Source organism: Pan troglodytes, chromosome 10, assembly GCF_028858775.2.
Source record: "Pan troglodytes isolate AG18354 chromosome 10, NHGRI_mPanTro3-v2.0_pri, whole genome shotgun sequence".
In the NCBI taxonomy this organism is placed as follows: Eukaryota; Metazoa; Chordata; class Mammalia; order Primates; family Hominidae; genus Pan; species Pan troglodytes.
Genome location: NC_072408.2, coordinates 62,723,388 through 62,840,820, shown reverse-complemented (window position 1 = coordinate 62,840,820; position 117,433 = coordinate 62,723,388). Strand labels below are relative to the sequence as shown.

Genomic DNA, 117,433 nt, shown 5'->3' with positions numbered 1-117,433 from the left:
TCACAGGTACCCAAATCTGCTCATACTCAAGTCCCTGAGCTCTCTGGAACCCACAGATACTGAGTCAAACCTCCGTATTGGTGGGTTTTGCATCCTGATGGAATACCGTGTTTTCATCCACATTTGGTTGTAAATGTGGAATCCATCAATGCAGAGGGCTATTTATTGAAAAAAAGTCCACATATAAGGACCTGTGCTTCAATCCTGTGTTGTTCAAGGGTCAACTGTATAGTGAAATAAGCACAAAAAGAGAACTCAAAAGAACTGTTGAGGCCGGGTGTGGTGGCTCACACCTGTAATCCCAGCACTTTAGGAGGCCGAGGCAGGCAGATCATGAGGTCAGGAGATTGAGACCATCCTGGCTAACACAGTGAAACCCCGTCTCTACTAAAAATACAAAAAATTAGCCGGGTGTGGTAGCGGGTGCCTGTAGTCCCAGCTACCCGAGTGGCTGAGACAGGAGAATGGCGTGAACCCGGGAGGCGGAGGTTGCAGTGAACTGAGATGGCGCCACTGCACTCCAGCCTGGGTGACAGAGTGAGATTACGTCTCAAAAAAAAAAAAAAAGTCTTAGTCCTTGTCTTACTGGTCATATGACCTTAGACAATTTACCTGAATCCCAATAATGAATTCCTGTGGTCACTACAAGAAACATTGCACTCGGTGACTATGAAACGCTATACAAATAATATGTCATGGAACACTTCGGAGTTTCATACAGCTACTCAATTGGCTTTAGCCTTTTTAAAGCCCTGAAAAGGAATCTTAATGACTTTCACTGTGATTTCATAACTAAAACATTTCCAGAGATAACCCTTCGCAGAAGCCTATTAGCTTTTTTAGGACACAAAGAACTAATCAACAATTTTAAAATTGATGCTTTAAAGCAATTGGCATCAGCTGAAGGATTCTGTAAAATAAACATTGCCCTTGGCTCACCAAGGGACCCAAATGTGATTTGGGTCCACATTACATCAGAGTGGCATAATTCAAGGCTTCTCAAACTCTAATGTACACATGAATCACCTGGGGATCTTGTTAAACTGCAGACTGACATAGTGGCCTGCGATGCAGTTCTAACAAGCTCCCGAGGGGTGCTGCTGCTCCTCAAACCATCACTGGAGTACCAAGCTTATAGTGGGAAGGACTTAGTGTCCGAGACCATTGACTAGAAATCCCTGGCTCTACCACTTATGTTTGAGCCTTGAAGACTTGGGAGACTTACATGAGACAATCATATATTGTCTGGCCCATATGAGATATTCAGTTCATAATTGTTAATAGAGATCATTTTTGTTAATTCAAAAATTTGCAGCCCTGACTGCACATGTGAATCACCTGCAGAGTAGTTAGAGCCATTCCCTGGTCCCCATCCCCATCCCCCTCAAAAATTCTATTTATTTGTCTGCATTGGCCTCCGAGTAATAGTCGGTTCAAAAATTCCCCAGGTGATTCTGATGGAAAGCTTCATTTCAGAAGCACTGATAGAATGTTTATTCAGTGCTTAGTTCTGTGCTAAGTACTGTATTTACATTATCACATAAAAGCCTCACAATAACATTCTAAGATTCAGATAAGAAAACAGATTTGGCCAGGCGTGGTGGCTCATGCCTGTAATCCCAGCACTTTGGGAGTCGGAGGTAGGTGGATCACTTGAGGTCAGGAGTTCAAAAACAGCCCGACCAACATGGTGAAACCTTCTCTCTACTAAAAATACAAAATTAGCTGAGCATGGTTGCGCACGCCTGTAATCCCAACTATTTGGGAGGCTGAGGCAGGAGAATTGTTTGAACCCGGGAGGTGGAGGTTGCAGTGAGCTGAGATAGTGCCATCGCACTCCAGTCTGGGCAACAAGGGTGAAACTCTGTCCCTACCTCCCCCCCTCCAAAAAAAGAAAGAAAACAGATTTTAAAAAGCTAATAATTTGTCCCTCAGCTCTTGATGTCCTCTCTTCTACCCTTACCCATTTTAAATCCGATGTTCAGTCACTGATCACTCCCTCGCATTCACTCACTTCCTTCGCCACGTCTAGCTTTGTCTTGCTTGGCAAAACCAAATCCCCAGTTTACTCAGTTCTGTTTTCATACTTGTACCCATGTGGCTGAACAAAGCAGATTGGTTTCACCTAAAATTTATTACTAGGTCATCACTACTTCCTCCTGAGACCTCCACTGTATCCCCAATCCTCCATCCCAATAGATGACCTTCCTTCCCACTTTAGTAAAATACAAGCAATCAACAGGGGACAGCCTCCCACAACCATATCTAAGCCACCTATTACCTCTTGAGACCATATACTCTCTCTCCCTGCCTATCCATGTCCTATCCTAATTGGGTCCCTCACCTGTGCACAGTATCCAATTTCCCATTCGCCTGCCATTCTCCCTTTCTCATGTAATGTCAGATTTCTTCTTGAATCTTATTAGCGAAAACCTGCTATAATTCTTCCCAACGTAAGCCTCTTCACTCCACTTTTCCTCCCATTAGCAGCAACACTCCTTGAAAGAGTTTTCTATACTTACTGTCTCCAATTCCTCTCTTCCCGTTCTTTACTGAACGGATTCCAGTCAGCATTTTGCACCCACCATTTCACTGAAACTGCTCTTATATCAAGGTTACCAATAACTTGTATGCTGCTAAATTCAATAGTCAAGTTCTCAGTCCTCATCTTAGTAGCATTTGACATACTTGATCATGCTCTCCTTAATTCACTTTCTTCCCTTGGCTTGTAGAACCCCAAACCCTTGGATTTTTTTTCTATTTATGTATTTACTTTAGGGATGGGGAGGTCTCTCCATGCAGACCAGACTGGTCTTGAACTCCTGGACTCAAGCGATCCTCCCATCTCAGCCTCCCAAAGTGCTGGGATTACAGGTGTGAGCCATAGCGCCCAGCCCCAAACCCCTGATTTTCTTCTCTTGAACCCTTTCTTGGTCTTCTTTGCTGTTTTTCACACCTTTCAGGGGTGTCTCAGGCCTAAGTATGTTGTGACTTATCTCCTTTATCTGCACTCATTCCACTAGTATTCACACATACTTTCATACTTTCATGCTGTCAACTCCGAACTTTATTTTATTTATTTTTTGAGATGGAGTTTCGCTCTGTCGTCAGGGTGGAGTACGGTAGTGTGATCTTGGCTCACTGCAACCTCTTTCTCCCAGGTTCAAGCGATTCTCCTGACTCAGCCTCCTGAGTAGCTAGGACCACAGGCACATGCCACCAAGCCCAGCTAATTTTGGTATTTTTAGTAGAAACGGGGTTTCACCATGTTGGCCAGAATGGTCTCGATCTCTTGACCTCGTGATCCACCTGCCTCGGCCTCCTAAAGTGCTGGGATTACAGGTGTGAGCCACCGCTCCTGGCCCCAATTTTATTTTTACTTATTTATTTTTGAGACAGAGCCTTGCTTTGTCGCTGAGGCTAGAATCAGTGGCATGATCACAGCTCACTGCAACCTCTGCCTCCCAGGCTCAAGCAATCCTCCCCGACTCCAGCCTGAGTGACAGAGCAAGACCCTGTGTCAAAAAGAAAAGAAAAAAGAAAAAAAAAAAAGGAAAAAGAGAAAAAACAGGACTTCAAAATATAATGGTGAAAACCTTAGTCAACCTTGGCGCAGTGGATTCTTGTTTTTAAAAAATCAGTCTCAGAGCTAGGCATCATGCCTGTAATTCACCTGGGAGGCTGAGACAGGAAGATCACTTGAACCCAGAGTTCGAGACCAGCTTGGGCAACATAGCAAGACCTGCAGCTTAAAAAAAATAAAATTAGGCTGGGCGTGATGGCTCACGCCTGTAATCCCAGCACTTTGGGAGGCCGAGGCAGGCGGATCACAAGGTCAGGAGATCAAGACCATCCTGGCTAACACGGTGAAACCCCGTCTCTACTAAAAATACAAAAAAATTAGCCGGGTGTGGTGGCGGGTGCCTGTAGTCCCAGCTACTCAGGAGGCTGAGGCAGGAGAATGGCGTGAACCTGGAAGGTGCAGCTTGCAGTGAGCCGCGATCATGCCACTGCACTCCAGCCTGGGTGACAGAGCGAGACTCCATCTCAATAATAATAATAATAATTTAAAAAATAAAAAATAAAAAAAATTTTACAAGAAAAAAATATATATAGAGAGAGAGAGACATACAGTCTCAGCCCACTACCACCACCATTATCACAGCACCTGGACTGTGAGGAGATTAGAGGCAGCTGATGACTGTCCCAGAAGGAGCCGAAAGTGCTGAAGGACAGACATCCTGAGGAAATGGGGCTGGCAGAGTGGACCTGGCAAATGGTTTGGATAATGAGCGCCTAGGCTACCATCACTTTCTTACAGAGGAAGTGATTCCTGCACTGCTTTGTCCTGCAGGTAAGTAAAAACAGAAAACCAGTTTGCTTACTCTCTTAGTAAAGGAAACGCTCTGCTTTTATAGAATAAGATTAGGGCCTCATAGCCCACTGTGGCATTTTCACAAAAATTGCTATTTTTAGATGATCACTTAAATATGTCATTATCATACACTGAACAAAAATAATTACTGTGTAAAAAATTAACTTAAAAATTGTTTCCACATAGAATCATGTTATGTTTAAAAGTGGGAAAAATGTATGTCATCTGAAAGATCATCTTGTGGTTTTTTTCACTATCTGCTGAATTTGTGTGTATGTCTACGTATGTGCTTGAAGACTGGAGAACAGGAAGGCACAGAATGAATACAGGGTAAATGAACCAAAGGATCCAGGCCCACAGTTATAAAAAAATAGGAGGAAGAACTCGCAATAAAAAAGAATTATTTGCCACTTTGAGAGGACAAGGTAGGAGAATCACTTGAGGCCAGGAGTTAGAGACCAGACTGGGCAAGATAGTGAGGACCACCCTATCTTTAAAAAAAATAGTAATAATTAGGTGGGCATGGTGGCATGTGCCTGTAGTCCCAGCTACTGAGAAGGCTGAGGCAGGAGGATCGCTTGAGCCCAGGAGTTTGAGGTTGCAGTGAGCTATGATTGCACATTGTATTCCAGCCTGGGTGACAGAGTGAAACCCTGTCTCAAAAAGAAAAAAAAGAAAGAAAGAAATGAAAAATTATTTGCTAAAAAAAGTCATGATGCTTTCCTGAGTATACCTTTTTGCAGAGTTTTGACTTTTGAACCATCTTAGTGTTTTATAAACAGACACACACACACACACACACACACCCCTAATGGTGAACACTCCCCTCCCCCATGGAGTACAAATATAAACAAGTGAACATATCCATATATCAAATGGTACCAAATGAAAAACATAACCACACTGAAGAGAAAAAAGAACTAACTCAAACTTTTGCATACAGTATGTGGACTCAGAATGCAAACAAATATTGAACTCTAGATCCCTGGCTTGTTTTTCCCAGTGGTAGAGCTTAGTAGTTCTAACATGTGTTTATTTGTTTTGCTGAGTTCTAGAACTCAGTGAACGTGGTAGTTCACACTGAGTGTCAACTTGATTGGATTGAAGGATGCAAAGTATTGTTCCTGGGTGTGTCCGTGAGGGTGCTGCGAAAGGAGAGTAACATTTGAGTCAGTGGACTGGGAGAGGCAGACCCACCCTCAATCTGGGTGGGCACCACCTAATCAGCTGCCAGCGCAGCTAGAATAAAGCAGGCAGAAGATGGAAGAGCAGACTTGCTGAGTCTTCTGGCCTTTGTCTTTCTTCCGTGCTAGATGCTTCCTGCCCTTGAACAACAGACTCCAAGTTTTTCAGCTTTTGGACTCTTGGACTACACCAGTGGTTTGCCAGGGGTTCTCAGGCCTTTGGCCACAGACTGAAGGCTGCACTGTCGGCTCCCCTACTTCTGAGGTTTTGGGACTCAGACTGGCTTCCTTACCCCTCAGCTTGCAGACAGCCTATTGTGGGACCTCACCTTGTGATCGTGTGCATCAATACTCCTTAATAAACTCCCCTTCATATATACATCTATCCTATTAGCTCTGTCCCTCTAGAGAGCCCTGACTAATCCAGTAAATAAATATGCTGAGGATAATGGGAGCCAAGTTTCCTACTGTCAGAGAAAGCAGATACAGATGTGGAAGGGGGGACATAATAAATCCTATGTTATTGGAATGGAAAATAGGTATTAATGGTTTAGATAAGTATAAGTATAGATATAGTACATAGAATACCTATGTGGGGCGTTATATAAATGTACATATACACATATTTTCTAGCTGTCTGCTGTGAGGGTCTAGAAGTAATACCCCAATTTTGTTTTTGTATTTTGTTTTCTAAACACCATTTTCCACTAAAAAGAACCAGCATTCCTTGAAGAAATGGTTGATTCAAGGGCTTGGGCAGGAAAAATTCACAATAAGCCTGGAATATTGTATTGTACCAGAAAGTAAGAAAGGGCCCAAAGAATGATGGGGACATGTCAGAAGAACCAGGAGGCAGCTTGAAGGGTCTCCCACTGGCAAAATCTGGGACAGTTAAACATAAAAATTAACAAAAAAAATTTAAAATGATGGCAATGGATTATAAAATCCATTGAATAAAGGAGGAACACAGGAATCCAAACATATGAAAGAATGAATAAATAAATGATAAGAAAAAGTGCTTATAGTAGGATGTCAACAAGTAAGTGTAGAAGAAATGATAAAATGAAAACATTAGCAATTGACAAAAAAAAGGAATCATTCAGAATCCTCAGTGGACACTGATGGGTAAAAAATTCTTGACCAGGATAACTACATAATCTCAAAATATGTCTCCATAAAATTGCTTTTTTGTTTTGTTTTCAGATGGAGTCTTGCTCTGTCCCCAGGCTGGAGTGCAGTGGCAGGATCTCAGCTCACTGCCACCTCCACCTCTGGAGTTCAAGCAATTCTTGTGCCTCAGCCTCCCAAGTAGTTGGGACTACAGGCGTGAGCCACCACGTCCAGCTAATTTTTGTGTTTTTAGTAGAGACATGGTTTCACCATCTTGGCCAGATTGTTCTGGAACTCCTGGCCTCAAGTGATCCGCCCACCTCAGCCTCCCAAAGTGCTGGGATTACATGCTGAGCCACCACGCCTGGCCCATAAAATTCTTACTAATTACAAAAATAAAAATAGTAACTTTGCAGTAGAAAAACTTGGTGGACAGCATCTTAACCAAGTTAACATTACCAGTAAGGACAAACTGGTCTCATGTATCTCTTGATATGAAGCACTGAGAGGACGCATCACATCTGTTGTTTTCCTGCTAAAAGTGAAATCTATCTGAGTATTTGGGGCTACATGACAAACTAAATAAATTTTTTTTTTTTTTTTTTTTTTTTTTTTTTTTGAGACGGAGTCTCGCTCTGTCGCCCAGGCTGGAGTGCAGTGGCGCGATCTCGGCTCACTGCAAGCTCCGCCTCCCGGGTTCACGCCATTCTCCTGTCTCAGCCTCCCGAGTAGCTGGGACTACAGGCGCCCGCTACCACGCCCGGCTAATTTTTTTGTATTTTTAGTAGAGACGGGGTTTCACCGTGTTAGCCAGGATGGTCTCGATCTCCTGACCTCGTGATCCGCCCGCCTCGGCCTCCCAAAGTGCTGGGATTACAGGCGTGAGCCACCGCGCCCGGCCCTAAATAAATTTTTTAAAGTGTAATCTAATCATGAGGAAATAACAGACAAACCCAAACTCAGGAACATTCTATAGAATACCTGGCCTATATTTGGCAGGGCACGGTGGCTTACACCTGTAATCCCAGTACTTCGGAAGGCCGAGGCAGGCGGATCAGGAGGTCAGGAGATCAAGATTATCCTGGCTAACACGGTGAAACCCCGTTTCTACTAAAAATACAAAAAATTAGCCGGGCGTGGTGGCGGGCGCCTGTAGTCCCAGCTACTCGGGAAGCTGAGGCAGAATGACATGAACCTGGGAGGCAGAGCTGGCAATGAGCCAAGATTGCACCACTGCACTCCAGCCTGGGCAACAGAGCGAGACTCTGTCTCAAAAAAAAAAAAAAAAAAAATTACCTGGCCTGTATTCTTCAAAAATGTTAAATTCAGCTGGGCGCAGTGGCTCACGCCTGTAATCCCAGCACTTTGAGAGGCCGAGACGGGTGGATCACAAGGTCAGGAGTTCGAGACCAGCCTGGCCAATATGGTGAAAGCCCGTCTCCACTAAAAATACAAAAATTAGCTGGGCTTGGTGGCGGGCACCTGTAGTCCCAACTACTCGGGAGCTGAGGCATGAAAATCACTTGGGAAGCGGAGGTTGCAGTGAGCCAAGATCATGCCATTGCACTCCAGCCTGGGTGACAGAGTGAGACTCCGTCTCAAAAAAAAAAAAAGTTAAGCTCATGAAAGACAAAGACAGACTAAAGAACTGTTCCAGGTTAAAGGATAGAAACACATGATAAGTAAATGCAATGTGCGCTGGACTTAGGCCACAATTTATTCTTTCTTTTTTTTGGCTATAAAGGATATTATTGAGATAACTGTTAAATGAATAACATCTGTAGATTAGATCATCATACTGTAGCTGCTAATTTTTCTGTTTTGATCATTGCACTGTGGTTATGTAAGAAAATATCCATGTCCTTGAAAATATACACTGAAGTATTTGAGGAAAAAGACACATCGTGTCTGTAACTTATACTCACTCAAATAGTTCAGAGATGAGAGAGAGGGAGAAAGAATGATAGAGCAGAAGCAATGTGATAAAAATGTTAAAAGAATCTAGGTGAAGGGTAACCTAGAGTTCTTTTAAAATACTTATAACTTTTCTGTAAGTCTGAATATATTTCAAATAAATTGAAGTTTTTGAAGAAATGTAAATTAAAATGAGATATTACTACACACCTGTTAGAATGGTCAACATCGAGACACTGACCACAAATGCTGACAAGGATGTGGAGCAACTGGAACTCTCGCTCATGGTAGGTGGGAAGGCAAAAGGGTACAGCCACTTTATAGTTTGACAGTTTTTCTTGCAAAACTAAACTTATACGAACCAGCAGCACACTCCTTGGTATTTACCTAAACGAGTTGAAAACTTATGTCCACACACAAACCTGCTATAGAGCAGCTTTATTCACAATTGCCAACACTTGGAAACAACCAAGACGTCCTTCAGTAGGTGAACAGATCGACAAATGTGACAATGGAGTATTATGCAGCACTAAAAAGAAATTAGCTATCAGGCTATGAAAAGACATAGGGGGACCTTAAGGGCATTCACCAAATGAAAGAAGTCAACTAAAAAGGCTACATATTGGCTGGGTGCAGTGGCTCTTATGCCTGTAATCCAAGCATTTTCGGAGGCAGAGGCAGGCAGATCACTTGAGGCCAGGAGTTCGAGACCAACCTGGCCAACATGGTGAAACCCCATCTCTACTACAAACACAAAAATTAGCTGGGTGTGGTGACGCGTGCCTGTAGTCCCAGCTACTTGGGAGGCTGAGGCATGAGAATCGCCTGAACTCAGGAGGTGGAGGTTGCATTGAGCCAAGATCGTGCCATTGCACTCCAGCCTGGGGACACAGCAAGACTCCATCTCAAAAAGAAAAAAAATATATATATATATGGAGACGTATTTTGAGATTATGTAGATATCCTAGTCAAGAATTTTTTACCCATCAATGTCCATTGATGATTCTGAATGATTCCTTTGTTTTGTCAATTGCTGATGTTTTCATTTCATCATTTCTTCTACACTTATTTGTTGGCATCCTACTATAAGCATTTTTTCTTATCATTTATTTATTCATTCATTCATTCATTCATATGTTTGGATTCCTGTGTTCCTATTTTATTCAATGGATTGTATAATCCATTGCCATCATTTTAAATTTTATGTTAATTTTTATGTTTAACTGTCCCAGATTTTGCCAGTGGGAGACCCTTCGAGCTGCCTCCTGGTTCTTCTGACATGTCACTTGAGCCTAAGAGTTTGAGACCAGTCTGAGCAACATAGTGATACCCCATCTCTAAAAACAAAAACAAAAACAAAACTACATATCATATGATTCCAACTATGTATATGACATGCTGAAAAAGGTAAAACTTTGACACATTAAAAAGATCAGTGGTGGCTCACGCTTGTAATTCCAGCACATTGGGAGGCCAAGGTGGGCAGATCATTTGAACCCAGGAGTTTGAGACCAGTCTGGGCAACATAGTGAGATCCTGTCTCTACAAAAGATACAAAATTAGCCAGGCATGGTGGCAGGTAGTCCTAGCTACTCAGGATGCTGAGGTACGGGAATCACTTGAACCCTGGAGGCGGAGGTTTCAGTGAGAGGAGATCACACCACTGCACTCCATCCTGGGTGACAGAATGAGACTCTGTCTCAAAAGAAAGAAAAAAAGAAAAGAAAAACAAAACAAAACAAAACAGAACCCATGTATGAGATTAGAGCCCCAAGTCCAGAGAGGAGCAGTTTCTCAAACTCTTGCTTCAAACAGCCAAAGTAAAGATTAATGTCTATTAAATTAAAAAAAAAAAAAAAAAAAAAAAAAAGCCGGGCATGGTGGCTCATGCCTGTAATCCTAGCACTTTGGGAGGCCGAGGCGGGAGGATCACGAGGTCAGGAGTTCAAGACCAGCCTGGCCAACATGGTGAAACCCATCTCTACTGAAAATACAAAAATTAGCCAGGCATGGTGGCGGGCACCTGTAATCCCAGCTACTCGGGAGGCTGAGGCAGGAGAATCGCTTGAACCCGGGAGGCCGAGGCTTCAGTGAGCTGAGATCCCTCCACTGCACTCCAGCCTGGGCAACAGAGCAAGACTCTGTCTCAAAATAAAATAAAATAAAATAAAAGCCTAGCTGTTTTTTTTCTTAATTTTTCTTCTCTGTGTTTTCCATTTTTTCCATCTAAAAATTTAAAGTTTAAGAAGAAATACATTGTTATTAAGGAACCACCAATATCCACTTTATCCATCTAACAAAATGATAGCACCAGCCCACTAGTAGCAGTTGGCCACCTAGGATAGTTTGCCAGTAGTGGTAACCAAGGGCCAGGTCCACCCTTCCCCTCAGCTTTGGTGTATTATCTGGCAGTGGAGCTGGGCTCCACACAGAAGAGAGATCCCCAGCTCCCACACTTCGCATTACTATTTGTTACCTGAGCCCCAGTTATACTGTGTGTGTTGCTTAGGTCTTTGGGCTCAACAGATTCCTTGGACAACATAACAACCAAACACAACACATAATTCCTTCAGCTTCTGCCAACAACTCACTGTTTATGGGGCTGTGATGTGGGCCATGGGGCCAGCCTGAGATCAGGAACAGATGGGACATGTAGGCTCCCAGGTAAAGTAATATCTAGGCACCCTTTAAAATCAATATTCTTGAAATAGTTGCTCAACATGAATTTATTTTATTGGGTTTTTTAATTTGTTTTTGAGACAGGGTCTCTGTCACCCAGTGGCACAAACGGCTCACTGCAGCCTCAACCTTCTGGGCTCAAGTGATCCTCCTACCTTGGCCTCCCAAAGTGCTGGGATTACAGGCATGAGCCACTGCACCTGGCCTCAACATGTATTTAGAGCACGGAGGGATGAACAAAATAGTCAGACTTCTGGGGGAGAGCTGGCAATCTTTCCATTGTATCTGCGCTCTTCAGTTTTGGGGAGAGAGTTATTTACTACTCATCAAGTAAAAGGACGTGGAATCAGCTGGAACAGGTTTCACTGGAAAGCTGTTTAGGGATCATTTATTGTTGCTCAAGAGTGCCCTCTAAGGGTTTCAAACTATGATAAGTGACTAACCACATTCTGTGCTCTGCAGGAGTTCCGGCAAACACAACTTTCTCCATATCACTATGGTTTCAGAGATGCCTAAGTGCTCATTGATACTTTAGCATCCCTTACAGGATGGCAACACCGGCAGCTCCCCGGCCAGCCCCCCTTATCCTGCTCTGCTGGGAAGAACAGTCTACAATGCGGCCGCCCCATGGTCAAGTTGCCCTTGCTCCTTGATTCTGTTATTCTCCTTTTCTTAAAAAAAAAAAAATCAAAGCAAATTTCTCCAACCTTATCCACAATAGAACTCACGACCGAATCCAAGGGATAGACTACTGTCACAGCTCAATCTTGACCTGGGATCCCCATATATAGGTGTTATATAGGTGTATCTCTCTCTCTCTCTTTTTTTTTTTTTTTTTTTTTTTTTGAGACAGAGTCTCGCTCTGTAGCCCAGGCTGGAGGGCAGTGGCGCGATCTCGGCCCACTGTAAGCTCCGCCTCCCGGGTTCAAGCGATTCTCCTGCCTCAGCCTCCCGAGTAGCTGGGACTACAGGCGCCCTCCACCACGCCCCGCTAATTTTTGTATTTTTAGTAGAGACGGGGTTTCACCGTTTTAGCCAGGATGGTCTCGATCTGATCTCGTGATCTGCCCGCCTCGGCCTCCCAAAGTGCTGGGATTACAGGCGTGAGCCACCGCGCCCGGCTAGGTGTCTCTTTATAAAATAGAGATCTGGCCGGGCGCGGTGGTTCATGCCTGTAATCTCAGCACTTTGGGAGGCCTAAGGCAGGTCAGGAGGTCAGGAGTTCAAGACCAGCCTGGCCAAGATGGTGAAACCCCGTCTCTACTAAAAATACAAAAAATTAGCCGGGCATGGTGGCGGGCGCCTGTAATCCCAGCTACTCGGGAGGCTGAGGCAGAGAACTGCTTAAACCTGAAGGGGCGGAGGTGGCAGTGAGCCGAGATCGCGCCATTGTACTCCCGCCTGGACGACAAAGCAAGACTCCGTCTCAAAAAAATAAAATAAAATAGAGATCCGGGCCGGGCGCCATAGCTCACGCCTGTAATCCCAGCGGTTTGGGACGCCAAGGCGGGTGGATCACCTGAGGTCAGGAGTTCAAGACCAGCCTGGCCAACAAGGTGAAACCCTGTCTCTACTAAAAATATAAAAATTAGCCAGGCATGGTGGTGGGCACCTGTAATCCCAGCTACTCCAGAGGCTGAGGCACAAGAATCACTTGAACCCGGGAGGCAGAGGCTGCAGTGAACGGAGATTGTGCCACTGCCCTGCCTGGGCAACAAAAAGAGACTCCGTCCCAAAAAATAATAATAATAAAATTAAATAGAGATCCACTGTTTGTAGTCTGAGGTCCTATTAGTTTTATTTAAATTGTACCCTAAGCACTTCCCCTCCTTCCAAAACAGTTTTCACAGTAACAGCCAAAACCTGAGGGTTTAGTATCTGCTAGCCACTATTCTAGGAACTTTATAGAAATAATTTCATTCATATTCCATCACAGTTTTTCAGTGTAAGCATTGTAAATAATGCATCAAGAAACATCTTTGACTTGTTACTGAGAGTTCCATCTGTGATAAAGGGCAGATGTCATAGAAAACCCCTTTGGCAGGTGATTCAACTCGAAGGAGAGGGTGGGAGGAAGCAACATCTGAGAATCATGTGAGCTGTGTTTCGGAAATACACACATCTGTCCCACATCCTGCTGCCCTGTGGATTTCATATGCCTGAGGCTGCATGCTGGCAGGTGGGCTTGGGTGTATAATTTTCTCCCAAGTGATTCTCACTCATTCCATTTTTTTGCCTGTCCCTCATCCCCATTTTTTAAATTTATTTATTTATTTATTTATTTATTTATTTATTATTGAGATGAGTCTTGCTGTGTCACCAAGGCTGAGTGGCATGATCTTGGCTCACTGCAACCTCTGCCTCCCGGATTCAAGCAATTCTCCTGCCTCAGCCTCCCGAGTAGCTGCAACTACAGGGCTGTGCCACCATGCCCTGCTAATTTTTGTATTTTTAGTAGAGACAGGGTTTCGCCATGTTAGCTGGGCTGGTCTCGAACTACTGACCTCAGGTGATCCACCCACCTTGGCCTCCCAAAGTGCTGGGATTACAGGTGTGAGCCACCACACCCGGCCCCTGGTCCCCATTTTTATGAACCATTGTGATAAAGTTGAGGAAAGGCCATTAGTCTTAAGGGTTGCACTCAGGCGCAGTACCACAGCCCTATGCAGCCAAGACTTCAGTGCTCTGCCTGCTCCCTGTGACAGCACACCCTCCTGCTGTCCATCCAGCTCCACAGGCTTCACTGAGAGGCTCTCAGGTAAGCCTCAGCCTGTTGTGGGCTGTCTAGACTGAAAGCAAAGATAGCTATCTGGCTGGAAAAGAGAAAGAAATTAAGAGATCCATAAAAAGGCTTTCTAAAACAGCCAAATGTTTATAAAGGAGAAAGGAAATTGGGAGCTGGCCAGGTCGTATTCCCATTCTTTGCCTTCTCACACGACAGAGCAGTGTGGTTCCCAACCTGGTTTCCTACCTCCCCTTTCTTCCCCACCTGGGGACATGTGGCAAAGTCTGGAGACATTTTTGTTTGTCACAAACGGAGTGGTGATGGGGAGGTAGCGTTACTAGCATCTTGTGGGTAGAGGCCAGGGAAGCTGCTAAACATCCCAGGAGGCACAGTACAGCCCCCCAAACAATGATCTGGCCCAAAATGTCAATGGTGCCGAGGTTGGGAAGCCCCGCTCCAGAGCCTCCACTTCTCTGGCTACCCATTCCCCCACTCCCGCCACTCCTCAGACAGGGATGGAGGACAACCAAGATTGTCAGCTGTGACTTTCTCTGCAACCCTGTCTTCTTTTCTCCCGTCCCCCTGTCCAGTGCTCTGCTTCCCTCAGGTCCAAGTGGAACGATGATGGCATCTGACCAGAAAGTTTCCTGGGCCCTGAGTAACTGCCTTAGATTCTTAGTATGTAGTGGGTGAATCTTTAGTAATAAGGTCCCTGGAGCAAAGTGATGCCTTACCTCTAGTATGAAATCTGGGAACTCACGGAGAGATAAAAATAGCCTCAGTACCAGTGGACTGGGAACATGGTGCGTGATCTGCAGTTTGAAAATCCCTGTCCTTAAGTGGCCTTGCACCATGATTGCTAAACTTTTCCAGAGCCATCTCTATTTCTCTAGTGTAATTTAACATCTTTTTTGGGGGGGGCGGGGGTGAGTCAAGTTCATTCTTTTTTTTTTTTTGAGACGGAGTCTCACTCTGTCACCCAGGCTGGAGTGCAGTGGCGCGATCTCGGCTCACTGCAACCTCCGTCTCCCAGGTTCAAGCAATTCTCCAGCCTCAGCCTCCTGAGTAGCTGGGAATATAGGCACCCGCCACCGTGCCCGGCTAATTTTTGTATTTTTAGTAGAGACCGGGTTTTGCCACGCTGGCCAGGCTGGTCTCAAACTCCTGACCTCAAGTGATCCGCCCGCCTCGGCCTCCCAAAGTGCTGGGATTACAGGCATGAGCCACCGCGCCCAGTCAAGTTTATTATTCTTAACTTGACCCTATCTTTCCCACTTTTGACTCCAACACTGCTCAGAGCTGCCACACCTACCCCCATAACAGTTGTGCCACTGGGAAGTGAAGAGGGTATATCACAAAGTCAGAAACTTTGGGAAAAACTAAGATTAGGTTGTACATCCTTCAAACAAGAAGACAAACTACAAGAAGGGCTCAATCACCGCACGCAGTGAGTGTGAGGAGGGCAATGTTCCCTTGATAGTGGCCAAATGTGTGAGTTCCTGGCTTCCTGGGCTCTGTCATGGCTCAAGGTTGGTAAGAAGGCCAGTGATGTTATGAGCAGGCTTCAATTTCTACAGGGTTGTGGGGCGTCATCCACCATATGAAGAGGCTGCAGCAGGTCAGAGATGTGCAATGCCCATCCAGATTGAGGTGCTGACGCCCTTGCCAGAGCTTGGGTTCAGACAGCTTTGGCCTCATCTTCCAGCTCATCTAGGAAATGCTCCTGGGACACCACGTAGAAGGTGTAACTATAAATAGCTAACACCAGGGCCTGATGCCTGGGCCGCTGTAGGAGTGACCTCGGCCACTGGGCAAGCTGCACCTGCCACATGAATTGCAATTGTGCAGAGTCAGTTTGCCCTGAGTCAGGTCAACGCACTGAGCAAATGGAGCCTTTCCTCTGTTAGCATCAGGAGGGACCAGCTCCTGATGCCATCGTCCTGCTCCTCCTCCCTTCGCTGTCTAACAACTCCTTAAGGTATTTCCTCAGCTTTGCCATTCCCTTGGGCCATGATTAAGAGCCTCCAGGCCAGGCGCGGTGGCTCACGCCTGTAGTCCCAGCACTTTGGGAGGCTGAGGCAGGCGGATCATGAAGTCAGGAGTTCGAGACCAGCCTGACCAACATGGTGAAACCCCGTCTCTACTAAAAATACAAAACTTAGCCGGGCGTGGTGGCACATGCCTGTAATCCCAGGTACTCAGGAGGCTGAGGCAGGAGAATCACTTGAACCTGGGAGGCGGAGGTTGCAGTGAGCCAAGATGGCACCATGCACTCTAGCCTGGGTGACAGAGCGAGATTCCGTCTCAAGAAAAAAAACAAACAAAAAAAGAGCCTCCAGTAACCACTCCCCATCCCCACAACATGTTATTATGATTAGTGTTCTTATTGAACTTGTAAATACAACAGGGAAATATAGCTGATGTTAGTTACTATTTGATAACTAAAGAAACTAAGAAAATGTGTGCCTTAAAGAAAGTAGTCCCCTGTGGGGTGTTTTGGTTTTGTTTTGTGTAAATGATTGAGTGATTAACATTCAAATCTGAATATATTTTATCACTATTTCATTACATCTCATATTCCTTGTGAGCTGTTGGGTAAGGCTGACCCTGTAGAAGGGACTTTAAAAGATTTAACAGTGAAAAAAGGACACAAGTGTTCTGACTTCAAAACCTCTCTTCAATACTCCTATACTGGAGTTTAAACACACCTCATCTGTGCAGTGGTGAGCTGGGAAGGAAAGAGGGAAGTAGCTGATGCGTGCTCCATTCAAAGACCCAAACAAGGTGCTAAGTGCTTCTATCTACCATGTTTTGGAACTATGCTAAGCATCTGTTTACTCCTTGCAATCCAGTAAGGTAGGATGAGGAAATTTAGGCTCAGAAACTTAGAATTCCTCAGGGACATATTAAGTAAGGGGTGGCAGAGGCAGATTTTAAGCCCAGACGTACCTTAGCTTCAAGGCCCACACTGGATAGTAACAGCTACTATTATTGGGCACATTTCATTATGTTGGCACTCTGTCAAGCCTTTTATTTATTTATTTGTATTTTATTTTATTTTATTTTATTTTGAGACGGAGTCCCGCTCTGTCACCAGGCTGGAGTGCAGTGGTGCTATCTCAGCTCACTGCAACCTCCACCTCCTGGGTTCAAGTGATTCTCTTGCCTCGGCCTCCCAAGTAGCTGGAACTACAGGCATGCATCACCACGCCCAGCTAATTTTTGTGTTTTTGGTAGAGATGGGGTTTCACCATGTTGGCCAGGATGTTCTCGATCTCTTGACCTCGTGATCTGCCCACCTCGGCCTGGGATTACAGGTGTGAGTCAACGCGCCTGGCCATACCTAAGTTAATGGTAGTTACCTCTAGGGAAAAAGGTTTGATGAGGTGTCAGAAGAGTTTAGGTGACTTTTATAGTATATATATATATTTATTTATTATTATTTTTTTTAAACAGGATTTCACTCTGTTGCCCAAGCTCGAGTGCAGTGGCGTAATCACAGCTCTCTGCAGCCTCAACCTCCTGGGCTCAGGTGATTCTCCCACCTCAGCCTCTTGAGTAGCTGGGATTATAGGCATGTACCACCATGCCCAGTTAATTTTTAAATTATTTATAGAGATGGGGTACCCTTATGTTTCCCAGACTGGTCTTTAACTCCTGGGCTCAAGCAATCCTCCCACGTCCACCTCCCAAAGTGCTGAGATTACAGGTTGTAAACCACTGTGCCCAGCCAGGTGACTTTTATCTCCCCTTCATTTTATAATTTACCTTTATACGATTCATTTTGTTTGCTTGTTTGTTTTTGAGGCAGAGTCTCTGTCGCCCAGGCTGGAGTGCAGTGGCGTGATCTCGACTCACTGCAACCTCTGCCTCCCTGGTTCAAGCGATTCTCCTGCCTCAGCCTCCTGAGTAGCTGGGATTACAGGCGTGCACCACCACACCTGGCTAATTTTGTATTTTTAGTAGAGACCAGGTTTCGCCATGTTGGTCAAGCTGGTCTCGAGCTCCTGACCTCAGGTGATCTGCCCGCCTTGGCCTCCCAAAGTGCTGGGATTACAGGCGTGAGCCACTGCACCCGGCCCTATACGATACATTTTAATTTTTAAATTCATTTCCACTGTTTCTTTGAAGTGAAAAAAGTCTACAAACAGGCTGCAGAGAAGCTTCCAGCTTGACGACACATTCTCGTTTGGGTGTGTTCTAAAGGTCATCTAAAGGTAACTGCTTGTCAACATGCTAATGTTTTATAATAAGACTTGGAAAGTGAGATGTGAAATCTACAACACACAGTTGGCAAGGTGGGTGGGAGGGAGAGCAGGAAAGTGGCTTTTGGAGAACCTGAATAGTTTAGCAGGCCAGAGGTGTATGCCTCAGGCAGCTCTGAATTGCTAATCCTGGGAGCTGATAATCTCAGTAAGGGGAGGCCTGGGGAAGTCGGAATCTGTGGGTGAAACTCAAAGATGCTTCTAGGGTCTTTGGGTCGATGTCAGAGCTTGGGATGACCTACCAAAGAGTGCAGCTGGGTTTCAGACATGACAGAAAATAATTTTGAAAGCCTAATTAGTAACTTACCAAATTTAAACAAATTCTGCTCAAAGTCACATTTTAAAATGTATGAGTTGGTTTTGTTTTTTGTTTTGTTGTTTTTTTTGTTTTTGTTTTGTTTTGTTTTTGAGACGGAGTCTTGCTGTCGCCCACGCTGGAGTGCAGTGGCGCGATCTCTGCTCACTGCAACCTCCGCCTCCTGGGTTCAAGTGATTATCATGCCTCAGCCTCCCGCATAGCTGGGACTACAGGTGTGCGCCATTGCACCCGGCTAATTTTTGGATTTTTGGGAGAGATGGGGTTTTGCCATGTTGGCTAGGCTGGTCTCGAATTCCTGGCCTCAAGTCATCCGCCCGTAAGTGCTGAGATTACAGGTGTGAGCCACTGAGCCCAGTGGTTTTTTGTTGTTGTTGTTTTGTTGTTGTTGTTGTTTTGAGACGGAGTTTCACTCTTGTTGCCTAGGCTGGAGTACAATGGCACGATCTCTGTTCACTGCAACCTCCATCTCCTGGGTTCAAGCAATTCCCCTGCCTCAGACTCCCAAGTAGCTGGGATTACAGGCGCCCACCACTACACCCAGCTAATTTTTGTATTTTTTTTTAGTAGAGATGGGGTTTCACCATTTTGGCCAGGCTGGTCTTGAACTCCTGAACTCAGGTAATCCACCTGTCTTGGCCTCCCAAAGTGCTGGGATTATAGGTGTGAGCCACTGTGCCCGGCCTGTGTTTTTTTTTTTTTTTTTTTTTTTTTTTTCATCCAGAGATGCAAGGAACTCCTAAATCACGGAGGTTTTGTCAAATTGAGCATGAATAGAACTGAGTTCTGGTTCTCTGCTGTAACTGGAGCTGAGATGTTGAGCCCAACATTTAACCTCTCTGAGCCCTGGTTTCCTCATTTGTAAAATACTACAGTTGGACTAAAATTTAAGATGATGAAAATTACTAATGTTCCTTTAGGCTCTAATACCATGCAATTCCTAGTGTTCTTATTTTCTTATTCATGGTTCCCCTGACTCTCTTTGCCTTTGGAAAGCCTATATTTGGTATATGTGAGTATGTGTATATATGTGTGTGTGCGTGTGTGTGTGTATATATATATGTGAGTATAATTGATTGTATGTATAAATATACATAGTCACTTAGATTTTTCTAAATTTTTCTATATTTCCTTCAAGTGCTTAAGATTGATGCTGCAGACCAAGTCTTCTCTTAATTCCTGTCCATCAGGAGGTCCTGATGTCTCAACCAAAGCTCCTGGGCATTAGTGGATCCCATGTGCATAAGTAAGGTAGCTAGAGGGTTCAGCACAAGTACTAATGTTACCGATGAAGGGTGTCCAGGTTTTTGGCGTCTTGAACAAAGAATTAGACAAAACACACGAAGGAAAGAATGAAGCAACAAAAGCAGAGATTTATTGAAAATGAAAGCATACTCCACAGAGTGGGAGCCTCCAGAGTATAGGGGCTCAAGAGCACCCTTACAGAATTTTCTGGCTTTTAAATACCTTCTAGAGGTTTCCCATTGGTTACTTTGTATACACCCTATGTAAATGAAGTGGTGGGCTGGGCGCGGTGGCTCACACCTATAATCCTAGCACTTTGGGAGGCTGAGGCAGGCAGATTGCCTGAGCTCAGGAGACCAGCCTGGGAAACACAGTGAAACCCCGTCTCTACTAAAATAAAAAAAAAATTAGCCGGGCGTGGCAGCGTGTGCCTGTGGTCTCAGCTACTCCGCGGCGGGGCGAGGGGGGACCAGGGGGCGGGGGGGCGGGAGGGGGGACCTGAGGCAGAAGAACTGCTTGAACGCGGGAGGCAGAGGTTGCCGTGAGCCGAAATCACGCCACTGCACTCCAGCCTGGGCGACAGAGCGAGACTCCGTCTCCAAAAAATAAAATAAAAATAAAGTAAATGAGGTAGTGGCCTGCAATAAGTCTGATTGGTTGTTTTCCAAAACCAATCAGAGGCTGAAGTGAAGTTACAAAGTTACACTCCTATGCAAACTTCTGATTGGTTGCAGAAAGCAACCAATTTAAAACCATACTTTCAATTTTCCATCTGCCACTCAGAAAAAAGGGGGAGGGCAGTTGTAAAGGGAGAGCAGAAAAAAGGGGGAGAGAAGTTGCAAAGGGAGTAGCCTCTGGTCCTTTTGTTACTTAGGTGTGGAAAGTTGGCGTTTTCCTTTTGATTTAGTTCTAGGAAGTCGGCTTGAATTGGCCTTAGGTCCCCTGCCTCCAGACCCTATTGTCCTGTCTCACTAATAAACATAGTAAAATCTCCTCTTCTAAGATTCAAAGTTTTTATTCAGGCAAATAGTCTGGCTGATTTCAGATAAGGTCTTCTAAGCATTGCGCTTAGGCACTGAGAAGGCATTTGTAGGGTTTGTGTCTGCCCTGGTCCAGTGTTCACTCTTGGAGACTGATTTCTAACCCCCAACGCACATGCCCTGTATTATGTACCAGATTTGGTCCTATAACTTCACTTCCATACAGCTAGGAATAATATTATCAAAATTAAAGGACAAAAGGGATATTGACAGAAAATATTTGCAACATATATAACAAAGCATATTTACCACAATAAATACAAGAAACTCATACAAATGAGTGTTTTGAAATATCATTGTAACGGAAAAAAGCAGGCGAAGAATATAAATAGGCAATTCATAGAAAAATAAATACTGGGCCAGGTGTGGTGGCTAATGCCTATAATCCCAGCACTTTAGGAGGCCAAGGTGGGTGGATCACATGAGGCCAGGAGTTCAAGACCAGCCTGGGCAACATGGTGAAGCCATATCTCTACCAAAAAAAAATTAGCTGAGCGTGGTGGCACACACCTGTAGTCCCAGCTACTCAGTTGGCTGAGGTGGGAGGATCACTTGAGCCCAGGAGGGTGAGGCTGCAGTGAGCGCAGTGAGCCGAGATTGTGCCCATGCCCTCCAGCCTGGACACACTAAGACCCTATCAAAAAAAAAAAAAAAAAAAGAAAAATACTAAAAAATATACTAAATATACTAAAGAATTCTCCAATCATGAAATACAAATATACTAAAAAATATACTAAATATACTAAAGAATTCTCCAATCATGAAATACAAATAAGAACAATGATTCCTGTTTTGGGGAACATAATTGTTTTTCAAAACATTTCTTTTTTTTTTTTTTTTTTTTTGAGACAGAGTCTCGCTCTATCGCCCAGGCTGGAGTGCAGTGGCGCGATCTCGGCTCCCTACAAGCTCCACCTCCCGGGTTCACACCATTCTCCTGCCTGAGCTTCCCGAGTAGCTGGGACTGCAGGCGCCCGCCCCCATGCTTGGCTAATTTTTTTGTATTTTTAGTAGAGACGGGGTTTCACCGTGTTAGCCAGGATGGTCTCGATCTCCTGACCTCGTGATCCACCTGCCTCAGCCTCCCAAAGTGCTGGGATAACAGGCGTGAGCCACCGCGCCCGGCCTAAAACATTTCTTTAACTTTTTAAGCTGTAAATTAGCAAAACTAAAAATAGTGAAACTACTCTAGGGTGAGTGTGGGGAAACATATACTCCTGTATACTTTTGCTGTAATGTAAACTGGCACAATTTTTTGGAGGGCAAACTGGCAATACCTATTCAGATTTCAAAGATGCATACCTTTTGACTCAGCAATTTCGCTTCTAGGAATCTACCCTACTGAAATACTAACATTAAGTATGAAAATATACATCTACAAGGATATTTTCTGCAACATTTTCCATAATAAAAATTCAAAGCTATCTATAATCTACCAAGAGAAAAACTGTGAAATTATTATAATCCTTACAAGAGAATACTAGGCAGCTCTTGCAAAGAATATTTTGGGATTTTTATGTACTGATATAGAAGCTATCAATAATGTAGTGATAAGTGGCAGGGAAAAAGCTTATGGGAGAAGGAGATTTTTTTCACTAAAAGTTAAATCAAAGAGAACTATATGTGTGTATGCTCTAATTTATATGTTTGTCCAAACCAGTGAATAGTATGAAGAACAGAAAGATGTTTACGGTGGTTCCCATCTGGGGAGCATGATCAGAGGTGAGGAGCTTTTTATAGATTACATTACTCATTTAATGAGATTGCTAGGGACTGAGTTGTGTCTTCCCTACCCTACCCCCGCAAAATTCATATGTCGAAGAAGCCCTAACTCCCAAAGTGACTATATTTGGAGACATGGCTTTTATAGACTTAATTAAGGTTAAACGAAGTCATAAGGGTGGGGTCCTGATCTGATAGAACTGGTGTCCTTATAAGAAGCAGAAGAGGCTGGTCGCGGTGGCTCACGCCTGTAATCCCAGCACTTTGGGAGGCTGAGGCAGGTGGATCACGAGGTCAGGAGATCGAGACCATCCTGGCTAACACGGTGAAACCCCCTCTCTACTAAAAAAATACAAAAAAATTAGCTGGGCGTGGTGGCAGGCGCCTGTAGTCCCAGCTACTTGGGAGGCTGAGGCAGGAGAATGGCATGAACCCGGGAGGTGGAGCTTGCAGTGAGCTGAGATCACGCCACTGCATTCCAGCCTGGGCGACAGAGCAAGACTCCATCTCAAAAAAAAAAAAAAAAAGAAGGAAATCTGGATATGGAGATGATGTGAACACACACAGGAAGAAGAGGCCGGGCACAGGGGCTCATGCCTGTAATTCCAGTACTTTGGGAGGCCAAGGCAGGCAGATCACGAGGTCAGGAGTTTGAGACCATCTTGGCCAACATGGTGAAACCCCGTCTCTACTAAAAAAAATACAAAAATTAGCTGGATTTGGTCGTGGGTGCCTGTAATTCCAGCTACTCAGGAGGCTGAGGCAGGAGAATTGTTTGAACCTGGGAGGTGGAGGTTGCAGTGAGCCGAGATCACGCCATAGCACTCCAGCCTGGGTGACAAGAGTGAAACTCTGTCACACACACACACACACACACACACACACACACACACAAAGAAGATGCCATGTGAAGATAGAAGCAGAGACTGGAGTTATGCTGCTACAAGCCATTAAATGCTTGGAGTCACCAAGTGCTAACTGCTAGGAGAGAGGCATGACAGATTCTCCCTTACAGCCCTCAGTAGTGTTGGATGTAAAAATGTTCTAGGAATAAATGCTTGGTGCAGTGAAGTAAAACTAGCACTTAGGCAAAAGTTTAATTATCTCAGCAAGGCAATTTACTTCTGCAGAAGGGTGCTACCTGCATCAATCAAGATCGTAAGGGCACAGAGAACAAAGGAGACCAGGGTTTTTTTCTATCTTTAATGCAATCTTTACTTCTGTGTCCCTACACCATGGGCTGGGGTTGGACTGCACAATCTGAGCTGACTTGATTGGCTACTTGTATATATATTTTTAAATATAGAAGGGGAGGGGGACGTGAGGTACAGAGGTGGAGTGTGTGAGACGTGCAGTTTTGGGGGAACATTAGAGGGGTGCAGGTAACCAAGGGAACAGATGTGAGTTATTGATTAGAGCTGATACGAAAGGGGTAGGCTGTTTTACAGTAACTAGGGGCAAGGAAGAACAGGAAAGTTGAGTTTGAGAACAAAAGACAAGGAAGTTAGTAGTCTAAATTTTTGAAGAGAAACTCAGAGAAATTCATTGTGTCTTACAGTAGGAACCAATCCTTGGGAATCTTGGTCTTGGACTTCTAGCTTCCAGAACTGTGAGACAATACATATCTGCTGTTCTAAACCAACCAGTCAGTGGTACTTTGTTACAGCAGCCCCAGGAAACAAATATATTCCACCACCAAGTTTATGCAGAAAGAGATTAATTCATTCATTTGACAGTCTTGCTCGGTTGCCCAGGCTGCAGTGCAGTGGCGCAATCTCGGCTCACTACAACCTCTGCCTCCTGGGTTCAAGCAATTGTCCCACCTCAGCCTCTCGAGTAGCTGGAGCTACAGCCATGCAGCTCCACGCCCAGCTAATTTTTGTATTTTTAGTAGGGATGGGGTTTTGCCATGTTGCCAGGCTGGTCTCGAACTCCTGGCCTCAAGTGATCTGCCTGCTTTGGCCTCCCAAAGTGCTGGGATTACAGGCGTGAGCCACCACACCCGGCCCGAAAGATATTTAATATGGGAAATTAGATGCTTATAAATCTGTTAGAGTGCCTGGGAAAAACAGGTGTTAGCTAGACATCCAGGAATTACTTCCCGAACAATGTCACAAAATCAGTACACCAGAAGTTACTGTATATTTATCATAAGCGACAGCTGGCTCTTGGGATCTTTATATCTCGACTGTTATCTGAGAATCAGGAAAATATCATCAGAACCATTAAGTCCAGAACCACGTCATGCTTCCCATGATCTTGCGTCCCAGAGTAGGTGTCCCTTTTGTTTGTCATAGTGTACTAGGGAGCCTTTAGATCTGCAAAGGTAGCAGCTAACCAAGGGCTAAAAGTGAAATTTCTCTTCACCATCAAATATGAGCAAATTGAGTTTGTGTGAGGGAGACAAAAAACAGAAAAACAGAGAAGGGAGATATGAAAAGCTTCTAAGAATGTCAAACAACATTTGAGACCCTGGAGTAGAGTTGTAAAGAGGCTAATGAGAAGGCTTGAGAAATGGGGCAGGTGAAGTAGTTTAAATGCAGGGATGTCTAACATATAATTTTCAGTTGTCACTGCTGTAATTTAAAATCACTATTGCTGGGCGTGGTGGCTCATGCCTGTAATCCCAGCACTTTCAGAGGCCAAGATGGGCGGATCACCTGAGGTCAGGAGTTTGAGGCCAGCCTGGCCAACATGGCAAAACCCTGTCTCTACTGAAAATACAGCCGGGCGCAGTGGCTTACACCTGTAATCCCAGCACTTTGGATGTCTAGCTAACACCTCAGGGCGGATCATCTGAGGTCAGGAGTTCGAGACCAGCCTGACCAACATGGAGAAACCCCGTTTCTACTAAAAAAATACAAAATTAGCCGGGCGTGGTGGTGCATACCTGTAATCCCAACTACTCGGGAGGCTGAGGCAGGAGAATCACTTGAACCCGGGAGGCAGAGGTTGCGGTGAGCTGAGATCATGCCATTGCACTCCAGCCTGGGCAACAAGAGCGAAACTCTGTCTCTCAAAAAAATAAATAAACAAAATACAAAAATTAGCTGGCGAGTGGCCCACGCCTATTGTAATCCAAGCTACTTGGGAGGCTGAGGTGGGAGAATCCCTTGAACCCAGGAGGCAGAGGTTGCAGTGAGCTGAGATCGTGCCACTGCACTCCAGCCTGGGCTACAGAGCGAGACTTGATCTCAAAAATAAATATATAAATATAAATAAAATAACCCTATTATCTCAAATAGTTTCTAAAATATGCCACACATTTTGATGGTAGGAGGATAAAAAGAAGGGCTACGTTCTATTGGGGTGTGGGTGTGGAGCAAAGGGAAGAAATCAGGACCATATCTTAACTCCCAAGTTATTTTGTCGTTAACTGCTCTTAATTGTGTTGTCACACTGCCCTCTCATGGTCCCGTCAGTATCTCACCAGATTCAATTTCTGGCTTCTGAACCATCTGGCCAATTCCACCATCTGCAAACAATTTCCTGCACCTGCTAACAAAGTATGTGTTAAGCTTGAGGCCTGGGGAGTAGCAAATTGATTAAAGCTGTTTACTTTATCATCTTTGCAAAACACGGGCAGTTTCCAAAATATGACAAAGAGGCTTCCCCAACAGAGCTGTATATTTTATATTAACATTAGATCCCCACTAACCACTATGATTTGAAGGTGCAGATACTGGCATCTTGGCTGTGATTGATGATCAAAATGTTGGCATAAAATGATATTGGACACATGCGATAAAAACAGTCTGAACTTTTCCAAGATCGATTAATTTCCAGTTATTAATTTAATCCAAAATAAACTTCCTCTAATTCGGGATTTTAAGTTAGAACAAAGCCAGGCTACTCCCTAGCTAAGTAACTTGGCATCTATTCTAATGAGGAGTCCTATGCCAAGCCAGACTCATATGTGTCGGTGAGATTTGATTGCCAGTCCTGGTTGCAATTATATCAAGTCAGAGCTGCTTAAATCCTTGTTATTCCAGATTTTCCAAATAAAAAAGAAAAGAAAACCCCATATCCAGTAGACTAATATTATGTAACACGCTTCATACAAGGTAGTAGGGGAACCCAGCTAAATAAGATAATCACTTCTGCCCTTCGTGAGCTCACTATTGGTGAAGGGGGAGGGCATGTTAGTGCCATATCCATGGTTCCTCCCTACTCTCCAGCAAAATATACTGCCTGGCTAAGATCCATATGCCTAACAAGTACTTCATCAATATGTGTTGAATTAATGAAGAAAGGAATAAATACACGAGGCAGAATGTGTAGCGGTTGAGAGTTTGCCGCCGGGCATGGTGGCTCACACCTGTAATCCCAGCACTTTGGGAGTCCGAGGCGGGTGGATCACCTGAGGTCAGGAGTTTAAGACCAGCCTGACCAATATGGTGAAACCCAGTCTCTACTAAAAATACAAAAATTAGCCTGGTGAGGCAGTGTGCGCTTGTAGTTCCAGCTACTGGGGAGGCTGAGACAGGAGAATTGCTTGAACCTGGGAGGCAGAGGTTGCAGTGAGCTGAGATCGCACCACTGTGCTCCAGCCTAGGCGACAGAGTAAGACTGTTTCAAAAAAAAGAAAAAAAAGGAGGTTTGCCAAAAAGCCCCTTTTCATCCCATCTCTGCCACATACTAGCTGTGTAAATTTACCACTTCACTTCAATCCCTGGAGCCTCCGTTTCTACATCTCTAAACCTACTTCACGAGGCTCTGATAAAATGCTTAGTATAGTGCCTCACATACAATAAGCACTTAAATAATAGTTCAATAATATTTTGTGAAAAGGGCAACAAGGAAAAATGGAGAAATTCATATGGTTAACTATGGGGATTAGAATTCTGATGTTATGTGCTGTACAGCACATGTACATTTAAAAATATGGGAAAGTTGGCCAGGCGCAGTGGCTCATGCCTGTAATCCCAGCACTTTGGGAGGCTGAGGCGGGCGGATCACGAGGTCTGGAGATCAAGACCATCCTGGCTAACATGGTGAAACCCCATCGCTACTAAAAATACAAAAAATTAGCCGGGTGTGGCGGTGGGTGCCTGTAGTCCCAGCTATTCGGGAGGCTGAGGTAGGAGAATGGCGTGAACCCAGGAGGCGGAGCTTGCAGTGAGCTGAGATTGCACCACTGCACTCCAGCCTGGGTGATAGAGCAAGACTCCGTCTCAAAAAAAAAAAAAAAAAAAAAAAAAAAAATATATATATATATGTATATATATGGGTAAGTTACTGAATTTGGGGAAGTTCTTCAAGGTGAATAAAGAAGTTTATTCTTGCAAACCAATTTATTCCATGAGATAGGAAACATGATCTTTGGAGACATTGACTCACATGCTTACAGTTCTATAACCAGAGAGAGAAAATATTTTTGTTCAAATTCAGGTTAGGAAATTCTCAGAGAAGGATTCTAAATGGTCCTGCAGGTCCATCCCTAGACCAATCACCTTAATCAGGTGCAGTAGGCCCCTCCAATAAGTCCATGTCCTAATCCCTGGAGCCTGTGAACTTTATGTCTCAGGAGAGACTCTGTAGATGTGATTAAGGGTACAGGCCTTGAGACAGGGATATTATCCTGGGTTGTCCAGGTTGGCCAATCTAATGATGGGCCCTTAAACACAGAGAAGCTTTTCTGGGGGTCAGAGGCCTGATGACAGCAGAAAAGTTAAAGAGATGCGACATTGCTGGCTTTGAAGAGGTTGGAAGGAGGTAACCAGCAAGGAATGCAGGGGGCCCCTAGCAAAGGCAAGGAGGTGAATTCCCTGCTAGAGGCTTTAGGAGGGTTTGCAGCCCTGGTGACACCTTGATTTTAGTCCAGTGAGACCTGTGTGAGACTACTGAACTATAGAACTGTAAAACAATACTTTTTTTTTTTTTTTGACATGGAGTCTCACTGTGTTGCCCAGGCTGGAGTGCAGTGGTGTGATCTTGGCTCACTGCAAGCTCTGCCTCCCAGGTTCACACCATTCTCCTGCCTCGGCCTCCCGGGTAGCTGGGACTACAGGTACCCGCCACCACGCCCGGTTAATTTTTTGTATTTTTACTAGAGACAGGGTTTCACCGTGTTAGCCAGGATGGTCTCAATCTCCTGAACTCGTGATCCGCCCGCCTCAGCCTCCCAAAGTGCTGGGATTACAGAAGTGAGCCATTGCACCTGGCCACATTTTTGTTGTTTTAAGCCACTAAATTTGTGGTAATTTGTTAAGGCAGCAATAGGGAACTAATATACTAGAGAAGCAAGGCAGAAACCAGGTTCCTAGGTTTCAGTTCCTCCCCAGTTCTCTCTGCCTCATCTGCTGTGAGACAGCTTGCTGAATGAGATCCCCTACAGCCTCCCCCACAGCACACTCACCTCATTCCACAGGAGTAAACTGCGTGAGAGAATGAAATAGACGATGTAGTGATAAGATGTAGAGCTCTGATTCTGCCTGAGCTCCTAGTTCCAGTCATTTTTTTTTTTGAGGTGGAGTGTCACTCTGTCACCCAGGCTGGAATGCGGTGACGTGATTTTGGCTCACTGAAACTTCCGCCTCCCGGGTTCAAGCAATTCTCCTGCCTCAGCCTCCCGAGTGGCTGGGATTACAGGCTCTCACCACCACCCCCAGCTAATTTTTGTGTTTTTAGTAGAGACGAGGTTTCACCATGTTGGCCAGGCTGGTCTTGAACTCCTGACCCCAACTGATCCACCCATCTCGGCCTCCCAAAGTGCTTGGATTACAGGCTAGAGCCACTGCGCCCAGCCATTCAGTCATTTTTGAGGCAAGTTAGCTCAGAATTAAATTTCTGTCCTTACAATTAGCTATCCTGCCTAAATCATAAAGCTATGGTGAGAGAGGGATGGTTGCAGGAGAAGAGGTGTTTTTTGTTGTTGTTGTTGTTTTTTTTTTTGAGATGGAGTCTCACTCTGTTGCCCAGGCTGTAGTGCAGTGGCGCGATCTTGGCTTGCTGCAACCTCTGCCTCCCAGGTTCAAACAATTCTCCTGCCTCAGCCTCCCCAGTAGCTAGGACTACAGGCGCGTGCCAGCACGCCTGGCTAATTTTTTGTATTTTTAGTAGAGACGGGATTTCACCGTGTTAGCCAGGATGGTCTCCATCTCCTGACCTCGTGATCCACCCACCTCGGCCTCCCAAAGTGCTGGGATTACAGGTATGAGGCACCGCACCTGGCCGAGAAGAGGTTTTTTTAAAGGCCTTTTGATATCCGATAATGGTTTAATGTGATTCCCACAGGAAGCCACTGAAGAACACATTATTCTTAGATGCACAAAGACTCTTTTTTGTGGGAAATCCATTTAGCCACTTATTAGTTAAATTGATTTCCCACAAACAAGAGTGTTCTGAACTTAAAACATGAAAACCGAAATTGGTTTTTTTTTTCTTCTTCTTCTTTTTTTTTTTAGTTGGAGTTTTGCTCTTGCCGCCCAGGCTGGAGTGCAGTGGCGCGATCTCGGCTCACTGCAACCTCTGCCTCCCGGGTTCAAGCGATTCTCCTGCCTCAGCCTCCCAAGTAGCTGGGATTACAGGCACGCGCCACAACACCAGGCTATTTTTTTTTGTATTCTTAGTAGAGATGGGGTTTCACCATGTTTGTCAGGCTGGTCTTGAACTTCTGACCTCAGGTGATCCGCCCGCCTCGGCCTTCCAAAGTGCTGGGATTACAGGCGTGAGCCACCGGGCCTGGCTTTTTTTTTTTTTTTTTTTTTTGAGACGGAGTTTTGCTCCTGTTGCCAAGGCTGGAATGCAATGGTGCGATCTCGGCTCACCGCAACCTCTGCCTCCCGGGTTCAAGCAATTCTCCTGCCTCAGCCTCCCGAGTAGCTGGGATTACAGGCATGCACCATCACGCCCAGCTAATTTTTGTATTTTTAGTAGAGATGGGGTTTCTCCATGTTGGTCAGGCTGGTCTTGAACTCCCGACATCAGGTGATATGCCCACCTTGGCCTCCTGAAGTAGTGGGATTACAGGCATGAGCCACCGTGCCTGGCCTTCTGTTTTCTTTAGAAGAAAACAAAAGCTCCATCAACAGAGGGGTGAGAAGCAAAGTGGATAATATCTGACTATTATGTAATATTATCTTTGGTAGAAAGTCAAGAGACTTGGAATAAAACTGTTTTTTGGAGTTCTGAAATTTTTGTCTTATTTTATCTCTGAAAATTTTTTTTTTGAAAATAATCAAAGAGGAGATGTTCACAAAACCTGTCAAGACGCCAAAACACCATTAATGGATCTTTAGGTCTTGGCTTACTTCATCCATTTGTTCACAAATATTTATTAAGCACCTGCCATTTGTCCTGCTGAACAAATCAAGCATGTTCCCCGCAGCCATTGTGTACAGCTAAGCAGGTGAATGGCACCCACTGGAGTTGCGTAGTGCACAACTTCCACTACTGCTGGTGGTTCTTGTCCTCATGGAGATTAAATTTAGTAACTTCTAGGAAGTCTTTCTCGAACCTCTATCCTCTCGCTCAGACTGGAAAAAGTGCTCTTATTATGTTTTCTTTTCTCTTTTCTTTTTTTTTTTTTTGACACAGGGCCTCACTCTGTCACCTAGGCTGGAGTGCGGTGGCACGATCACAGTTCACTGCAGTCCCCACCTCCCAAGCTTAGGTGATCCTCCTACTGCAGCCTCCCAAGTAGTTGGGGCCACAGGTATGCACCACCACGACAGGCAAGCTAATTTTTTTGTATTTTTTGTAGAGACTGGGTTTTGCCGTGTTGCCCAGGCTGGCCTCGAACTCCTGACCTCAAGTGATCTGCCTGTCTCCTGCCTCAGCCTCCTGAGTAGCTGGGATTACAGGCATGCACCACCACGCCCGGTTAATTTTTGTATTTTTAGTAGAGACGGGGTTTCTCCATGTTGGTCAGGCTGGTCTTGAACTCCTGACCTCAAGTGATCCGCCTGCCTTGGCCTCCCAAAGTGCTGGAATTACAGGTGTGAGCCACGGTGCCTGGCCTCTCCTCACCTGCTTTAATTCTTTACTCAAATGTCACCTTTTTACTTTGAGGTTTACTTTTACCTTTGGAGGTTTGGAGTAGAGGAGGGATACTATCTGTCTAAAAAGAAAAACAACATTTAGAAATATAACAGTATGGGCCGGGCATGGTGGCTCAGGCCTGTAATCCCAGGACTGTGGGAGGCCAAGATGGGCGGATCACTTGAGGTCAGGAGTTCGAGACCAGTCTGGCTAACATGGTGAAACCCCGCCCCCCACCTGTCTCTACTAAAAATACAAAAATTTTCCCAGGGTGGTGGCGGGTGCCTGTAATAACAGCTACTTGGGGGGCTGAGGCAGGAGAATCGCTTCAGCCTGGGAGGAGGAGGCTGCAGTGAGCCGAGATTGCGCCACTGCATTCCAGCCTGGGCGACAGAGTCAGACTCTGTCTCAAAAGAAAAAAAAAAAAAAAAAAAAAAAAAAAAAGAACGGTATGAGCAAAGAGTCAGTAAGGCAGTTATCAGATGTCTACTTTGCCAGGAATCAGGCTACAGCAAATAAAGGTTTATACACAATATCGATAATAAATGCCCAGCTCTTCCCCTGTAAAACTCCAATACTCTAAGATTTTTTTCATGAACACCGCCCCCCGCTGCTCCGACCCCTGCTTTTTTATTTATTTATTTATTTATTTGGTAGAGATGAGGTCTCACTATGTTGACCAGGCTGGTCTCGAACTCCCAGCTCAAGCGATCCTCCTGCTTCCGCTTCTTAAAGTGCTGGGATTACACCGCGCTCGGTCCTGAACACACATTTTGTTTGTTTGTTTGTTTGTTTACAAAACCCCTGGAGAACCCGCGTATTCTAACCTGGGCTGGTTTTTGTATTTTTGCAAAATAACACCCCACACATTCTCGTATCAGCGTGCAGATTTTTTTGCACCCAGTTTGGTTGTTTGCGGCCATAAGCTTTTCTTTAAGCCTTTCCAACCCGTCCTTCTAGAGAAAGTGTCTTCATAAGGAAGTCACACTGCTCACGCCTGTAATCCCAACACTTTGGGAGGCCGAGGCGGGTGGATCACTAGGTCAGGAGATCGAGACCATCCTGGAAAACACAGTGAAACCCCGTCTCTACTAAAAATACAAAAAATTAGCCGGGCGTGGTGGTGGGTGCCTGTAGTCCCAGCTACTCCGAAGGCTGAGGCAGGAGAATGGCGTGAACCCGCGAGGCGGAATTTGCAGTGGGCCGAGATCGCGCCACTGCACTCCAGCCTGGGCGACAGAGTGAGACTCCGTCTCAAAAAATAAATAAATAAATAAATAAATAAATAAATAAATAAAAGGAAGTGACACTGGATAATTAAGAGACACATCATTGCGCCTTTAACACATATTCACACCCAGCACTGTCACATCCGTCGTGCCTTGAGGACAGGCATAAATTTACGGCCTTCCTCCTGCGCTCCCGGCCTGCTCCTAGCCTTTGACTAGAGCCTGCGCAGCATCCCAGTCCCAGGCAAGGGCCCACCGGTGCCGCGCAGCCTCCTGGAAGCTGTGGGGAGTAGCGTTCCTCCGCTCCAGAACTACAACTCCCAGCAGGCCTTGCTCCTCTCCACCTCCCTCGCAGCGCATGGCCTGCCGGGAGGGGGCAGGTAGCCGGCGGGCCCGGTCCAATGGGTGCCGGCTTCCGAGGAGAGGGCGGAGGAGAGGAGGAAGGAGGCGAACTCTGGGCCCCGGCCCCATTCATTGCCGTGGCCGGCGGGCACTGGGGTCCTATGTTTTCAGAGTCATGGAGGCGCTAATTCCTGTCATAAACAAGCTCCAGGACGTCTTCAACACGGTGGGCGCCGACATCATCCAGCTGCCTCAAATCGTCGTAGTGGGAACGCAGGTGAGAGCAGCAGGCGGCGTTCGCTCCGGCCAGACCCCGGCCGCAGGCCTGGTCGGTGCTGCGGCAGTGCCCACTCCCGCGCCAGCCTTTGGGGCCTGTGGGAGGAGGGCCTTGCGGGGGGCCCCAGGGCTCTCCGGGCTCTGCCGCACCCGCCCTCCCGGGGCAGCGTTGCATCAAGGCGGAGAATCCGGGGCCCGGCCAGGGGCGGAGCCGGCGCGGCGGGCCTGGCTAGCCCGGCGGGTCCCGGGGACAGGAGAGGGAAGGATGGGGCCGGCGGGCGGAACTGGAGTCCGCTGGGACCGGGCGCGGCCTCGTCCGCGTGCCGCTGCCTCCAAGGGCACCTGGGGGACGCGCGGGGCACTCGGGTCTCGCTGGGCTCGGTGGGCTGGCTGTTCCCATCACGGTTGGCTTTCGTGAGACGGGTGTTTTATTTCCCTCCTTGCCTTGCCCAGGGACTGCGGAGTTAGTTTTGGAATCGCGCTGTTGAGGCTGAGAGACGCTACGGTGCGTGAGCGCCTGTGTTTTCCTGCAGTATAATTCCACCAGGTTTCGAGAACGCCGAAGCAGCATTTTAAAAAAAGAAAAACAAGACGTGTATCTAGAGTTCTGCGGGTGTTGGGAAGGAATATCCGATTTTTCTGCGTAGGCTGTGCTTTTTGTCTTCCACAGTTTTGTGATCGTGACCTAAATTGGGCATCAGTTTCTCTGGTCTTCTCATAGCTAACTCATTTTTTTTTGAATGCAGAAATGTTGGCAAAATATCTGTTATTTCTAGAGTGACAGAGGAGAAGTATAATTTTCCTTTTCTCTGCCACTTCGATTAGAGTTCAGATAAACGGATTTTAGAAATTAGTATATTGATATTAAGTGCTTTCATTTCTTAATAGTATCTTTTCTATTGAGAAGGAGCGGTTTCCCCATTATTTTCCATGAGGTACATAGTATAGGGTATAAGTACTATCAGTAGGAACTTACTGTTCAAAGTATTAGTGGCTATCCAAACACTCGAAACTATAGACACCCTGTACTCGTTTGTTTGTTTGTTTGTTTGTTTGGCTTTTAAATAGTTGAAGCAATAGAAATTGTTTTAGAAACACATTTCCTTGGTCTGCGATAGGATTGGGAAAGATTCTGCTCAGTCTTGCCTACGTATTCTAGTATTTGTAACAATATTTGTAATGTTTGGAGACTCAGAAGCATCAAACAAATTACGAGGATTATTTTTTATTGAACATAATTTTGTTCAGTCTGGGACATATAGTAAATGCTCTGTAAATATTTTGAGTAAATATTGCTCACTCTAACCACAATGTTTTAAAACACTGGGACTTTTATCATCAAAACTAACCTGTTTTTGTAAAAAGTTAGAGATAATATAAATTAAGTCTTTGATAGTAAGTGATTCAGAAGTGTCTTCTAGCTGCACACTAGAAACTTTCCACATACTTTTAAAAGAGAGTCTCAGTGCTTTTTAAGCATGAGGAAGTAAAAGAATTAGGGATATAGTGTGTCAGCATAAATAGTTTAAAATCAATAAGTTGTTTTTTTCTTTTTACACCAAATAGAGTTTATTTTGGTCAGTAAACCTGTTGGCAAAATACAGAGTGGCAGGAGAGAAAAGTAAAGATCCCATCCTTCTGAAAGCCATTAACATGTGCAAAAACCATCCTAGTACTGACAGTTATATGCTATATTTGCATGTTGATGTTTGAAATTTCTCAAGAGGTCAGTTTTTCTACTTGATTTAATGAGGGTTATTTCCATCTAAGTTCTTATTAGCTGATAATCAGTCTTTTACTCAAGTACAGAAGAAATACAGAATAGAAATTATCCGAGGTAGGCAGATCACTTGAGTCCAGGAGTTCAAGACCAGCCTGGGCAACGTGGGGAAACTCCATCTCTACGAAAAATACGAAAATTAGCTGGGCGTGGTGGTGCGAACCTGTAGTCCCAGCTACTCTGCAGGCTGAGGTGGGAGGATCACCTGAGCCTGGGAGGTTGAGGCTGTGGTGCGTGCAGGAGTGCATGTCACTGCACCCCAGCAGAAAGAGAGAGAATAGAAACTATTTTCTCCCCACACCGCCCCCCCGCCGCTATTTTCTCCCCACACCGCCCCCCCGCCCCCGCCTTTTTTGTAGTGTGTTGGGGAAACAAGAATCTCTTCTTGGTTTGAATACTAGTATCCCATTACTTTGTGATGTCTGCCATTTTTACTCTTTGGTGTTGTGTAACATATATGTATACCTCACATTTATATTTAATGAAGTAATTGTAGTGAGTGAGTTCCAGACATATAAGTGTTCTGTACTTAGTTCTGCCTAGTATACCTATCGGCAGTAATTGTGTCTTCAGAATACAGGTATAAATTAGCCAGGTGCTATGGTGTGTAGTGTGTGCCGGTAGTCCCAGCTACTTGGGAAGATTGCCTGAGTCCAGGAGTTTGAGGCTGCAGTGAGCTATGATTCTGCGATGGCACTCCAGCCTGGGCGACAGAGTGAGACCCTGATTCTTAAAAAAAAAAAAATTAAAAAACAACTTCAAGTGTAGTCTCTATCCTACATATTATCCATACCTTAAATGGCTTCAGTTTCTATCTTGTTGAACTTTTTGGAACAGTGATTCTCAGACTTGAGTGTGTATTAAGAATCACTTTGGTTTTTTTTTTTTTTTTTGAGACCGAGTTTCGCTCTTGTTGCCCAGGCTAGAGTGCAATGCCATGATCTTGGTTCACTGCAACCTCTGCCTCCCGGCTTCAAGTGATTCTCCTGCCTCAGCCTCCCACATAGCTGGGATTACAGGCATGCACCACCACGCCCGGCTAATTTTGTATTTTTAGTAGAGACAGAGTTTCTCCATGTTGGTCAGGCTGGTATCCAACTCCCGACCTCAGGTGATCCGCCCGTCTCGGCCTCCCAAAGTGCTGGGATTACAGGTGTGAACCACCCTGCCTGGCCTAAGAATCACTTTGAAAATAAGTTTCCTGGATCCTGTCTCCAGAGATTTTGATTTTATAAGCCTGGGGTGGGTGAGGGACCATAGGTGATTCTGATACAGATGGTTCCTAGATCCTAATTTGAAAAATATATTAGTGAATCATTGGATTTTAAAATGCATGATACTGGAAAAAGCAGGAAAATTAGGGGAGGTTGAATCTATGGCATACTACCATCCAGTACCATGCTGACTTTGGTGGCATTCTTGCTTTAATATATCACTTCCCAGGCAACCATTGCTGACCCCTAAATGTTTTAAACTTTGGTTTTATGAAATGCCCAAGTAACACTCATTTGGGGGCTAGGGACTTGGAGGAGTGGAGGTGAGGGAATCCTGTTTACAGCTATCAGTCATTCACATGTTTTATGTGTTAGCTAAATACATTGCTTTTATTTTTTCTAGTAGAGACCATCTGTGTGAAATGAACAGACACAGTGGGGAGAGAGAGAAGGCTGATGATACTTTTAGACCATGGTGTAACTTTGCAAGTAGAGGAGATAAGACTTAAAACAACTTTTGTGACTCAACTTGGGAAATTTAATCCTATTTCTTAAATTAAGAATTGGAAAGGGGAGCCCTCCAGGTATGTAATCTAAACTACCACCCAATATAGGTATCCGAATACAGATGACATTAACCTGAGACTCTGACTTAGTGTTCCTAGTAATGTACTTTACACTTTTCCTTTTATTTCAGTGATTTCAGCATTCTATCTTCAGTAATTCAGACAAATGTAAAAGGAAAAACAATTTGGATTTTTTATTTTTATTTTTTTAGGGTCTGGCTCTTTCACCCAGGCTAGAGTGCAGTGGCATAATCCATAGCTCACTGTAACCTCAAATTCCTGGGCTCAAGCAGTCCTCTTGCCTCAGCCTCCTGAGTAGCTGGGACTACAGGCACGCATCTGGCTAATTTTTTTTTTTTAATTTAAAATCGCTGCCTTACTATGTTGCCAAGGCTGGTCTCAAACTCCTGGGCTCAAATGATCCTCTTGCCTTGGCCTCCCAAAGTGCTAGGATTATAGGTGTGAGCCACTGCACCTAACCTAAAAATAATTTGGATTTTATTTTATTTTATTATTTATTTTTTTAGAGATGGAGTCTTGCTCTGTTGTCCAGGCTGGAGTGCAGTGGTGCGATCTCAACTCACTGCAACCTCCGCTTCCTGAGTTCAAGTGATTCTCCTGCCTCAGCCTCCTGAGTAGCTGGGATTACAGGTGCATGCCACCACGCCCAGCTAATTTTTGTATTTTTAGTAGAGATGGGGTTTCACTGTGTTGGTCAGGCTGGTCTCGAACTCCTGACCTCATGATCCACTTGCCTTGGCCTCCCAAAGTGCTGGAATTACAGACATGAGCCACTGTGCTCGGCCTAATTTTTGTATTTTTAGTAGAGACAGCATTTTACAACGTTGGCCAGACTGGTCTCAAACTCCTGACCTCAAATGATCTGCCTGCCTCAGCCTCCTGCTGGGATAACAGGTATGAGCCACCATGCCCGGCCAGTAATTTGGATTTTAATTTCTCATTTGCAAATCAACTTTTAAAAATTTAACATTAAAAATACTGAAATATTCATGTGACACAAAATTCACCATTATAAAGTATACACAACTCAGCAGCGTTTAGTATGTTCACAAAGTTGTACCACCATAGCGTAATTCCAAAATATTTTCATTACCTGAAAAAGAAAACTCCTGCCCATAAGCAGTCACCCCCGTTTTGTCCTCCCCCAGCTTCTGACAGGTTTTGATTTTATAAGCCCCACGTGGGTGAGGGTCCATCGGTGACTCTGATACAGATGGTTCCTAGATCCTAATTTGAAAAATATATTAGTGAATCATTGGATTTTAAAATGCATGATACTGGAAAAAGCAGGTATCACTGGCAACCACTAATCTACTTTCTGTCTGTATGGATTTGCCTATTTGGGATATTTCACATTAGTGGAATCCTATAATATGTGATTTGATCTTTTGTGCCAGGCATCTGTTGCTCAACATAATTCTTTTTTTTTTTTTTTTTGAGACAGAGTTTTGCTCTGTTGCTCAGGCTGGAGTGCAATGGCACAATCTCAGCTCACTGCAACCCTTCACCTTCCGGGTTCAGGTGAGTCTTCTGCCTCAGCCCGGATTACAGGCGCGTGCTACCGCACCCAGCTAATTTTTTTGTATTTTTAGTAGAGACGAGGTTTTGCCATGTTGGCCAGGCTGGTCTCGAACTCCTGACCTCAAGTGATCTGCCTGCCTCAGCTTCCCAAAGTGCTGGGATTATAGGCATGAGTCACTCAACATAATGTTTTTTAGGTTCGTCCATTATGTAGCATGGCAGAATAATAAATATTACATTGTATAGATACAGCACAGTTTATTCATCAATTGATGAATTTTTGGGTTGTTTCTATTTTTTGGCTATTATGAATAAATAATGCTCTGTGAACATTCGTTTACAAGTTTTTGTGTGAATGTGTATTTTTTTTTTTTTTTTGAGATGGAGTCTCGCTCTGTCACACAGGCTGGAATGCAGTGGCGTGATCTTGTGATCTTGGCTCACCGCAAGCTCCGCCTCCCGGGTTTACGCCATTCTCCTGCCTCAGCCTCCCGAGTAGCTGGGACTGCAGGTGCCCGCTACCACGCCCAGCTAATTTTTTGTTTTTAGTAGAGACAGGGTTTCACCGTGTTAGCCAGGATGGTCTCGATCTCCTCACCTCGTGATCCACCCGCCTCGGCCTCCCAAAGTGCTGGGATTACAGGCGTGAGCCACTGCGCCCGGTCAGTGAATGTGTATTTTTGATTCTCTTGGGTATATATCTAAGCGTAGACTTGCTGATTCATATGATAATTCTTACGTTTAACTTTCTGAAAAACTACCAAACTGTTTTCCATAGTGGCTGCACCTTTTTTTTTTTTTTTTTTGAGACAGGGTCTCACTTTCTCGCGCAGACTGGAGTGCAGTGGCGCTATCTTGGCTTACCGCAACCTCCGCCTCCCAGGCTCAAGGCGTTCTCCTGCTTCAGCGTCCTGAGTAGCTGGGATTACAGGTGCCCGCCACTACTGCCCGGCTACTTTTTGTATTTTTAGTAGAGGCGAGGGTTTCCTTATATTGGTCAGGCTGGTCTCGAACTCCTGACCTCAAATGATCCACCCACCTCGGCCTCCCAAAGTGCTGGTGGGATTACAGGCGTGAGCTGCTGCGCCCAGCCGTGGCTGCACCATTTCACATCCCCTCCAGGGTTCAGGTTTCTGCACATCCTTATCAACACTTGTTGTTATCTTTTTTTTTTTAAGCGCTAAATCATTCTGGAATTCTTTATTTGAAAAACAGCACTTTTTGACACCTATGCCATTTCCTTCTCTTATGGACAACTCTTTTCATAGTTTGATGTCCCTCTCTCTTTTTTTTCTCCATGAGCACTGCTGTCTACATTTTAGCATTTATTGACTATAATTTAATTCCTGCTTATGCATTGTTTTCTTGTGTTCTTAGATAAATTTATGTTTTTCTCTTTTTTTTGTATAGATTATGAGCTGCTGCTTTTTTTAACTTAACAAAATTGAGGTGAAATTTGCAGAACATAAAATTAGCCTTTTTTTTTTTTTTTTTTTTTGAGATGGAGTTTTGCTCTTGTTGCCCAGGCTGGAGTGCAATGGCGCGATCTCGGCTCACAGCAACCTCTACCGCCCGGGTTCAAGTGATTCTCCTGCCTCAGCCTCTCAAGTAGCTGGGATTACAAGCATGTGCCATGCCTGGCTAATTTTGTATTTTTAGTAGAGACAGGGTTTCTCCATGTTGGTCAGGCTGGTCTCAAACTCGTGACCTCAGGTGATCCGTCCACCTCGACCTCCCAAAGTGCTGGGATTACAGGTGTGAGCCACTGCGCCCAGCCAAAATTAGCCCTTTTATAAAATGTATAATTCAGTGGCATTTAGTGCATTCATAATGACATCTCTGTCTAGGTCCAAAACAATTTCATCACGAAAGAAAACTGTACTATTGAGCTGTCACTCCCTCTTCTTTCTTTTCCATTTAATGGCTGAGTAATATTCTGTTATATGTATAAACCACATTTGGTTTATTCAATCACCTATTGACGAGCAATTGGGTTGTTTCTGCCTTTTAGCTGTTGTGAATAGTGCTGCTGTGAACATTGGTGTACAAGTATTTGAGTACCTGTTATCAGTTATTTTGGTATATACCTAGGAGTAAAATTACTGGGTTCTATGGTAATTTTAACTTTTTGAGCAACCACCAAACTGTTTTCCACAGCAGCTACACCATTTTAAAATTCCCACCAGCAATGTATGAAGGGTGCAGTTTTTCTGTATCTTTGTCAACATTTGTTATTATCTGTTTTTGATTATAGTCATCCTAATGGGTGTGAAGTGGTATTTCATTGTAGTTTTGTTTTGCATTTCCCTAATGACTAATGGTGTTGAACATCTTTTCGTGTGTTTGTTGGGGTTGTCTTATTGTTGAGGTTGTAAGAGTTCTTTTTTTTTTTTTTTTTTTTTTTTTTGAGATGGAGTCTCGCTCTGTTGCCCAGGTGGCCAGGCTGGTCTTGAACTCCTGACCTCAGGTGATCTGCCTGCCTTGGCCTTCCAAAGTGCTGGCATTATAGGCATGAGCCACCACACCCGGCCTTGTCTTTTTGCTTCCTTGTTAGTGTCCTTCAATACACAAAAGGTTTTACTTTTGGTTAAGGCTAATTTATCTTTTTTTTTCCTTTTATTGCTTGTGATTATGGTGTCATATCTAAGGCATTGACAAAACCAAAGCCGTGAAGATTTTTTTTATTTTTTAATGTTTTTTTCCCTAATTATTTTATAGTTTTGGCTTGTATATTTAGGCTTTTGATCCATTTTGAGTACATCTTCGTATGGTATGAGGTAGGGGTTCATTTCATTTTTTTTGCATGTGCTTCTCCAGTTGACCTAGTACCATTTGTTGGAGAGACTGTTCTTTCCCCATTGAATAGTCTTGGCATTGTTGAAAATCAGTTGAGCAAAGATTTTTTTGTTGTTGTTGTTGAGACAGGGTCTCACTCTGTCACCCAGGCTGGAGTGCAATGGTGCAGTCTTGGGTCACTACAGCCTCCACCTCCTGAGTTCAAGCGATTCTTCTGCCTCATCCTCCCAAGTAGCTGAGACTACAGTCACCTGCCATCACGCCGGGCTATTTTTTTTGGTATTTTTTTTTTTAGTAGATACGGGGTTTTGCCATGTTGGCCAGGCTGGTCTTGAACTCCTGACCTCAGGTGATCCATCCACCTCGGCCTCCCAAAGTGCTGGGAATACAGGCATGAGCCACCATGCCCGGCCAGCCAAAGATTTATTATATGGGTTTATTTCTGGATTCTCAGTTCTATTCTGCTTTGATTACTGTAGCTTTGGAGTATATTTAAAATTTGAGAAGTGTAACTTTACCAGCATTGTTTTTCTTTTTCAAAATTGTTTTGGTTGTTTGGGGTCCCTTGTCATTCAATATGAATTTTATTTTATATTATTTTATTTTGAGAGGTAGTCTTACTCTGTCGCCCAGGCTGGAGTGCAGTGGCGTGATCTCATTTCACTTGCAGCCTCTGCCGCCTGGGTTCAAGCAGTCCAACCACCTCAGGCTGCAAGTAGCTGAGATTACAGGTGCCCACCACCATGCCTGGCTAATATTTGTTTTTTTAGTAGAGATGGGGTTTCACCATGTTGGCAAGATTGATCTCAAACTCCTAACCTCAGGTGATCTGCCCGCCTCGGCCTCCCAAAATGCTGGGATTACAGGCATGAGCCACTGTGTGGGCCCCATATGAATTTTAGATTTGGCTTCTCCATTTCTGTAAACAAGACAGTTGGGATTTGGATGGGGATTGTGTTGCCTCTATAGGTTGCTTCAGGTTTTATTGGCATCTTAACCATTTTAAGTTAGAATTTTTGATGGGGAGGTTTTTTCTTTTAGCACTTTATCTTACTGCCTCTGGCTCCTATGGTTTCTTTTCTCTTTTCTTTCTTTGAAAACAAGTTTATTAAAGTAAAGGAATAAAAGAATGGCTACTCCATAGGCAGAGCTGCTGTGGCCCCTATGGTTTCTGATGAGAAGTCTGTTGTATCTGTTGTTAGTCTTACTGAGGATCCCTTGTTCATGACTCTTAGCTTCTCTCTTGCTGCTTTTAACATTTGTCTTTGTCTCTCAACAGTTTGATTATAATTTATCTCAATGTGTGTATTTCTTTGTGTTTATCCTGCTTTGAGTTCATCGAGCTTCTTGGATGTGTAGATTCATATCACTTTTTCATGCTTTTGTGGAAGAAGTGGGGATTTTCACAGACGATAATTCTGCCTTATCAGATATCTGAATCTCTCTCTTAGTGATCTAGAAAGCACTGGACCTATAGTTTTATAACCAAGAAAAAATTCCTTCCTAAGGACTGTTAGGTCTGCAGTATTTTAGAAAGTTTGGATTTTGGGTATTAAGTTCATATAAGAACACTCTTTTAAGCCAAGTGTGGTGGCCTGTGCCTGTAGTCCCTTTTACTTGGGAGACCTGGTGGCAAGGCTCCTTGAGCCCAGGAGGTTGAGGGCTGTAGTTCACTGTGATTGTGCTGTGAATAGCTGCTGCACTCCAGCCTAAGCAACATAGTGAGACCTGGTCTCTTAAAAACAAAAAACACCCCACATATTAACTACAAATTATGAAGTGGTTTAAACTGCATATTTATATTTTGTCATTAGGTAGAGGGTTTGAGCTATATGGTAGAAACATTGTAGTTTAGCTATTTTATTTTATTTTATTTTTGAGGCAGAGTTTCGCTCTTGTTGCCCAGGCTGGATTGCAATGGCGCGATCCTGGCTGACTGCAACCTCCGCCTCCTGAGTTCAAGTGATTCTACTGTCTCAGCTTCCCGAGTAGCTGGGATTACAGGCATGCGCCACCACGCCTGGCTAATTTTGTATTTTTAGTAGAGACAAGGTTTCTCCATGTTAGTCAGTCTGGTCTCAACCTCAGGTGATCTGCCCGCCTCACCCTCCCAAAGTGCTGGGATTACAGGCATGAGCCACTGGGCCCGGCGTAGTTTAGCTGTTTTAAATACCATAAGATTAACATTTCTAAGGACACTCTTAGAAATATTTTATTTAAATAAGTGAAGCAAATATATAAGGAAACCTTCTGTAAATCTAAAATTATTTCAAAATAAAAAGTAAAATATTAAGAGACATATATGTTTACTATATTAATATCAAAATAAAGAATTGAGAGGTCTGCCTTACACAATGAAAAATTAAAACTTAGAAGTTGAATAAGGGATCAGCTTTGGTTAATGTGGTATGAATGAACATTATTAACTCCTCAACCCCAACTGATGCTGATTATTAGGGAAGAGCTGAAAATACAACAAAACCTTTTCCGTGAAAGGCCACATTTCAAAATATAAATTCAAAACACTAAAAATCCCAATACAGTGCAGTTTGGAAGAAATTTAAACTAAAAGATGACACTGAGACCAGGCACACAAATCTTTAGCTCCTAAATATAATACAGGTTATTGAATCAGCTTTGGGAGTTTGTGGAGAAAAAAATCTGAAGGCCTTGTAGTGCCAGTGGAGCCCGATTTTCAGAGCAAGCTAGCTGTGATTTTTGCCACTTTAGAACTCTTGTAGCTACTCGACTTCCTGGGAAGAACCCAGACATGGGATGTTTAAATCACCAGGTGGGGGAAAAAGCACTGATAGAACCAATTGTTGAAGAAGCCAGTACCATTTATAGTAGTGAATCTAGATGAGAGGTAAAACATTGGGAGCCCACAGATGTGTTTCATTTAGTCTGTGTGTGTTGACACATACAGTATTAAAAATAAATGAATTAGTTGCCAATGTTTAAAAATTGGTAGATTTAGTTGAAAGGCCCAGATTTCTGGTTTTGCCTTAAAAAAATCAGAAAATCTGATAACCCTTAACCCATATTCCCAGTGGATTTGAATAATGCCTGCTTTAGGTGGGTCAGTTAATATCTAGTTAGCCACAGCTCCTATTGCTCCCAGTTGCCTTCCCTGGTTGCCAGTTATCATCATATATGTGCTGTCTTTCTTTATAGTGTAAAATAAGCAATGAAATATTTCCTACTTCTACATCTGCATCAAAAGTGGGAAAGTTGAAGACTACTGGGTTATAATTCATCCCTGTTACTTGTTACCTAATTATATCTGGGCAAGTTACATAATTTTTCTAAAGCTCAGCTAACTCATATATAAAGTGAGAATTAAATAGTAACCATCTCATAGAGTTGTTAGACTTAAATGAGGTAAATCACTTGGAATGGTAGTAGCAATGTAGTATGTTCGATTAATGTTAGCCATTACTACCGATTAAAATGGCTGTACATTTTAAGAAAAATGAGCATTTTGGGGCAGATGTATAGAAATATTCTTATTTTCATGTACAAAATGTCAGAATACAATCTGATGGCATTAAAAAAATCACTTTACTGAAGTATGGTTGACATTCTGATGTCATTTTGACCAAAGTCTGGATTGATTTATTCATTGCATGTGTGCGCAGTTGAGTTTATAACTTCTGTATTAGTTTGCTAGGGCTGCCATAACAAAATGTCACAGACTGGGTAGCTTACAAAGCAGAAGTTTATTTTCTCACAGTTCTGGAGGCTAGAAGTCCAAGATCAAAGTGTCAGCAGGTTTGGTTTCTTTTGAGGCCTTTTTCCTTGGCTCGTAGATGGCTGCCTTCTTGCTGTGTCCGTGGTGTCTCTGTGTCTAAATTTCCTCTTCTTGTAAGAATGTCAGTCAGTTTGGATTATGGGCCCAGCACCCTAATAGCCTTGTTTTTTTTAGATGGAGTCTCGCTCTGTCGCCAGGCTGGAGTGCAGAGGCGCGATCTCGGCTCACTGTAACCTCTGCCTCCCTGGTTCAAGCGATTCTCCTGCCTCAGCCTCCCAAGTAGCTGGGACTGTAGGCACGTGCCACCACACCCAGCTAATTTTTGTATTTTTAGTAGAGACGGGGTTGGGTTTTCACCATGTTGGCCAGGATGGTCTCAATCTCTTGACCTCGTGATCCACCCGCCTTGGCCTCCTGAAGTGCTGGGATTACAGGTATGAGCCACCGTGCCCGGCTGGACTTGTTTTAACTTAATCGCCTCTTTAAAGGCCCTGTCTGCAAATATAGTCACATTCCGAGGTACTGGGGGTTAGGGCTTCAACATATAAATTTTGGGAAGACACAATTAAGTCTGTTACAACCTGTCCTAAAAAGGCAGATCAAAAACATATGTTATGGAATTTATTAGAGATAAGAGATTGAAGGTGAGAGCTAAGAGAGCCAAAAGCCTGATCATAGATGATTGGTTAAGAGCACTTGGAGCAGATGAGGAGAGAAACGATAATCCTAACAGATAAAAGACAAAAGTTCCCCAGAGCTGAAGTACGACATCTTCAGGTCTCAATTGCTGCACATAAATATTGAGAGAAGAGACATACCCTGGTTAAATTTCTGAAATTAAAACAAAAGAATACTACAAGCTTCTAAATTGAAATAGGAGGGAGGAAAAAAAAAAGCTTTCTTAAACGGGAAAGAGAATCAGACTGGCATTAGACTTCCAATCTGTCACAGTAAATGTTACTGCATGGAGAAATGTTTAATAGAGTTCTTAGGGAAATTGTGATTATAAAATTCTGTATTCATTCATACTATAACCATTTTCTCTTTTTTTCTTTTTGGGTGGTGATATATATTTTAATTATTTAAAATTTTGCTCATTCCATTCTATAGAATAAGATTTACATTTAAGCAAAATTAATTAAAATCTAAGCAGAGAGATCAAGTTAAGCACAGGCTCCAGGAAGTCCTGCTGGGATCTCAGGAATAGAGACAACATGTTAAAAGTTTTAGTTTGAATGTCTGGAATTTGTTTGTTTGTTTGTTTGTTTTGGTGCATTCTAGAGTCTCCAAGAGTCAGTCACCATGAGTACCCGTGAGGTAGATGATACTTATTTTAACAGCACCTAAACTGGGGTTTAGGAGCTATATTTTCCAAGAAGTGACTCAGTCTAATTCTGAAATGACAAAAGCAGTTCATATCATTTTATTCACACTTGAACTCCACTGGAGTCCGGGATGAAATGTCATCTTCTATTCCACGAATGAAGTCTTCAGATAATGTCCAGGTGCTTCAGAACTAACTAGTCATCATAAGAACACAGAGTCCATAATTTCTCCAATGTATAGTTTTTTGTGGTTTCTAGAAGCATCAAATGAATCACAGTGCTACCAAACTCCACACAGAAGTAGTCACAGTGTCCTTCCTATCCATCTTAACATTGGGCTCATTTTTACATTTCAGGTATTTGTACATTTTCATAGTATAATAGGGATATATCAGGTGGAAGTTCCACTCACTATCAGTCACAAAGTAGCTGTAATCTGTATATATGTTTTTACACAGTCATGTGAAATTTATTTATATACACACATATAATCCCAGTTTGTTCACTTATACTGCTATATAATGGTCCATTATAGGAATATATCCTGTTGAAATTTGTGTGTTCCCCAGTGTTTGCTATAGCTGTTTTTGTAAACAGTGGTACTGCGGATATTCATATAAATGTCTCATGTTTGAGAATTTCTCTAACGAATCAAGGAGCGGAATTGCCAGACTGTAGGGTATATTTATTGGATATTGCTATTGCTTCTCAGGATGGCTGTAATTTACATTCCCATCAACAGAGTGAAGTTTATTTATATCTGTACTTTCTATAGTCACATTTTAAATTTATGGTACCTCATTGTGGTTTCTATTGCATCCTCCTGATTACTAGTGAGTGTGAGCATCTTATCATGTTTCTTGGCTCTTTGAGGTTTTGTTTTGTGAGTTTTTGTTGATATCTCTGCACATTATTTTGTTAGGTATTTTTAAAAATTTGATTTGTGGGAGTTATTTATACATTTTGGTTACCAGTTACTTATGGATCACAAATGTTTTCCCTGAATTTTTTCTGTGAGGAAAAGAAGTTTTAATTTTATTGTGGTTGAATTATCTTTTCTTCTGTGGTTTTGTACATTTCGTATATTGTTTAAGAAGTCATTCTCCTTTATTTTGTTTTTTAACAGCTTTACTGAGATACACTCTATACCATAACATACCCATTTACAATGTGTAATTCAGTGTTTTTTTTTAGCATATTTATAGAGTCGCACAACCATCACCTTAAACTTTTCTTTTTTCTTTTCTTTTTAAGACAGGGTCTCACTCTCTTGCCCAGGCTGGAGTGCAGTGGCATGACCATGGCTCACTGCAGCCTCAGTCCCCTGGGCTCAAGTGATCCATCTGTCTAAGCCTCCCGAGCAGCTGGTACTACAGGCATGTGCAACCTTGCCTGGCTAATTTTTTTATTTTTTGTAAAGATGAGGTTTCACCATGTTGCCCAGGATGGTCTTGAACTCCTTGGCCTCAAGTGATCTGCCTACCTTGGCCTCCCACATTGCTGGGGTTACAGGCATGTGCCACCTCGCCTGGCCTTTCCATCACCTTTAAACTAATTTTAGAATATACCATCATTCTAGAAAGAAACCTGGTATCCATTAGTAGTCACTCCCCATTCTTCTTCACTCTATCCCTAAACAGCCACATAATCTACTTTCTAGCTATAGATTTGCCTATTTTGGACATTTCTCTTTTTTTGAGATGGAGTCTCGCCCTGTTGCCCAGGCTGGAGTGCAGTGGCGCAGTCTTGGCTCACTACAACCTCTGCCTCCTGGGTTCAAGCAGTTCTGCTGCCTCAGCCTATCCTGAGTAGCTGGGACTACAGGCGCGTGCCACCTTGCCCGTGTAATTTTTGTATTTTTAGTTGAGATGGGGTTTCACCATGTTGGCCAGGTTGGTCTCGAACTCCTGACCTTGTGATCCGCCTGCCTTGGCCTCCCAAAGTGCTGGGATTACAGGCGTGAGCCACCGCGCCCGGCCATATTTTGGACATTTCATATAAACAGGGTCAAATAATATGTGGTCTTTTGTGACTGACTAACTTTAACTTAGCAGAATAATGTTTTTAGATTCATCCATGTTGGAGCGTGCATCGGTACCTTATTCCTTTTTATGACTGAAGTATAAAATAACTTTTATAAGACTAAACATTAGTCTTGATACTTCTAGTGGATTAAATATCCATATTAGGGATCCTGGGAAGATGACAGCAGTGGTAGAATAGTTTCCTAAATATCTATATGACTTTCCCCTAAAACAGAACAAATAGGATAGGAAAACCAAAAACACATAGAAAACGTGTACAAGAAAATTAGTTGACTATGTTTCTCTACAAACGCTCAAATACCAGCAGATTGGGAACAAACCATTGTTATCCATACTGGAAGAAGCAGAAGGAAGCAGTGGAACATCTGATGGAGCAGAGAATTGTAAATAACCCAAAGGCAATCACTGGAAAGCTTTTTAAAGGGCCGATTTTAGAATACCAGCTGAAATGGGAATTTGGGAAGGGTATAGCACACATCGATAATGGGTGAGTGAAAGGGATCAGTTGTAAAGTCTGAAGGGACTAGCGCTCCTTCATGAAACTTTAAAAACTAACCAAAGCTCCCTTCCAGGCCCACTCCTCACAAGAAGAAGGAACCGAGGATACAATTGAGTATCCTCTGAAGAATACAGACCAAGGAAAGAGAAGGTCCAGATAAAAGCAGGGGAGGTAAACAGGGCTAAGATATCTCAGAAAGCAAGAAACTATATTTTTGAATACTATATGAAAACAACAAGAGGGATTTTTAGAGTATAAAGGCAGAGTAGCTATTCAGAGCCAAGCCTCTTTCAAAAGTCAACAGTATGAAATGATTGTTGTCAAATGTCATGCAAATTTTTGAAGAAAAACAAGACCCCTTAGACAAGGAAATGAAAGCACACCAGAAAGAAATACTTAGAAAACAAACAAAAACTGTGAGATATTAAGACAAAAGGCAAGACAGAAGACACTACAATGATAAGACATTTCAAAAATTAATTTGCATAAGAAAAATTAAAAAATTAAGTGATAGTGAAGTATTATAAATAAAAGAAAATGGCTGGACATGGTGGCTCACACCTGTAATCCCAGCACTTTAGGAGGCTGAGGCAGGAGGATTCGCTTGAGTCCAGGAATTTGAGACCAGCCTGGGCAACATGGTGAAACCCTGTCTCTACAAAAAATAGAAAAATTAGCTGGATGTGATGGTGTATGCGTGTAGTCCCAGCTACTCAGGAGGGTGAGGTGGGAGGATCACCTGAGCCTGGGAAGGTTGAGGCTGCAGTGGACTGTGCTGGTGCCACCGCACACCAGCCTGGGCAACAGAGTGAGACCTTGTCTTGGATAAATTAAGTGAATGAATGAATGAAATGAAACAAAATTTATTTTAGAAATGAAGACAAATTAGAAGGAACACAAGAGCAAGTAAACGTAACAGATAATACCTTATGAGGGAAAGAAGCTGAAAAGGAGAAAGACATTAAAAATAAAGAGATGTAAAAAGAATTTTGTAGAAATTGACACGTTGGAAACAAGTAAAGAAAATCCAACATATGTATATTAGGTGTCCCCAAAGAAGAAAACTATAGCAAGGGAACAGAATGGGTACTAAAAATTACAATACAAGACAATTTTAATGAAATAAAAAGTAGATGGGGAACTAAATTTTGGAAGAGTACAGCACATACCTAAGAAAGTGACACGGTAGACCAACACTGAGACATAGTCTAGAAAAATTATTGGACTTTAAAAGAAAAATAAAAATCCTCAGACATACAGGCAGAAGTCACAAAGTCTCTTACCTTTATAAGTAAAGGAAAATCAGGGCCAGGTGTGGTAGCTCATACCTGTAGTCCCAACACTTTTGGGAGGCTGAGGTGGGGGTATCGCTTGAGCCCAGGAGTTTGAGACCAGCCTGGGCAATATAGTGAGACCCTGTCTACACACACACACAAACACACACACTCACACACACACAATATAGTGAGACCCTGTCTACACACGCATGCATGCACACGCTGGGTGTGGTGGTGTGAGCTTGTAGTCCAAGTTACTTGGAAGGCTGAGAGGAGAATCTATTGAGCCCAGGAATTGGAGGCTGCAGTGAGCTGTGATTGCACCACTGCACTCCAGCCTGGGCAACAGAGCTAGACAGTGTCTCTAAAAAAAAAAGAAAAATAATCAGATTACTGTCTTTTTTTTTTTAAAGACAGGTTTGTTCTTGTTGTCCAGGCTGGAGTGCAATGGCGTGATCTCGGCTCACTGCAACCTCCGCCTCCCGGGTTCAAGTGATTATCCTACCTCAGCCTCCTGAGTAGCTGGGATTGCAGGCATCTGCCACCACGCCCGGCTAATTTTTGTATTTTTAGTAGAGATGGGGTTTCACCATGTTGGCCAGGCTGGTCTCAAACTCCCGACCTCAAGTGATCCGCCCACCTCGGCCTCCCAAAGTGCTGGGATTACAGGCGTGAGCCACCACACCCGGGCTGGTGTACACTTTCTTATCTTAAATATGGAATTTCATTGTCTCCTTTCTCCTATGACAGTAGGGAGGCCAAGGTGGGCGGATCACTTTGAGGTCAGGAGTTTGAGACCAGCCTGGCCAACACGGTGAAACCCCGTCTCTACTAAAAATACAAAAATTAGCCAGGTGTGGTGGCATGTACCTGTAATCCCAGCTACTTGGGAGGCTGAGGCAAGAGAGTCGCTTGAACCAGTGAGATGGAGGCTGCAGTGAGCCACGATTATGCCATTGCACTCCAGCCTAGGTGATAGAGCGAGACTCTCTAAAAATATATAAAAAATAAAAGTCACAAACAATATGCTAGAATTTGAAGAATATTTTTCCCATTACCCCTTCCTGGGGAATCTACTAGAGAATGGGTGTCAGAATCAGAATGACTAGAGACACATTAAAGACTGGTGATTTGTATTACACGTAACTAAGACCAAATGAGGGTTTGAAAGAAGATATGATCTGTAAAGGGGTGGGAAGGAGAATGGAGGGATTATATGCAAAACATTTAAAAAACTACTTTCAGTAATAATGTTGGTGGTGGTAGTATTGGTGTCATTATTTTGAGAATCTGTGTGTAACATGAAATAAAAAGCAAACAAGTAATTGTGTTATTCTAATTCTGTCACAAACTGTCATTGAGAACGACAGCTCTTGGTGTGGAAGAAAGAAGATAGAGATGACTGATTAGAGGAATGTATGTTTATGTTAGGGGTGGGTGAGGGTTGCAAGTGTTGGTAGCTGAAATAGAGAAAAAAGCTAATGTTTCAACTCAAGGAGCTTTTTTAAAGAACAGATAAACCCTCCTTTCACCAGGAGAAAAAAAAAATCCCAGGAAGAAGAAATTAGCAATATTAAAAAAAATCAATTACAAAGCAAAATCAGCAAAATATTTGGCCAATAAAATCAATTTAATAGTCATTTGGAAAGTCTCATAAAAAAAGAACGTAAAATATTAGAAATAAGAAAAATGAACATTCTAAGAATATTATGAGTAGTTATGCCTATAAATTTGAAAATCAGAGAATTTGATTTTTTTTTTATGGACACATTTTGTCAGACATATAAAGAACAGGAAATGTCTATATGTTGTTAAAATTATTTCAGAGTACAGTATCAGAGTACAGGAATGAAATGATGGAAAGCACCCTGTTTTACTTAATGAGAGGGGCTACCCCGGATATCACAACTGCAGTTTCGCAGACATGTCTTATATTCTTCAATTTAACTCTCCAGATCCATTCATCATTTGTGTTTTCCATCATAGGGGACCTTTCTGGACAACATGAATGAGCCCCTATGTCGTCTGTCTTCTGATTTGGATGTGGAAATGAGGAGCCCTGGCAGGGAATTGGAGGAAAGAGGAGAAAAAAAGTCCCGGTCTTGATTCCCCCATCTCATACATTCTGTATGTAGGAGCCTTGGGCTGGCTGGCTGTGTCACTCTTAGTCCTCCTGGTCCTTCCTTTTAGGCTTCGGGGTGATGAGAGCTGCTCTCTTGTTACTAGCCTGGGTTACTGCATTATCCCTTGTGATTTCCTATAAGCCTCACCCACAGCTTTGTAAATAGTCCTTATGTAAATAAACCCTCTTTAAATTAATCTAATTTGAGTGGGCCATCTGCTTCCTGCAGACCCTGTCTGACATAACTGATGAAATTAGGACTTTTGCATTTGTAGAAAATAAATTTTTAAAGTACAAGTTTTGACTAAGAAAAAAATAGAGTACAGAATATACTGTATAGAAAAATAAGTTTATTGCAAACTTAAGAAAAATGGCAAATTTAGAAATTTTTAAAATGTATAATAGAGGTTTATATAGTACTTGATTATTTATCGCATTAGCTGTTAGTATTGATATTTTTGATTATTTAGTAATTGGATATTGGTATTGTATGTATGTTAAATTTCCTGAATGTAAGTGGTGTGGTGGCTGGCTCCTGGAATCCTAGCTACTTGGGAGGCAGAGGTGGCCTGAGGATCTCTTGAGGCCAGAAGTTAGAGGCTGCAGTGAGCTATGATCACGCCATTGCACTCCAGCCTGAATGGCAGAATGAGACCCCATCTCTTAAAAAAAAAAAAAAAATCCTGAATGTGATCATTGTATTGTGGTTCTATAGAAGAACGGCCTTGTTCTTAGGAGATGCATGCCACAATGTTTAGAGTGGAGTATCATGATTTCTGTAACTAACTCTCAAATGGGACAGCAAAAGGAAAAGAAGTCTTTGTGTGTACATGTAAGGAGAGAGAGACATAAAGTAAATGTGTCAAAATGTTAATAAGTGGTGAATTATGTTAAGATATATGAGTATTCACTGTTACCATTCTTGCAACTTTTTTTGTGGCATTGAAAATTTCAAAATAAAAAGTTGGAAAATATTTAAAACAACAAAAATTGAAATACTTATTATGGATAAAGAACTTTATTATAAACTAATAAGAAATATATAAAAGGCTAGCATTTGAATAAGCAGATCACTAAAGGAGAAATACAGAAAGCCATTAAACAAAAGGATGCTTGACCTTAATAATAAAGGAATGTAAATTTAAATGAGCTGTCGGTATCCATCTATCAAAGTAGCAAAGATTCAAAAAACAATGCTTTGGGAGGCTGAGGCGGGCGGATCACTTGAGGTCAGGAGTTTGAAACCAGCCTGGCCCACATGGTGAAACCCTGTCTCTACTAAAAATACAAAACCACTGGGCGTGGTGTCACTCGCCTGTAATCTCAGCTACTTGGGAGGCTGAGGCAGGAGAACTGCTTGAACCTGGGAGGTAGAGGTTGCAGAGAGCCAAGATGGTGCCACTGCACTCCAGCAGCCTGGGCGACAGAGCAAGACTCCATCTCAAAAAAAAAAAAAAAAAAAAAAAGCAATGATGCTTAATACTGATGGAGCTATAGCAAATTGAACAAACTGGTAACTCTTGGAAGTATAGCTTGATGCCCTCTTCTTTGCAGTCTGGCAGTATCTATGAATGCTAAAAATCTGTATGCTCGTTAATAACGGCAATTTAACTTAAATGAACTAAATCTAGTGAGGTAATAAGATAAGTGAGTAAGGTTATATGTATAAGCACATTCATTGCAGCATTGTTAAAAACAGCAAAAACCAAAAACCATCTAAATGCTCATCAGTTCGGGTTTGGTTTTATACATAGTAGAATACTGTTTTAGCTATTTCTTTTTTTTGAGAAGGAGTCTTGCTCTATGCCCAGGCTGGAGTGTAGTGGTGCGACCTCGGCTTACTGCAACCTCCACCTCCCGGGTTCAAGCGATTCTCCTGCCTCAGCCTCCTGAGTAGCTGGGATTACAGGCGCGTGCCACCACACCCAGCTAATTTTTGTATTTTTAGTAGAGACAGGGTTTTGCCATGTTGGCCAGGCTGGTCTCGAACTCCTGACCTCAGATGATCTGCCCGCCTCAGCCTCCCAAAGTGCTGGGATTAACACAGAAGTAGTTAATGTATTGATATGGAACAATATCCCTGATTATTACATTAAAAATAAAAGGAGGTTAGGCCAGGAGCAGTGGTTCATGCCTGTAATCCCAGCACTTGGGAGACTGAGGTGGGAGGATTGCTTGAGCCCAGGAGTTTGAGACAAGCCTAGGCAACATGGCAAAGCCCCACCTTTACAAAATACAAAAATTAGCCAGGTATAGTAGCGCGTGCCTGTAGTCTCAGCTACTGGGAAGGCTGATGTGGGAGGATCACCAGATCCTGGGGAGGTCAAGGCTGCAATAAGCTGTGATCACACCACTGCACTCTAGCCTGGGTAATAGAGTGACATACTGTAATAATAATAATAAAAATAGAAGGTTAGAGAAAAAGATATGCATTACTGTCCCATTTACAGTAAAACAACTACATATTGTAGGCATGATTTTATATATACCAATATTGTGTAGGTTTTGAAACCTGGTTGGTGGAGTATCAAAACAGGTGGGATAATTATGGGAAAACAGGGCTGTTATTTTCTGGTTTTGGCTTAAAAACAAATAGATCATGTAATAGGAAATAAAATTATCTTTCATTTAAAAAGTCTGTGGCCAGGCATGGTGGCTTACACCTGTAATCCCAGCACTGGGAGGCTGAGGCAGGTGGATCACCTGAGGTCGGGAGTTCGAGACCAGCCTAATCAACATGGAGAAACCCCGTCTCTACAAAAAATTAGCCAGGCGTGGTGGCACACGCCTGTAATCCCAGCTACTCGGGAGGTTGAGGCAGGAGAATCGCTTGAACCCGGGAGGCGGAGGTTGCGGTGAGCCGAGATCGTGCCATTGCACTCCAGCCTAGCCAACAAGAGCGAAACTCCGTCTCAAAAAAAAAAAAAAAATAGTCTCTGCACTAATTTTTCCTTTAAAATAATTCTGTATGCTGGTTTGTTAATATAGTTTATTGAATTAGCAAAAAATGTGTTAAGAAACTCATTTTGCTCTTGTATATATTCTGTTTTCAGAGCAGCGGAAAGAGCTCAGTGCTAGAAAGCCTGGTGGGGAGGGACCTGCTTCCCAGAGGTACTGGAATTGTCACCCGGAGACCTCTCATTCTGCAACTGGTCCATGTTTCACAAGAAGATAAACGAAAAACAACAGGAGAAGAAAATGGTAAATTTCAGATTTGAGATAATTATTTTACAGCTCTTCATTTTTGATCTATTCTTAAAAAGATATGAATTGATTAGATAATTAGAAATTAGTGACTGTAGCATAATTAGAAGTCCTGTGAGAAGTAGTATGCATCTTTCTTAATGTAAAAAAAAGAGTAGTTTTTGTTTTGTTTTGTTTTTGAGATGGAGGTCTTACTCTGTCGCCCAGGCTGGAGTGCAGTGGTATGATCTTGGCTCACTGCAACCTCCACCTACTGGGCTCAAGCAATTCTCCTGCCTCAGCCTGCCAAGTAGCTGGGATTACAGGCGCCCCCCACCACGTCCAGCTAATTTTTGTATTTTTAGAAGAGACAGGGTTTCACTTTGTTGGCCAGGCTGGTCTCGAACTCCTGACCTCAAGCCATCTGCCCGCCTTGGCCTCCCAAAGTGCTGATCACGAGGCGGGTGGATCACGAGGTCAGAAGTTCGAGACCAGCCTGGCCAATACGGTGAAACCCCCGTCTCTGCTAAAAATACAAAAATTAGCCAGATTTGGTGGCACTTGCCTGTAGTCCCAGCTACTCAGGAGGCTGAGGCAGAAGAATCACTTGAACCCAGGAGGCAGAGGTTGCAGTGAGCTGAGATCACGCCACTGCACTCCAGCCTAGGCGACAGAGTGAGACTCCGTCTCAAAAAAAAAAAAAAAAAAGAAGAAAATAGGCATTGTCCTTTATAACCGTTCTTTTTTGATTAAATTGAAAATATATTAGGGAATGCTGTGTCTATCAGCAGATTTTAAGTTGCTTATCAAATATGTATCCTATGTTAATTATACTTATATTAATGAGGTTTGAAATGTTGAATGAGAGTAACGTATTTAATCTTCCTATTTAGTTCAGTATTTGGCTCAGACTTTCTTATTTATAGAACTCTGTAACATAGCTCTAATTATTAAATTACTTTTGCAGCAGAGTACCATATCTGTTTCTTATCTGCAGAGATCTATTTTCAATGCAGTTTTATTCTACTTCTTATTCTGATTTAAGATGGGATGATAGTTTTGACAAAATTGAACTTATTTTAATTTCTGTGTCTGATTTTTTCATTTACTGTAGGAGCTGTTGGTGGTGATGACTTGAAATTTTTTTTTTTTAATGGGGAAAAAAACCTCATGAGCATCTGCTATGACTCTAGAATGTTAGTCACTGAAGCAAATTAGTGTAGTTGTAGATGTTGCAAGTAATATTTTTAGATAGACTGCCAGTGGCTATGTGGGAGCCTTTTAATTACGTTAGATAGCTTCTGGGTATGTTATTCATCACTTTGCATTTCTCTAATACTTATTGAAGTTCTGAACCTTGAATTTAATCATGTTGGATTAATCTGGGGTTCACCTTCAAATATATAGAATAACACTTTAAAATTTCTTCCCCACTAACTGATTTCATCAAATTTACCAAACATCTGAAACTAAGACCTGAAGACACTATATGATATTAGGTCTCTCTCTCTCTCTTTTTTTTTTTTTTAACTTTTCATTTTCTTCTGTCACCTTGAGAGGGCCCATGATATCCTGTCTCTCAGAAACTATTTGAATTGTGGGCAGTGTTTCCTTAGATAAAATTGTGCTTGTTAGAAAAGGGTGTACATTTCAGCTATCGTAGTGTCAGCTCTTTGGTATCTCTTTGTTTTTATGTCCACTATGTTTTGTTGATGTCTCCTCTTAGTGGTTGGTCAGTAAATCTGCCTACCTACTGTTTTTTTCCAAGCTTAGTGCTGATTTTGTATATATATTTGCTTAAAATGACAACTCAACTACCCCAAACACAATATAGATTATATAAATTTGAGTACTAGATTTCACGTGTTTTATTCTAGCATAGACAGTTCGTTAGTTTTTCATCAAAGCTTCTTTATCCTTAGAATAAACAATTCTAGCATATCATAAATCATTCTAACCCAGAGAAAATTAGAAACCATGAAGCAGATAAACAATATAGTTAGCTAGAAGAGTGTGAACTACCTGACAGCCTGATAATAAGAGAGGAGAAAGGGAGGAAAACATAAACTTTCAAAAAAAAAAAGAAATCAGTTACTAACATTTTGTGTAGGGATTTTATTTAGCCAGTGAAGGCTTAGTTACATGACAAAGACCTAGGTTACCAATAGTAGATTCAGAGTAGTACATTCTAAGATGACGTGGAGAAGTATAATCCATCTTAGATGTAGCTTCATCAAAACTGGCTAAAGTAAAATATTTTAGTGTTTAATATGTATAATTCAATCATCAGGACATTTATTTAGCATAGGATTCTTCATTCTGTCAACTGTGGGATAACTGAGGTGCCAGTATGTAGATTTATGGTCATCTCAGCTTGCCCCCTACTTCTGCCCATGTAAAAGAATTTTCTGTTAAGTTTTTATTAAAAACAATACTAAACTATGTTTTAGAGTAGAGTGGTGGTTCAGTTTGAACAGAACTCCACGGTTATCTTTCATATATTTGTAAGAAATAAATCAAGCTTTCCTCAGCTTTCCTTTGAGACAAAATCCAAAAGTAGCATGCTGATTAAAGGCCAAAATTGTGCTATATATGATACTTCTGAACAGTGTCAGTAGAAATTTGAAAAAAAATATGAAAAAAAAATTTATTTTGGGGAGAAAAGTTGTTGAACTAAAGCAAAAGTTTTTTGTTTTCTTTTTAAAAAATGCAAACATAGGCCGGGCGCGGTGGCTCACGCCTGTAATCCTAGCACTTTGGGAGGCCGAGGCGGGTGGATCACCTGAGGTCAGGAGTTCGAGACCAGCCTGGCCAACATGGTGAAACCCCATCTCTACTAAAAATACAAAAATAAGCTAGGTGTGGTGGCGGGTGCCTGTAATCCCAGCTAATCGGGAGGCTGAGGCAGGAGAATCGCTTGAACCCGGGAGGCGGAGGTTGCAGTGAGCCGAGATCGAGCCATTGCACTCCAGCCTGGGCAACAGAGCAAGACTCCGTCTCAAAAAAAAAAAAATGCAAACATACATGTTTCATAGAATAATGCTTAAAATCTTGGTATAATTTGAAATTTTACCCCCATTTCATTAAGTAACCTATTTGTAAAAGCAATCAGTTGCCCTCCAAAAAGCAGTAAAATTACACATTAGAATTAAAGGAAAAAGATAGGATTAATTTTTCTGCATAGGGTGCTGTGATACACGTAGTAGTCTCCCTTTGGACTGAGTCCACGAAGGTCAAGAGTTAACTTTCTGCAGTGTTCTATTAAATCCAATGTATGTTTCAAATAAAATACCCTTATATAGTCCAGTCTTAGCTAATGGGGCAAATACTTGCATATACTTACCAACTTTTAAGGTTTTGAAAGATGTATTTAGTATATTTTGTAGATTTTTAAAAATCAGGCAATTTATCTTTTCCCGTAGTAGGTTATCAGATATCTCAGGCAAAGTTTTTTTTTTTTTTTTTTTTTTAAAGGCAGAGTCTTGCTCTGTTGCCCAGGCTGGTGTGCAGTGGCACAATGATCTCAGCTCACTGAAACCTCCTGGGTTCAAGCAATTCTCCTGCCTCAGCCTCCTGAGTAGCTGGGATTACAGGCGTGTGCCACTATGCCCAGCTAATTTTTGTATTTTTAGTAGAGACGGGGTTTTGCCATTTTGGCCAGGCTGGTCTTGAACTCCTGACCTCAGGTGATCCGTCTGCCTCGGCTTCTCAAAGTGCTGAGATTAGAAGTGTGAGCCCCACACTCGGCCCAAATTTTTGAATAGTGAATTAATTGTGCTTCATTTGTGTCAGAATTAGAAATAATGGTCACATAACTTTTTTATTAATTTTAAAAACTTAATTTTTATTTTTTAGACTAGTCAAGTGCAGTAGTAAGGTGGGAAAGAGTAGAACAAGGAGTTCCATCTGTAACTGACTGAACAGTCAATTGAGATAACTACCTTCAGACAAGCCAGATATAACTAATTATATTGGAAAGGTTGTTTCCTAAAAATGTTAAAAATAAGTTATGGCAAGCAATATGCTTTGTTTCTATGACTTAAAAATATTATATACATCCCTCTAATTCTAGTTGTATTTTGCACTGCGCAGTGGGATTCTTAATTTTTCTTCTTAGCCACTAACTTTACTTTCGTCAGTAAATTTTGAATGATTGAATGCTATGTGCATTTGAAATGTGATCAGGTTTCTGCACATTTGAATTTTTAATAAGGTTTAAAATTTTAGGGATAAGCACTAAACTTATTCTGTGCTGTTTCTCTTTAACTACAGACCCTGCTACATGGAAAAACTCAAGACACCTTTCTAAAGGTTTCCTTTATCCATTTGCTTTTGACCCTTTTTTTCTCTTATGCCTGCATGTGTGCTTATGTACTATTACAGGCTGTGTGTATTTTTTTTTCTTCCATTTTTATTTGCCCATCCACATTGATTGCAGGTTTTAGTGGTTCTTGTTATTTTTTTTGGCATTGCATCAAAATGCAAGCTTTTTTGGTGGTGAATGTAATTTATTTTATTTTTATTTTTGAAGACATGCTTGTGAAGCCAAGCCTTTTTAAATATAATAAGATAAATTAGAAACAGCTCTTTGGTATGTAGTACTTGCATTTTGTGAGTTCTGTTCACCTAGATTACTCCAGTCCTCCAATGAGACTTCTTGGAAGAAGGTACTAAGCTACAAGTAGGTGAGCATTTTATCTGCAAAAAGGATCCGGTTTTATTTACCTTTATTCCACCAAAGGACCAACTCACTCTTCTGTTTGTCTGAATATCTTATGATCATTTTTATTTAGACTTCAGGAGGCTGATATGCATTATTCAATACACTTATTAAGATATTTTAATCTTCTCTAAATTTGACAAAAGCAAAACAGCTGTGTTTGGAGGAGATAAAGTTAGATTATCTTTCCACAATTAAACAGTTCTAGTTTTTCTGGGAAAAACAGACTATATCTTGCTCTCCAAGTTTTAGACTACTTCACACAGTGCAACAGTGAATCTATTTTCCTTCTTTCAGCAAGTACAAGAGGAACAGACCTATGACTGGAAACTAATGGAGAGTGGCAACTCCTTACGCTGCGTATACCAGGGTTCTTGTTTTTCCTTTTCTTCCATTTTATTTCTTTCCTGCCTCCGGTTCCAAGGGAAAACAGTCTTGACCCTGGGGGAAAATCACCTTGAAAGTGTGTATAAATTACAAAGCAGCTAGCTCTATAATAATGAGAGAGCTCTTTAAAGGAACAGCAAGTTGTGGCTCTACAGGTAACCAACAGGAAACCAAATTTTTAAAAAGAACTGAAGAATTAGCTGTTTCATTGACACATTGTAAAATTTTTCCTTGAGTCATATGTGTAAATCTGTTTTTTGCACTACTCAGTGGGATTCTTAATTTTTCTTCTTAGCTACTAACTTAACTTTCGTCAGAAAACGGCTTTTATATGTAAGATTTTCAAAACTAAAGAATATTCCTTTTACTGTAATATAACTACACAAAAAAATATGAAGAGAAATAAACAATTTTATTTGCAAAATCTAGATTTCAACTAGTGGGAAGACCTGTGAGCAGCTCTGCCTGAAGTTGGTCATGTTTTTGAAATACACCATACAATTTTTAAAATATAATTTAGCAGAAAATACAATTTTAGAAAAATATAATTTAGCAGACCTTAAAATACTTGTTAACTTGTACTTAATGGCAAAATTAAATACAAGTTAACAAGTGTTTTATTATGTTGCCTTTTTGAATTCCTAAAGATAAAAAGTAGTTTCCATAGTTTCCAATAAATGAGTTTTTCTTTTTTCCAGGGGTGGAAGCAGAAGAATGGGGTAAATTTCTTCACACCAAAAATAAGGTAATCACACATGCATATAATGAAGAAATAATGTTGAAAATAATATTTTGTATGAATACTTGATAATTTAGTTTCTAATCATTGGCAATTACGTTATTTTAAAGTAACTATAACTATTCCTTATAAAATAAATCTTAGTAACGTTTCTAACCACAATTGTTTATTGGAAAACACTTGAAATTGGGGCTGATTTTCTGTGATTTGGTGATTCTTAATTGTTGTGGGATCAGGAAGCTTTGAAAAGTTTGTAATGGCCAGGCATAGTGGCTCATGCAAGTAATCCCAGTACTTAGGGAGGCTAAAGTGGGTGGGTCACTTGAGCCCAGGAGTTCGAGTCCAGCCTAGGCAATATAGGGGGACCCTGTCTCTATAAAAACTAAAAAAAATTAGCCCCGCGTGGTGGCATGCACCTGTAGTCCTAGCTACTTGGAAGGCTGAGGCGGGAGGATGGCTTGAGGATGTGAGGTTGAGGCTGCAGTGAGCCGTGATTGTGCCACTGTACTCCAGTCTGGGTGACAGAGTCAGACCCTCTCTCAAAGAAAAAAAAAAGCCAAACAGAAAAAAACTCATAAAAAACTATGAATCCTTAGCTCAGAAAATATGTATACATTAGAATTTTATTTATTTTCTGAAGCAAATACATAGACATCCTTGAAGTATATGGACTCCCCCTCCAGCTGAAGAACTTTTGATCTTATTTTGAATATTATGCTTTTTTATTTCAAAAATTTTTAGCTTTACACGGATTTTGATGAAATTCGACAAGAAATTGAAAATGAAACAGAAAGAATTTCAGGAAATAATAAGGTAGGCATCTTTTTAGAGCTAGAAGGCATAAGCATCAGTAAATATATAATTGAGGTATTCTGTACATAATATGTGAAGGGCATTGTAAATTCATACTCTTGATCCTAGCCAAAAGGCCGAGAAGCGATGGACATTGTAAATTCATAATGGACTTTGAAACAAATGGAGTATTTTCACAGATACATAGAACTTTGCTTAAAATCCCTTTTCTTTCTTAAAGCTTTCATATAAATCAAATATTTTATTTAGATGTTTATTCTTGTTCCTGTCATGTACATGCCACATTATTATATAATTCTACTTAGTATTGCTACAATAAGTTATCTTTTTCTGATGGATTGATTGTACTCTAACTCAGGAAGCATTGTTTCACTTATATATATATCTTTCGAGGAGTTCTTTTCTTACCTGTGTTTGGCTAGATTTGCTTATGAAAGCAAAAAGAGACAAATTGGGAATTTTTTTTTCTTTTTTTTAGTGAAAATGAAAATAATACATTAGCAACTGGTTTTCTTATTTTCTGAGATTGTGAGAATGTAAAGTAAGTTATGTATCTAAGATACTGTTAATCTTGACACTAGGTACTATCACTGCCTTGCCTGAATCCTGCTGTCTTCTGTCTTCTGTCTTCTTTATTCCTATTATTTTTCTCTTTATATTTCAAGAGATATATATTATCTCTTGAGATTTTTATTTCCCTTCCTTTTTGTTCTTAGCTCCATTCTTATATTATCCAGAGGCACATTTAATCCCACAAGTGGGCCCTAGCCTAGTACTAATATTCAACAAATATTGAATCCTTGTACCTGCCAGTTACTATGCTAAAAGATTATTTCCTGACAGAAAGGCATTTTTAGAGTCATGTTAACCTTTATGACTGTTCAGGATATTTGTTGCTGTTACAGTGACTGACTGAGCTTTGTTCATTGTTGAACTCTAGGCTGGTTACCTTTGAGCTACTGCTACTGTTGCCATACTTTCCTGAATTTCTAGTAACCATGTTGTGTAGAACGGGTTGAAAAAGTGGCCAGAAACTAGATTAGCTTATCGTCATTCCTCTAATTATATCAGGGATATTTTTGGCTTTTGGAATGTTATTGATCATAACATCAGTCTGAATTCTCTCTCCTACAGTCCCCATTTACTTACTGAACTCAGCAATTGGTGGTAATTTTACACAGTACCAGAATTTAGAGTGTTGTGATGATTCAGAAATGTTTTTAGTTACACTAAACTGAATGTCATTAAAGATTGAGTCTATACCTACAAGATGTTTAATTTATGTTGAGGATATAATTTACTTACCTAGCAGCTTTTCATCCACAGTGTCTAAAAGATGAAAAGTCCCCCAACCCCAAATCTATGAAACATCTCTTCTTTCCCAAATCACGTATGTAATGAAGTAAATGATATTTTGATCTTATATAATTTTTATGTCAAAATATGTAAATGACTGCATATGCCTAACATATAGCCCTGAAGGATTTAATATGTCTGTAAGTTTGGAGTTGCAAAGGCACTGGGCAGAGCTTTGTATTGGACTGATAGGGGAATGCCATGGCAATAAAGATCCTGAGAAATATACAACCTAAGTAGGTATGCCAGATAGTGACATTTGTTGGCTTTGGAACACTGGAGTATTTATAATGGAAAAATAGCACAGAGTAATCTAAAATAGCAAATATAATTGTATAGGGAACGTGGAGTAAAGGATATTAAAAACTTGCTGGGAAATTAGAATTTTCAGTGGGTTAATGAGGGAAAACATAAGGTAGTTAAACAGGTGATGAGAGGATATATTAAAGGCTAAAGAAGGGCATGTACAAAGATAGGGTATAAACATCTCATAAGTGTCTTTTTACATGTAGTTGATTCAATCCTAATACTTGTAGAGGGCCAGTGGTGAAGAGGAGGGAGCCTACGCAGTATTCTTAGTCTGCAGGAGAGAAAATACACGTTATCTCTCACTATCCAAATTCTTACTAGAGATTAAAGAGTTAGATAAACTTCTTGAGGAATCTCTTACTGTACACATTCTTGCCACTTGATATTCAAAGATCAGGAACCAGGCTGATTTGGACAACTTGTTATCTATGCCTTACTCTCTGAACTCGGAACCTCATAAATTTGGATAGTGAGGAATACATTATTCTTTTATTCAGCACTAAATCTATTAAACATATTTAAGGAATGGCATATGCCAGCCTGGGCAACATTGTAATACCCGGTCTCTACAAAATATAAAAAAGAAATTATCTGGACATGGTGGTGTACACCTTGTAGTCCCAGCTACTCAGGAGGCTAAGGCAAGAGGATTGCTTGAGCTCAGGATTTTGAGGCTGCAGTGAGCCATGATTGCACCACTGCACTCCAGCCTGTGTGACAGAGTGAGACCTTGTCTCAAAAAAAAAAAAAAAAACCAAAGGAAAAATTTATGTTTATAATCAAGAGAAAAGAATGTAAAATAATACATGGTATATAATACATGTACATATAACATGATACAGGGATAGAAGTAGGATTATAACCTGTTAATATGGCTGGCTACCTGACTTCCCATGTGTTTCATCAGGTTTTGATTGTTAAAAAAAAGTTTTAGGAATCATGATTTAATTCATTTTTAAAAGCATTAATGTCTATGTACTTGAAATGAAGTTTATTACTTCATAGTTCATTGAAATTCTAATATATTTTAAAATTTATTTTTAGGGAGTAAGCCCTGAACCAATTCATCTTAAGATTTTTTCACCCAACGTTGTCAATTTGACACTTGTGGATTTGCCAGGAATGACCAAGGTAAGGAAGGAATAGTTGTAGATTTGGTCAGGTTGTTTTCACTTCGTTGACATCCCATATGAGAATAATCAGCTTCTTTTTGCAATCACTTTGATCTGTTAGCAGCATTTGATAACATTGAGCCCTCCTTTCTCCTTGAAACACTTTCTTTACTTGGCTTCCAGGATACCACACTCTACAGGTTTATCTCCAGTCTCACTGGCCACTCCTTTTCAGTCTCTTTTGCTGTTTCTTCTCATCTCCCCAATGTCTAAACAGTAAGTGCCCCAGAGCTCAGTTTATGGAACTTTCGTTTTCTCTAGGTACACTTTCCCTTTGATGATTTCATCAGATTTTATGGCTTTAACTACGTAAGCCTCTGTATATTGACGGCATTCAAATATCTCCAGACTTGTATATCTAGTTGCTATTCGACATATACACTTAAATGTCTAATAGACATTTCAAACTCTAATACCGAATTCCTGACCTGTTCCTCAACTAGATTTGGTCTTTCTATAGTCTTCCCCCATCGCAATAAATGGCAACTCATGCCATTTATTGGCAACTCATAAAAAAGCTGAGTTGATTTTTAATTATTAGTTCCTTGCCCATCTCTGTTTGGTGTGGTGGCTTATCCTGTAATCCCAGCACTTTGGGAGATCAAGGTGGGAGGAATTCTTTGAGACCAGGAGTTTGAGACCAGCCTGGGCAACATAGGGAGACCACGTCTCTACAAAAAATACAAAAATTAGTCGGGCATGGTGGTGCACACATGTAGTCCCAGCTGAGGCAAGAGGATTGCTTGAGCCTAGGAATTTGAGGCTACAGTGAGCTATGATTGCATCACTGCACTCCAACCTGGCCAACAGAGTGAGATCCTGTCTCTAAATAAATAAGTAAATGGCAACTCCATTCTACCAATTGCTTAGCCAGAGTTTGTAGTCATCCTTGACACTAATTTATCCCACATTCCACTTCCTGCCAGCAAATCCTCTTGGCTCTTCCTACCTTTACAGTATATCCAGAACTCAATCGTGTTTGATAAATTCATATTTACCGTCCTGATCTAGCCACTATCATGCTACCTGGATTACTGCACAATAATAAATAATAGGTCATCCTCGTGATCTCAGTAGACAGTGATACGATTAAAGTGAAAATTCGATTGTGTCATTTCTTGGCTCAAAACCTCTCCAGTTCCTTGTCATTCCTTGACTTAAAACCTCTCCCATTTCACTAAAAGCCCAAGTTATTACAGAGGTCTAAAATATCTACTTGTTACGTCCCTATTCTTCTCCTAACTCCTGTTGCTTCAGCCTCCTGCCCTTATTGTTGACTCTCTTTGGAATTTCTTCCCCCAGATGTCTGTATGTTATCTCTCCCTTATTGGCTTAATTTCTGCTCATTCTCTTAAGTGTCAGTTGTCTCAGTGAAGTTTCCCTGATTACTCTATTTAAAAACATAATCCAATTTAAAACATTAAAATCATAATCCTAATGGCCAGGTGCAGTGGCTTATGCTTGTAGTTCTAGCACTTTGGGAGGCTGAGGCAGGAGGATCATTTGAGCCCAGGAGTTCGAAGATACAGTGAGCTATGATCACACCACTGCACTCCAGCCTATGTGATAGAGTGAGACCCTGTCTCAAAAAAAAAAAAAAAAAAAAGAAAAAAATCATCTCTAATCATTCCCTAGCCTGCTGTTCTGCCTTATTTTCCCACAGCCCTTACCACCATCTGTATACTATATATATGTTTTTGTTTATTATATGCCTGTTATTACTAAAACATAAGTTCTATGAAGGCAGAAAGTTTGGTCTTTTTAAAATTCACTACTGTAACATAATCTGACATGACCTGAAATCACGTTCAGAAAAGTGCCTAAAATAGAGTAGGCTGCCAGTAAACACTTGGTAATTGAATGAATGAGTGAATGAATTTGTATCTAGCCAATCAACATTGACCAGTTCTTAACATGGGACTGTATTAAGTCAACTTTTGATATTTGCAAGAGTTACACTTTGAGACTTGACACATTACCAGATTCATAAATACCATTGTAGTATATTAGTAATGTCTTTATTTTTATTTTAACTATTTTTAAATGGTTATACCTATATTCTATCGATTAAATGTGGGTAAAAAAGCTGAGTTGATTTTTAATTATTAGTTCCTTGCTCATCTCTGTTTGGTTTAGGTGCCTGTAGGTGATCAACCTAAGGATATTGAGCTTCAAATCAGAGAGCTCATTCTTCGGTTCATCAGTAATCCTAATTCCATTATCCTCGCTGTCACTGCTGCTAATACAGATATGGCAACATCAGAGGCACTTAAAATTTCAAGAGAGGTAGATCCAGATGGTAAGGACAGATGTTAATTTAATGAGATGCTTATTTTACAATGGTAAATCTACCCTTGAGAAAGGAATTTTTCTCTTTAAAAACAGTATCTCTAGTTGTGAATACAAATTTAAAAGATAATGCTTTCCTATTTTTGTTTATAAAAATAGAAATTCTGATGGAAAATAAGGTTATTAAGTTGCTATACAGACTAGGCGAAAATATTTTACATCTTTATTTGTAATGGTTACCTAATAATTTAAAAATAATACAGTGGCTTTGCAAAAAGGATTTCTTGTTTTGTGACCTAGGTATTTGAATAGTTGACTTTTAAGAATAAATAACATAGCCAGGTGTGGTCACATGTGCCTGCGGTCCCAGCTACTCAGAAGGCTGAGATGGGAGCATTGCGTGAGGCCAGGAGTTCAAAGTCAGCCCGGGCAACATAGACTCTGTCTGTTAAAAAAAAACCAAAACACAGTAGGTAATCATTGTAGATTATTATGGTACAGTAGAGAATTATGGTATCTACATTCTGCAGAGGTAGAAAATATTTAGACATGCTCAAGGCACAGGGGATTTTTAGAAATGAAGGTAAAATCCTTTCATGAAGCATTTTAGCCCCAAGGATTAGTTCATACTGTGGGTCACTGATGCTTGACTAATGATGTAGTGCACATCTCATAGTATATATAAAATGCTAGCTTGTAAGAGAGTGGTTACTATTGTTGCTAACAAATGTATGCATGGCCTCATATAGAAACCATTTTTTTCACCTTACTATTCAGAGGGTCTGAAGGTTGTGTTATGTTTTTCTTTCCCTGCTTTGAAGAATAATTTCAAATAAAAATTTGATAGGAAATAGTGCTAAGACTGCCAATCTGCCAATAAAAATTCCCATAAGCAGGGTCACTTTAACATTTTTTTTTTTTTTTTTTTGAGATGGAGTCTTGCTCTATCTCCCAGGCTGGAGTGCAGTGGTGCGATCTCGGTTCACTGCAAGCTCTGCCTCCCGGGTTCACGCCATTCTCCTGCCTCAGCCTCCTGAGTAGCTGGGACTACAGGCGCCTGCCACCACGCCTGGCTAATTTTTTGTATTTTTAGTAGAGACAGGGTTTCACCGTGTTAGCCAGGATGGTCTCGATCTCCTGACCTCGTGATCCGCCCGCCTCGGCCTCCCAAAGTGCTGGGATTACAGGTGTGAGCCACCGTGCTTGGCCCCAATATTTTATATTTCAAGTTTTTAAGAAACTCTTTTTTACCACTTGAGTAAATAATGTTCATTTCAGTTAAATTAAAAGATAAACTATATCAAAGAGTTTATTTACATTTTATTTTTATTATTTAAAGTAGACTGGGCCCAGTGGCTCATGCCCGTAATACCAAGCACTTTGGGAGGCCAAGGTGGGTGGATCACTTGAGCTCAGGAGTTCGAGACCAGCCTGGGCAGCAAAGTGAGAGCCCCCATCTCTATTAAAAACAAAAAACAAAAAACAATTAGCTGGGTATGGTGGCACTGGGCTGTGGTCCTAGCTACTTGGGATGCTGAGGTGGGAGGATGGCTTGAGCCCGGGAGGCAGAGGTTGCAGTGAGCCGAGATCATGCCATTGCACTCTTGCCTGGGCTCAGAGCCAGACCTTCGTAAAAAACAAACAAACAAACAAAAACCTGTTAAGCATTTTATATGTATAAACTCTATTTTAAACTGACCCTTGAGCCATAGATATTGTCATATTTTTAATCTAATCTTTTTTTTTTTTTTTTGGACGTAGGGTCTCACTCTGTTGCCCAGGCCTGGAGTGCAGTGGCACAATCATGCCTCACTGCAAACTTGCAGTCCTGGGCTCAAGTGATGTTCCCACCTCAGTCTCCCAAAGTGTTGGGATTACAAGAGTGAGCCACTGCACCTGGCTTGATTACTAATCATAATCTAGTAATACATCATAAGGAAGTAATCCGGCCCAGTATTATTTATAGTATAAAAAATTAGAAACAACTTAATATGGCCAGCAGTTGGAAAGATTAAGTAAATTATAATAATAAAATGAAATAATTAAAAAGGATGATTTTGTAGATTTGTAGCAGTACAGAAAAATGCTTGTAGGCTGGGCATGGTGGCTCACACTTGTAATCCCAGCACTTTGGGAGGCTGAGGTGAGCGGATCGCTTGAGGCCAGAAATTCCAGAGCAGCCTGACCAACATGGTGAAACCCCATCTCTCTAAAAATACAAAAATTAGCCAGGCATGGTGGTGCATGCCTGTAGTCCCAGCTACTGGGGAGGCTGAGACATGAGAATCACTTGAACTGTGGAGGCGAAGGTTACAGTGAGCCGAGATTGTGCCACTGCATTTCAGCCTGGACAACAGAGTAGGACAGTCTCAATAAAAAAGAAAAATGCTTGTAACTGAAAAATACCATAGGTAAAATTGTACACTATGCAGAGCAGTTGGAACTCTCACACGTTGCTGGTGGGAGTGGTGTAGTCATTTTGGGAAACAGTCTAGCAGTTTCTTATAAAGTTAAATTAGCAGTCCCATTCCTAGGTGTTTAACCATGTTAAGTGAGAACCAGTGTTCATATAAAAAACTATATGCAAATGTCTACAGCAGCTTTATTCATAATTTTCAAAAACTAGAAACAACTCACATATTCCTCAGATGGGGAGTGAAACTAAAGTATGGTACATTCCATACAATGGGACACTACTCTGCAATAAAAAGGAATGGACTATTAATATACAAGAACACGGATGAATCTCAAATGCATTATGCTAAATGAAAGAAGCCAGACTCAAAAGCTTATGTACTATCTGATTTCGTTTATATAACACTCTAGAAAAGGCAAAACTAGGAATGGAAAACTGGTTTGATTGGTTAGCATAAGAAAATTTGGTGGGGGGGGTGGCAATGTCTTGAGTTGGTTGTGACATATCTCTTGGCATTTGTCAAAACTCTTAGAACTGTACACCAAAAAAGAGTAAATATTTTTATTTTAATTTTTGTTTATTGAGACAGGGTCTCATTCTATTGCCCAGGGTGGAGTGCAGTGGTGCAATCACGGCTCACTGCAGCCTTGACCTGGGCTCAAGTGATTCTCCCACCTCAGCCTCACCTGTAGCTAGGACTACCACACCCTGCTAAGTTTTCTATTTTTTGTAGAGACAGAGTTTCACCACTTTGCCCAGACTGGTCTTGAACTCCTGGGCTCAAGCAATCTGTCCGCCTTGGCCTTCCAAAGTGTTAGGATTACAGGCATGGGCCATATCACCTGGATGTAAATTTTATACAGATTTTTGAAATGCTTACAAAATAGCCCTAAGAGTCAACAAAAAATTACATGTGAAAAAAATCTATTTTATATATACACTATATAGTATATATACTATATATACACTATATATAGTGTATATATATACACTATATAGTATATATACTATATATACACTATATATAGTGTATATATATACACTATATAGTATATATACTATATATACACTATATATAGTGTATATATATACACTATATATAGTGTATATACACTATATATAGTGTATATATATACACTATATAGTATATATATACTATATACTATAGTATATACACTATATATAGTGTATATACACTATATATAGTGTATATACACTATATATAGTATATATACACTATATAGTGTATATATATACACTATATAGTATATATACTATATATATAGTATTTCTCAGATGGGGAGTGAAATACCTATGGTATTTTCAGTTACAGTATATATATATATACACACTATATATAGTGTATATACACTATATATAGTATATATACTATATATAGTATGTACTATATATAGTATATACTATATATATTTTATATATATACTTAAAATATATATAGTATATACTATATATTATATATACTATATATTATATAGTATATATTATATACTATATTATATATACTATATATTATATAGTATATATTATATACTATATTATATATACTATATATAATATATACTATATAATATATACTATATATAATATATACTATATAATATATATACTATATATTATATATACTATATTATATATACTATATATACTATATATTATATATACTATATATATTTTATATATACTATATATTATAAATATGTACTATATATTTTATATATATACTATATATTTTATATATATAGTATATATATATTTTAGACGGAGTGCTGCTCTGCATAGTGTACAATTTTACCTATGGTATTTTTTAGTTACAAATATATATACATAGGTATATATATATTATATATATATACCTATGTATATATATTTGTAACTAAAATATATATACTATAAAATATATATAGTATATACTATATATATGTTATATATACTATATATAGTATATATATACTCTATATATTTTATATATACTATATTAATATATATACTATATATTATATATAGTATATATAATATATATAGAGTATATATATTATAAATATATACTATACATATTATATATACTATACATATTTTATATATACTATACATATTTTATATATATACTACACATATTTTATATATACTATATATAATATATATACTATACATATTTTATATATACTATACATATTTTATATATATACTATACATATTTTATATATATACTATACATATTTTATATATATACTATATATATTTTATATATATAGTGTATATATATATTTTAGACGGAGTCCTGCTCTGTCACCGAGGCCGAAGTGCAATGGCACGATCTCAGCTCACTGCAACCTCTGCCTCTCGGGTTCAAGCAATTCTCCTGCTTCAGCCTCCCGAGCAGCTGGGATTACAGGCGTCTGCCACTATGCCTGGCTAATTTTTGTATTTTTAGTAGAGATGGGGTTTTACCATGTTAGTCAGGCTGGTCTCGAACTCCTGATCTCAGGTGATCCACCCGCCTTGGCCTCCCAAACTGCTAGAATTACAGGTGTGAGCCACCATGCCCGGCAAAAATGTTTTAAAAAATTATACACAATGTTTAACATTATTTTTAAAAAAGCACTGGTAAGTAAGGCATTACCAAAATGATGACAGAGGTAATACTAAGTGGGATTATAGATGAGGGTTTTCCTTTATTAACACTAAATAGTTGTATTTAATGGATCATTTTCTTTCTTTCTTTTCTTTGCCCTTTTTTCTTTTTGCATTTACCAGGTCGCAGAACCCTAGCTGTAATCACTAAACTTGATCTCATGGATGCGGGTACTGATGCCATGGATGTATTGATGGGAAGGGTTATTCCAGTCAAACTTGGAATAATTGGAGTAGTTAACAGGTTAGCAGTTAGAATGGGATAAGAATTGGTAGCATTCTCACTTCACAGCAAGTCTGAATTTCTAAAATCTGTTTGAAATGTGATACTGTACTATATTTTTTCTCCCTTTTATTATGATCTTGGTATTGCTAAAGAATCCGTTGCCCTAAAGGGAGAAAAGAGAGAGAATGTTTTTTTTTTTTTTTTTTGAAATAGGGTCTCTCTCTGTTGCCTAGGCTGGAGTGCAGTGGCGTGATTGTGGCTCATTGTAGCGTCAACCTCTGGGCTCAAGTGATCCTTTCACTTCAGCCTTTCAAGTAGCTGAGACTATAGGTGTGTATCACCACACCTGGCTAATTTTAAATTTTTTTGTAGTGACAAGGTCTTGCCATGTTGCCCAGGCTTGTCTCGACTTCCTGGGTTCAAGCAATCCTCCAACCTTGGTTTCCCAGGTGCTGGGATTACAGGCATGAGCCACTGTGCCTGCCCCATAGACATTTTTACTGGAAAATGTTTCTGAAGTAAGCAATACCACAAAATGGAAGAAATGTTGTAATAGCCAGGCTTTAAGAATTCTTGCCTATCATGTTAAGCTATGTATGAGGAGGTACTGGGTAAGGGAAAAATTATCTAATGTGCACCCAATCGAGAAAGAGTTTAAGGTGGCAGGATTTTAATAGATTGGTTTAATCCCTGGCATTAGTGATGCTTCTGTGTAATTGCCAGGATGTGACTTGGAGAAATTTTATTAAAGGTATCCTAATTTATAAATAGTTGGTATTAAAAACTGGGAAAAGGAAACTAGTATTGAGTGTCTAATTAAAGGTGACAAGATTTTAATAGATTGGTTTAATCCCTAGCATTAGTGATTCTGTGTAATTGCCAGGATGTGACTTGGAGAAATTTTATTAAAGGTATCCTAATTATAAATAGTTGGTATTAAAAATCGGGAAAAGGAAATTATTATTGAGTGTCTAATTACGTTTTAGACACTCTACTGTGAGCAATTTGTAAATGGTATCTCTTGGAATCCTCACAGCATCCCCTGAGGTAGGTGTTGATGTCTATTTTATAATCAGAAACCTCAGGTTATACATTTAACCAAAAGTCACGTGGGTAGTGAAAGAGCTGGATTCGGATGAATATCTCTTTTAGTCCAAAGCCTTCATATGGTAGGAAACACTGAAATTATCATGAAATCTGAGTTATAGTCCTAGTTCTTACATAAACTAGATACAACGTAGGTTTAAATGACACCTAATGTCTTTGGGTCTCAAGCCTTTAGAAAATGAAAATGTTTTTACTGCCTGATACATAAGATCCATTCCAGTTGTCTGCTTCTATTTTAATGTCCTTCCATTCCAACCCTACTGTCATTCTCCCATCCCCACTGTCATTCTCCCATCCCCACTCCCAATTCCAGCTGTCTCCTTTTTCAGGTAAGGAGGTGGCGTAACACTGTTCGTTGTTTGTAGATGATTGTTCTTCAAGTTAACTTAATTATTTTTGGGAGAAATTAGTTCCCTGTCCATGGATAAAATATACAGTTGACTAAGATACTCTTATATTTTTATACCTGTCTATACCTGTTACTTATTGTTTTTGTCTATAGTTAATGGTAATAATGAGGCCTACTCTATTTAGGCACTAGTTACTTACAATTCACTTAGTTCAAGTCTTGGCTATGCCAGTTAGTGTGTGACCTGGGGTAAGTTAGTTTTTGTGAGCCTCAGTTCCTTGCTATACAATGGGGTAATAATACCTGCCACATAAAATTATTGTGAGAATTAAATAAAACAGTCCGTGTCAGGTATTAGAGAACAATGCCTGGTGCTGTCATCATCTAAGGTAGGAAGAGGACAACAGTTAAGCTGAATAGTTTCGTTATTTTTTCAACCTCAGGAGCCAGCTAGATATTAATAACAAGAAGAGTGTAACTGATTCAATCCGTGATGAGTATGCTTTTCTTCAAAAGAAATATCCATCTCTGGCCAATAGAAATGGAACAAAGTATCTTGCTAGGACTCTAAACAGGTAATTTTTTTACCTTTTGGAAATGAGATGTGTTTGTTTTTACCAATTGGTGTCTGAGAGGGTTCATTTTCAGTTCCTTACATTTTCATACTGTTCCTAACAGCTTCACTTATGGTTTCTTATATAGTAGGTTCCTGAAGAGTAGATGTCTCTGTTTTTATTGGGGTGGTTGACATTACATCATCATGTAGTCTAGAATGAATGTTCAAGTGATTTTAAAATGTTTTAATTATGAAAATTTTGACAGTTAATTTAGTTTTGTGGCTAGAACTAGAGATGACTTCATTTCCACTTTGCATTTCAGGAACTGATTAAAATTTGTAATTTTCACATTATCTATTCTTAACTTAGAATGTGTTTTATTTACCAGGAAAGGGAGATGGAAAAACAAAGAAATAGAATGTCTTTTATTTCTATTCACTGTAGAAATAACTATACGTTGGATTCTGAATACCCACTGATGTGTGGGGACTAGAAGCCCTTTCTAGATGATTTATAAATGACTGAAGTGGAAGCCATTTTCTCTTACTTTTATCTTATTCCCTAAAGACTGATAGACTTGGATCTTAATAAGGTTGATTTTCACTTTGCTGGGTACCAATTGTAAATGACAAGTCAATGAAACCAAAATTATATAGGAAGAATTGATTGGGTGGCTTATTTTCTCTGTGGTAATTGCAGTAATATGAAAATAATTTGCATTTTTTCCTTGCTTTTATTATTTAGGAAAAACCAATCAAAATTGTTTTTTTCCTTTTCACACACAGTTAATCAGTATAGCACAGAATGCTTCTGAGAGCAGATATATGGGGAGTTTTCCCCATACATCAAGCAAGGAATTCTCCAGGGGATTCTAGCTGAATGTCCTTTAATTCAATGCTAACACTGTTTACCTGGAGATAGTGTCAGCTCCCACAGGTTGAGGGTTCAGTCCCACAAGACTGCCCCCAAGTCAGATGCCAGTTGTAAGCACAGGTTGTAGCCTGTGTTTCTGACTGACGGGCTATAAGTCAGGGTACCCATGATCCCCTTTTCATGTCTGATGAATTTGTTAGAGTGGCTCACAGAGGTCAGGGAAACACTACTTAGCATATACCCACTTACTGTAAAGCATATTACAAAGGATATAGATAAATAGCCAGATGAAGAGATGCACAGGGCTGGGCATGTGGGAAGGAATGTGGAGCTTCCGTGCCCTCTCTGGGCACACCACACTCCAGGAACCTTCATGTGTTCAACTCTCTGAAGACTCCATGAACTGTGTCCTTTTGAGTTTTTATGGAAGCTTCATTGGCCATTGGTGATCAGCTCAACGTTTGGCCTCTCTCCTCTCTTCTGAGGCTGTTCTGGTGACCAGCTCCCATCCTGAAGCTATCTAGGGACCCCCAGCCACCAGTCATCTCATTAGCATGCAGAGACACTCTAAACACCCTTAATGCTCTTGGAGAGTCCAAGGATTTTAGGAGCTGACTGCCAGGAAATGAAGACAAAGACCAAATATATATTTCACAGTATCACATTTGCCAGGACAAATTATTTGATAGGTTTTCCCATTGTAAAAATTTGACTTGTTTAGGGCTTTAGAATACACAATTTTACTTTTAAATCCTTCCTTTCTAACCTTTTTTAGGTTACTGATGCATCACATCAGAGATTGTTTACCAGAGTTGAAAACAAGAATAAATGTTCTAGCTGCTCAGTATCAGTCTCTTCTAAATAGCTACGGTGAACCCGTGGATGATAAAAGTGCTACTTTACTCCAACTTATTACCAAATTTGCCACAGAATATTGTAACACTATTGAAGGAACTGCAAAATATATTGAAACTTCGGAGCTGTAAGTAAGAAATTTTTCTGTAGATTTGGTTACCTAGATTGCTAGGTCACTTTTCCTTTTGTGAAGATGACTTCAGCTCAGATTATCTGATTAAGATTTATTTTCTATAAAACAAAAATATAACTTTGTAGAGATAATAGGATGATGTCTGGTTGTGTGAAAATATGCTTTGTAAATGATATAAAGCAAAGTAAAATTGTCACATTTTTAAATATTTTAATATTTTATAAGTATTTAAATACTTATTTTATAAGTATTTAAATACTTATTTTTATAAGTATTTAATAAGTATTTATTAAATATTTTAATAAGTATTTAAAAATAATTTAGCTTTTAAAGTGTTTGTTTCTTTAGTACACACAGTATAATTGCTCATCAAAATTAGAAAATGCAGATAAGTAAAAATAAAACATAAAAACAAAATTACATGTTGGTGTGCACCTGTAGTCCCAGCTACTCAGAAGGCTGAGGTAGGAGAATTCCTTGAGCTTAGGAGTTCAAGTCCAGCCTGGGCAACATATTGAAATTCCATCTTTTTTTTTTTTTTTAATTGAATCCAAATTTTATTAAGGATTTCAAGTTACATACTTCAGATTTCTAGAATGGAATGGAATAATTTTGGAACTGGAAAAATGGCATAAACACTGATATCCCTTGAAACTTCAATTTTATAAAGAAAATTCTTCTGCAAACCACATCCCCATTATATAACAAGACTAGGTATTATCGACACCTTCACTTTGGCAATAACTATTTCCTAAAAGAATGAAAGAGATTATTTTGCTACCTCAGTTCGTTAAAAATGGGATTCTGGCCAGGCACAGTGGCTCATGCCTGTAATCCCAGCACTTTGGGAGGCTGAGGCGGGTGAATCACCTGACATCAGTTCAAGACCAGCCTGGCTAACATGGTGAAACCCCATCTCTACTAAAAATACAAAAACTAGCCGGGCGTGGTGGTGGGCAGCTGTAATCCCAGCTACTTGGGAGGCTGAGGCAGGAGAATTGCTTGAACCTGTGAGGCAGAGGTTGTGGTGAGCCGAGATGGTGCCACTGCACTCCAGCCTGGGCAACAGAGCAAGACTCTGTCTCAAAAAAAAAAAAAAAAAAAAAAGGGATTCTATCTTTAAAGTTCAGAAAAAGCTGCATTTAGATGAACTACGGCTACCAAAACAAAACAAACAAAAAAACAGAGTGTCTAATCAAAGCAAAGGAAATCATTTTGAAAATAGAATAAAGCTATTATAATTGGTTAAGGATTTCCAGTAGTAAGTTAAAATCTCAGGAGAGGAATGGATAGCATTACAAACAATGTGTTCACATTCCAAGACCTGAACACTAACTTCTCAAAAAGGAAGTTTTCATCACCTCTAAAAATGAATTCAATGTAATTTTGTTAAGAGCAGGAAATCTAGACATTCCTCTAATGACAATCCAATAGTCCACCCTCACCATCGTCAAAAGAAAGTTGCCTCAAAATTAACAGTAATTAGCCTGAGGTATTGTAAATGTGGCACTACAGTCTGAAATTTAATGGCATCTTTTGTCAAAAATAGTCTTATCTCCACTTTAATCTCATGACTACAATACTATGTGCTATCCCTGTAGTATTTACTACTATGCAGTCATACAGAAAAAAATTGTTGGACCTTGTGAAATAGTGCATCCATCTACTTCTATAAAAATAGGAGCCACATTGGCCAGGCGCAGTGGCTCACGCCTGTAATCCCAGCACTTTGGGAGGCTGAGGCAGGCAGATTACGAGGTCGAGAGATCAAGACCATCCTGGCCAATATGGTGAAACCCCATCTCTACTAAAAATACAAAAATTAGCTGGGCGTGGTGGCACATGCCTGTAATCCCAGCTACTTAGGAGGCTGAGGCAGGAGAATTGCTTGAACCCGGGTGGTGGAGGTTGCAGTGAGCTGAGATCGCACCACTGCACTCCAGCCTGGACAACAGAGAGAGACTCTATCTCCAAAAAAAAAAAATATATATATATATATATATATATGTATATTAAAAATAATAATACATAATAATATATATAGAAGCCACACAAAGATCACTAACTGATAGTTTAGTTGATAACTGTTTTCCAGTTTAGTTGTCAAAGCATGGTGTGAACAAAATGCTGAGTGTCAACACTGGCATTACAAATAGGCCCAAAATTTGAGCTTTTAATGAGAATGAGAAACATTTTATGAGATTTAACTGAATATGCCTTAACACATCCATGAGGTAGTTAAGTAAACAGTACTACACATTTTAATACATAGTAAACAGAAGCATGGGTAAGTGACATGCTCATACTTCAAGCAATAAGAATTAGAAGAAACCACAGAAGCTTGGGGCCTTCTCTCTAGCTCTACCCCAAAGAAAATGAACTGTAATTTTTTTTTTTTAAAGCATCGTATCACTGAAGATTTTCTTCTTTTTTTTTACACTTGCTTATTAGTATAGTATCTCTTTCCAAAGCTGGTACCCTTTTCAATAATGTGGTAAAAACTGAGTATAACCCTTAATTCAAGCTAGGCCTCTGCTTCTACCTGAATTGGTACAAAATTAAGACATCTTGTAAGAACTAAAATTGTATTTGAAATTTTTATTTTAGGCTACAAAAACAAGCAAACAAACAACAAATAACTTGAAAACAGGTCTTGTCAAATGATGTAAGTTCATCCTTTCCAGGGAAGCAGAAGGTAGACCCTACCACAAAGAAAAGATGCTTAGTTAATGGAGGTTAAATTTAAAAGTACAGTGAAATTCAGGCTAACTTCTGAAAAATCCTGTTTTATTCACCTCACTGTGGTACCAGTAACTATACTGAGTCACGTTACTTTACAGTTAACTATGTCACCTATAACACAATAATCCATTAACAATCTAATACAGTTATTGGGTGTGGTCATACTGGAAGTTCTTTAAATTCTTAACCATATAGTTGTCTTGCCAATTTTTTTTTCTTTCAGACGAGTCTTGCTCAGCCACCCAGGTTGGAGTGCAGTGGCACGATCTCAGCTCACTGCAACCACCGTCTCCCGGGTTCAAGTGATTCTCCCATCTCAGCCTCCTGAGTAGCTGGGATTACAGGCACCCGCCATCATGCCTGGCTAATTTTTGTATTTTAGTAGAGACGGGGTTTCACCATGTTGGTCAGGCTGGTGTTGAACTCCTGACCTCAGGTGATCTGCCTGCCTCAGCCTCCCAAAGTGCTAGGATTGCAGGCGTGAGCCACCGCGACTGGCATGCCAGTTTTTTTTTTTTTTTTAAACGATGAATTGTCTTAGTACAAGTCCCTGCATTTCTGTAACAAAGTAATGAAAGGCACAGCTAATCCAAGCAGACTTAACCCTATTCAACAAACAGCTGAAAAAATACTTTGGTTCTTCAAGGAAAAAATTACGGAAAAAAAAAAGTGTTTCCTTTAACAGTTGTTAATTTTCATAGCTGTACTGCAAGAGCTATATAAAAATATTCCGAAGAACCAAATTATGTAGCAGCGAATGACCATGTGTGACAGAATTTGTGCATTCAACATACCTGGCAGAAAAACTAGTGAAAATGCTAGGTAGAACAGATTGGTCTTTAAAATATCAGTTTCCTGTCCTTTAAAACAAAAATTACCCAGTCTACCAAGAAAATACAAAAACATAAGGCAGTAAGTAAGAGTTGTGTTTAGGCTAGGACAGTGCAGGTTATCCTCAAGGCCACATATATCCTGCTTCACTGCTGCTTGCACTCTGCTGGGTTTTGATCCTTCTTCGGGTCATAGTCTGGATCATTTTCCTCATCTCCTTTGTCCTCTTCCTCATCTGCTTCTTCACCTTCTTCATCATACTGATCATCATCATCTTCAGTAGCTTCTCCAGTAAACTATAACACTGATCTTGGGATTGTATGCTCACGTAAAAAGTGACCAATTTTGAAGTCTGCAGCAAGGATAGCTTCAGCATCATCATCCAGATCTCCACTCTCAGGAACTTCAGGAGGGGCAAGAAAATTAAAGAGTCATTGGAAACTGTTTTAGTCACAATACGAATTGTCCCATGTCCCTAGTGTTTCTGCTGCTGCTTAATGGTTTTCAAAATGACATTCTTTCCTTTTTTCCAATCTATCTTGCCCCCTGTACAACCCATAATTTCTTGTCCATCAAAGGAAAAGGGATCAGAATCATCTGGTTCTGGTTCTAACCTCATCCTATATGTCTTTGTCAGCACTTCATTTGTAAAATATTTACTGGGTTCAAATTGAAATTCTAAGACAAAACTCATAGGCAGGCCAGCATCTGAGAACTTCACTTTAGTATCTTTCACATGCTTCAGAATAGGTTCATCATGTTTCTGAAGCATATCACTGAGCAAGTCAACATTCTTAAAAACAGGTAACCAAAATTCAGGAATTCCTTTGGGGTCTTCTTTTTCTTCATCGTTTTTTTCATCTTCAGTCTTGGCCTTTTCTTTCAACTCCTCTGAAATCTCATCTTCTTCATCTGGTTTCCATTCACATTCTTCCTCTGTAGGTTCATAAATTGTATTAGTAATCTCAGATTGCTTATCAAATAGAGGCTGATAGAGAACAGCATACTTCCTTTCAAGATCGTGAACTTCCTCATAGAATTTGGCTTCTATCTGTGCACCTTTAACTTGCAGGTTTTTGAGAGCATTCACTCCTCTTTTAACTACCCTAGCTAGGCAGGTTGTCAACGTCTGCCATGTTGTAAGAACTCCAAATATCAAGTGGCTAGTATGAGAAGCCAGGCGGCTGGAGCTGTGCAGGCAGTGACTCAGGGCAGCAGCGGTGGTGGGGAGGAGCAAGAGGCAGCGCTGCAAGCAGATGGCGCTAAAAAAAGAGACCCTATCTCTGAAAATGGAAAAAAAAACACTCTTAATTTCACCAACCTGAGATAATTCCTAAAATTTGGCATTGACCTAGGCATTTTTGTATGCATCTACAACACATAGATGCCTATACTACATGTCTTTAAAAATCAGATGCTATACCTATCTTGGAATCATTTCTCAAATCATGTAACAAATAACTTTCTGTCTCATACATTACATTATCAGTCTGAAGATTTGCATAGTATTTTACTTTTTAGATATACCCTCATTTGTTAGGCCAGTCTCCTACTACTGGATAGTTTGTTTTCTGTTATATACACATATAAGCTGTGATGGACTACCTGCATCTGTCTTTGGGGCTTTGTGTCCAAGTAAACACTGAGGATAAATTTGTAGAAGTAAGTTTATTAGATTAAAGGATATAACATCCTTAGAATCTTTCATTACATATTGCATATTGTTAGCATATTGTACTGTTTTACTACTAGCAAGAACATCCATTTCTCTACACCCTCATTAGAACACCTTTTCATTTTGAAATAATTATAGACTCACAGGAAGTTGCAGGGTGATGTACAGGGAGGTCCCATGCACCCTCCACTGTGTACCCTTTCCCCCATCTCCCCCACTGTTGGACATCTTGCATAACTATAGTACAATAACAAAGTGAGAAAATGGACATGGGTACAATCCACAGAGCTTGTTCAGATTTATACGTGAACTTGTGTGTGTGTGTGTGTGTGTGTGTAGTTCTTTATACTTTAGTGTGACCAAGATGGTCTTCATATGAGTCAACTCCGTAAAGAGAGTATTTATCAGACTAATTATTGGTTATATGTATGGCATATTGAGAAAAATAGATTACCACAAATGGGCCTTTGAAGAGTTTAGTGGGTAAAGTAGGTCAAGGTAATACTGGGCTTGATTAGGCTGTAAAAGTATAACTTTTATTTAAATACTTCTTATTGTTAGATATAATTCATATTCAGAAAAGTACATACAGTGTATATGCACACTTTATAAACAGTTAATAAACCAGTTATCTGTGTCCACCTAATCAAGCGTTTCAGACACTGAAGAGAGACCATTTACATTTATTTCAGGGTTTGGGAGAACTCCACATTTAAGAAGGCATTTGAATTGGGATCTGAATAGAATTTGAGAAGGCAGTAATGAGAGGGCATTTTAGGCTTGGCAACAGCAAAGAATAATGCAAGAATAATGTTTTTGGAGAACAGCAAGTATAGCGATGGGACTTAATAGGAGATAAGGCAGGAAGGGTGTCTAGGAACAAGACTGTAGATACGAAGTTTTTTCTGTCTTGCTCTGTCGCCCAGGCTGGAGTGCAGTTGCGCGATCTCGGCTCACTGCAACCTCTGCCTCCCAAGTTCAAGTGATTCTCCTGCCTCAGCCTCCCGAGTAGCTGGGACTACAGGCGTGTGCCACCACGCCCGGCTAATTATTTTTTATTTTTTATTTTTATTAGAGATGAGGTTTCACTGTGTTAGCCAGGATGATCTCGATCTCATGAACACGTGATCCACCTGCCCTGGCTTCCCAAAGTGCTGGGATTACAGGCGTGAGCCACCGCGCCCAGTCCCCCTTTTTTTTGAGACAGTCTCACTCTATTGCCCAAACTGGAGTGTAGTGGCGTGATCTCGGCTCACTGCAAACTCCACCTCCTGGGTTCAAGTGATTCTCCTGCTTCAGCCTCCCGAGTAGCTGGGATTACAGGCACGCACTACTATGCCCGGCTAATTTTTTGTATTTTTAGTAGAGATGGAGTTTCACCATGCTGGCCAGGCTGGTCTCAAACTCCCGACCTTGTGATCCGCCTGCCTCGGCCTCCCAAAGTGCTGGGATTACAGGCATGAGCCACCGCGCCCAGCCGAAATTCTTATCTATTAAGCAATTACTCATTCCCCTCTCCTCCCTCCAGCCCTGGTAACCTCTAATTTAATTAATTAATTACTTTATTAATTTGAGACAGAGCTTCACTTTATTGCCGAGGCTGGAATGCAGTGGCACAGTTTGGGCCAGTCTCTGCCTCCCAGGTTCAAGCAATCATCCTGCCTCAGCCTCCTGAGTAGCTGGGACTACAGGTGCCCACCACCACACCTGGCTAATTTTTGTATTTTTTTGCATTTTTAGTAGAGACTGGGTTTCACCATGTTGGCCAGGCTAGTCTTGAACTCCTGACCTCAGGTGATCTGCCCACCTCAGCCTCCCAAAGTGTTGGGATTACAGGTGTGAGCCACTGTGCCTGGCTGAATTTACTTTCTGTCTCTGAATTTGCCTATTGTAGATATTTCATATAAATTGAATCATTCAGTATTTGTCCTTTTGTGCTTGGCTTACTTCTGTTAGCATAATATTAGACTAGTACTTTTTGCCTGAGCTAGTATAAAAAAGTACTCAATAGTGATTGTAAAAATAGAGAGGAAGGGATGATTTGGGGAGGCATTATAAAGGTATTTGTAGAATTCAGATGGACTTGAATTTAAAAAAAAATACCAGGGTTTCTAGTTATTAAACAAGATAGGAAACAAAAGGTGCTCAGTAACTATATCAAGAGATTTAATTTGTCTAAGGCTGGGCGTGGTGGCTCATGCCTGTAATCTCAGCACTTTGGGAGGCTGAGGTGGGCAGATCACGAGGTCAAGAGATCAAGACCATCCTGGTCAACGTGGTGAAACCCCGTCTCTACTAAAAATACAAAAATTAGGTGGGCATGGTGGCACATGCCTGTAGTCCCAGCTACTTGGGAGGCTGAGGCAGGAGAATCGCTTGAACCCAGGAGGCGGAGGTTGCAGTAAGCCAAGAGTGCACCACTGCACTCCAGCCTGGGCGACAGAGCGAGACTCCGTCTCAAAAAGAAACAAAACAACAAAAAAAGAGAGATTTAATTTGTCTAAAGCAAGAGTAGGGCTGGGCACGGGTGGCTCATGCCTGTGATCCCAGCACTTTGGGAGGTCAAGGCGGGCGGATCACTTGAGGTCAGGAGTTTGAGACAAGCCTGGCTAACAAGCTATACTTATTTATTTACATATTGTCTATGGCTGCTTATGTGCTTAATGGTAGAGTTGAGTAGTTGCAGCAGAGACTGTATGGCCTGAAAAGCCTAAAATACTAACTATGTGACCCTTTATGGAAAAAGTTTGCCAACCTCTACTTCAGATTGTGAATCAATGGAAATAAATATAAGGCACTGTTTCCTGTCCTCAAGGAAAACTAGGGCAGAGAAAAGGTGCTTAGCAATTCTTAGTTAACTGTTGTTTTATGTCAGAACTTTATTATATTTACATATATATATAATTTAATGATTCCTTTTCCCATTTAAAAAAATTAGAGAAAGTAGTTCATAATGAGTTGAGTTAGAACACATGGTAATGGGAATGAATGAAATTGTTTATCTGAGGCTTTCTCAGAAAATAAGATGAGCTTAAAGCTTCTAGAAAGACTTCTAACTTGTATCTTCTTTCCCTTTTCGCAATGCCAGAAACCATATACTTCATTGCCTTTCAGATGCGGTGGTGCTAGAATTTGTTATATTTTCCATGAGACTTTTGGGCGAACCTTAGAATCTGTTGATCCACTTGGTGGCCTTAACACTATTGACATTTTGACTGCCATTAGAAATGCTACTGTGAGTATGTTTAGCTTTTTAGACTGTAAAAAAAAAATGAGGTTAAAGTTTTTCTTACCCATATACTGTGTCTTTTTAAATTTAATTATAGTTTATTTTGCTCTCATATTTGAAATTAAAAAGCATTTTTCATGAAAAGTACCAAAAAATGTGACTTTCTTAACCCTTGGGAAGAACTGAAATTACATATATAATAAGAGTTCTAAGTTTTATTTTCTCAGGGTCCTCGTCCTGCTTTATTTGTGCCTGAGGTTTCCTTTGAGTTACTGGTGAAGCGGCAAATCAAACGTCTAGAAGAGCCCAGCCTCCGCTGTGTGGAACTGGTTCATGAGGAAATGCAAAGGATCATTCAGCACTGTAGCAATTACAGTACACAGGTAACGGAGAGAAATGTAACAGGTTTCACATGAACTAGAAAAGGACATGAAGTGGTGGTTTCACTGGGTGGAAGGAAATGTATAAGATGGGATACAAGGTAAAATCTGTAGTTCCCTTACCTGAAAGTGATTTGAAATAGGATTCTTAAATGTAGTCTCCAAATTGAATTCAGTATTTCTGTGATCATTAAGTAAAAGAAAATGACTGTTAGCCTGGCATGGTGGCTTCTACATGTAGTCTCAGCTACTTGGGAGGCTAAGGTGGGAGGATGGCTTAGTGAGACTATGACTTAAAAAAAAAACAAAAAACAAAAAACAAACACGTTTTTCTTTCATCTACCATTTGTAGGAATTGTTACGATTTCCTAAACTTCATGATGCCATAGTTGAAGTGGTGACTTGTCTTCTTCGTAAAAGGTTGCCTGTTACAAATGAAATGGTGAGCTACTATAGCATAGATCATTGTAATTACTATTAGTAAAAGTTTAAATTTTTGCTTGGCTGCTTTTTAATAAGCATTATATGGTTACTTTAGAGTTTAGGCATAATGTTTTCCAGTGTATTGGGAGGAAAAACAAGTTGAGTTTCAGTCTCATTTTAAAGGAAAATTTTTAATAATTCTGGTATAAAGTACATTTTTTCTTCATATTTTTTAATCATTGTTAGCCTGCAGGCATGGGTTTTCTTGAAAATAGATTTATGATTGAGGGGTGTGAATAGCTTTGCTGTATTATTTAGTACCACTGATCTTAAGAGAAAATTAGTTCCATCTTTAGCCTCAGTAAACTGAGCATTTATAGCACACTGTTACTTTGAGGTACATTGGAGTAATCTGGCCACTTCTGCAGTTTGCATGTTATGACCTAATAACTATAATATCGTAGTTGCTTGCTACTATTCTGTGGGTTGCTGCTATCCACACAAATAAAAATGCTGAAATTGGCAGAAATATGGGATAAGCATTTAAAATTGCCCTCATGCCTCTAATTGTTGGCTGGGTTTTTTGTTTTTTGTTTTCTTTCTGATCACTAAAAGTGCATTTGGGTCCTTGGCTCAGGATGGTGAGCCCCGTGGAGGTTTACTAAGAGTACAAAACCATCCTTGGAATGTAAGTGCTGCTGCTTGGTTGTTTCTTTAGCGAGGATAGCCCTCAGATTCTGATGTCTAAGACTGAATTTAGCCCAGAATCATTGGACCTTCATTTTAATAGACCCTTTTTACCCAGTTCTGGACTGATAAGTGCTGTTCTGATACCTGAGATTTGTTAGGACAGCACATAATAAAGGGCTCAAGTTTATTCTCTCTGTAAGACTCAGTGGTGTGGTGGCTCACACCTGTAATCCCAACACTTTGGGAAGTCGAGGCGGGTGGATCACTTGAGGTCGGAAGTTTGAGACCAGCCCGACCAACATGGAGAAACCCCCTCTCTACTAAAAATACAAAATTAGCCGGGCGTGGTGGTGCATGCCTGTAATCCCAGCTACTGGGGAGGCTGAGGCAGGCAGGAGAATCACTTGAACCTGGGAGGTGGAGGCTGCGGTGAGCCGAGATCGCGCCATTGCACTCCAGCCTGGGCAACGAGAGCGAAACTCCGTCTCAAACAAACAAACAAACAAAAAGACTTAGCAATTCTGTAGAGGGCTGGATAAATTAATTTTAACTTTTCTTTTTTATTTTCCTCTTAGGATTTTGAACTACATATAATATTTTAACTAGGTGCTTTATAGTTAAGGCTAATCAGTCACTACCTCAGGTCTTTAGATGTATCCTTTACCCAAATAAGTTAACATCTTTAACTTATGCCTTGTTATGAACTTATTTTCTTATTGTTGAAAATGAACTAAAAAAGTGACAGGGAATAGTGGATGACCTGAAGTTTTAATAGCAAAGTTGCATAAAGTGTTGGAATTTAGATTTGCATCAGGTAGATGACTATTTTTCCCTAAGAGTAAAATACTTGTAGTTACTTTAATGTTATTTTTCCCTCTTAGAAATGCAGTTTTAGATGCTGAAATGTAAATAATTTTAAAGCTATAGTAAATTATTGTTTGGCATAAGATTTATCAGTTGGAATATAATTATCAAGTAATTTAGGCATAAGTTTCCTGTACTTTTTCGGTATTGTCTGTTTCATAAGTTTTATATATAAATTTCTCAAAGTAAAATATGGTTGATGTATTTTTGTATATCGCCTAACTTACTTTTTTTCTAGGTCCATAACTTAGTGGCAATTGAACTGGCTTATATCAACACAAAACATCCAGACTTTGCTGATGCTTGTGGGCTAATGAACAATAATATAGAGGTAAATATAATTCTTAAATGCTTTTTCACAGGTAGAAAAATCTGTTGTAACTCAGTTATATCAAACTTATTTAGCATGGAGTAACTATAAAATAGACATGTGCCACATTAGTGCCTGCTGCATGTCAGGAAATATGCTGAGGGGATTACATTGTTTTCTTAATTCTCAAAACCACCTGCAGGCATTATTACTTTCTGCTTATGAAATTGAAATTCAGAAAGAATCTGAAAATTCATTGATTTGGTGTGACTGGCTCTATTTTGGTAACTTATAGTTTATACAGGGGAAGTGTGTACAACAAAGTATTTAAAATTCTTTTCATTTGGCTTTGAAAGCTGTGAAGGAAACACTCAAGAATTAACCAACTTAGCATAAATTTGGAAAAGCAGAGTGCTTTTTTTCACCACTACTGGGATGGCTGCATTTCATGGATCTTTTCTTTCCTTTTGATTTTAATGTAACAAATCGAATAAGATCTCAGATGGAGCCAAGGCTGGTGGACAGAGCAATTTATCCAGAAGCCATTTTTTTCCTCTGCCGCTTTTCTCCAAAAATAGTACATTTTTCTGCTACTCCCTAATTCAGTAAGACCTGAGTCCCCTGCTATACCAAATTTCCTCTTCTGCATATCCATGGTGAGAAAATTGTAAACATGCAATTCATAAGCTGGAAGGGATCCTGTGTTATTGACTTCAACTCTGGTTAAAACAGATGGGGTGGCCAGACGTGGTGGCTCATGCCTGTAATCCCAGCAATTTGGGAGGTCAAGGCAGGTGGATCACCTGACATCAGGAGTTTGAGACCAGCCTGGCCAACATGGTGAAACCCCGTCTCTACTAAAAATACAAAAAATTAGCCGGGCTTGGTGGCAGGTGCCTGTAATCTGAGCTACTAGGGAGGCTGAGGCAGGAGAATCAACTTGAACCCAGGAGGTGGTTGCAGTGAGCTGAGATCGCGCCATTGCACTCCAGCCTGGGCAACAAGGGCGAAACTCCATCTTAAAAAAAAAACTGGGGAGCTTGAGGCTTACAGATAGCAGTTATTCCTTTGGTGCTTATTTTGCAGGGCACTATCATAGGAAGCAAGCACCTTCTTAACACAGGTATAGGGAACTAATTTTTGGTTACATAGCTGGGGGTGATTCCTGTTATCAGAAAAAATTCCAAAATGCATACATGAGTAGGCACTTCAAAACACTCAGAAAGTAGGCCAGATCACAGTTATGTTAAAAATTAGCATGTAGACACTTAAAGGATTTAGTTTTTTTTTACATTGAAACTAACATCATGAAAAACTTGTGTTTGCGGTAGTTTTGTTACACTGACAAGGTCATATGTGATATGATTTCAGATTAGTATTTTTCTACAAATGAATAGGTTTCTGGTTTTAATGACTGTGCCAGAGAACTTTATGTGGATATTTTCATTTAATCTTTACCATACCCTGAGGGCAGATCATGTCATTAACAGATTAGGACACTAGGGCTTCAAAATAGTTGGTAAGCTGTCCAGTTAGCAAAGCAGGTACTCCACATCTGCTGGGGTCCAGGAGCAGCTCAGATCATAACTGGTTAGTAACAGACTAGGGTGAGAATTCTAGATACCGTGGCCTTTTGCTTTGTATCCCTGTTCAAAACGTACATTTTATCATGCTAATTTTTTATTTTGAAGATTGTTAATATCTATACTTTTATTATCTGTTATTTTTTATTACTGAATACCCGCCCATGAAAAAATAAAATTGGGTCAAATTTCTGTCAAAAACAATTATTACACATGAAACATCATTGTGGGCTGGGTGTGGTGGCTCATGCCTGTAATCCCAGCACTTTGGTAGGCCGAGGCAGGCTGATCACCTGAGGTCAGGAGTTCAAGTCTAGCCTGGCCAACGTGGCAAAACTGTCTCTACTAAAAATAGAAAAATTAGCCGGGGGTGGTGGATGCCTGTAATCCCAGCTAGTAGGGAGGCTGCAGCAGGGAGAATCCATTGAATCCAGGAGGCGGAGGTTGCAGTGAGCCAAGATCACACCACTGCACTCCAGCCTGGGCGACAGAGCGAGACTCCATTTCAATAAAAAACAAAAACAAAATCATTGTGAGGCTTTAACTTATATTTTTTTGCAAGTTGGACTGTGTTCATGAAATACTTCCTACTTAGGAGCAATTGTGACTTTAACCTAAATAGTTTCTACTTTATCTGATGCTGCCTGTGAGAGATCCATCATTAATTAACATCTACAGATTTCTATATCTTCATAATCTTTTTTTTTTTTTTTTTTTTTTTTAAGACAGAGTCTCACTCTGTCGCCCAGGCTGGAGTGCAGTGGCATGAGCTCTGCTCACTGCAACCTCTGCCTCCTGGGTTCAAGCAGTTCTCCTGCCGCAGCCTCCTGAGTAGCTGGGATTACAGGTGTGCGCCACCATGCCTGGCTAATTTTTATATTTTTAGTAGAGACAGGGTTTCACCATTTTGGCCAGGCTGGTCTTGAACTGCCCTCAAGTGATCTGCCCACCTTGGCCTCCCAAAATGCTGGGATTACAAGCATGAGGCACTGTGCCCGGCCAATAGTTTCATAATCTTTTACCTATCTTGGTGCTTGGATATAGCAGATGCTCGGGACATTCTAATTTGAATTTGTCAGTTTCTTTAGCTTTGTACAAGTTACTTTGATAATATTAGCAAATTAGAACAGTAGGCAATTGATCAGTGTGTTAAATTAGCCAGGTTACAGAAAGGACTAGCAGTTGTCAACACTATTTCCTGGAGGAAGAAATGGAACATTTTTATAGGATAACCTCAACCACAGGTACTTCTTCAAGGTACGGTTTTATGAGGGGAGTTGTTTGAATTTAACACAAAGGTGTTCAGGTTAGAGTGACTTTTAAAGGCTTTGCGGAGTTTTCTGTGATCTCTGGACTTCAAATTCCACATGGTTATGTTGAAGGCTTACCACGTTCCACATTTATGTGAGGACAGTTTACATCACTGTTTCTTAGTGGGAAAGGGGGAGAAGATGGCAGTCTGTTGCCCCTCATTTGAGAATCCCCAGTACAGGGAGCCACTGTTACTGACAGTGTATTGTATCCTTCAGGTGTGTGGGCAGAAAAAAAAAAGATTAAGAAGCTTTGGGTTAAATGATTTCTTATTTATTTTAAAATATGGTAATTATGGCATGAGTCCCAACAGTGAGAGGATGTATCTGTAAGTTACTCCACACTTTTCAATTAACATGAACATTTTTTAGTAGGCATATATCTCAATACTTGGATAATCACTTTTGTTTTGCTTGTGTTTCTTAGGAACAGAGGAGAAACAGGCTAGCCAGAGAATTACCTTCAGCTGTATCACGAGACAAGGTAAAAAAAAGTTTTTAATGCATATTCCCAATACCTAAAGATAGATTGATGAGCTCAGAATATTATTCAGTCCTAGGAGTAATTTTTTCTTCTTTTCCTCCCTTTAACACTCCATTGGAACTAATTGAGTAAAGGCATACAAGTTTAAAATGGGTTTTGAGTGATTTAAAGATAATAGTATTTTGAATTCACTGACATAAATGCTTAAAAGTAGATTTAAGCATTTATTTAAGCATTTAAGCATCAAGCTTTTTAAAAAAATTCAATCAGTGACTTTATCAACTTTGCACATAGCTGAAATGACTAAAGATTTTATTATAATAAGAGGGTTTCTTGGAAAAAACAGTATGCACAGAACAGAGGTTTTAATTACTAGTAATACTTAAAATAGTTGTAATACTAAAGTGTGTATAAAAATCTTTTACCTTGAATTCTTTGCCAGAAAAGAATCTTATCAAATACCAAAAATAAAAATGAAGCTTTTGGATTTGGATTTTTCTTATGTATTCATCTGAAGGAAACTTTTAACAAAGGTGACAATGGTGAAGGAAATAAGGCAGAATAAACAATTTTATCTCCCATGATTATTTTCATTTTTCATGTTATTTTACGATTTTATTACAGAAGGGAAAAATTCATTTATAGAATGTTCCTGAATGCATTTTTGCATCCTTGATTTTTTTTTCCCCCCTGGATTTTTTGCCTTTAGTCTTCTAAAGTTCCAAGTGCTTTGGCACCTGCCTCCCAGGAGCCCTCCCCCGCTGCTTCTGCTGAGGCTGATGGCAAGGTCTGTTCTGATTCTTAATCTAAGCCTGCATGCCTAGTTCTCTGGTACAACATAATCTTCTGGAAACAATACACTGAATAGAAGAATATTAATATGGGATACTGTGCTAAGGTCAGATCACTTTAGTCTAATATATATTTTAAAATTATATAACAATGCAATGCATAGTTTATATTGTTGACATGCTTTTGCTTGCAATATAGAAGATGCACACAGAAAAAGTAATTTAAAGAGGAAATTATCCTGCACTTTTTGAATTTCAACCCATTGGTATTTAAATTTTGCTTGTTAAATTGCATGTTTTAACATATCTTTTAACAGTTAATTCAGGACAGCAGAAGAGAAACTAAAAATGTGAGTCTCTTGCTTCAGAATGGAAATGTTGGTACCTTTGGTTCTCACTGAAACACTGTCTATACCACCATTAAAGAACCTGTTTGTGTAGTGGTATCTATCTCTTGTCTGTGTTATGTTCTTAATGTTCCTCTTATCTAACCTGTGGAAGATGGCATTAAACGTTGTTTTAATTAGTAACAATAGTAGGCTTTCTCACCGTTTTGTTACCTTCAAGAATAGTTTTAAATTTAGTATTTTGGTAGGAAATTCAGAGATTTCCTAGATTTCAGAGATGGAATTGTATTTTTGGACATTTCCTTTCCTCTTTAAAGATCTTGAGATCTGTTCAGTACTAATAGATCTAATGCTTCTTTCTTATGCTTCCAGTTAGTTTGCACTTGTTACCCTATATATAGCTTCACATATGCTTCAGAAGCTTAAGCAAATTAAAAAAACAAACGGGGACTGTGAGAGTTTGAGACTGTTTTCAATTCTTGATAACCATTTTAGAGGAAAATTAAATAATGTATAAATTATTCAGACTCATCGCTATTTCAAGATTTTCTGCCATTTAGCTTCTTTCCTTAATTATCCAGATTTAAAGTTCTGAACTTCAAATAAAGGTTTATAAATGTCTTATCTTCTCTCAGCCCACTGTGCTCAGATATTAATCAAACCATCTAAATCACTGCACAAGTTTTATTTCATTCATGACGTCACACTGAATGTGCTCTCTCTCCTTAAGATTTCATTTGGTATGTCATTCATGTACAGTTAACAAACATTTAAAAATCTAATTACTCATTTTTAAGTTAATGTGTAACATAAATATACTACTTATATTTAAATGTAGTTCACCTTAACTGACATACTAAAGACAGATTTTAGCAAATATTTTGATTCAGAATGATACCTCAAACTACCATTTTTCTAACTGCCATAATCCTCTATTAAACTTATATAATCCATTTTTAGATTGTAAGATCTTAAAGAATACCTAAAAAAAACCCCTCTTAAATGTTGATGAATTATGTTTTTCCATTATAAAGTCATTTTTGACTTTTAGAAGTCAAGACTAATAAATTTTCTAGAAAACAAGGTACAAAAGCACTTGTGATTAATGGTAGCACTAGATTTCTTTCAGCAAATCCTTAAGAGTACAGAGGTTGAGGGGACTTCTGTTGTTTGTCACATTCCGCATTTGAAACAACTCATAGTGACTGTCAGCCTAAGAATAGCAAATGTAGTCTTGCTTTTTGTTAAAGAGTTCTTACTTACACCTTATGGCATTTTTGTTGACTATTAGAAATGTAAATTGAGAAACATATAAACTCTTAAGTTCAGAGACGTAAGTTCATGGAACTTTTAGAGTTTAACAGTGTTTATGATTACTTAAGAAATTAAACTGAATAGCAGTTCTTTGTGCTTTTAACGAGTAGTTTTGTTTTTAAGGGCAGCATATACTTTTTCTACAATTTAGTGTTTGAAGGGTGGGAGAAGAGGAACGATTTTGAAAAGTTAGCGAATGATAAAGAAAAAAGGAATTAAATAGAACATAAGTTGGTTGATGCCTTGCAAACAACTTAGAGCAGAACTTCTTTATTATTTAGATAGGTCAGGGTTCCAGTTATACATGCTACCTAGTGTCTCCTTCTGACCTCATTATCTGTCTGAATAAACTTCAGATGGGTACTGGATGTATATTGACTACTGTCAAATAAAATGAACTTTGTTTTAGTTAAGGTCAGATATGATGTGGTTGGTATGTTTTGGAACATGTTTTTTCAGGTTGCATCTGGAGGTGGTGGGGTTGGAGATGGTGTTCAAGAACCAACCACAGGCAACTGGAGAGGAATGCTGAAAACTTCAAAAGCTGAAGAGTTATTAGCAGAAGAAAAATCAAAACCCATTCCAATTATGCCAGCCAGTCCACAAAAAGGTCATGCCGTGAATCTGCTAGATGTGGTAAGCCATGACAATTTGGTTTAGGTAATAAGGTAGGTGACCAAGTTAGTAGGAAAACGATTAGACAGAAAGAACTAAAAGTCTCAAAAACTTACGTAACTTTCAGATGTTAAAGCTGCCATTTTAGTGTCACAAAAGTAATATCTTTTCCCCCTCATCCCTATTTAGCCAGTTCCTGTTGCACGAAAACTATCTGCTCGGGAACAGCGAGATTGTGAGGTTATTGAACGACTCATTAAATCATATTTTCTCATTGTCAGAAAGAATATTCAAGACAGGTTAGTATTACTTAATATAAGTGACGGACTTTAATACTTCTGGATGATTCTGTGATCTGTTTTGAAAAATACATGTATTTTTACAATTTTAGGTTTTTATTCTAAATCATCAAGTGGATTTTCTGATAGTCCTTGGGTAACTTGTAGCAAGACCTATTTTGTTAACATAGAATGACTAGGACCTCATGTATCAGCTAGAAAAAGCTATTAAAAATGAGAGATTCTTTTGTTCTATCTGGCTGCCACATGTTGAGTCATTTAAGAACATTTTTTCCTAAATTTTAATTTAGTAGTTTCATTAATTATTTTGGCTAGTAACACTGACTTGCCTTTTTAATTTAACTTGGTTTTCCAAAGTATCAAAACGAATGTCTTTTACTAGGAAATATGTGTATTTTTTCTCATTCAGAATGTTTTTTCATGTGTCCAGTCCCTACTGCATCTTCTCCTTCATGTTGCCTGGTATGTCATTTCATGCAGTAATAGGGAGAATATACATTTAGTTGTGTGAAGTGATCTATTAGAAAATATTCTGTATCCAGTTTTTGGTAATCTGTCAGCAGCTAAGATGAATTTTACTGCACAGAGTAATAAACAGTCTAATACTTCATATTGAAATAAATGATTTTTGTCTGTAGAACCATTTATCTTTTTTGCTTGTAGACTTTTTAAACCTGTAGCTTGTAGTAGAAATAACAGTTCCTAGTGTTTTACACTGTGGGCCTGAAGAAAAAAATTCCATTTGTCTCCTTCCTTGCCCCCATCCTCTGCAGAAGGTGTTTTTGAGATGGAGTCTTGCTTTGTCGCCCAGGCTGGGGTGCAGTGGCGCAGTCTTGGCTCACTTCAACCTCTGCCTTCTGGGTTCAAGCGATTCTCCTGCCTCAGCTTCCTAAGTAGCTGGGATAACAGGTGTGCACCACCATGCCCAGCTAATTTTTGTATTTTTAGTAGAGACGGGTTTCACCATGTTGGCCAGGCTGGTCTCGAACTCCTGACGTCAGGTGATCCACCTGTCTTGGCCTCCCAAAGTGCTGGGATTATAGGCGTGAGCCACTGCACCCGGCTCACTTAATGTTTTTAAGCCTCATCCATACTGTAGTATGAATCAGTATAGTCACGCACCACATAACATTTTAGTCAACAGACCACGTATTTGAATGTGTTCCCATTAGATTATGATACCATGTTTTTGCTGTACATTTCCTATGTTTAGATACACAAATACTTACTACTGTGTTACAGTTCCCTATTCAGTACAGTAACATGCTGTACATGTTTGTAGCCTGGAGCAATAGGCTATCCCATATAGCTTAGGCGTGTCATAGGCTATACCATCTACGTTTGTGTAAGTACACTCTGTGCTGTTCATATAATGAAATCACATAATAATGCATTTCTCAAAGCATATCCGTGTCATTAAGTGACATATCTTTTATGTGTGAATAATACTAGATTATGTAGATATACTGTGTTTAAGCATTCATCAGCTGATGTTTGGGTTTTTCTCACTTGTTGGCTATTATGAATAAATGCTTATTGAAGAGTTTTGAAATAAAGATGATGAAAAGAAGGTAAAGTATCAAGAACTGTTGCTTTTGTTTTTGTTTTTGTTTTTTTTTTTGAGACAGAGTCTCACTCTGTTGCCCAGGCTGGAGTGCAGTGGCGCGTTCTTGGCTCACTGCAATCTCCACCTCCTGGGTTCAAGTGATTCTCGTATCTCAGCCTCCTGAGTAGCTGGGATCACAGGCATGTGCCACCACACTCAGCTAATTTTTTATTTTTAGTGCAGACGGTGTTTCACCATGTTGGCCAGGCTGCTGTCAAACTCCTGGCCTCAAGCAGTCCACCCACGTCAGCCTCCCAGAGTGCTGGGATTACAGGCATGAGCCACTGCGCCTGGCCGAGAACTGCTTTTCTTAATGTTTAATTACAGTTAAGCAAAAATCTAAAGGGCGATTATGCCATTAATGAAATATCCAAAGTAGTAGTGTTCTTACTTAACTTTATTTCATGAGGTTAGCATCTAAGCCCAAATTGTTAAAAGTAGAATTTTGGCTAAAATTCCATAATTTGGTTTTGTTTTGCAGTGTGCCAAAGGCAGTAATGCATTTTTTGGTTAATCATGTGAAAGACACTCTTCAGAGTGAGCTAGTAGGCCAGCTGTATAAATCATCCTTATTGGATGATCTTCTGACAGAATCTGAGGACATGGCACAGCGCAGGAAAGAAGCAGCTGATATGCTAAAGGTATTGCGGACCTTTTGAATTTTTATACTTGGGTAGTAGATAGATAGAAACATAGAAATAGTTTTAAATGCAGTTTGATTCTTGGATATGTATAGTCTTTATATTCTAGCTAGGCTTGTTTCCTGTTGGTACTTGATAAGAATCTTTTTTTTTTTTCTTTTTTTTGAGTGGGAGTCTGGCTCTGTCGCCTAGGCTGGAGTGCAGTGGCGCAATCTCGGCTCACTGCAAGCGCCGCCTCCCAGGTTCACGCCATTCTCCTGCCTCAGCCTCCCGAGTAGCTGGGACTACAGGCGCCCACCACCACACCCAGCTAATTTTTTGTATTTTTAGTAGAGACGGGGTTTCACCATGTTAGCCAGGATAGTCTCTAACTCCTGACCTCATGATCCGCCCGCCTCGACCTCCCAAAGTGCTGGGATTACAGGCATGAGCCACTGCGCCTGGCTGGTACTTGATTAGATTCTAATTCCAGAGAAGATATTGGTTAGTAAAGATATTGGTTAGTATAAACTGGTTAGTTATAAACCTACCACATATACATTGGAAAAATTACCCTGCGTAATTCAGATTAATTTCATAACTTCTTTATAATAAGCATTAAAAATTTTTTTTCCTTTAATGCAGGCATTACAAGGAGCCAGTCAAATTATTGCTGAAATCCGGGAGACTCATCTTTGGTGAAGAGAACTATGTAATACTGAGACTTTGTTGACTCAAAACTTGCTAGTTACTGCCTACCTGAGTAGAATCTTATTTATGAACTCCTGTGTATTGCAATGGTATGAATCTGCTCATGTGGAGACTGGCTATAAACTGAAAAGTGTATTCCAAATTGCAGAACACATCACACATTTAATCCAAATAATAAATGGCTGTTTCTAAAGTTTCCCAGTATATATAAAATACATCAAGTCTGTCTTGTGACAGTTTCATCTGAACTTGAACTGTTAATGTTCTAGTTGTGCAAAGCAGTTTGCCTGTGGATAAGATGACCTGTGTAATAATCTTTGTTAGTAGTCTTAAAGCTGCTGCCATAGTCCTCCAAGAAGAAAGCACCAAGACAACATTTCATATGACTATAATGCATGTACTATATAAGCTGATCTGGCTTTGAAAGATGTGAGTTGGCAAGTTCCTCACATAGAGTCATTGTATTCCACCTGTCCTTCAATTTAGTTTTTTCTGAGCTTCTTTGCAGCCTTTGATGTGTTTTTAAGAAAGCTGAATGCACAAGAGGATCTGTGCCACTGACATGGCTGTGGTGTGCATACTGTGTAGTTACATAGCCCTTCCAATTCTGGGTCCATTTGCACTAGCAAATTAAAATATGCTTTGATTCATACTTACTTAAACCTGAAAGCAGGAATGCCTACATTAATTCCTACATTAAAAACAGCCCTCTACCCTTGATTATCTAGAAAGACTTGGTAATGATGGTCAGTTCCTTTTAGATTTCAGAAAATCAAATGATGACCTAAATTTCCCTTAATTTGCAAATACAGTAGTAATTAAGGTACATCTCTAAAGTGGAGCACTTACACCAGGCTCTAAGATTCACTTTGAGGTGGAACTTAAAACCAGTGTACTGTATGTATGCATTGGTAATAGCTACTTTTGCTTCATAGCTTCATACCAACAAAATATATTAGAATAGTATGAAAGTACTGGAGGAGCTGAAAGAAAAAGAAAAACACCCAAGACTGGGCATGGTGGCTCACGCCTGTAATCCCAGCACTTTGGGAGGCCGAGGCAGGTGGATCACCTGAGGTCGGGAGTTGGAGACCAGCTTGACCAACATGGAGAAACCCCGTCTCTACTAAAAATACAAAATTGGCCGGGCGTGGTGGTGCATGCCTGTAATCCCAGCTACTCGGGAGGGTGAGGCAGGAGAATTGCTTGACCCTGGGAGGTGGAGGTTGTGGTGAGCTAAGATTGTGCCATTGCACTCCAGCCTTGGCAACAAGAGCGAAACTCCGTCTCAAAAAAAAATAAAACAACACCCAGATAGATACACATACTCCTTCAGACTTACAGACCTAAGCTGCATTTATGGGGTAGTGATGAGGTTTAGAACATATACATATTTTGTTAAAATTCCCCAGATGATTCTTGGTATGAACTACTATATTATAAATTTTAAGATGTACTTAGAAATCCTTAAGACATCTAGCCCCGTCTCTAATAGACAACACATTTATATTGCAGATATTACTTTTTTTTCAGTTTATGACCAGGTATTTATGAAGGACTATTGGCAGGGAAAATATGAATATGTTAACTTTAGCTTACGGCATCAATTTACTAAGGAACAACAGGCTCACCAACTGATGTCAAACATAAAAACCCCCACATCATTCTGATACAATATGGTACTACTTTGAATCTGTTACTAGTACCATCTTGACAGAGGATACATGCTCCCAAAACGTTTGTTACCACACTTAAAAATCACTGCCATCATTAAGCATCAGTTTCAAAATTATAGCCATCCATGATTTACTTTTTCCAGATGACTACCATTATTCTAGTCCTTTGAATTTGTAAGGGGAAAAAAAACAAAAACAAAAACTTACGATGCACTTTTCTCCAGCACATCAGATTTCAAATTGAAAATTAAAGACATGCTATGGTAATGCACTTGCTAGTACTACACACTTTGTACAACAAAAAACAGAGGCAAGAAACAACGGAAAGAGAAAAGCCTTCCTTTGTTGGCCCTTAAACTGAGTCAAGATCTGAAATGTAGAGATGATCTCTGATGATACCTGTATGTCCTTATTGTGTAAATAAAATTGCTGGTATGAAATGACACTAAAGTTTGTCAAAAAATGAATTCTTAACTTTTCTCCCAGAGAAAGGGAGACAAAAGGAGCTTTTTAATACCTAATCTACTTTGGAACATAACCGTATAGAGTACGAAAAATTTTACGACTTTTTTCCTACCAGATTCTGACAGTTCACCAAGGTATTATAACATCTCCATTTTTGCGTATGAAGACAGTGACTTGCTCCAAGTAATCCAGGTAGTAAATGGCTAGAATTTGAACACTAAAGCCATGCTCTGCTGCCTGTAAGGTTTTCAAAAGAAATCTGATTAATCATTTCGTATGTGATTCACTTGATCCTCAAGGCAACAGGGATGCCATTGCCTTGATTTTTCAGATATGGAAATAGTTGTGGAGAATTAATTTGCCTCATGTTTGCAGAGCTGAACTCAGTCTTGATTCCAAATCCTTTAAGTTTGACCTGAAAACTTTCCTTACCTGGATACTTTTTGATATTCTCATATGATTGCATATTTGGTATAATTGGCTTTATTTTTGGGGGGTTAACTTTTTAATTTACCTCAAGTTGCAATCTGCTTGGGGGGAAAAGCTGAAACTTAAAACCAATTTAAGTTTCTAAATTTATAAAACATTGCTACCTTAGGAATCCACTGACAACAAGGCTTAATGTGAACAGAATTATACTGGAACACAGGCAAGGAACCAGAAAACTGAATTAGAAACTTTCTGAAAAGTCACGTACTGATTTTTGTACTATTATTTGTAAAGAAACAACTACTTATTGTAATTTCTCAAAGCAACCATGGCCTCATCTAACTTTTTCTCCTTTTTAAGAACTACATTTGCTCTCTGAACTACAAAAAAATCAAATTTCTATTCAAAGTTTCTAATACTAGTTTTCCCATTTCTAATGTGGACACTAGAGGCCCTGATGATTTTATAAACAACTATATAACATTAGTGACATCGGTGCTCCATACCTGATAGAAAAGCAGCTACAATTCCTTTTTTTTTTTTTTTTTTTTTGAGACAGAGTTTCACTCACTACTCATGCTGTCTCCCAGGCTGGAGTGCAGTGGCGTGATCTCAGCTCACTGCAACCTCCATCTCCTGGGTTCAAGTGATTCTCGCAGCTCAGCCTCTTGAGTAGCTGGGGTTACAGGTGCCTGCAACCACATATGGCTAATTTTTATATTTTCAGTAGAGACGGGGTTTCGCCCTGTTGGCCAGGCTGGTCTCAAACTCCTGGCCTCAAGCGATTTGCCCACCTTGGCCTCCCGAAGTGCTGGGATTACAGGTGTGAGCCACCATGCCCAGCCTCACAATTCCTTACACTACCTCTTTTTCATTGTTCCTCATCACTACAAAAAGGAGAGCAGGAAGGGTAAGATAGGAAAGCAGCATTTCTTTCTCTTCTGAAGTATAATTTTAAAAAGAGATTAACCCTGAAAATCATAGTTTTCTATGGTAATCAAGGTTTGTATGTCAGAAAATAAAACATCCCATTATTAAACAAATATTTATTAACCGGCCCATAAAAATAATGAAGTTACTCACACTGAGTCCTAGTCCATTCTGTTTTTCTGATTTGCATAAGCAAAGGTCTAAGTTCTGGAGCCAACCCTTCAGAGGTCTTGAGAATGAATGATGGGTAAGTTTATTTGGACAACCAGAAGGACTTTTCATCATAACTGAAGCCATTTTATAATGTAGAAATTTCTTTTTCCTATTTTAAGTAAGGAAAGTCCATTCTTGAGAATATGTTGTCCAACAATTAAAACACTCTCAGGATTTGTTACTTGTTGGTGATTTATGCTGACTCCGCCTTCTGTTATCATTCGATACCTAAAAAATAGAAACGTTTAGTAAGTAGAGAGATCCAATCACTGTTGATCTGTCCCCCAAAAAAGACTGTTTCACTTAGATTTCAGAGGCTCTCCAATTGAGAAGATTTCATTTGGCACTGGACTGTTACCTTCATGTTTGCTGTATTATTAATAGATTCTGCCTCTCTTTTCTGCTCTTTGTTTTTTGTTGTTTGTTTTTGAAACACATTCTTGCTCTGTAGCCCAGGCTGGCATGATCTCAGCTCACTGCAACCTCCACCTCCTGTGTTCTAAGTGATTCTCCTGCCTCAGCCTCCAGAGTAGCTGCGATTACAGGTGCACGCCACCACACCTGGCTAATTTTGTATTTTTAGTAGAGATGGGTTTCGCCATGTTAGCCAGGCTGGTCTCAAACTCCTGACCTCAAGTGATCCACCTGCCTTGGCCTCCCAAAGTGCTGGGATTACAGGTGTGAACCACTGTGTCTGGCTGGAATTTACGCCTTGCAATCTGCTCTTTTGAAGACTCCGTCTCAAGAAAAAAAAAGAAAGACCTAGGAGAAGTTGTTCTAGGAGCACACTGGGTAGGTGAGGGCTGAACATTTCACTGAAAAAAGAGATACTTAAACTGGGAGTGAAGCTACCTTGACAATCAGGGCAGGAAACATGGGAGCAGCTAGAAAGGTGAGATCTGAGAAGACAGGGCTACAGCGTGGCTAGATCTTGGAAGTCCTTAAGAAAGAAAAATGGTGGTTTTCTCTCATCTGAATGTTACCAAATAAAATTAAGAAACCACTACTGGACATGGTTTTAAAGATATTTTTATACCTTTATTTTTGGGTAGAGACGGAGTCTCACTACGTCCTTGCCCACACAGATCTTGAACTCCTGGCCCCAAGCAATCCTCCCGCCCTCGGCCTCCCGAAGTGCTGGGATTACAAATGTGAGCCACCATACCTGGCCATGGACATGGTTTTATAAAACTCATCAGTAAAAGATTTTCTACTTAAGGCCAGATTCCTTTCTTTAGGAAGTATTATTTTACGCTGTCTGCTAGTTTCCAGATCATGTTCTATGTTTAATTTAAATGCATCAAACCTATTTAGCTTATATAATATTAAAAAAAAAAATCAGTATTACTTAGAGCCCTGGCTAAATCAGATGTGGTGTCATCTTTAGCAGTGGTAAAGCTTCCAGTATTAGCGAACACACTATAGTAAAGTTCAGAAGAAAACGAAATCTGCTTCCATAGTGAGGAAACTTATTTGTCTCACTGACATACTATAGGGAAGTATATGACACCAGCCTCAAATTCACTGTGTGTTAAACCAGCAGATGAGGGAATCACTAAGGTGGAGTGGCAGGTGATGCAAAGGGAGACAATGGGTGCTTTTTCCAGGCAGAATAGTCTAGGACTCTTTAGGACACAGGCAAACAATCCAAGACAGTTGAAAGAGAACAACTATAACAAATGTCATTCATAATCATGGCCATGATATGGCCGATAACCATTTGACTTCTGTGTGATCTCCTGTAAAAGAGGCACCTGGGGGTCTTCTGGCTACCCAACACTTTTCCTTCCACCTCACTGTTCATTTAAAAATGGATAAGCATCAATTATATGCTGAATTATTTTTTGTGAAAAACCTTATTTACTCCTTAATACCTCATAACTGATTAATTAAAATATTCTACTCAATTCCTGAATAGAAAATGCAATTCTCAAGGGGATTATTATATAGTTTACAATAATAGTCTTATGATGTTAGTAGGTTAGTGCAAAAGTACTTGCGGTTTTGGCCATTATATGCTCATTTCATTTTCAGAAATTCAGTTAATACTATAGATAGGTTAGGTAACCTTTCCCATCCCCGAATATAAAAAGGATAGACTATGAGAGGGGCTGTGTTAATCTGTTACACAGGGCCTCTGTTTCTGCATCCCTCTAAAATTGTGACCATATCCCTAAGCCGTACACTGATGCCAGTGTATTTACTGAACATGTCCCTCAAATGCACTTTTCCAGTGTTGGAGGAAAGACTGACTGGGTTAGATATAATAAGAGACAGTATAGGAGTACTGTACTATTATAGAAAATATAAAGTATTTTCAACAATAAGTACTCTCAGGCTATACTTTATTCTTGGACTAAACTAACTTTTCTAAGGAAGAGATGCCACTAAAGCATTATCAGGAAAACACCCTCTCTGGAAACACATGCTGTGAACTGTAACATTTTATTTATTTTTTGAGACAGAGTCTTGCTCTGTCACCCAGGCTGGAGTGCAGTGGTGGGATCTCCGCTCACTGCAAGCTCCGCCTCCCGGGTTGATGCCATTCTCCTGCCTCAGCCTCCCAAGTAGCTGGGACTACAGGCGCCTGCCACCATGCCCGGCTAATTTTTTGTATTTTTAGTAGAGACAGGGTTTCACCGTGCTAGCCAGGATGGTCTCGATCTCCTGACCTCGTGATCTGCCCGCCTCGGCCTCCCAACGTGCTGGGATTACAGGCATGAGCCACTGCTCCCGGCCTTGTGAACTGTAACATTTCATGGTGAATTAACTGTAAATCTAAAAGTTAAATAATCTTACCCTCGGGGACCATCTGGAATGGCATTTGCTTTGCGGCAAGTATCTAGGACACTTGTTCCAGGATCGAGAAAAAATTCAGAAAATGGAGCTTCTTTAAACAACTCTTTTAACTCCTGATCAGACATGACCTCCAGTGCATCTATGCTACTGTGATAAAGGGCTTGTGTACACCTGAAAAACACATTTTAAGAGCTACATCATATAAATGTTTATTCAAATACATGTTCTAATACCCATTAACCAATTATAGAGTGTCCAAGTTCTAGACTAAAAGTTTTTTTTTTTTTGAGATGGAGTCTTGCTCTGTTGCCCCGGCTGGATTGCAATGGCATGATCTCGGCTCACAGCAACCTCTGCCTCCCGGGTTCAAGCGATTCTCCTGCCTCAGCCTCCTGAGTAGCTGGGATTACAGACGTGTGCCACCACGCCCAGCTAAGTTTTGTATTTTTAGTAGAGATGGGGTTTCACCATGTTGGTCAGGCTGGTCTCGAACTCCTGACCTCGTGATCAGCCCACCTCGGCCTCCCAAAGTGGTGGGATTACAGGCGTGAGCCACCGCGCCCGGCATAGACTAAAAGTTTTTTAAACACCTATCTGGTATAATTCATAAACTTAATTCAAGATAATCCTTCTTTCCAATAAACGGGCTATTTTAAATTGCTAAGTCAAATACTGACAGTCCTTGTGATAAATGACAAGATAATCCTAAAACATACTCCTACTTTTCTCATGTCTATCCACTGAATAACTAACTATCAAGTGTTAATCATACTAAACTACTACCTTTTAGCAGAATCCAATCCTTCTCGTCCATGAACAAGCTTTGTTACTTCTGCTGCCAGTCGTTTCTGAGGACCCCGCCTTTCTGGCTCTTTGACATGCAGCTGCATGATATGATCAATCTCTGGAAGGGGCAGGAAAGTGAACAGCTTCAGGTACCTTTGAGACAAAAAATAAAGAGTTACACTTATATAACATACCTAATTTTTATCTCCAGCTGTTCTACCCTTTAAGGTTATCCTGCTTACTTTTAAATATGAAACAAACATACAGAAATGTACTGAACATAGTAGGTCCCATGCACACATCACCCAGATTTAAGGTGTTACTATTTTGGCATCTTTGTTTTCAATTTCTTTCTTTCTTTTTTTTTTTGAGATGGGGGTCTTGCTGCTGCCCAGGCTGGAGTGCAGTGGCATGATCATGGCTCACTGTAACCTCAACCTCCTGCGCTCAAGCAATTCTACCACCTCTGCCTCCCAAGCAGCCGGGACCACAGGCTTGTGCCACCATGCCTGGCTAATTTTTAAATTTTTTTTGTAAAGACGGGGTCTCCTGTGTTGCCCAGGCTGGTCTCAAACTCCTGGGCTCAAGTGATCCTCTTGTCTCAGCCTCCCAAAGTGTTGGGATTATGGGCAGGAGCCACCAAGCCCAGCCTCGTATTTTCTTTTTAAAAGGAACAAAATAGGCATAGATGAAGGCCGCAGTCCAATCACATTCCCTTCCTTGCCCCGAGATAATCATAAATCTAAGTTTATGTGCTGCCATCCTTCCCAAGCATGTTTTTATACTTTCATGTGCATGTGGCCATAAAAAGAAGTACTGTGTAATTTTAAAAACTGATATAAATCATCATGCTCTGCATAATGACATTTCTGTCAATGATGGACTACATATATCCGCGGTCCCCAACCTTTTTGGCACCACGAGGCGGCGGGGAGGGGAGGTGGTTTCAGAATGAAACTGTTCCACTTCAGATCATCAGGCATTTGTTGGATCCTCAAAAGGAATGCGCAACCTAGATCTCTTGCATGCGCAGTTCACAATAGGGTTTGTGCTCCTATGAGAATCTAATGCAACCGTGGATCTGACAGGAGATGGAGCCCAGGTGTAATGCTCGCTCGCCTGCCACTCAGCTCCTGTTGTGCAGCCCTGTTCCTAATAGGCCACGGACTGGTACAGTCCAACAGTGGTTCATAACATTATAATACCATAGTTTACTGTACCTTTTCTATGTTTACGTATACAAATACTTACCCTCGCGTTATCACTGCCTTCAGTATTTAGTACAGTAATGTGCTGTACGTGTTTCTACCCTGGGAGCAACAGGGTACACTGTATAGCCTAAGTGTGTAGTAGGCTATGCTATCTATGTTTGTGCAGGGACACTCTACGATATTTGCAATGATGAAATCACCTAACAACACACTTCCCAGAATGTATCCCTATTGTTAAGTGATATATGACTATAATATCATCCTATATGTATTCTCTTTTTCTTTGGTGAAATATATATAACACACAGAAAAAAGTACATTATTCGCAAAGATATAGCTTAATGAATCATAAAACATCTATGTAACCATCACCATGGTCAAGAAATACAGTATTGGGCCGGGCGCAGTGGCTCACGTCTGTAATCCCAGCACTTGGGGAGGCCGAGGCGGGAGGATCATGAGGTCAGGAGATCGAGACCAGCCTGACCAACATGGTGAAACCCCATCTCTACTAAAAAATACAAAAAAAGTCCCAGCTACTCGGAAGGCTGAGGCTTGAACCCAGGAGATAGAGGTTGCAGTGAGCCGAGATCACGCCACTGCACTCCAGCCTGGTGACAGAGCGAGACTCCATCTCAAATAAAATAAAAAATAAAAAAAGAAAAAGAAAAAGAAACACAGTATTGCCCTACCCAAGAATGCACAAATATATCATACACCCCTCCAAGTTTATCACTATTTTGCCTTTCATAGTAATCACTTCCTTGTCTGTCTTGATACTTTTAACATCTCAGCATGCCTCCCTTAAGAGCATCACTTAATTTTGCCTGTCTTTAAGATTTTATATGAAAGGAATCACACAGAATTTATTTTCTGGCACATCGATATGTTTAGGAGAGTCATCCATGATGCTGCATGTGCAACATTCCATGCTATGATTATCCTATGATGTGTTTATTTTCCTGTGAACTTTTGTGCTGTTTCTACTTTTAGACAATTGCTATTAATGCTGCTCTGAATAGCCTCATATACCTCTGTTGGTGCACATGTGCATTAATTTCTGTTGGGTAAATATGCCCAGAAGAGGAACTGCTGGGTCACAGGTTATGTGCACATTTAGCTTTAGTAGGTACTGCCAAATATTTTCCCAAAGTGGTTCTATACGTTTATTCTCCCACCACCTTGGAACATTCTTGCCAGCACTTGGTTCTGCCAACTCTTTTGTTTAGCCATTCTGGAGGATGCATAATGGTATCTCATTGTGCCCTTTATCTTGTATTTTTCTTCTCAGTATGAAGGCTAAGCACTTTTTTATATGTTTTTGGCCTTTGGATAGGATCTTTGTGAAGCACCTGTTCAAGTCTCTTTCCATTGTTCTGCTGGGTTGTCTTTTTCTCACTGGCTTAGAGAAATTTCTTTTTTAACATTAAAATAACTATGTTTAAGATAGTATTTACATAGTTTTTTCATTTTTAAAATTATTTTAAATTTTTTTTGTGGGTATATAGGTGTATGTATTTATGGGGTACATGAGATGTTTTGATATAGGCATGCAATGTGAAATAAGAAATTCTTTATATTAATGTGAATACAAGCCCTTTATCATTTAGATACATGTATTGAAAATATCTTCTCCCACTCTTAACAGTGACTTACGATGAACAGATCTTATTTTTAATTTAGTCTAACTTGTCAATCTCTTCCTTTTGTGTCCTGTTTAAGAATCTTTCTCTATCTTAAAGTAATAAAGGCATTTTCCTATTTATCTAAAAGCTTTATTGTTTTGTCTTTTAATATAGATTTAGGTCTATAATCTGCCTGGAATTGACTTTTGTGTACTATGTAAGGTTAAGTTTCATTTTTTTTCACCCACAAAGACATCTAACTAATGGAGCAATATTCACTGAAGACTGTCTTCCCAAACTACAATGCCACCTTTGCCAGGGATAAGGAGACCATATATGCTAGAGTGTGTCTGGATTCTCTAATCTGTGCCATTGGTCTCTTAACTTTACATTTAAACGTGTACCTTTAAACCTAAAAGTCATAATTAGAAATAATGAGTTTGGCAGAGTTGCTAGATTTAAAGGTAATATATATAAAGTAATTGTATTTCTATACACCAGAACCAGATAGAAAATGCAATTTTTGAAAAGATTATCTAAATTCTCTAGGCCGGGTGCGGTAGCTCAAGCCTGTAATCCCAGCACTTTGGGAGGCTGAGGAAGGTGGATCACTTGAGGTCAGGAGTTCGAGACCAGCCTGGCCAACATGGCGAAACCCTGCCTCTACAAAAATACAAAAATTAGCTGGGCATGGTGGCGCATGCCTGTAGTCCCAGCTACTCAGGAGAATCACTTGAACCCAGGAGGCGGAGGTTGCAATGAGCCAAGATCATGCCACTACACTCTAGCCTGGGCAACAAAGTGAGACACTGCCTCAAAAAAAAAAAAAAAAAGATTATCAATTCTCAATACATCAAAACCCCAGGACTATATCGTCAAACATTCTAGGACTAAATCTAAAGAGAAAAAAACACAATTACCGAAATTTTGTAATAAGGCATGATAATCTTCCACTCTGTTCTTCAAAAACATCTTGGCCAATCTTAGCCCTTTTTATTTCTATGTCAGTGTTACAATGAGCTTGTCAAGTTCCACAAAAAGCCGGTTTAGATATGGTTGGCACTGTACTAAATGTAGATCAAATCCAGAACTGGTATCTTGGCCGGGTGCGGGGGCTCATGCTGTAATCCCAGCACTTTGGGAGTCTGAGGCAGGTTTATCGCTTGAGTCCAGAAGTCTGAGACCAGCCTGGGGAACAAGGTGAAACTCCACCATTACTAAAAAAAAATACAAAATTAGCTGGGCATGGTGGTGTGCACCTGAGCCTGGGAATTTCAGGCTACAGTGAGCGAAGATTGCATCACTACACTCCAGCCTGGGCAATGGGAGTGAGATTCTGTTTCAAAAAATACAAAAAAGAACTGATATTATTTTTGTACTATGAATATGGTCTAACTCTCCATTTATGTAGGTCTTTATTTTGCTCAATAGCATCTTTTAATATTTTGCAGGAAAGTCATATACCTTTTAAGTCTTAAAGAATTATTCCTAGATTACTTTGATGTTACAGAGCATCAAAATTTTTTTTCACTTTTTGTTGCAGGTATATTTGTTTCTCATTAATTCATATTCTTCCAAGAGTTTAAGGCAATTTGATTTAAGGAGAAATCATTTCTTAAGAGGATCTTTAAAGTCATATTTGTGAGAGAAGACAGACAAAGGAAAAATAAGGGCAGTCAAGTTTAAGTTGAAAGGAGTGAAAAAACTAGAATATGCAGGTGATAAAATCCTAAGAACTTGCTAGATACAGATCAAAAAGTTGGCTCTACATTTTCTAGCCGCCCACTGTTTTTCTGCTTTAACCAACAAAGTGTTTAACTTCAGAACACAGTAAAAATTAGTCTTCTATGATGTAATGGCTTATGTACAGACAGAAACTACGTTAAAAACAAAAAAACTATAAAATGTACATAGATTCAATGGCTAAAATTACATCATGAGTTTATGGTGTCAGTTTTTCTCAGCCCGTTATTCAGAACTCACCTTTCCACTGAATCGTCCGGTTGCCTGACAAAGAACTGATACAATTCAAATGGAGATGTCTTATCTCTGTTTAGCCAAACAGCGTTGCCAGCAGACTTTCCCAGCTTTGCTCCAGTTGTACTTGTAATTAGAGGAACGGTGATTCCAAATACATCTTCTCCAGTCAACCTACGCATAAAGAACAATTTCATTATGTGCCTCAAGCACAAGTGGTGGTAGGTTCTACTGTTCACCTTCCAGATTTCTTTCTGGTTACTTGCTCCAGGAAAACTTCCTTGACCTCCTAAATCTGAATTCTTGTCCCTCTTATGTATTGTTACAGTACTTACTCTATTCATTCTGAACCTCATGAGTGGTTCCAGGCAGGTTCTAGGCAGGCCAAGGGGAAGTGCTACATAACAATGGACTAGAGATTTTGAAAGGCTGAGTGGGAAGGAGAAAACTGGGTGAAGGGGTGTCAGGAAGAGACACTAAAGGAAATCTTCTAAACGCCTTTTAAACATGTGCTTTGCTCTGTTGCACATGAGCTAGCCCTATCCTTCACCTCTCTCAAGAAAATGCTATTAGACCCGCATTACTTGTCAATTATTTGGAGTTGAAAAAACTTTTTGAGATACCAACCAAGGACTAACACTAGTTTCATGGAGGGTGCAGAGCTAAAGCAGAGGCTAGCTACTCAAGGAGGCCCAGTCACGTTCTGGTATAAACACACAAAAGCAGTTTCTCTAATTAGAGAGGACGACTTAGGCGAAGCAAAACAGACCGACCAAATCTTCACTAGTGGTCTGTTTCCCTTTTTTTTTTTTTTTTTTTTTTTTTGAGACGGAGTCTCCCTGTGTTGCCCCAGGCTGGAGTGCAGTGGCGCGATCTCGGCTCACTGAAACCTTCGCCTTCCGGGTTCAAGAGATTCTCCTGCCTCAGCCTCCCGAATAGCTGGGATTACAGGCGTGCATCACCACGCCCAGCTAATTTTTAGAATACACCCTTTACTCTTAATATCCTTAATTCAGCCCTTTAATTCTTATTAGCCAGTGTTATTAACGCCATTATAGAGCCTTAATGGGGATAAAACCAACAAGAGCTGGAACGAAGGGCAGCAACTACAATCCTAAGAGTGAATCACAGGCTACTAGTGTGTAAATTATTTGGTCCCAGGATTTCCCCAAGGTTTAAAGGCACTTACTTGTTGATGAACTCATATCCGGACATGATGTTGCCTAGTTGATCAGATCCGCCCAGCTGGACCCTGCATCCATAACGCTGGAAGAGGTAATAGAAGTCATAGGCCTGGAGCACCTGGTAAAAGAACTCGGCCAAGCTCATGCCCTCGGGGCTCTTGAGCCGCAGCTGCACGCTCTGCCGGCTCAGCAGCGTCCCCATGCGGAAGTGACCCCCCACTGCCGCCAGGAAGTCCACCAGGCGCTGCTTCTGGTACCAGGCCGAGTTGTCCAGCACAGTGAAGCTGCCCCAGGAGCGCCCATCAGTGAAAAGCTGCTGGTGATTAGCCGCCAGGGCCTCAAGCCCTAGGCGCAGAGCTCGCGCGTTGGCTCGCACGCGCTCTGTCTCCAGCGCCTCGCGTTCCTTGGTACGGCCGCTCGGGTCTCCCAGGCGCGCCGTGGCGCCTCCCACCAGCGCGATCACGTTGTGGCCCGCTCGCTGCAAATGAAACAGGCCCAGCAGCGCAAGTAGATGACCCACATGAAGCGAGTCTGCCGTGGGGTCGAAGCCACAGTAAATGGTTTGGGGAAAACTCGCCGTGCCACGGTCGAAGAGCTCTGGGAGCTCTATTTTCGTCCCCGTCTCCGGGAAGAAGTCCTTGAACAGACCTCGAGCCTTCTGCGCTGCCAGTAACCCCTGAGCGCCCGAGTGGGCCTTACGCAGCCCCAAGGGCAACAATACTGAGAGATTTAGGGTACCAGACCACCGGCCCCAGGAAAAGGACCGCAAGATGGGCGCCACCATCTTGGTGGCGGCACGAAGGGAATGCTGGGATTGCAAAGACTCCCACCACACCCACCTACTTACAGCTCCTAGGGAAGGTGCTTCAGTGTTTTTCTGCGCATGCCCGAGACGGTTACGTAGTTACGGAGCTTGCGCTCTCAGCAGTTGAGTCCCGACTCCAAGTGGCGATTCCGCCTCAGAGCCGTCGCCTTACGTTCCCTTAAACTTAATTTTTCCATCAGCAGTGTGGATCTGCTTATGATAGTTCCTACCTCATAAGGCTGTTGTGAGCCTTAAAAATTAAAGCATTTGGCACATAACGCTTCACAAATGCTGACTTGTATTTACATTTTCACGTAAAAAGATTGTGATGCGCAAGTTCTTTGAAGTCTTGGTTCCATGCAAAAAGCTGCTCACAGAGGTTGAGAAAGGTTAGGAATTGGTTTAACTTCGCGGAGGGATAGGGAGTTGCTGCTGAGACGCAAGCAATTTCATAGTACCGATTCCCTAATTGCACCTCAGTCCCCAGTATTCATCAACTCTTCCAGGAGGTGGCAGTCTTGTCCAAGGTATAGCAAGAAAAACTCAGTGCAATAAAGTACATGCATCAAGTCCTGTGGTTTATTTATTTTAAATACAGTTAACTAGGTTGGGACACAGCTTAGCATGAGTGGATTCAAATTAGTAATCACATCGTGCAGCGTGACAGGTGCTCTGAATACTGACCAGGGATGAGGTTCTTATCGGCAGCTGGCTGGCAGGTGATCTAGCTTCAAAATCCCATGTTAGAGCCTGATTTCTAGGACCGCTTTCAAAATCATCTTAGGTAGAATTCCCTGGACTCTGAGTTGGGGGGGAGACTGGTTTGCAGGAGGGTAATTGGAGTGTGCTCTTAAGAACAACACCTATAATGGAGTGAGGGAGGCCGGGTTGGGCGGAGGGAGAAAGAAGTGGAACTGTGAACAATTTGTAATAGAGGCCTCAGGCAATCCAGTAAGGGCTCTGGAGCCGGGATTTCCTTTCAGAGTCATCCTGAATTGAGGCCAGGGGGCAGACCTTTAGACCCTCTTACTGACTGCTCATTAAATGTGGGATGTTTCTGGGGAGGAAGCAAAACGCTGGGTTAAGGCTTTTGGAGAGTGAGATGTGCAGGAAGGGACTCCGCTGTGAGCAATAAGCAACCAACACTCCCAGCAGCTGGGGGATTGAGTGCCTTGGTCCTGTGACTGGGATCTGGGCCATGTTCCAAATCATTCCCTACAGGACTTTTCCATTTTTTAACGTTATAAAGTTATCTAACAAAATGAAAACTTATTTTAATAATTAGTTTCTTTGCATGTATAATTATCAGTGAATTAGTTTCTCATTGCCAAATAGTAACTTCAATAGGATTTTGAGATACTCATTCAATAGGCTATTAAACATACTCCCAACTGCTTAAGAAAATAGTGTGTTCTTTCATGTTATTATTCAAAATATCTTAAAATTTGCAATCATAACCTGTTGATCTTCAGTGTATTTTTTTTTTTAAGTGTCACTCTGTTGTCCACACTGGAGTGCCGTGGCAGGATCATGGTTCACTGCAGCCTTGAACTCCTAGGCTCCAGCGATCTTCCTGCCTCAGCCTCCCAAGTAGCTGGAGCTACAGGTGTGGACTACCATGCCTGGCTAATTTTTATTTTTTGTTTTTGTAGAGACGGGGGTCTCACTGTCTTGCCCAGGGTGGTCCTAAACTCCTGGCCTCAAGCAAGCTTCCCACCTCTGCCTCCCAAAGTGTTGGGATTACAGGCACGAGCTACTTTGCAAGGCCAATCTGCAGTCGTATGGTCCACCACTTTGATCAGGGACAGATTTCAGTAGGTATGGCAGGAAATTCTCCTGAGCACATGTAAGGAAACTCACATCTGGGCCACTTGTCACTTGAAAGCCAAAAACCCAAGAGAAGAGCTGTAGTGAAAGTAAAGTTAGCTTTATTCAAGAGACCAGCAACCCCGAGGGATGCAGTGAGCTAGCGTTCAAAGACCACCTCTGGTTTTTAAGGGCAATTAAGAGAAAGGATGATAAAAAGATTTTTGTGAAACGTGTGCAGTCTCAGGTCGGCAGTAAATCATTGCTTTCTTGGTCAATATTTTGTGACTTTCTGCAGGTACCATCAGCCTATTCTTATTAGGTCGGTCAGCCCATTCACAGAGAGGCTGATCTAGGTTTTTTTTTTTATCTCTGTTCAAGATCCTGTTTTTCTGAGGCTGATTTTAGTGAATGATCTACAAAATCAAGCAAAGCAATAATTGTATTCAAATAAGCAAGCTTTCCTCTAACATGGAATCAGTACTGTCACACACACAGCAAACGGTGCTTTCTATTTGGTACCTTAATACATAGGGCACACATGTGTTTCTGGTGACACACAACTCTCTGGCTTTTACAGGCGTGTTAGTAATTTGAAAATCCTACTTGTTACAACGGTATGCCAGGGTTACTTGATGTCAGGGTTACTTGATGACCTGTGCTTAATGGAGAAGAATTTTGTGGATAATGAGAAATAGAAAATTTCTACCTGGGATTAAAATTTATTATAAAGTCTTTTAAAAATAGATTTGAGCTCTGCTTTGTCTCTTAAGTTTAGTTGCATCTCATGAAGAGGCAGCAAAGTCTGATATAGAAGGTGGTGTCGGGCCGGGTGCGGTGGCTCACGCCTGTAATCCCAGCACTTTGGGAGGCCAAGGTGGGCGGATCACTTGAGGTTGGTAGTTTGAGACCAGCCTGACCAACATGGAGGAACCCCATCTCTACTAAAAATACAAAATTAGCCAGGCATGGTGGCGCGTGCCTGTAATCCCAGCTACTTGGGAGGCTGAGGCAGGAGCATCGCTTGCACCCACGAGGTGGAGGTTGCAGTGAGCCGAGATCATGCCATTGCACTCCAGCCTGGGCAACAAAAGCCAAACTCCGTCTCAAAAAAAAAAAAAAAAAAAAAGGTGGTGTCACAGGAGGTGCTAGATGAGACTTGACAGTAGCTCAATGACAGTAACAAGCAACAAGTTTGGAAAATACAGTCAGATCAATTACTCTCTTTTTATAATTTGTGTTGGTATTATAGGGGAAATTGGGCTTTGTCCCAAAGACAGGAGCAATAGTAGAAGATGGGACTTCCAAACCTTTGGAATTATATCCGTGGCTAAAATTTGATGGGATTGCACCCATGGTTTGCATTTGGGTTACAAAAAAGTGACCAAGTTAATTCTTGCTGTTTTTATTGGCTTAAAAAGTGAGTGAACAAGGGTTAAAAAGTATTTTTAAAAATATGATTTATCTCAACTGTAATAACTTGAGGTTAACTGGCCTTGAATTAGAGGCACATGTGTTTTACAGTTACCTTTTCCTGCAACAAAATGCCACATAAATGTTCTCTTTGAAGGGATCCCTGTTTTAAATGGCTTGGTTTTCAAAATGTAAACAAATATAAATATAATAGAATTCAAAAGACACAGAGTAAACAGTAATGGTATTTTAACTGATCTCTACTTAACTTTGAAAATTTCTCTATCTCTAGCATAGTATTAAATATATATTCAGATTACAGCAGAGATCTGGTTAGGGCTGAAATATGAGCTGCCCGAACGTCACAGCAAAATGACAGCAGAAAGAAGTCTGAGGAATTCTGATCATTATAATCACTATAAAATATAATTCTTATTTGTGTTTTCTGTTTTTTTTTTTCCCTTGGAGAACATTATTGGTGACATCAGATGCAAAAGGGAGTGGATAGGAACAAGAAATAGAAATTGTAAACCTATAATTGTAAACCTACGTAACCATGCCGGGTTACGGCCGGGCATGGTGGCTCATGCTTGTAATCCCAGCACTTTGGGAGGCTGAGGCGGGCAGATCACCTGAGGTCAGGAGTTTGAGACCAGCCTGACAAACATGGTGAAACTCCCGTCTCAACCAAAAATACAAAAATTAGCCAGACGTGGTGGCGGGCGTCTGTAATCCCAGCTACTCAGGAGGCTGAGGCAGGAGAATCACTTAAACCTGGGAGGCGGAGGTTGCAGTGAGCCGACATAGCACCACTGCACTCCAGCCTGGGCAACAGAGTGAGACAACATCTCAAAAAAAAAAAAAAAAAAAAAAAAAAAAAAAAAAAAAAAAAAAAAAAGGGAGCCGGACGAGCTGTCGGGTGGCGGCGCCGCAGCCATGGAGGGAGGCCGCGGCGGCGGCGGCGGCCCGGGTGGCTGCGCTGGGAGGCGGCGATGAGAGGCTCGCACGCCTCCAGCCCGGCCCCGGCCCCCGGGGACGGAGAGCCGAGCAGCCCCGGCTCTGGGCTACGGACTATGGGCGAATAGCTCTGACCACCCGGCGAAGCATGCCGCCTGCCTTGGCCTCCCAAAGTGCCGAGATTGCAGCCTCTGCCGGGCCGCCACCCCGTCTGGGAAGTGAGGAGCGTCTCTGCCTGGCCGCCCATCATCTGGGACGTGAGGAGCCCCTCTGCCTGCCTACCCAGTCTGGAAAGTGAGGAGCGTCTCTGCCCGGCCGCCATCCCATCTAGGAAGTGAGGAGCGCCTCTTCCCGGCCACCATCCCATCTAGGAAGTGAGGAGCGTCTCTGCCCAGCCGCCCATCGTCTGAGATGTGGGGAGCGCCTCTGCCCCGCCGCCCCGTCTGGGAAGTGAGGAGCGCCTCTACCCGGCCGCGACCCCGTCTGGGAGGTGAGGAGCGTCTCTGCCCAGCCGCCCCGTCTGAGAAGTGAGGAGACCCTCCGCCTGGCAACCACCCCATATGAGAAGTGAGGAGCCCCTCCGCCAGGCAGCCACCCCGTCTGGGAAGTGAGGAGCGTCTCTGCCCGGCAGCCACCCCATCCAGGAGGGATGTGGGGGTCAGCCCCCACCAGGCCAGCCGCCCCGTCCGGGAGGGAGGTGGGGGGTCAGCCCCCCGCCCGGCCAGCCGCCCCGTCCGGGAGGGAGGTGGGGGGGTCAGCCCCCCGCCTGGCCAGCCACCCCGTCTGGGAGGGAGGTGGGGGGGGTCAGCCCCCTGCCTGGCCAGCCGCCCCGTCTGGGAGGTGAGGGGCGCCTCTGCCTGGCCGCCCCTACTGGGAAGTGAGGAGCCCCTCTGCCCAGCCAGCCGCCCCGTCCGGGAAGGAGGTGGGGGGGTTCAGCCCCCCGCCCGGCCAGCCACCCCGTCCGGGAGGGAGGTGGGGGGGTCAGCCCCCCGCCCGGCCACCCACCCCGTCCGGGAGGTGAGGGGCGCCTCTGCCTGGCCGCCCCTACTGGGAAGTGAGGAGCCCCTCTGCCCGGCCAGCTGCCCCATCCGGGAGGGAGGTGGGGGGGTCAGCCCCCTGCCCGGCCAGCCGCCCCGTCCGGGAGGTGAGGGGCGCCTCTGCCCGGCCGCCCCTACTGGGAAGTGAGGAGCCCCTCTGCCCGGCCAGCCGCCCCGTCTGGGAGGGAGGTGGGGGCATCAGCCCCCCGCCAGGCCAACCGCCCCGACCGGGAGGGAGGTGGGGGGGTCAGCCCCCTGCCCGGCCAGCTGCCCCGTCCGGGAGGTGAGGGGCGCCTCTGCCTGGCCGCCCCTACTGGGAAGTGAGGAGCCCCTCTGCCCGGCCAGCCGCCCCATCCGGGAGGGAGGTGGGGGTTCAGCCCCCCTGCCCGGCCAGCCGCCCCGTCCGGGAGGTGAGGGGCGCGTCTGCCCGGCCGTCCCTACTGGGAAGTGAGGAGCCCCTCTGCCCGGCCAGCCGCCCCGTCCGGGAAGGAGGTGGGGGGGTCAGCCCCCCGCCAGGCCAGCCGCCCCATCCGGGAGGGAGGTGGGGGGTCAGCCCCCCGCCCGGCCAGCCGCCCCGTCCGGGAGGTGAGGGGCGCCTCTGCCTGGCCGCCCCTACTGGGAAGTGAGGAGCCCCTCTGCCCGGCCAGCCGCCCCGTCCGGGAGGGAGGTGGGGGGGTCAGCCCCCCTGCCCGGCCAGCCGCCCCGTCCGGGAGGTGAGGGGCGCCTCTGCCCGGCCGTCCCTACTGGGAAGTGAGGAGCCCCTCTGCCCGGCCACCGCCCCGTCTGGGAGGTGTACCCGGCAGCTCACTGGGAATGGGCCATGATGACAATGGCGGTTT

At 41.2% G+C, this 117,433-nt stretch overlaps 2 protein-coding genes and 1 pseudogene across 17 annotated transcripts; 1 reads left to right on the top strand and 2 right to left on the bottom strand.

Moving 5' to 3' along the window:
• The first annotated feature begins 33,067 nt into the window (after positions 1-33,067).
• DNM1L (dynamin 1 like) lies at positions 33,068-99,407 on the top strand. Of its 8 annotated transcripts, XM_016923664.3 has the most exons (21): positions 33,134-33,405; positions 55,375-55,522; positions 59,777-59,815; positions 61,310-61,356; positions 62,092-62,163; positions 64,873-64,959; positions 67,137-67,299; positions 72,481-72,601; positions 74,483-74,614; positions 76,245-76,451; positions 84,820-84,940; positions 85,162-85,317; positions 85,667-85,756; positions 87,530-87,622; positions 90,922-90,978; positions 91,688-91,765; positions 92,087-92,119; positions 93,890-94,066; positions 94,235-94,344; positions 96,432-96,591; positions 97,216-99,407. In XM_016923664.3, the coding sequence occupies exons 1-21, from the start codon at positions 33,145-33,147 to the stop codon at positions 97,270-97,272; spliced, it is 2,409 nt and encodes an 802-aa protein (XP_016779153.1). In that variant the 5' UTR covers positions 33,134-33,144; the 3' UTR covers positions 97,273-99,407. The 8 variants fall into 8 exon arrangements, with proteins under 8 accessions (XP_016779156.1, XP_016779160.1, XP_016779161.1 ...); XM_016923667.3 differs by lacking the exon at positions 59,777-59,815 and having other exon boundaries at positions 33,068-33,405; XM_016923669.4 differs by lacking the exon at positions 91,688-91,765.
• LOC101059612 (nucleosome assembly protein 1-like 1) lies at positions 79,041-81,166 on the bottom strand (annotated as a pseudogene).
• Positions 79,041-111,942, bottom strand: YARS2 (tyrosyl-tRNA synthetase 2). Of its 9 annotated transcripts, XR_010148051.1 has the most exons (8): positions 110,582-111,942; positions 109,399-109,566; positions 104,577-104,732; positions 103,794-103,964; positions 100,935-101,222; positions 99,535-99,659; positions 85,438-85,495; positions 79,041-79,159 (listed from the first exon to the last, which is right to left on the bottom strand). XR_010148051.1 is itself a non-coding variant. In XM_528727.8 (5 exons), exons 1-5 carry the CDS (start codon positions 111,358-111,360, stop codon positions 101,063-101,065), a joined length of 1,434 nt encoding a protein of 477 aa, XP_528727.1. In that variant the 5' UTR covers positions 111,361-111,942; the 3' UTR covers positions 100,883-101,062. The 9 variants fall into 9 exon arrangements, 2 of the variants coding, with proteins under 2 accessions (XP_528727.1, XP_024203674.1); XR_008538477.2 differs by lacking the exon at positions 85,438-85,495 and having other exon boundaries at positions 79,041-81,313; XR_008538478.2 differs by lacking the exon at positions 85,438-85,495.
• Between the last annotated feature and the right edge of the window lie 5,491 nt (positions 111,943-117,433).

Coding starts and splice junctions, on each gene's coding strand:
- YARS2 (XM_528727.8), bottom strand. CDS start 111,360: ATGGTGGCGCCCATCTTGCGGTCCTTTTCCTGGGGCCGGTGGTCTGGT. Junction 109,567..110,581: donor GGATATGAGTTCATCAACAA/GTAAGTGCCTTT, acceptor CTTTATGCGTAG/GTTGACTGGAGAAGATGTAT. Junction 101,223..103,793: donor ATTCCAGATGGTCCCCGAGG/GTAAGATTATTT, acceptor TCTATTTTTTAG/GTATCGAATGATAACAGAAG.
- DNM1L (XM_016923664.3), top strand. CDS start 33,145: ATGGCCTGCCGGGAGGGGGCAGGTAGCCGGCGGGCCCGGTCCAATGGG. Junction 62,164..64,872: donor GAATTTCAGGAAATAATAAG/GTAGGCATCTTT, acceptor ATTTATTTTTAG/GGAGTAAGCCCTGAACCAAT. Junction 76,452..84,819: donor TATATTGAAACTTCGGAGCT/GTAAGTAAGAAA, acceptor ATTGCCTTTCAG/ATGCGGTGGTGCTAGAATTT.